General features: G+C 34.6%; 5 protein-coding genes and 2 long non-coding RNA genes across 8 annotated transcripts; 2 read left to right on the forward strand and 5 right to left on the reverse strand.

Moving 5' to 3' along the window:
* Positions 1 to 3,647: 3,647 nt before the first annotated feature.
* Positions 3,648 to 20,404, reverse strand: LOC127739036 (DNA-directed RNA polymerase III subunit RPC6-like). Its single transcript, XM_052250595.1, has 9 exons — positions 20,256 to 20,404; positions 18,355 to 18,472; positions 17,598 to 17,665; positions 12,976 to 13,043; positions 8,129 to 8,241; positions 7,419 to 7,562; positions 6,451 to 6,558; positions 5,703 to 5,888; positions 3,648 to 4,053 (listed from the first exon to the last, which is right to left on the reverse strand). The coding sequence occupies exons 1-9, from the start codon at positions 20,312 to 20,314 to the stop codon at positions 3,976 to 3,978; spliced, it is 942 nt and encodes a 313-aa protein (XP_052106555.1). The 5' UTR covers positions 20,315 to 20,404; the 3' UTR covers positions 3,648 to 3,975.
* Positions 20,405 to 20,590: 186 nt separating this feature from the next.
* Positions 20,591 to 56,650, forward strand: LOC127739034 (histone acetyltransferase KAT5-like). Its single transcript, XM_052250593.1, has 12 exons — positions 20,591 to 20,620; positions 20,723 to 20,780; positions 25,172 to 25,240; positions 26,534 to 26,697; positions 29,516 to 29,590; positions 30,439 to 30,591; positions 31,942 to 32,025; positions 32,707 to 32,796; positions 35,465 to 35,605; positions 40,713 to 40,806; positions 55,164 to 55,326; positions 56,170 to 56,650. The coding sequence occupies exons 1-12, from the start codon at positions 20,597 to 20,599 to the stop codon at positions 56,384 to 56,386; spliced, it is 1,332 nt and encodes a 443-aa protein (XP_052106553.1). The 5' UTR covers positions 20,591 to 20,596; the 3' UTR covers positions 56,387 to 56,650.
* Positions 56,645 to 67,154, reverse strand: LOC127739035 (post-GPI attachment to proteins factor 4-like). 2 transcript variants are annotated; one of them, XR_008000250.1, is made up of 3 exons: positions 66,870 to 67,154; positions 59,061 to 61,739; positions 56,645 to 56,923 (listed from the first exon to the last, which is right to left on the reverse strand). XR_008000250.1 is itself a non-coding variant. In XM_052250594.1 (2 exons), exon 2 carries the CDS (start codon positions 61,670 to 61,672, stop codon positions 60,449 to 60,451), a length of 1,224 nt encoding a protein of 407 aa, XP_052106554.1. In that variant the 5' UTR covers positions 61,673 to 61,739; positions 66,870 to 67,154; the 3' UTR covers positions 56,645 to 60,448. The 2 variants fall into 2 exon arrangements, 1 of the variants encoding a protein (XP_052106554.1); XM_052250594.1 differs by having other exon boundaries at positions 56,645 to 61,739.
* A 4,253-nt stretch (positions 67,155 to 71,407) lies between these two features.
* On the reverse strand, positions 71,408 to 73,505 carry LOC127739038 (uncharacterized). The gene is made up of 3 exons (XR_008000251.1): positions 73,422 to 73,505; positions 72,398 to 72,504; positions 71,408 to 71,447 (listed from the first exon to the last, which is right to left on the reverse strand). It is a non-coding gene; the product is annotated as an uncharacterized LOC127739038 (long non-coding RNA).
* A 1,009-nt stretch (positions 73,506 to 74,514) lies between these two features.
* On the forward strand, positions 74,515 to 80,511 carry LOC127739032 (serine/threonine-protein phosphatase 6 regulatory ankyrin repeat subunit A-like). The gene is made up of 3 exons (XM_052250590.1): positions 74,515 to 74,648; positions 78,101 to 78,349; positions 78,893 to 80,511. Exons 2-3 carry the CDS (start codon positions 78,121 to 78,123, stop codon positions 80,362 to 80,364), a joined length of 1,701 nt encoding a protein of 566 aa, XP_052106550.1. The 5' UTR covers positions 74,515 to 74,648; positions 78,101 to 78,120; the 3' UTR covers positions 80,365 to 80,511.
* A 12,534-nt stretch (positions 80,512 to 93,045) lies between these two features.
* Positions 93,046 to 95,764, reverse strand: LOC127739033 (tubulin alpha-1A chain-like). The gene is made up of 3 exons (XM_052250592.1): positions 95,671 to 95,764; positions 95,060 to 95,282; positions 93,046 to 94,301 (listed from the first exon to the last, which is right to left on the reverse strand). Exons 1-3 carry the CDS (start codon positions 95,671 to 95,673, stop codon positions 93,172 to 93,174), a joined length of 1,356 nt encoding a protein of 451 aa, XP_052106552.1. The 5' UTR covers positions 95,674 to 95,764; the 3' UTR covers positions 93,046 to 93,171.
* Positions 95,765 to 111,339: 15,575 nt separating this feature from the next.
* LOC127739039 (uncharacterized) lies at positions 111,340 to 116,527 on the reverse strand. Its single transcript, XR_008000252.1, has 3 exons — positions 116,388 to 116,527; positions 113,177 to 113,532; positions 111,340 to 111,570 (listed from the first exon to the last, which is right to left on the reverse strand). It is a non-coding gene; the product is annotated as an uncharacterized LOC127739039 (long non-coding RNA).
* Between the last annotated feature and the right edge of the window lie 15,378 nt (positions 116,528 to 131,905).

Here is a 131,905-nt window from a genome sequence, read left to right on the forward strand (position 1 = left end):
AAGTCTGATTGTGATCATATGAACCTTACATAAGACTTTGATACACTTATATTGTAATTATACGTCAAGAAAACAAAGGTTTTTAGTTTATACATTTTTTTTGGACATATATGCAGAAAAAAAGTTAATGATAATCAAAACATAACTCAATTGCAAATATCATGACTATCTTAAGGTTTCCAACACCAAATGTTCTCTTTAAATCAAGCTCTTAACAATGACAGCTAGAAAAATATCAATCTTTGATGAGTATAGACTTTAAATTGTTGGAAAATTATGCTTAGAATCAAATAGTTTTCCCCAAAAAATAAACCTGGCATGAAAATATTGATTTAAGGGTGATTTTGATAAAAAAAAAGTTCATTGCATTTAAACTGTCAAGAGACTGAAAACAAAACAATATAGTAAAAGTGCAGTGACAAAATTTCAGGCTTCACATTTCATTTCAAAATTAATTTTGTATTCTGAGAAAAGAGTCACAATCTCTTCCTTTTTACAATAAAATTTTATGATTTTCATCAGGATAGGAAAATGATAAAAGAAGTCTTGAAGTTGTTGAAATCATTTTTTGTGGAAAACTGAGGAAAAAAAAGTTGTTGACAAAAATTGCTTCAGATGAGATCAAAAGCATAATTTAGAAAATTACGGATTTTTATACTGCTATTTCTCTATTCTGGTTGACAAAATACTGTAAACATTTCATTGAAATGATCCATAAATTACCTATCATATGGATCACAATGGACCATTTTTAAATTATGAACATGGTTTCAAATTTCAGAATTTTTGTAAAGGGAAACAACTCTGTGGTGGGATAAACAATCCATACCTATACAAAGCTTATGGAAATTGCATGTTTGTTGTATAATTGCTGTAATGAATCTTTAATGTGTAATAAATATAACCTATTTTGCAAACCCATAAATGTGTAAAGTACTTTAGAATCAAAATGTTGTTAGATCCTACACAATACACCTTGCTTGTTCTACTTGCTTCATATATTGCTTACCAATATCCCTGAAAAAATCAACCTCAAGTACAAGCTCATTCTAAAAAGATTTAAAAAATTACTTGTTGGAACATTAAGAAGCTGTGTAATTTTATATGCATAATAATTTTCACACACTTACTCAAACTTAAGATATTGGTGAGGTAATTTGAATGTTGCCAATACTATGAATTTGTAATTTTTACCTGCATATTTCATAACAATTTTTTTTTTTAATTCATTTTTTCATATATGTGTGTTTGTTTCATATTTTGTAATTGTTTGTTATATTTCATTGTATTTCATGAAGGCCTCAGGGAAGATTAGTTTTATAGCTAACTGTGTAACCCTCTTTAAATAAAAGAATTATTATTATAGACAGGAATAGAGGTTGTTCTACAAAGGAGTTGTTTCCCTTTACAGAAATTCTTAAATTTGAATTTAACAAGAGTGTACACGATGAAATGTCTCGCCTGCTTTACTGAACATTGATTTTATGTTGATAGTCCTAAATATAAAGTTTTACTACAAAAATCACATAAACCAAGCTAGAAATACATGTACACCTTACAACCATTCCATACACCAAATATAGTTGACCTATTGCTATTAGTATATGAGAAGTGGACCAAACCATGAAAACCTAATATTGACCAATGAACCATCAAAATGAGGTCAAGGATACCAGACAATCATTCCATTCACCAATATAGTTGACCTATTGCTGATAGTATTTGAATAAGAGATCAAAACACAAAAACTTGACTTTAACCACTGAACCATGAAAATGAGGTCAAGGTCAGTTGACACCTGCCAGTTGGACATGTACCCCTTACAATCATTCCATACACCAAATATAGTAAACCTATTACTTGTAGTATCTAAGAAACAAACTTAACCAGGAAAACTTGACATTGACCAATGGACCATGAAAATGAGGTCAAGGTCAGTTGACAACCTTTAAATCAGTCCATACACCAAATATTGTTGCTTATAGTTTAAGAACAACAGACCAAAACATAAAAGCTTAACAATGAACATGACCCATAAAAATGAGGTCAAGGTCAAATAAAACCTGCCAGACTGACATGTACATCGTAAATTATTTCCATACACCAGACAGTCATTTTCAACCCACACTCATTCCATATACCAATATTGTTGACCTATTGCATACATAATTAGAAAAACAGACCAAAACACAAAAACTTAACTTTAACCACTGAACCATGAAAGTCAAGGTCATTTGACACCTGCCAGTTGGATATGTACACCTTACAATCATTCCATACACCAAATATAGTAAACCTATTGCTTAAAGTATCTGAGATATGGACTTGACCACGAAAACTTAACCTTGTTCACTGATCCATGAAATGAGGTCGAGGTCAAGTGAAAACTGTCTGACAGGCATGAGAACCTTGCAAGGTACACACATACCACATATAGTTATCCTATCACTCATAATAAGAGAAGATTAAGATTACAAAAAATCCTAACTTTTTTTTTAAGTAGTCACTGAACCATGAAAATGAGGTCAAGGACAATGGACATATGACAGATGGAAATTTCATATTACAAGGCATCTATATACAAAGTATGAAGCATCCAAGTCATCTACCTTCTAAAATATAAAGCTTTTGAGTAGTTTGTTAATGTTAATGTTAAATGCTCCACCGGTTCACTTTCCCTTTGTCTCACTTTCTGCTCCAGTAGTCGCAGGCTCAACAAATATAGACTTTTGTGACATACTTTGTCTCTACTGGTATTTTCAATGTTGTGACATGCATATTTTTATGCCCCCGCCATAGCGGAAAGGGCCATTAAGTGTTACCCTTGTCCGTCCTGTCCTGACGTCCCTAAAATTGGTTTCCATTCTCTAACTTTAGTTTGCCTCAACCAAATGTTATGAAACTTATACACAATGCTTATTACCACAAAACACAGACTTCACAAAGCAAGTTTGAAATTGGGTGGTGTCACTTTTACTGTTCTTGAGTTATGCCCCTTTATAAATTGAAAAATTGCTAAATCTGTCGTTTTCTTTCTCTAATTTTAGTTTGCGTCAACCAAATGTTATGAAACTTATACACAATGCTTATAATCACAAAATGGTCTTAACTACGTGAATCCAGCATCTGTATGTGGAAGTTGACTGATGCATATTTACAAGCAGGGCATCTGTGCCCATAGACACATTCTCCATTTATTTGTCATGAAAACCATGATATGAGATTGTGATTCACTTACAGGCTAACAAAACAAGGTTGTGGTAAATTTTGTCCATGGTGGTATTTATTGTTATGAAAATATAGCATTGTGAAATGGGATATTCTTAATTGATAGTTGTCTTTTTTTCATTATGTGAGTTCATTAATTTACAGATGAACTATGATGCTAGGCCATACAGTGGCCTAGCATTCCTTATATTTACTTCATTTGAACTCTGGTGGATAGTTGTCTCATTGGCAATCATACCAAATCGCCTTAATTATATACTATTAATTAAATATAATTTAATAAATGCCACACATAAAAACAAAGTATGAATGGATTAGTGAACAAATAAGCAAAAATCACTTTCAATAGCCCACTCTACAAATCAGGGGGTATAATGTGTGAACTAACAATGATTTGAGTAAAAAAACATTTACTTCCATTTCAGTAAGTAATTTATTTACATATGATGTTTAACCACACAATTTTCATATAATTTTTAAATAACAGCAGCCTATAAGTTATTTAAACTGTATCAATATTACTGTCTAAAGTACAAATAACAAAGTTCTTTCATTACTATTACAATATATTGCTCAATATTGAATTTTCCAATAACTTCATGTTAGATTTCATCTATATCTAGAACTTGACATAGTTATGATTCTACAGATCACATTTACTGTCAGCTTTGAATGATATTTTAATGAGCCCAGAGTATTGGCATACCAGTGTTTCCATGGACCACAACAATTCCTCCTAAATTTTTATCAGCTATCCAGCCATTCTTTCATATAAATACATGTTGTTGGGGACACAGCTCCTCCTTCATAGCATTTGTCAAACACCTGCAACAACAGAAATGAATTATACTTATTTATAAATTATCTTAAATCCTATAAAACATTTAGGATTAAGCCTATGTGGCCTTATAAATAGACTAAAATATACAATAAACTTATCCAAAAAATTAATGTGATCTTAAGGTTACTGTCTGGCACTAAGCAGTAGGAAAAAGGCCCTAACTGTCAAGTAAGACATTGTACAGCTAAAATTGCTTAAGTTGGTCTGAGAGAGTTGCAATCTTAGAGTTTGCAGTCTGTGCAACAAACCAATAGCCCTATTAAAGCCCCTGACTAGTAAATTGGTTTGAGCAAATAAAAAAAAATGTTCAGACATATAAAAGCATTTGCTTGAAAATAGCTTTCTTGATAGTTGGTAAAATAGTTTTTGGCACAGACTGTTTTGAAATTAGTAAAAATTGATTTTCTATAAACTGAAAAAAAAATACTGTAAATTCATTATTATTCATGGGATACCAATTTTTGTGGTTTCTGTGGGTATAGATAAACCACAAATTTAAATGTTCAACAAAGTACAAATTTCCTTTGGCAAAAACCACAACATCAAATGTCCATGAAAATACAATTGTTCTTCAATCCACAAAAATGTATGCATCCACAGTACCGATATTAAAAATGTTTCATTTAAAACAAGCCAATACTTAATAAAATGCTCCGCTGGGTGCAGCTTGATACGACCGCAGACGTTGAACACTGAACTGTTGAGGCAAGTATGGACACAACATTCAAGCTTGATATAGCTCTGAGTTCGGATTGTGATTAAATATTTGACACACAATAGGTTTCTGAAACAGAATGAATGTGGTCTAAGAACTTAAAATTTTTTAATTTACCTATTGTGGTCCAATATCCATAATCTAAATACATGGTTAGATTCAGCATATCAAAGAATCAAAAGAATTCAATTTTTGATGAAATCAAACAAAGTTTAATTTTGGACCCTTTTGACCTCAATGTGGACCAATTTGATAACGGGGCCCAAAAATCAAAATACATGGTTAGATTCAGCATATCAAAGAACCTCATATATTCAATTTTTGTTGAAATCAAACAAAGTTTAATTTTGGACCCCAACTTGGACCAACTTGAAAACTGGGCCCATAATCAAAAATCTAAACACATGTTTAGATTCAGCATATCAAAGAACCCCAAGAATTCAATTTTTGTTAAAATCAAACTAAGTTTAATTTTGGACCCTTTGGACCTTAATGCATCCCTTTGTGGTATGGAAACTTGTGGTATAATTTCAGAGAGATCCATACACCGTTCCACAAGTTATTGTCTGGAAACTAGAAAATGCTTATTTTTGGCCCCTTTTTGCTTAACTGTTGGTACCATAACCCTCAAAATCAATCCCAACTTTCCTTTTGTGGTATTTAACCTTATGGTAAAATTTCATAGAGATCCATTCACTTAAACTAAAGTTATAGTGCGAAAACCAATGTGTCTTTGGACGACGACGACAACGTCGCCAAAATCATACCAATATACGACTGCAAAAATTTTTTGCGGTCGTATAAAACTGGCTACTGTCTACTGGATACATTATACATTCTGCATGAAGAAAACCATTAGTGAATCTTTTAAATATAAGTTATATTTTTTTCAATTATTAATGTTTAAAACTAACTTACAGGGCATGAACCACATGGCATTCTCATAAGTCCTGTAGTCTCCACAAGTGGATTTATAGCTCTGTACAGCTTAGATCTCCCAGCATCCCCTGAACCCCCTGCTGATGCAACAATGGTACATTCCAGTTTCCCATCAAATATCAAGGTATTCAGAATTGTTTCTATGTCTTCTTTGGTTAACTGAACCTGAAATAGAATAAAAGACTTTATAATTTTTTTTCACAGACAATTGCAATGATGATAAAAAGAATTTCCTACAGAACTACATCAGATTTTTTACTTTTGTCTTACAAGATTCTTCAGAGAATAACTTATCCAAAAATTCAAATATTGAAAAATATTCAATGAGTGACTGAACAAAACATTAATTCACCACATTAGTTTATTATCGGTGTAGTGTGGTCAAGAGTTGAATATTTTTTCAATTTTTGAAATCTTAGATAAGTTATTCTTTTCATTACATCAAACAAGTTCCTTATAATTGATATAAAGTAGAAAATACAAGGATCTTAATCTTTTTCTAAGCATTCTCTTTTTTGTTTTAATGTAACATCATGTCTTGACAACACTCATTGTTGTATGATGTCAGAGGAGTAAAATTATCAGATTTTTATTAACATGTGAAACTATCAGTTTTTATTTGATCGGGATATCACGGTATTTCATTACAACCAATGTAATAATATGATTTATCTATAACTAACAAGAAAACAGTAATATTAAAACAGTTCTGGGTAGAACTACTTACCTTACTTATCCCTAACTCTGATATGAACTTCCACACATCATGTAAAGGTGTGAATGAAGCATTTCTTTGAGCAATTGGGTCTGTTTTGGTATCTCGTGCAATGGCTGCCTGTAATTATTAAAATTTCTACCATTATTCTTCAAATAGAAATCATTAAAAATTTCCAACATTTGATCATGCAAATTTAAAATACCTCTTCAGATGATTTTGATATTTAGAGCTGTTTTCCATTAAATTATACATGGAACCTTATCCTAGCCCTGAAGGAGGGCACTTTGAAATTGAGATAACAATTTGTAGAGGTGATTTTAGAATTTCTCTAACACTTACTGTACTAAAACACAGACCCATTGTTGAGATTTCAATGTGTCATCTGTGGTTCATGCATGTTTTTATGGATTTTTTTTTTTAACACCCCTTATTCAGTATTGTCCAATACTTTAAATTCAGAGATTATTACGATGTTTTTATTATTGCGAATAATGCGTCTGGGTGAGAACTGCAATAATAAAAACTCGCATTCTGATATCTGTATGCAGCTTTTCCTGAATTTGCAATAATTAATCTTGCATTTATGTCCATTCTTCAAACATTGCAATAATAATTGGACGCAATAATTTTGGAATTTACAGTACATAATCATTTACTAGCCTTTGGATCATTATGTGTTTTTGATAGATGTTTGATAGATTGCAAGAAGTTTAAAATGTTTACACAGAAATATGTCTCACCTTTTTGTTATTTTGATAATACAAATATTAAAATAGAAATACTTAAACATGTAAGTTATACAAATATTCAAAGTCAATGAACTATGACTGAAGATACATGGCTAAACAATCTCCATGGATACACAGTGAATATATTACATGTATCTAGATTTTATAATAGGTTCTTTTCTCTAAATATTATTTATAAACTGTTACTTATTCTATGTTGTTCTAAGCTTGTTTGAAACTAGTTCATACTTTCTGCTCTAAAAACTTGAAGCATTGTTGATTCAATACTTCTACAAATTCTGATTCAAAATCTTGATCACTATACCAAGCTCCTCCAGTGACTGACTGGGCAGGTTCTAAGTCATATAACATGTATACTTTCTTCTTTGAGGCCTGAATAGAATATAGACAAATTAGGGAGTTCTACTACGATTCATTTAACATATGAATGATAATTTGCTGATATAATTGGTTGCTGGATTAACAGACAGACAGACTAATCAATTCATTTTACCAAACTTCTCTATCAGAAGATGTATGGCAGGATAGTTACTTTTCTTCTAATACAAAATTAAATGAAAGAAATGGTTAAATTCATAAGGTATTTACTACAAAGGATGTTCTATACTGATTTTATGTTTTCCATCAATTTAATAGTCTCAAAAGTTGGTCAAAATTTTCCACATTAGAAAGATTTTTTAAATTAACATACTCAAATATATTTCATATAAATTTTGAATAAAATTTCTGGTCCTTTCATTGCAATAACAAGCTGTTGAACAAAGACAAACTTTTCATAAATATCTACCATAGTCATTCTTTGTCTAATTTCTAATTTTAAATGCATCATGTTTCAAATTTAATCACCTCTTGAATTGTCTTCTTTCCATCAAGTTTTGCACTACCAGGTGACATTAAACATAGAATTTATCGACCTAACTGACAAAATATATACTTACCGCTACAGATTTAACTGCTTTAATTAATTTTTTACTTTCCAAATTCTTTAATATCTTGTTGACTTGAGTCAGTAATAAGTTGGATTTATATCTTATATCTCTTATCCAGATTCCTAGAACATTTGAATGATATAAATATGATACATGATTATTTAGGTCAAAGGAGGAGTTAAGACATCCTATTCTCTCCATCGCCATTTCCTCTCCAAATACACTGAAGGTATAGAACCACTAATTCAGGCCAGGTCGGGAAGAACATACAAGAAAGTAGTACATAATTTAAACAAAATAGTTCCTACGCATAGCTGTATCTTTGTCAATAGTGGGAATATTTGGGTAGTTTTAGTATCAAATGAAAGCTTGGGGACTTGGGATCACTGTAGAACCCTTGTTGAAAGTTTTATTTGAATAATAAAGAAGTATATGAAATTTTAATAGGAGGGCTCATTTGGCCTGTTGTTCAGATCAGAAGTTCCTGTTTTTGTACTATCAAACTTCCGGGAACCAGTTCGCTCTAATATGCAATTAAAGGTATGTTGATTTTTTCAGTACAAGTCAGCATAAGGTACAGTTTTGACATGAAATAACTACCACTTTATTTGAACTTAAGACAAAGTAGCCATTTATGCTTGAAATTGCAGAATTTAACATAGAAAGCAATGGGGCTATGAATAAGTGGTTTTATACCTGAAACTGGCTTACGAATGAGGGTCTGGATGATGGGAATCTCATTTCTGTATTCTGTATTTTTCAATATAAAAAAGAAGATGTGGTATGATTGCCAATGAGACAACTCTCCAAAGAGACCACATGACACAGAAATTAACAGCTATAGGTCACCGTATGGCCTTCAACAATGAGCAAAGCCCATACCGCATAGTCAGCTATAAAAGGCCCTGAAATCACAATCATTTTTCTCCATTCTTTATTAATTTTGACTGTTATTTTTTAATCTTATTTTAGGACCCCATTATTCTCTATTCTTAATTTTTTAGGTCTATTTTTCTTCATTTTTATGTACTCTTGGTCCATTATTCTCTATTCTGTAAACCCCATCCAGACCCTTGTGGCATGATTTTCAAAATCTAGTGGTTATATCTGATTTAGTATGAAGGAAAACAAATGACTGTATGATTTGGTTCATTTTATTTTTATTTTAAAGAAGTTTTACATACAGTGAGACCTGTATGACCTGAATGCCTTTCACCCAGTTTAAATAGGTTTTGGTTTCAATAGGTTACACTGTATCATGAATAAAAGGAGATGTGGGGTATACGTCAATGACACAGCCACCCAACAACAAAAATATGTAAATGCATCTAAATGGCAACAAACAGTCTTCAACAATAGACAGTTGTCTACACAAAATGTTAGTCTTCAAACCATTTTAAGGTGGCACCAAACACTTTGACTAAAATTAATTTGGCTCTTTTAATTTTCATAAAATTTTGACAAAATATTTACTTTGACCCTTTGACAAAAATAGAAATATTTCAAAAAACTTGAACCACACACTTTATCGGAAAACTTTCATTGGATATATAGGAGTTTGACAAACACTAATTTTGATCATTGAGAAGCTTAATATTTCCTTAACAATAGATTGTGATTAAAACGTTCAGCTGATTTTTACAGAGTTATCTCCCTGTAGTGTTATGTACCACCTTAAGTCTAATAAAATGCTTCGCTGGGGCGCAGCTTGATACGACCGCAGAGGTCGAACCCTGAACAGTTGGGGCAAGTATGGACACAAAATTCAAGCTTGATACAGCTATGACTTTGGATTGTCATTAAATATTTGACACAGCATAGGTTTCTGACACAGGATGAATGTGGTGTAAGAACTGGAAAAAATTTAATTTACCTATTATGGTGGAATATCCATAAACTAAATTGTTTGTTAATTTCAATATATCAAAGAATATGTAGAATTCAATGTTTGATGTAATGTAATAAAGTTGAAATTTGGACCGTTTTTGTTCAATGTGGACCAATTTGGTAACATGTATAAATAATTAAAAATCTAAATACATGGGAGCCCATTTAAATACATCATAAAGGTATTAAAATAGAAAGTGACATCATAGTCATGGCTAAAAATAAACAAAAATCCTTAATCAGCAACATTTAAAGTAATATCTAAAAATAAAATTCCTTTGTAACCATAAAAGCCCATTTAAATACATCATAAAGATATTAAAATAGAAAATGACATCATAGTCATGGCTAAACATAGCAAAAAACCCTTAATCAGCATCATTTAACAGTAATATCTAAAAATGGAAATTACATCATAAAGGTATTAAAATAGAAAATGACATCATAGTCATGGCTAAAAATAAACAAAATCCTTAATCAGCATCAGCAACATTTTATAGTAATATCTAAAAATAAAATTCCTTTGTAACCATAAAAGCCCATTTAAATACATCATAACAGATATTAAAATAGAAAATGACATCATAGTCATGGCTAAACATAGCAAAAACCTTAATCAGCATCATTTAACAGTAATATCTAAAAATAAAAATTTCTTTGCAACCATAAAAGTAAAATAGAAAATGACATCATAATCATAGCTAAAAATAAACAAAAATTTTTTTTATTGGCAAATTTTAAATGGAGTTTATTATACTAAAACAATAAATTTGCAACCATAAACATGACAAAACCCCATTTAAACACATCATAAAAGTATTAAATAATTCAACTACATCATAAGGCATTAAAAATAGAAAATGACTTCATAGTCAAGGCTAAAGGTAAACAAAAAACCTTCATCAGCAAAATTTTATATTGGCAAATTTCCAATGAAGTTTATTACACTAAAATTGTTGGCAAATTTCCAATGCATTTATTAACAATAAAGTTATTGGCAAATTTCCAATTTACATAATTTAAAAGCAGTGTAGATGAGATATTTAAATGAGTTTGAATTACCAACCTTACACTGCTTTTAAATAATGTTCTTTACTCAATTATTTGTCTATTAAAATGGAAACCCTTGTTTTTTAACCTTTTTTCCCCTTATTCCTTAAACATTAGAGCCATAACCACCACCCCCCCCCCCCCCCCCCCCCCCCCACCCCCAAAGCCAATTATTACTTTCCAATGTAACCTAAATTTCCAATATACATAATTTTAAATTTCAGTTCCTCATGATATATAACCGTATCATTATTATTTTCTTTCATATATAAATCTGAAACAACCATCTTTAAACATGTTAAATGGAAAATTTTAAAGAAAAAAAAAAGGAAAAAAAAAAATCCTACCCCCCACACATTTTTTCAACCCCCTTTTGATTCATCATCCCCCACCTCAATCACAACCTTCAATTTGTGGTATGGTACATTGCAATACAATTTCACAGAGATCCATACACTTGAACACAAGTTTTTGTTGCAAACTAAAAAAATCCTTATTTTCGACCAATATTTGGCCCCTTATTCATAAATGTTTGAGCAATTAACCCCAAAACTCAATTCCTACTTTCTCTTCGTGATAAAAAATAACTAACTTAAAATGTAAATTTTAAACAAAAAAAAAAAGGAAAAAAAAAATTACCCCTTTTTTGACCCCCGCCCCCCTTATGATTCATCACCCCCACCCCCTTTCCCCCCAAACCAAGCTCAATAACAGCCTTGCCTTTGTGGTATGGTACCTTGTAATACAATTTTAGAGAGATCCATACACTTGAACACAAGTTATTGTCTAGAAACTAAAAAATGCTTATTTTAAACCCCTTTTTAGGCCCCTTATTACTAAACGTTTTGGGCAATTACCACAACACTCAATTCCAGCTTTCCCTTTGTGAAATGGAACCTTGTAGTAAAATTTCAGAAAGATCCATACACTTACACACAAGTTATTGTCATGAAACTAGAAAAATGCTTATTTTTTGCCCCCTTTTGGCCCCTTATTCCTAAAATTTTGAGGCAATTAACCCCAAAATCAATCCCAGCATTGACCCTTTGTGATATGGAATCTTGTGGTACAATGTCAAAGAGATCCATATGCTAACACACAAGTTATGTCTGGAAGTTACAAAAAATGCTTATTTTCGGCCCCTTTTTGGCCCCTAATTCCTTAACTGTTGGTACCATAACCCCTAAAATCAATCCCCACCTTCCTATTGTGGTATTGAACCTTATGGTAAAATTTCATAGAGATCCATTCACTTAAACTAAAGTTAGAGTGCGAAAACCATTGTGTATTCGGACGACGACGCCGGACGACGCCGGACGACGACGACGACGACGACGACGCCAACGTCATACCAATATACGACCTCAAAATTTTTTTGCGGTCGTATAATAAAAGTTGTAAACAAGTTTAATATAAACATTAATATATATACATATCCTATTCTCCAAAAAATGAAAAAAAACGTTAAGTTATATGACATACTGCAACTTGGAACAGGAACAGGAAAATGTGACAGAATTAAACTAATTTTGTTAGATCTCCACCCTCATGTTCTTTAGTCTCTATCAGTAGACAAAATGTACATAAAAGATCATAAAAATTACAATAAAAGCCAGTCCATGAAGAGCACTTATTAACTCTAAAATAAAGAAACAATAGACAAAAAAAAATGGTCACAATATTTTTTCATGATCTTTATCATTTTATCAACATGATTTTCCTTAACTAAATATATTACATAAATTTTGTGTCAAGAGTGAAATGTATCAAAAAATATATACTGTCACAAAAAATAACTACTAAAGTGCTTGTAACAAATAAGAGTTAAGGATGTCTAATTATGCAAATCATTTAAATATTATGTGCATATAGTGTTGGCCATATTAAGTGTATAGTAAATTAAGATAAACATCTTCTACCTTTATTGTTAGCTTCTTTAATGATTTGATAAACTACTTTCTCTTGATGATCTCCTCCTTTGGCTTGGCTACAAAAGAATATATACAAAATATGTTACTGTGGATTCGTCATTATTTATGGTATATCATTTTCTTGGGTGCAGATGAACACCAAATTTAAATGCTTAACAAACAAGAAATGATTGTAACAGGATGCTGTTACAAAGTCTCCCAAACGAAGCTCCCATAATTCGTAATTCCCAGGGTCGCCTGACATTGGGCAAAGTCCAGTGAAAATTGGTTTGGTCCAGTCAAGTTATATGCATTAGTGATGCCTGGGGACTAACCCTGTATATCATTCAAATCATCTTGGCATGACAAACCAGAATATATATGGTTTAGGGTGGGGATCTCGACGATTTACAAGATATTAGAACTTTCTCAAATGGCAGGGGGTCGGGATGACCCCTGGGGACTAACCCTGTATATCATTCAAACCATCTTAGCATGACAAACCAGAATATATATGGATTAGGGGTGGGGATCTTGACCACTTACAAGATATTAGAACTTTCTTAAATGGCATGGGGTGGGGGTGACCCCTTGGAACTAACCCTGTATTTCATTTCATGTGCTTTATCATGACAAACCAGAATATATATGGTTTAGGGGTGGGGATCTCGACCATTTACAAGATATTAGAACTTTCTCAAATGGCAGGGGGTCAGGATGACCCCTGGGGACTAACCCTGTATATCATTCAAACCATCTTAGCATGACAAACCAGAATATATATGGATTAGGGGTGGGGATCTTGACCACTTACAAGATATTAGAACTTTCTTAAATGGCATGGGGTGGGGGTGACCCCTTGGGACTAACCCTGTATTTCATTTCATGTGCTTAATCATGACAAACCAGAATATATATGGTTTAGGGGTGGGGATCTCGACCATTTCAAAGATATTAGAACTTTCTCAAATGGCAGGGGGTCGGGATGACCCCTGGGGACTAACCCTGTATATCATTCAAACCATCTTAGCATGACAAACCAGAATATATATGGTTTAGGGGTGGGGATCTTGACCACTTACAAAGGTATTATAACTTTCTTAAATGGCATGGGGTGGGGGTGACCCCTGGGGACTAACCCTGTACTTCACTTCATGTGCTTTATCATGACAAACCAGAATATATATGGTTTAGGGGTGGGGATCTCGACCATTTTACAAGATATTAGAACTTTCTCAAATGGCAGGGGGTCGGGATGACCCCTGGGGACTAACCCCGTATATCATTCAAACCATCTTAACATGACAAACCAGAATATATATGGTTTAGGGGTGGGGATGTCAACCATTTACAAGATATTAGAACTTTCTCAAATGGCAGGGGGTCGGGGTGACCCCTGGGGACTAACCCTGTATATCATTCAAACCATCTTAGCATGACAAACCAGAATATATATGGTTTAGGGGTGGGGATCTTGACCACTTACAAAGGTATTATAACTTTCTTAAATGGCATGGGGTGGGGGTGACCCCTGGGGACTAACCCTGTACTTCACTTCATGTGCTTTATCATGACAAACCAGAATATATATGGTTTAGGGGTGGGGATCTCGACCATTTTACAAGATATTAGAACTTTCTCAAATGGCAGGGGGTCGGGATGACCCCTGGGGACTAACCCCGTATATCATTCAAACCATCTTAACATGACAAACCAGAATATATATGGTTTAGGGGTGGGGATGTCGACCATTTACAAGATATTAGAACTTTCTCAAATGGCAGGGGGTCGGGGTGACCCCTGGGGACTAACCCTGTATATCATTCAAACCATCTTAGCATGACAAACCAGAATATATATGGTTTAGGGGTGGGGATCTTGACCACTTACAAGGTATAAGAACTTTCTTAAATGGCAGGGGGTGGGGGTGAACCCTGGGGACTAACCCTGTATTTCATTTAATGGGTTTTATCATTTAGAACATTTTCAATTAAAAAGATTGTGTCTATCTCAAACGGTTTTCAATTTATAATCATTTGAAAATTTTAAAAAATAAAATCCCATAGGGTTCTATATAGTAAAACCCTCTTTTCTTTTTGCCCCTCAAAGTACCCCTTTATAAACCCCATTGCACAAACAAAACCCTAATTGCACCACTAGATATGTTAGTCTAACATATTGTGAAACCCTAAGTTAATCTGACAAGCGGTTTTGGAGAACGGGTGCGGACAAGTTCAAATTTAAAAGCGGCGGAAGAGGAAGAGGAAGAAGAAGAATAATAATAATAATAATAAGAACTGAGCAAAAACAATAAGTCTTCCCAAACATCGTTTGGGAGACTTAACAACAAATTTTCTATAGGCTTTTATGCAGACTTTTGCAAAACCACCAAATCAAATATCCATGAAAATACATATTTACTCAATCCACGAAAATTGGTGCCCACGTAAAATAATACACTTTATATACACTCAATAATTATAAACACATGGTGACTGCAGATAGACAATAATGAGTCTTAATAAAAAAACCAACAGAGATCATATATTTTTGGGCCTTGTTTAGCCATGTAAATTAAATAAAGTAAGAAATTGTCTTGTATCATCATATAGCATTATTCCAATTTAATGCTCAGGCTTAATAAAGATAACGTAAAATACTATGTGAAGCCTGATGACACAATTTGACTTACATCATTACAATTACATTATGAGAGAGATTTGACGTATTTCAGCAAGATATAAATGAACTTAAAGATCATTTTGACAAAAATTGCGCAAAAAACGAGAGTTGCCAAATTATGCAAATTCAAGAAATTAATATATGTTAATTTTGTCTCAATTATATTTTTTTATTTCATAATAGTTATACAACTCTGAAATGTTCTGTTAGCATTTAAAGAAAATATGTACAAGTACATGACAATTTAGACAAATGTATACATGTATAAGAATTCAAAATTATCTTTAAGGGCTATTCCATTAAAATGTATGTGGGAGGGTAGGAAGGGACTTTCAAAATATCCCTACAACCAAGAACCATTTTTTAAATAATTTTGCATAATGGTAATAGGTGCATACTGAAATAAAATGCTCCGCTGGGAGCAGCTTGATACGACCGCAGAGGTCGAACCCTGAACAGTTGGGGCAAGTATGGACACAACATTCAAGCTTGACACAGCTCTGAATTTGGATTGTGATTAAATATTTGACACAGCATAGGTTTCTCACACAGAATGAATGTGGTCTAAGAACTTAAAATTTTTTAATTTACCTATTCAAACCATATCATTATTATTTGCTTTTATATAAAAATCAGAAATAACCAATTTAAAACGGAAAATTTTAAAGAAAAAAAAGGGGGAAAAAATCCCCCCTCAAATTTTTTGAACCCCCTTATGATTCATCACCCCCAAACTCAATCCCAGCCTTCCCTTTGTGTTACAATGTATGGTGCCTTGCAGTACAATTTCAGAGAGATCTGTACACTTGAACACAAGTTATTGTCTGGAAACTAGAAAAATGCTTGTTTTTTTTCCCTTTTTTGCCCCAAATTCCTAAACGTTAAGGGCAATTACCCCCAAACTCGAACCCAGCTTTCCCTTTGTGATATGGAACCTTGTTGTACAATTTCATAAAGATCCATACACTTACACACAAGTTATTGTCCTGAAACTAGAAAAATGCATGTTTTTTTGCCCCTTTTTGGCCCCTAATTCCTAAACTTTTAAGGCAATTACCCCCAAAATCAATCCCAGCCTTCCCTTTGTGGTATGGTACCTTGCAGACAATTTCAGAGAGATCCATACACTTGAACACAAGTTATTGTCTGGAAACTAGAAAAATGTGTTTTTTGGTCCCCTTTTGGCCCCTTATTCCTAAACTTTTTGGGCAATTACCCCAAAACTCAATTCCAGCTTTCCCTTTGTGATATGGAACCTTGTAGTACAATTTCAGAAAGATCCATACACTTACACACAAGTTATTGTCATGAAACTAGAAAAATGCTTGTTTTTTGCCCCTTTTTTGGCCCCTAATTCCTAAACTTTTGAGGCAATTACCCCCAAAATCAATCCCAGCCTTCCCTTTATGGTATGGAACCTTGTGGTACAATGTCAGAGAGATCCAAACACTAACACACAAGTTATGTCTGGAAGTTACAAAAATGCTTATTTTTGGCCCCTTTTTGGCCCCTAATTCCTTAACTGTTGGTACCATAACCCCCAAAATCAATCCCAACCTTCCTTTTGTGGTATTAAACCTTGTGGTAAAATTTCATAGAGATCAATTTACTTAAACTAAAGTTAGAGTGTGAAAACCAATGTGTCTTCGGACGACGACGACGACGACGACAATGTCATACCAATATACGACCACAAAATTTTTTTTGCGGTCGTATAAAAAGACCCATGACCTACATTCCATAATTAAACTTCCCTTCCTACCCTACCACATACATTTTAATGGAATAGCCCTAATATAAATATCTATGTAACAAAGTACAGATAAAAACGTATTTTGGTAAATTCAAATTCAATTTTAATTTTGTGATATTTGTAATATATTTTTTTTTTATGTATAAAAAAAACAGTTGACAATCTTTTTATAGGAATTTGTCTCTTTGTACCATACCTTGCAGCATCAGGATCCTTCAGTTTGTAGATCAGTTTGTTACCACTTCTCAGTAAATCTATTTTACCCTGCAAAGAAAATGATGAAATTTTAAAATTTGTATCAATAGATTATTTTTATATTACTGACAATTGACTCCAGAATATATAATTTTTTGACAGGATACATACTCTGTGGTAGGACATTCTGATACTCTGCCAAGTAATTGGTGCATTTTTTTCTGGAGGACTAAACTGTCTTATGTATTCTATACACATCATAATCACTGGAAAAGAGTAAATTGTTCCCACAAATTGCACCAATCGTAAGGTTGATATTACTTCTTTTAGTTCTCATTTTTTCTTTTTAAACTAGCACACTTTTCATTGACCGGATTTTTATGCAGATTAAAAGATTTTGAATTATCTATAAGTAATATTTCATATATCTTATATCAAACACTAGTACTGATATAGATAAATTTTATCTGTTATTTACCGGTACCTGTACAGGGAGAACAATTTAATTAGCCGAAATGTAATCGTGACCCATAAATTTTTAGCAAAAATAAAAACAAGCTTATAATTTAGCCAAAATTTCTTGCGTCCTTTCTAAATAGATTTCAAACTGGAACCACAGGAAAGTCTAACAGTCTTTTAAAACAATTGTTTTGCCAATGTCCGATTCATAGTAAGAATGTTAGTCTTAGGGCTAAGAATGAACAATCAGCTATGGATTGAGATTACAGTATCACAGTACTTTTACTTGAATGACTTACTGTGGACAAAAGTCTATTTATACAAGTAACTCGCTGTTGTGGGCTACATAATGGTAAATCTTTCATAATTATAGCATCTGTTATTCCATCAGGCTGTTCTTGACATAATTCTATAATCCTAAATAAAAAATAAAAGTTAAAGTTAATACAGGAATAAATATTTCAGATATGGAGAATTACCCAATGTTTTGTTAAACAGGGGTTCATGTTGCTCTTGATTTAGTTTTCAGTGTTGTACTTTGTGCTATTTAAATTTTTCTACATCTGTGTTGTTTATATTAGTAACAGTCTTGTTTCTTCTTTGTTGATATATCAAGTGATTAGGCATCACACTATATACCTGATTGGTAATTGACTCTTCTTTAACCTTAAAACATCAAAATTTGTAAACCCTTGTTCATGTAGATTTTCTTACCCTAAAACTTGAATGTAAAATTTTGAAATAGAAACAATTTTTTTCTCTTTTCATCTTATTTCATATAAGTAATATGACAGGTGTCACATCTAGAGCTGGACCTGTTTACCCTTTTGCAGTACCTGTGATCACCATTGGTTCTGGTCGTGTTGGTGTTGCTCAGTCTTTAGTTTATTAAGTAGATTTTTTCTGTGAAAAGTTACATATTGCTGTCACCTGTATTTTGTTTTGTTTAATAAATGTATGACAAATATCTATCGGGAGTTTCTGATTCCCAAATTGTATGGAATTGTGAAATTGGACCAATATTTAAATTTGGTAATAGGGTAGCTATTGAAAATCTTGAGAAATTTGACTGATAACTTGAAAGATTTGTGCAAGCAAAAAATGAAGTAAAGAACCAATAGATATAACCCAAATCTCAATCTTATATGGTTTAATATTTTTTTTATTGATGATTAAGACCAGTATTATTCCATTATCAGTAAAGTTATCAGGTAATATCTATCGGTATTCTGGTTCACATTGAATTTCTAGTTCTCTGGAAATCCTAGTAACAAAATGGACTATCTCGGAACTAAAGTATTTGTATGTGATTACACCAAAAGTGTGCTTATGATTTTCAGCATAGATGTAAAAATAATTGCCAAAAAGTATGATTACAAAAACAGACTTCAATTGATATTTTATAGAGTGTCTTTCTATGTTGTGATGTTACACTATTGTTTCAGATAAGGGTGAAGGTTTGGTACCATTAAAACGTTTAAACCCGCTGCAACTGTTTGCACCTGTCCTAAGTCAGGAATCTGATGTTCAGTAGTTGTCGTTTGTTGATGTGGTTCATTAGTGTTTCTCGTTTCTCATTTTTTATATAGATTAGACTGTTGGTTTTCCCGTTTGAATGGTTTTACACTAGTAATTTTTTGGGCCCTTTATAGCTTGCAGTTCGGTGTGAGCCAAGGCTCCGTGTTGAAGACCGTACTTTGACCTATAATGGTTTTACTTTTATAAATTTTGACTTGGATGGAGAGTTGTCTCATTGGCACTCATACCACATCTTCTTATATCTATTGCAAAATCCAGTTGTTGCTCATAATTTATAACTTGTGAAACAAGATGTGTGCCTATTGGGATATATACTGCTGTTGTGCTATTTATGCAGTCAAATAGCATTGACCGTATATTCATTTGTGATGTTGACAAAGCATTTCTGTAAGAGTTTTATTAATAAATTATGACGTCAATAAAAAAATACAGCCTTTACAATTACAGGTTCGCAGAAATTTTATGTTGTCTGCTCCAAATTAAAAAATGATGGTTTTACCCTCAATATATCGGCCCAAAACTGGATATAAATGCTTGAAAAAGAATCGCTTTCTACCTGTTTCTAAGCCTTGTACGAATAAATTTATATTTAGAGACAATGTATATTTCTATGGTTATTCAATATTCAACTTATTCTTATAAAACTGCCATACAAGTTAACCTGATTTCAAGATCCAAAATTTCAGCCGGTTCTTCCTTTACAGCTACAGCTGCAGCCATAATTGTGTTCCCCCTGATAACTGCCTTTATTTATGTAGGAAAATTAGAAAATCATGTGGACAATGTCAAAGTGAAAGTAAAAACAGGAAGTTGCGAGTAAGTTAGTAATTTTAGACTCGCACGGAATAATTCCATTATTGTTTTTATCAGATGATAAGTTATTAACTAAAACGATAGAATGAAAGTATAATTCATTTATTTAATATTAAAATCAATACTTTTAAAATTATATAAGAAGCCATGCGTAAAAATTGTTTTGTTCATTCAATGCAGAGCTACAATATGACCGTGATGACGGAAGTGCAGGTCCCTTATATTTTTCTAATTTTGAAGCCTTTAACCCTTATTTTGACCTATTTTGTCATGTCAAGTTATATGTTTGAAATTATTTTTATTTAAATTTTTCAGGCTGAAATAGTAGAAGGGTGTAGAGTGCCAGTTTTATTGAAGAATGGCGATGGATGGCGTAAGTTATTCTAAGGGAGATAATCAAATCATGTAAACACACAGGTGGGGTCATAATATGGAACATTCACATGCGTTTAAAATTGAAATCTTCATTTCAAATATTTGACACTTTGTCATATCCATGCCTTGTTTTAAAAAATTCAATAATTAATAAACTTAATCCTTTTGTGATAAATTGGAAAACAGTAACCCAAATAATTCAATTGTTATATTCCGCTGCTCTAGATCTGAAAGCAAAGACTTATCAGCTCGGAGTCGGAATAATGTGTCCCGGTAAGGTGATATGTCTTCCTGCAGACTGTTACCTTGTGAACTGGAACTTTAAAATCAGGCTCAGCATGTTGGTCTTGTACAAAGCAGGGTTATCATTCATATTACATTAAAATGTTTTGTCCTATATATGCATACTAATTTACCTCTGGACATTTAAGCAGCCATTCATCATCATCACCTATCTCTCCTGGATTTGTGACACATTTTTAGTGATATTTAAAACCAATCAACTTCCTGCTATAAAGCCTATCTATATATTGCATTATAAATTAACAATATGATCTCATATTAACCAAAAAGTGATTGTTGCATGACAACAGAAGGTTATTTGAAAACAAATCTAGGGTCACTTGTAGCCAATTCAGCTAAATACTTGAATGATAAAATATGTCTGTAATAGACCAATTTTAAGTTCTTTCTTTTTATGAAGGAGTAACAAAATGTATGCCAACTGTCAATCAGTGTAAATGACATAATTGAACAATCAACCCATACTGTGATGTAATAATCATTGTGACATTGGATGGTACTGTTTAATGCATGAATGTAAATGTTGTTTGACGAGCTTCTTACGTTTATTGGAACATTTTTGTTTTATTTAGCCTCATACTGTATATTCCTTAAAATACACATTTGAGGAAAATTGAATGCATCTTTATGATGCAGTGTTCCCGCCTGCCCTAAATAGAAGGGCGGCCCGCCCTTGGTGCCATTACCCCCGCCCTTCTGCCCTCCAAAGTAAAAGAATGCACCCCTCTGCCTTTTCAAAAAAATAAAATTTTCAATTTTCATGCCTACCGGCATTTCCGGTAAAATTGTTACCTGATTGTGTAACACTAATTAACTGACAATGGGATTAAGTTAAATACCTAGTGCTTTGGCAGTTTTATCACCTTTGTTAATGATTGTTTACTGCCAATTAGTGGATTTAAGATAATTGAACAAATACTAGATATTTAATACAGAATGAAATGTCCACATGTTATCCATTTGTAATGTTTATGTACAGCATGTACACCTGAAAAAATTTATCTCAGTAGGCATAACATAAAAAATAAAATCTTAAACAATTTTAAAGGCATACATAGTTTTGACTTAATTTGTTTCATAACCATGAGTATGAAATTTAAAGAGGAATCAAAGAAATTTGTACTTTGAACATAACAAGATTCACTTCCTGTTTTTAATACTTCTTGTATTTTATAATCCTCCTGACATAGGAGCACTCAACAAGTTATTTTTAACAATGATGGAGAAAAAAGTAACTGTTTATACCTTTTGCAATATATAATTGCATCAATATAAAATATGATTATCTCCTGTCTCACCTGTTATATTTATAAAACTCCTTACTGAGGAGCACTTTGGTGTGCACTTAAAAATAATTTTTTGTAACAATTCAAATGATAATAAATAACTCTCAATAACATATATACTATATGTTTGAACAAGTAATTTAAATGTAGATAATTAAATTACATTCAACATTCAATTTTGCATGTATAACTCCATCTTTCAAAACTACTTGTTTATTTTGGAATTAAGTTATAAAACATTGAAATTTCTGATGATTATTTTCCATACCAAATGTACAAGTTTGTTTATATTAACATCAAAATGATATGCTTTGCTTCATGGTATGATAATTTGATGGAAAAAAATTCTTACTGGAACCAACATCAAGAACACATTAATTTCTGAATATGGTTTAAATACAACTAATGTTCTCCAGCTGAGCCTAGCAATATTCAAGGTAATTTATACACTGTCCAACATTGCCCTTGAAATCTGGGTTATAACGCTAAAGTGCCCTTTCAGACAACTAGCACCCTTCTGCCCTGAGATTCAAGCTGGAACACTGATGCTTTACAAAAAATGCTGAAAAGGAACTGAACAGAAAGAATTTTATGTCACGCCCTATCGTAGGTCCTTAAGAACATTTCTGGAATAATCCAAAATCATTCCTTCTACCAATTACATGCACCCTTTGGAAATGTGTAAAGAAGGTGCAAGTTAAAAGCAACTCTTAAAAAATTACTGGACAATTGAGCATTAACTTTATATAGAAATTCTTAATAAACATGCTTTTATTAAATGTTTAGGTCTGTTTAGAACTCTACAATTTTTTAAATCATCTACTATGTAGCACAAGGACTCTGTTGGCAGGTTAAAAAAATTTTTTATCAATGTTTTTTAAATTGTTTTTAGTCATGTTAGTTTGTTTTCTAGCAATGTGCAATTTACTACCCATATCTGTATACTGAAAAATTGGATAGTAAACTGCACATTGCTAGAAAACAAAGAAATATTGATGCCATCATTAAATATGTTATTAAATAGAGCGGTCTCACTAATTAGTGACAAGAAGAAAAAAAATTAGCTATAAGAAGACAAATTTATGGTCAAGAAAGTTTAAATACTATTAAAACAATAAATTTATAGAAAAAGTAATTTTATTACAGTTGATTATTTGCTGTTTTCATAAAGATTAAATTTTTTTTATATTTAGTAGCACTTGGTATAGTAGTCTTGTGGTGAATTTTTAGTAAAAACTATTTTTTTATATTATTTTAAAGCATGTATCAATCTGAACATTTTTTACAATCCCATGTCCCATCCTAGGTATATGTACAAATGTATATGGACATTTTTGAGCAAGGACTTATGTTACTTATACATCCTAGTTTGGAGTGAAATAAATAAAGATTAGATTATCTTATAATTTGGTTTATAAACTGTAAACTGTAAATATATCTATTTAAACATATCCTTGATAACAAAAAAAAAACTTGTTCTAGAACAATGAACAAATGTTTATTTTCTTCACGCAGTATTATGAAATAATAAAAATACCCATATATTTAAAACAAAACCACACTCACTTTAATACATGTTTCTATGTCTATTTGTTTGAAATAATCATTATTTAGATATCTTGACGTTAAATTTATTTTCTTGTCGCTAAATAATTCTTCTTGTCGCTAATTATCGAGACCCTAATAAACTAAATAAAGTAATACAAATAGACAAGAAATACTAAAAGTTAATGGTTTCCCCTAACCCTGCCGGGTCTGTTTTTACCCTCTGGGTCAATTTTTTTTTTTTTTTTTTTTTGCAGATGAAAGTGTTGCTCTGGTTTCTTTTGTCAATTTCAATGATGTTTTTTTAAATTGTCTGATAATCTCTTAAAAGTGTATGAACGTTGCTCAATTATCCTTCCATTAGTTTCCCATATCTGATACCACAATATAGGATGTAAAACAGGAATTTACCACCAGGTTAACAACTACATTCTCTGTATAACGAAACTGATTTTTCAAACAAAAAAAAATTAAATAAAATATAAATGTTTTCCTGACTGCCAGGCCTTAATAATTTTTACATGTTAGGGGAAACCAACATTCATTTTTCCATGGCCTTATTCAGTTTGAACCACTATATAAGTATGCTGCTAATCTCCTGTCATTGTTGAGTAGACAAAATGATGATAACTTATTTTTGAGACTTTGGTTTCTGTTTTAATTTCTGTGGACAGTATTTTCCCTTTATATGAAATGGAAATAATGAAGCCATGCAGTTTTAAAACTTGTGTCCTGTGATTATTTATTTCACTATTTCTTCAAATCAATATCCTATAATTTATTTTATCATATGTCCATGAGAGAGCATTCCAACAACACTATAAAACTAAGTTTAGAAACATGTTTTTGCTAAAGTACATTGAATGTCAACTTGATAGTATATGATCGCATCTGTAAACTTTTTAAAAATAATTCTTTCATCCTCATTTAATAGTTTTTATTTTGCTAGGAGCAAGCTGTTCCATTGCAAGCTATGGGGGAATTTCTACTTTGATCATGTTGATGAAAGACTGTGAAAAGCAGCATATATTCAGGGTTGATTGTTCAATTTAGATTTCATAGGGCTCTAACTTGGTTATATAAATGCTTAATATGTAATCTCAATTTTAAAAAAAAAATCTTATTTTTGATTTTTTTCTGATATAAATTATTAGTTGTCTTCATGTATTGCATTCACAAACAAAAGCAGTGTTTAATATCACTACTAGTTTTGATCTTGCATTTAAAATAATAAAGTTTTATACATATTTTGCAGACTTTGCTGAGATACTTGGAAAGAAAGAAGTCAATGGAAAGCACATGTTCTATATTCATTATGAAGATTGTAAGTACATGTACAGTGTGCACAAGGTGATTCACTTAAAAGTCACTCTTGGTGGTGAATTTACACCGAGATGCTAGTGATTATGAGTGGTTCACTCTGGCATATGTCTTTCTAAACCTTGTGATATATTTGAACCAGAGATCTATCACAATACATCACCAGCGACAATTATTTTTAACTAATTATCTAAGATCTTAGTGTGTAGTGGATTCTCTTATTGTTACCTAACTATCTCAGTTGCCTTGTGGTAGTGTGATAGTGTGGTAGTGTCCACATGCTGACTGAAGATAGTCTTAGGTTGCAAATATTTAGATTGGCATTTGTCTGAATCTTTGACTCATCATGCAGTATTTAGAAATAAGAACAAAAACTGGTCTGCTCAGAGTCAAAATGATGTCTTCATAGTCTTAGAATGGAGGAAATATCAGCATTTGGACATGTTCTTGTAAGCTTGAATGTCACTACTTTGTACTAAGATGCTTGATAAGAAACATGTCACTGGAAACAAATGTATACATTATTTAATCTGATATTACATAAACTTTAAAGTAAAAAATAGAACATAAATTAAGTTTGATTAGGAAATATTTGGAAGACACTCTTTTTTATACGCCTGTTTACGGGACATATTATGGTATACCGTTGTCCATCCGTATGTCCGTCCGTCTGTCTTCAACCTGTCGGACATTACTCAAAAACGCTTCAACCAATTTGCATAAAACTTTGGTGAATTGTTCATATCTATTGATGTGAGCTCCCTTTTGTTTTTTTATAAAATTTGGAGTTTATGTTTCTGAGTTATGGGTTTTTTTTTCATTAAAAAAGGGGGGATTTTCCAGTTTTCGAACAATAACTCAAAAATGCTTTCACCAATTTGCAAGAAACTTTGGTCAATTGTTTATATCAATTGATGTAAGCTCCCTTTCAATTTTTATAAATTTTAGATTTTACACTTCCGAGTTATGAGATTTTATTCATAAAAAAGGGGTGATTTTCTAGTTTTCGGACAATACCTTTTAAGTGCTTTGAGCAGTTTTCATTAAACTTTGGTGACTGGTTTATATCAATTAAGATAACCTCCCTTTAGTTTTTCACAAATTTCATTGACATTGAGAAGTTATTGAACTTTATTCGTAAAAAATGTGACAGGCGTATCATGCGCTCATTGCGGCTGTTTATTTTAGATTGTTTGCTTCAATCAATTGAATACTATTGGCATGCTGTGCATGCCTCTGTTGTGAATTAAATAAACAGTTACATGACGAATCTTTAAAAGTCTTTGTTTATTTTCAGTCAACAAACGTTTGGACGAATGGGTACCCGAGGAAAGGATGGACATGAACAAGTTAGAACCACCAAGGAAAGACCAGAAAACTCCCAAGAAAGATGCTGCCAGTAAATTAGGGTCTGGGCCTGGATCCAGACCTTCCAGTCCAGAAAGAGAAATAGTTATAGTTGTAAGAATTCTTAAGCACATCATAATTTGTTGACAAGAGACTTTGTCATCCGATATTATGTATTGTGGAAAAATTAGAAAAGTATAGTTCATACCTGCCAACTTTTGAAAGTCCCCATGGGGTTTTTAGTGCAAACAACAATTCTTTGTGACATATTTTGCGTGTGCTGTTTTGTGGTCTAGAAAAAGAGACATATTTGTATGATGAGCTTACAAGCCTTTTTCTTAAGTTTATTAGCATGATTCTAGTTATTATTAGTATATCAGTAGAAAAGATGAATATGTAGCTAGAAGACCAGGATTTATTTTCTTGTGTTAGGATATTAAATGATTGTTGACATTTAAAATTTAAAATAAGGCACAAAGATGGACTTTTATCAGGTTGGGAACAACACCCCAAATGAGTGGTAACCCCTCAATGTAAGGACCAATTTTAAGTACAAATGAGCATATATCTATATTATTTGAAGAAAATTTTCCTAAAGAATTATACATCTATCTGGTATTATATGGTGAAAACATGTCCAAGAATTTTGTAATGTTCCTGGATTTTTATCTTCTTTATCATGTTTATTATTAAAAATAATTGGACCCCTCATTTAGAAAAGACTTTAAAGTTGTTCCAAATATAATGAATTTTCCCACTTTTAAGTTAAAAAATCTAAATTTTTCTTTTTTACAACAGTAAAATGACCCCTTGTCCTATGTCTTGGGGACAGTCCCTCATTTAAGGGGTATACCTCTCATTTGAGGGTTTGTTGCGATCCTGTTTGTTTGGTCCTTGTGAAAAATGAAGTACTTTAAATGATTTGCCCCATTTGGTAATTTAATTGAATACAAAAATGACATATGTTACAGCAAGTGTAATGTCAATAAATTAGTGAATAAACTACTATTTATTATCTTTATGTTTGTAATGCATCATTGAATTTTGTCAGTCAACCATGCTTTTATTCTTAAGCTGTTTAAGAACCTCCTTGCAGATGAAAATTAACCTTCTATGTTCACGATTTTACAATCCTCTAGGAATACAACACAAGTTCAAAATCTAGCATGTTAGAATAATCTTAAGAGAAAACGTTTTTGATTGGCTAATTAATTTGATCATGAGAAACACAGAATTTGATTGGCTGATCACGATTGTCTTCCCTTGGGAACAGTTCAATATCATGAACAATCATATTTTCGTGTAGATTTTCACAAAATCGTGTTTTAGAGGTTTTTTCACGATCCCGATCGTGCAATCGTGACAAAGGGTCAAAATTGTGTAGTACACGCCTAAATCGTGAAAGTTGGCAGGTATGATAGTTTCACTTTATGGAATATCCTTGTTGAGGTTCAATACTTCACAGTTATGAAAAAAGATTTGAAAAAGGTTTTTTTTTTAACAAATCTCTGTGTAAGAAAAAAGATAGACCTTCAACTGGACAGCTGTTTCATTAATGAACAGAGTTCGCGAAAATGGTCGGTCCTGTCGGTCAAAATGAGGCTATTTTGAAGGCTAGTGCTGGTCCCAATGACCGATGTAAAAACGGCCATTGTAGTGCATATTTTGGCACTTTTTTACATTGGTTATTAGATCTACTGCAATTGTTTCCAATAAGTGTTTACATCAGTTATCAGATGTACCCGCTGCCAATTTCCGGTACTGGTTTACGGATTTATTATAAACACACCAAAGCGGCGATCTACACGTGGCCTACTAAATTTGTTCATAGAGCCATCCCTGGCAAACAATCAGCGATTGAACCCTACAATGGAGCAAACAAATACTGTAACAGCCGAGAAAGTGATTCAGATGATGAAATGGATAGTGAAGATGACTTTAAATAAGAACAATCAGAAGACCTGTACTGGTCCTTCATTGTTATTTTGCCTGTTGGTGCGAAGAGTAAAACTAATATTAATAAAGTTATTTTTCGATAAAATATGTTATTAATTTTATTTCAGGATAAAATTGACAGATTTTGTAGGACTGGCTAAAATTTTGTAGGACTGACAAATAATCATGCTTTGTCGGTCCCATGACCGACGGACCAAAATAAGTTTTCGCGAACTCTGAATGAAGAACCTATTTATTGGCCAAATATTATCAGTGTTTTGCCATTTTTGTAGTATAGAAACTTTGTAAACCCTGGACCAAGTCAATGTGTATCTGTGAATAAACATATCAGAAAGTAAAAAGCCTGGGTTACTCCGTCAGGTTTGTTTCATCAGATTTTAAACTCGTTTTTCCAAAGGTGGGTGGGTGGGAAGCTGCCAACGGTTTCCTTGTAATATCCTATTAACCATTTGATATTGGCACTTTTCACTTTTACTGTCCTTGATATATTGGAAAATAACACTTGATGTTGTCTCTGTAGTCTGTACAATAACTTATGAACTGTTCAACCAATGCTTTTCAAATTTTAATGTTTTTAGTGATTATAAAATTGAGGTCAGATTCAATATTGACAATTTTCACTTTATGTCGTTTCCATGTAATAATCTATGAACTGTTCCGTTTGACCATTGCTTTTCAAATTTTGATATATTGTTACTGATGACAAAATGGAAGTCAATTTCAAATTAAAGATTTTCACTTTGGTGGTTCAGGAGTTATCGTCCTTGATAGATTTGAAAATAGGCACAGAATGTGGCAGGTCAAACAAGCCTTAAAAGTGCCTTCAAAATACAAAAAAAACCTGGTTTGCTGTTAATTTAACAGCTCACTTCTTTTTTTTTTTTTTTTTTCAATTTGTTAAATACTTTCATCTAATCTTTTAACAATGATACTATGACATCTTGGAATTTAAGTATTTCGTATTACTGATTTACAGAATGGAAACTCATCAACCAATAAAAAGGTCCCATCAGTCAACAGAAAAAGGCCAAGACCTGAAGAAGATATACTGGTAAATTAAATTTCTATTAATAGTTATGTTACTCTGCTTTCATGCACTCCTGATCCAAAACTCAAATACATGTGTTTTGAGTCCCTACCAACCTATATTTCCATATGGTTTTAAGGTGGTCACAAATATCAAACGTCCCTAAATGCATCTTTGTTTAAAAATATGTGAATAAAAGAATAAAAACACAGGAAAACTAAACCAAAAGAAACTATAGATACCACATCTTTATTTATAGCCAGTACTTCCTACAGCAAAGTTATACTAGGCAGGGTAAATAGAGTCCTTATAATTTTTTCTGTTCCAATAATTTGAAAACTAGTCAAAAAAAGTTTTAAAAATTGATGTATGCCATTTAGATTGGATCAACACATAATACAAAAAGAAGTGAATAACAAAAATACCCAACTCCAAGGAAAATTCAAAACTGAAAATCCCTCACCAAATGGCAAAATCAAAAGCTCAAACACATCAAACAAATGGAAAACAACTGTCATATTCCTGATTGGTACAGGCATTTCTTTGTGTAGAAAATGGTGGATTAAACCTGGTTTTATAGCTAACTTAACCTCTCGCTTGTATGGCAGTCATATAGAATTCCATTATATTGACAACAATGTGTGTGCAAAACAAACAGACATAAAATTGTCAAAAATACAATAAATAGATGATTTTATTGTTGCATGTATTAACTGTAAAATTTTCAATATAAAATAATGAAAAATCAAATTTTACAATTAAAACTGACAAAAGCAGATTCCTTGAAAATTGATATGGCAATAGATGAAATGCTTTACTGTTTTAGATCACACTAGTATGTATTTGTTTACTTTATTTTTACTCAATCATAGTTAGATGAAGCTGTTCCACCAGAAAAGAAGCCAAGACAGACAGGAAGTATGGTTGTCCATAATGATGATATTGTCACTCGAATGAAAAATGTAGAATTAATAGAATTAGGACAAAATCGGATAAAACCATGGTACTTCTCACCGTATCCACAGGTAATTGATAGGAGTTGTCTCCCATACAATTTTGTTGTATTGTTATGATGCTGTCTGTTTTATCTGAAATGCTTTGGTTCAAGGATTTTTTATTTGTCACCACATAAAATAGAAATTACAACCAAAATCTTAGTAGCCAACTGGGTCTATAATTAAAATGATATAGGGCCTAGGTTGTTATAAAGTTTTTATTATATGATTAAAAGTTTTATGTTTTCTCATTGGCTAAAAGCATAGGAAATCCTCTTTGATAAAACATTATATTCACTGCGGCTAAAATCACGAGAGGTTAATATAAGATTTGGAATAGCGTCCATGTACCTAAATATAGATATTCCAAGGCAACGTCAATGACATAGGTTCATCAAATCATGTAAACTCCCGTTTTTTTCTTTTTCTTCTTGTTTTCGGTGTAATTTTTGTCTTCTTGTTTTTGGTTTATTTTTTTTAAGTAAACTTTATTGAATATTTCAACTTATGAAAATTAGCAACTACTAAAGCAGATGATATATTTAGTATAAAAACAGGGAGCCGTTTTAAAAGTATCTTGAGCAAGTACTAGAAAATTGGTGATGGATATAAAGTCATATAATAAAACAATTGTTGACTTTTGGTTTCAGATGATACAATGATTTATCAACCCGACCCAGATATATGACATTCACCCTCGACTGCTGGCCTCGGTGATTGTCATATCTCTGGGGTTGATAAATCATTGTATCAACCTCATCAAAAGACAATAATTGTATTTTATTCTGCTGTCCAAAGTTCAAATATTTTGATTTAAAAAGATGCACTTTATTGTCGTTATAAATGATTTTTACAAATACTGTTTAAATGTTTAAAAAGAAATAAAATCAGGAATGACTATACATTTAGGTTTTATTGCATTTTGCTGAGGTGAGACCATGTAATTAACAAAATAAAAATCTGCAAATTTGCAAATTATCGTCCTAGGCGAGTACAAATTGCCATCCCAAAATTATGTCACATGACAACACTGACATATGACTGATAACTAATGTTAATACTAATACATATGTTCTTCAATAATAGACAGGTGTCTTTCACAGTATGTCAATTTCTACATCATCTTGAGTTTTAAAAAGATGTGATTAAATTTAACAGATACTGTCAAAGATCTGTCATCAACTCTTTATTAGGACGTTAAGTAACCAACAATCAATCAATCAACTCTTTATTCAGCGTCATCTGAAACTGTTTATACTCCGTAAAGATGTTAGAACTTAGAAATACACATTTAAAAATAAAAACAGGACTTTTTTCTTGGAATATAGATCTGTTAATTATTAATTTCAATTTTCTAACACAGGTTGATGTCTTTTTCAGGAATTAACATCAGCATCAATAGTTTATATATGTGAATATTGTTTAAAGTATGTGAAAAGTAAAAAGTGCTTAGAGCGACATCTGGTGAGTAATGTCAAAAGTATTTTAAAGTTGTTTATGTGAAGTTAAATGCAATAAATATCAACTTTGAAGAACTGCTTTCCCTTTCAGAGCACATAAGGTCACATCGGCTAAGATTGCCTCTTTGTATCTAAACTTTTTTTATCTGAAATTACACAATAAGCTTTAATTTTGTGGAGATATAAATTGTGTGAAAACAGAGAAAAATATAAGTAGTTACAATTTTGTTTGAAAGTAATCAATTTGGAGATCTTTGATATAAACATGAAATGTAATCGACTGAGACGAACTCAATTAAAACTATGCTGATTACAATTGAAAATGACGCTGAACACAGAAACAATTTCTAAAGGTATATGTCAGTAACATTTCTGGAGCTGTTTTTGATTGCATATTACACAAATTTCTTAAGAGGCATCAAGTAATGGAAATCTGATTCAATGCTTTTTAGACCATCTTAGTGCTTCAAAATGTCAAGTAGCACTCATGATCTGCCACTTATATGTGGAGCATTTTGTTAGTTATTAATTTAGGGATATCTGTTAACCATGTAAATCCTCCACCTGTAAAACTGGTTACCTTTACAAAATTGTGTGAGCATATAGAAAGTGACATTTAGTCGAAGCATATAAACAAAGAACACAAGTTCCTGTTGTTAATTTGTTTGGCTTTTATATTCTACAGGCAAAATGTTTATTGAAGCATCCACCAGGAAATGAAATTTATAGAAAAGGACACATATCATTCTTTGAAATAGATGGTCGGAAAAATAAAGTAAGTTTTTTAGCTATACTTGCAAGAATTAGCTCCCTTCGGGTACATATCAGTTCATTTTTATGCCCTACCTACGATAGTAGAGGGGCATTATGTTTTTCGATCTGTGCGTTTGTTCGTTTGTCCGTTCATATGTTCACTCGTCCATCTGTTCGTTTGTCTGTCCTGCTTCAGTTTAAACTTTTTGGTTAAGGTAGTTTTTATACGCCCGTTTACGGGACATATTATAGTATACCGTTGTCCGTCTGTCCGTCCGTCGTCAACATGTCGGACATTAACTCAAAAACGCTGTACCCAATTTGCATAAAACTTCGAAGAATTGTTTATATCTATTGACGTGAGCTCCCTTTCGTTTTTTATAAATTATAAATTTTACGTTTCTGAGTTATGGGGTTTTATTCATTAAAAAAGGGGGATTTTCCAGTTTTCGGACAATAACTCAAGAATGCTTTCACCAACTTGCAAGAAATTGTGGTGAATTGTTTATATCTATTGACATGAGCTCCCTTTTGATTTTTATGAATTTTAGATTTTACGTTTACGAGTTATGATCTTTTATTCATAAAAAAGGGGGATTTTCCAGTTTTCGGGCAAAAACTCAAAAATGCTTTCAGCAGTTCTTATGAAACTATGGTGAATTGTTTATATCTATTTAAGTAAGCTCCCTTTAGAATTTTATAAATTCTACATTTTACATTTCTGACAATAACTCAAAAATGCTGTCAGCAATTCTCATGAAACTTTGGTGAATTGTTTATATCTATTGATGTAAGCTCCCTTTTGATTTTCATAAATTTCAAATATGACATTAACTTTATTTGTTTATAGTCTGACAACAGATTTACTAAGTAATGCGCAACAGCACAGTGTATTGCACAACAGGAAGAAATCTTTAATTGAATATTCAAGTTCTTTGACTATATTTATTCAGAAACCTGTAATATGTCAAATATTTAATTACAATCCAAATTCAGACCTGTATCAAGCTTGAATATTGTGTCCATTTTTGCCCCAACTGTTCAGGGTTGGACCTCTGCGGGCGTATCCAGCTGCGCTCAGCGAAGCAGTTTATTGATGAAGTTGAAGTCCAATAAACTTGAAACTTAGTACACATGTTCCCTATGATATGATCTTTCTAATTTTAATGCCAAATTAGAGTTTTGATCTCAATTTCACAGTCCACTGAACATAGAATATGATAGTGCGAGTGGGGCATCCGTGTACTATGGACACATTCTTCTTGTTATTACGTAAATGCATCAACAAAACAATTCGGACTAGAAAGTGCTATATAGCTGCAGAATTTTTAACTCAGAAAATATGCTTTGAACAGTGAAATAATGTTTTTTTTTTTTAGAAATTATCAGGTTGGTACCACAGTTATTTAGGATTGAAATATTAATTCATAAAATAGAATACTTTAAATTCAGAAATTATTGTGTGCATTTATCATTGCAATTTTGTCATTTGAGACCAAAATGAGATTATTATTTTTGCCATACTGAAAAAAATTCTGTTTCATTCATATAAAAAAAAATCCAAAATGCGAGTTTAAATTATTGCGATTACAACCCTGTCACATTTTTCGCAATAATAAAAACATCCCAATAATTTCTGAATTTACTATACAAAGTTGACAACAATGCTGATGTTATAAGATAAACCAAACAGCATAGACACGTCTTCTGAAACTATTTCAAAAACATTTGGCATCTGTAAACCCCAAAAACAACAAGCATGAATTTCATGCAGAGAACTTTTCAACTAATTTATTTTTAAATGATTTCATTAAACAGTTTTCTGGTGTTCCAAAGTTTATTTGAATGAAAAATATATGTAATTCTTTCATATTTATTTCTATATTTTGATGTTGGCAAATTTTTATTCATTCACATTTTGTACAACCAATTTATTTTCGCATATACTTTTTTTCTTTTTGTAACCCCCTATCTTACAGATTTTATGAAATTGCTTATTTAGATTCTCATACCCACCTTCCTTTATTTTGCATTTTTCAAGTCATTTTAATGAAAAATAACAATCATTTGAAATTAAAATCATCTCTCCATTTATTATTTATGAACATTTTGAAATTGATTTTATTTGGTCTGATAAATGTGTTTTTTTTTTTTATTACCCCGCTGTAGGCAATGTGGGCATTAAGTGTTACCTTTGACCGTCTTTCCGTCCGTCCCATATTTTTTTTCTGCAAAGTTTTCCTCATCCAAATTTTATGAATCTCATACACAATGCTAAAAACCATAACTCGCAAACAGAGTTCGAATTTGGAAAGTGAGTCATATAACGTTCTAGAGTTATGCCCCCTTTTTAACTTGAAAACAATTGAACAGTTTACGCACTTTAACTTAAGTTTGTCTTATCCAAATTTTATGAAACTCATACACAATGCTAAGAACTACAACAAACAGACAGAGTTCGAATTTGGGCAGTGAGTCACTTACAGTTCTAGAGTTATCACCCTTTTTAACTTTAAAAATTGCAAAGCTTGAACATGGGCATTCATGTCCTTAGACACATTCTTCTTATATTATTACAAATACTGGAAGGCAATCATATTGGATTTAATTAATTAATTTATATTTCAATCTTATTATAACTAAGATAAATCATTTATAGAATTAATGATAATTAATATATTATATTACAGGCATATGCTCAAAATTTATGTCTGCTAGCCAAGTTATTTTTGGACCACAAAACATTATATTATGACACAGATCCATTCCTGTTTTATTGTATGTGTGAAATAGATATCAAAGGATACCATATAGTAGGATATTTTTCAAAGGTAAGATTTGTTCTATATATAACATAAGAATTTCCAAAGATTGCAGGTTGCAGAGTTTCAGCTAGGAATTTTAGGGCTTAAGTCACTTTTGCGCGAGATGAAAATAAACCTTATGTTAGGTAACAGCAAGGAACGAAGGACGTATTTTACTAACTATACACATGCGGTAGTCCTTCAAGGACTAGGACCTTTGAAGGCCTTAGGCATGCTACAAATGTAGGCAGTTATTGCATGATTTGACTGATGTGATGCTTAAATATGAAGATAAGAACTAGGATCCTGAAACTAGTTCACAATTTCATTTCAATTATTTTCGGGAGCCATTCCTGTTCAAGAAAAGTTTGGCTCCTCTTTTTTAAAACCAGGAATCACAGCATAAATGAACTTGAAGCGACTATTTCACTGCATAATCATTATCCTTGGAAAAACGTTTAAATTGATATTTGGAATTCATTTCTTTCAAGTTGGAAAAAGGGATTTGTATCAGTCCTTATTGGAACGATTCTTATGACTGTAAATTGTAAATTAATTGAGAATAGATCACATTTATTTTCGATTTTTAAACTAAATGAAAACAGGAAATGACAAGAGGATAATAAATTCAGAATGAATTCAGATTAATCTAAGGATATGTTCGTGATTAACAAAAGGCAGGAAATTATCATTTTTATACGACCGCAAAAAATTTTTGTGGTCGTATATTGGTATGACGTTGGCGTCGTCGTCCGGCGTCGTCGTCTGAAGACACATTGGTTTTCGCACTCTAACTTTAGTTTAAGTGAATGGATCTTTTTGAAATTTGACCATAAGGTTAAATACCACAAAAGGAAGGTTGGGATTGATTTTGGGGGTTATGGTACCAACAGTAAAGGAATTAGGGGCCAAAAAGGGGCCAAAAATAAGCATTTTCTAGTTTCCAGACAATAACTGTGGAACGGTGTATGGATCTCTCTGAAATTATACTACAAGTTTCCATACCACAAAGGGATGGTTAGGATTTGCTTTGGGGGGTTATGGCTCAAACCGTTTAGGAATTAGGGGCAAAAAGGGGGAAAAACAAGGTTGTCCTGGTTAATGGACAAATACTTTAGTACAAAACATAATTTAAAGCAGTGTAAGGGAGATAAATCAAATACATCATTGAAATTATCTCCCTTACACTGCTTTTAAATTATGTATAAAGTAATGGTTAATGAACAATAAAGTTAATTTAAAACAGTGTAAGGGAGGTAATCCAAATACAACATTTTGGTTACTTCCCTTACACTGCTTTTAAATTATGTTTAAAGAAATGCATATTTATAAAGGAAGACCAGTAAAAATATCTGCAAATGTTGCATCTTTTTTTTTTACAAAAAAATCCATATGAAAGATTTGACACTATATTTTTAATTCTATTATAAAATAGATTAAGTTAGCACTATGGTAAATTTAAATGGGTAATTATGGTTGCCAACTCCATTGGAAAAATTTGAATTGAGATTATGACCATATCTTGAGGGAAAGAATTTTTTTGGGGAAAAAAAGGGGGGGGGGGGGATAAAAAGAAATTGTGGGGGGTCAATTTTTTCTCATTTCAGATTTCAGAAATTAAAAAGAATTATTCTTCAAATATTATTTTTTTTTCAAATTTCAAATATTGAAAAATTTCAAGAAGTAATCTTTAATTGCACAGTATGGCGCATTAGATTTGTAAAATCTTTGATCACATTTATTTATTTGTTATGCCGAATCTAACAGTGTATTTAGATTTTTAATTTTGGGTCCAGTTTTCAAATTGGTCTACATTAAGGTCCAAAGGGTCCAAAATTAAACTTTGTTTGATTTTAGCAAAAATTGAATATATGAGGTTCTTTGATATGCTGAATCTATACATGTATTTAGATTTTTGATTTTTGGCCCAGTTTTCAAGTTGGTCCAAATTGGGGTCCAAAATTAAACTTTGTTTGATTTCAACATAAAATGAATATATGGGGTTCTTTGATATGCTGAATTTAACCATGTATTTAGATTTTTTATTTGTGGACCCCGTTATCAAATTGGTTCATATTGAGGTCAAAAGGGTCCAAAATTAAACTTTGTTTGATTTCATCTAAAATTGAATTATTGGGGTTCTTTGATATTCCAAATCTAACCGTGTATTTAGATTTTTAATTTTGGGTCCTGTTTTTTAAATTGGTCTACATTAAGGTCCAAAGGGTCCAAAATTAAACTTAGTTTGATTTTAACAAAAATTGAATTCTTGGGGTTCTTTGATATGCTGAATCTAAACATGTGTTTAGATTTTTGATGATGGGCCCAGTTTTCAAGTTGGTCCAAGATAGGGTCCAGTATTTAAACTTTGTTTGTTTCAACAAAAATTGAATATATTGTATATGAGGTTCTTTGATATGCTGAATCTAACCATGAATTTAGATTTTTTATTTGTGGGCCCCGCTATCAAATTGGTTCATATTGAGGTCAAAAGGGTCCAAAATAAAACTTTGTTTGATTTCATCAAAAATTGAATTATTGGGGTTCTTTGATATTCCAAATCTAACCGTGTATTTAGATTTTTAATTTTAAGCCCCGTTTTTTAAATTGGTCTACATTAAGGTCCAAAGGGTCCAAAATTAAACTTAGTTTGATTTTAGCAAAATTTGAATTCTTGGGGTTCTTTGATATGCTGAATCTAAACATGTGTTTAAATTTTTGATTATGGGCCCAGTTTTCAAGTTTGTCCAAGTTGGGGTCCAAAATTAAACTTTATTTGATTTCAACAAAAATTGAATATATGGGGTTCTTTGATATGCTGAATCTAACCATGTATTTTGATTTTGGACATTGGACCATAATAGGTAAATTAAAAAAGTTAAAGTTCTTAGACCACATTCTTTCTGTGTCAGAAACCTATGCTGTGTCAAATATTTAATAACAATCCAAATTCAGAGCTGTATCAAGCTTGAATGTTGTGTCCATACTTGCCCCAACTGTTCAGGGTTCGACCTCTGCGGTCGTATCAAGCTGCGCCCCAGCGAAGCATTTTATTTGAATTAATTTGCTTAGTAAGAAATAGTCTATAAATTTATATGAATACTTTCACGCATGCAGTGCATATTAAAGGAAGCACCTGTTTGACTCGTGAAAATATTTCTGGACGTTTTGAATAAACTTCTATCTGTTTTTAATCGAAATTGTCGAAAGTTTTTGATGAAAAGTTATATCAAATATGACGAAAATACGTTCATATGACGAAACGACGACAAACAAACTGCAAATTGTGATCGTTTGAGAAATATTGAAATTAAAATGCGAACTGCCTGGGTGAAAACAATTTTGGTCCTTAAAGAACTATTGAAATTGAAATGCCGACTGACTGATTTTACCGGGAAAAATAATTCTGATGGTCAATTATGAGGTTTATTAATAATTAACGGATAAGGGACCCATCTGATGGCGATAAGCGGATTTCATGTACCTGTCATCACAACTTTTAACACCTGTTGTAAACGTTAATTAGCTGAGGGTCATAAACTTGTCAGAAACATGAAGACATGTGTATTTTCATACTTTCTAAATTTAAGTGATGAAATTGATTTGAAATACTTTCGTCATTTTGAAAACTGTTTCGTAAATGAAGAGCGCTAGCAAAATCACTGAGGTTGAGGGCTTGATATAGGTTGACGCTTATACTATTTTATCTGCAAAATTACATGTAATAATCTTAACATGTTTGTTTTATTCAATGTATGTTTTCTGACAAAGACAACACATTTTTTCTCTCTTTCATAAAGAAAAAAATATCTAATTCTGAATATTTTTTTCTCTGTAAATGAAATTCCTTTTTTGTCGAGCCTTCGACTTTTGTCGAAAAAGCGAGACATAGCGATCCTACATTCCGTCGGCGGCGGCGTCCACAAATATTCACTCTGTGGTTAAAGTTTTTGAAATTTTAATAACTTTCTTAAACTATCCTGGATTTCTACCAAACTTGGACAGAAGCTTGTTTTTGATCATAAGATAATATTCAAAAGTAAATTTTGTAAAAAAAAAATTCTATTTTTTCCGTATTTTACTTATAAATGGACTTAGTTTTTCTGCCAGGAAACATTACATTTACTCTGTGGTTAAAGTTTTTGAAATTTTAATAACTTTCTTAAACTATCCTGGATTTCTACCAAACTTGGAAAGAAGCTTGTTTATGATCATAAGATAGTATCCAGAAGTAAATTTTGTAAAAAAAAATTCCATTTTTTCCGTATTTTACTTATAAATGGACTTAGTTTTTCTGCCAGTTAACATTACATTCACTCTGTGGTTAAAGATTTTAAAATTTTAACAACTTTCTTAAACTATCCTGGATTTGTACCAAACTTGGACAGAAGCTTGTTTATGATTAAAAGCTAGTATCCAGAAGTAAATTTTGTAAAAAAAAAATCCATTTTTTCCGTATTTTACTTATAAATGGACTTAGTTTTTCTGCAAGTTAACATTACATTCACTCTGTGGTTAAAGTTTTTAAAATTTGAACAACTTTCTTAAACTATCCTGGATTTGTACCAAACTTAGACAGAAGCTTGTTTATGATTAAAAGCTAGTATCTAGAAGGAAATTTTGTTCCATTTTTTCCGTATTTTACTTATAAATGGACTTAGTTTTTCTTCCAGTTAACATTACATACAGTCTGCAGTTTAAGTTTTTAAAACATTTATTAGATTCATAAACTATCCTGGATTTTTACCAAACTTGGACAGAAGCTACTTACAATCAAAAGATATATAGAGAGGAATATTTTTATTAATTTTTTTCCTCATTTTTGCTGAGCCTGTGATTAACAGCAAAAAGTAGACGAGACACTGGGTTCCGCGAAACCCTTACAAATTTTTTTTTCATCTGTCTATCCATTCGAACAAATTTTTTTGTAACACTTTTCTCAGACACTACGAAACAGAATGACTTCATTTTGGTCAGCAGCTTGAAAGTGATGAGTTGTAATTTTTTTTTCCGGTTCTGTCAGACACCTACTCCCTTTTTTCGATACTTTGAATTACAAGCAGTTATGATGTTTTCTCAGATTTATGTACCCTACATCTCTTTTGATTTATATATGAAATAATTTGTGTTTTAGGAGAAAGAATCATCAGAGGACTATAATGTAGCCTGTATTTTATCTCTACCTCCATACCAGCGGAAAGGTTACGGTAAACTCCTTATAGAATTTAGTAAGTCAAAATTGTATGTTGGTGCACAAAGTTTAAGCCAATTAATGGCATATATAGATCATTGTCTGATTACTATTGCATACTTCTTCGTGTGTTGATGAAACTTCATGGATATTAGTCAATTTTCATTGTATTTTTGGGCCTGCAAATATAGAGCCCATTAAAGTACCAACAGTAATTATTAGATAACACATAGCTGAAAGGGTTTCAGAACAGATTGTTATGAATCCATTTGATAGGATTCAAGCAAACTGAACAAACATTTTCCCTGTAACTGCATGTCTGCATTATATCTTCTTTGACCGCCTCAGTGGTCTCGTGGTAGCATGTTCACCTCCAGTGTCGGAGGTTGTAGGTTCGAACCCCGGCCGGATCAAATCAAAGACTTTAAAATTGGTATTTGCTGCTTCTCAAACAAGCGTGCAGCATTAAGGAGTAAGAGCAAAGACTGGTCGGCTCGGAATCAAAATAATGTGTCCGGGTAAGGTGACATGTATTCCTGCGGACTGTTACCTTGTGAACTAGCACATTAAAAATCTGACTTGGTGTATCTAGTACAAAGCAGTGTTGATATTCATATTACATTAACATGTTCTCCACCTGAATATGCATATTAATTTGCTGCTGGATATTCAGCAGCCATCCATCATCATCATTATATCATCTTTGTTATGTTAGTTAGTTGTTGCAATTGGAAAGTTCTTTTTATAATTTATATATTTTAGGAAAGAGCATATTAAATATTATCATGATTATGCCTTGTAAAACTTTCAGATATATAATGTTCGAAAGTAATGTGAAATATCACTGGTAGACCTATTTGGAAAATGCCCGCGATTTTTGGCTAATCTCCGCGAAACGGATAATAATTAGAGGTTCATCGTAAATTTGCTGTATTACAGAATATTATGCATGTTATCCGGAGATTTTCCGTGTCGGCGGGAATTAGCCGTTTGTCCGATAAAACGGGTGTGTATTGAGTCAGTGATAGAACCAGTGATGCGTGAGCGACGGTTATTAATAGATCGTTGTACATAGATGATTATAGAATCCGTTATGCGTGAGCGACGGTTATTAATAGATCGTTGTGATATATACAATGTTTACAGTCAGATTAAAAAAACTATCTTATTTCCCTTTTCGGTCGAGATAAAACGGTGTTTTTGATAATAAAGTAACTTACGATATAAATATCAAATGTTGTCATTGTTCATTAAAGAAAAATCTATTTTAATGTGACCAATAAACAAGATGAATACATGTGTTATCTTTGCAAAAGACAACTACAATTTTTTTAATATATGAATGGAAATCGTATTTACGTTAAAAAACGTAAACTAATCTACTATTCATGATAGATTCATAATGTGAATCGATAGTTTGGGTCAGAAACTTTGTTCTCACTTTTAAAAATTCTTCACAATTGTCATGTTTAGAAAAAAAATCAGTCCTTGTACTTATAGAGTCTCCGGAAGATACCGTAATCGGGCAGGATGTCAAACTGATCTGACACTTGTCCTAGTGTATTTAACACCTGCTGTGATATTGCTTGTGCAATACCAGTGGAAGGTCGTAAATCAATCTGTACCCGATTGATCAGAATTTAATTTTACCTGTACATATATTTAGTCGTTACGGAGGATATCATAGATACATGTTATATATTGTATTGTAATTAATGAAGATAATTTAAATATATTATATAATAAAGACCTATTTGCATATAAATCGAACATATTCATTCCAACCAAGAAGGTTTGAAATTGAAAGTTTTCAACAAACTTTTGATAAAATCTTTCCCGTAAATTACATACGAGTCATTGGTTTATAGTTACACATTTGTAACCCTGCTAACGTCTTATTTCTTTGTGCTATTAAAAGAACTCAAAATTTTCCATATCAGATCACATTTCGTACGAGTCCTAAAAATTATAATTGAATAATCTTCTATTTTCCTTTCGACACCACGTTCCCCATAGGAGCCTCAAGATCTAATCATACCTGTCAATCATTAGCCACAAGTTGGTCCGCCAGATAGATCACTCGTGCTTTCTATTATGCTTTCTATTATGACATCGTTGAGAAGTTTTTGTAAATTGATTTGTGATATAAATAAAGTGATGTGAAGTTTATTTTACGGCCGATCAAAATTTGATGTGATTCGATTTTTCTTTTACACAAAGATGTTTTTTAATATGTCATAAAATACATGGAAATAAAACATTTGAGTTCGTTTTTCCCGTAAATATATTCAATAAACCAAAATTTATTTCAAAAGGTAAACATTTATAATAATTACAAAGTTATAATTTGATTTTTATTTAAGTCGGTTAATGGAAACAATAAAATGACAACGTCTTTGCAGAAATATTAATCCAGACATTAACGTACTTAGACTGTCCATTTGTTCCACTGTGTAGGACAATTTATTCACGAACTACATCATTAATAATTACTAATATAACAGTTGCTGAAATGTAAGTTGTATATTATTTATTTTTTTACAAACATGCGTTTTGGTTCCGTTCAGATTTGCTATTACAGCATGTGTAGATTCCTTGATTTTCATCTAGTTTCAGTTATATATATACTAGTTCCAGTCAGTATAGAGAACACAAATGGACAAAAAGTGCACACCATAGGACCAGAAAAGTAAAAAAAAATAGCTGCCAAGAAAATAAAGAATATAGAATAATGAGAAAAAAATATGAAGAATAGAGAAAAACAGATGACTAACAAATTAAAAGACAATTAGGATTGAAAGACCTCCCCCCCCCCCCCCCAATATTCAAGACCTTCGTATGTGTTCAAAGAAAATCTGCATACGTTATAGTTCCTTGCTATAAAGTTACGTTCTCAAAGGCTTTTAAGGATTATGTACCCTTGTGTTGATTAAATGCTAAACATATGGATTTTTTTTTTAGAAAATCCACAGCTTTTCCCTTGTACTGTCATATTTGGCGATTCGATGCTTTATTGATGAAGGATTATTGCATTCAGTGCTAGCAATGATTTTTTTAATTGAGTTATATATGTTCAAAATATTATAACAAAAATAAAATGCTTCGGCGCTGAGCGCAGCCTGATATGACCGCAGAAGTTGAACCATGAACAGTTGGGGCAAATTTTGACACAATATTCAAGCTTATTACTGTCTGAATTAGGATTGTCAGGGGTTAAAAAAATGTGTTACAGCTCACTAGCCCAGGACTTATTGGTAGCAGGATTTTACTAGCCCTGTTGAAAGAGCTGCTAGCCCATCAAAACTGACCTGCTAGCCCGAGTATACCTTTCAAATTTAGAGTGGATGTCCCTTGTTTTGAATCCGGCATTATACACGGTATTTGATTAAATAAATCAAATGAATTTTTGTTTTATTAATTATAACAGGGATCTCTAGACATCTTTTTGGATATCCCTTGTACTATGGGTTGTTAAATATTTCCGGGCACAGAAAACATGTTCATTGATATTGTCATGTTAAACCAGTGGTTCAATTCGTATATTTGTTGTTCCCACATACAAAGCAGACTTTTTATCAGCGAGATCGGGAAAATAACGGCAATATTCACAAAACATCATCTCTTGTTTATCATCAGTAACAGTCGACCTTGCCCATGGGGAATCTTTCTGTCAATGACACTATAAATGTTTTTTTCCGCTTTTCCTGGTCGTATTTGGCATTTTTTGGGATAAATTTTCAGCCTCATTACCCCCTTCATCTACCGTTTTTCGTTTTAAAACTGACAAAGTTCCTGTGGTGGCCGTACTAAAATGTTTAGAAATAATTTGTGCATGGTTTCAAGCTCAAATTAACAGCTGTCCGACAAGACAGGTCAATATCGATCATTACATCATACACCCAAGTACCATTAATTGAAAATCTCGGCATAAGCAATGTACAATACCCCCTGTACTGAGAAATTGATATTGAAAGTACGTGAATTGCGATCAATACATGATACCGGTCCACCCAGAGTTAGTTGTTCTATTTTTAAAACATGTACAAAATCGGTTCAAATTCTTGGAATCCCGGATGACGTACGTAATTGAATCTGATTGGCTAAGATAGAATAGCAATGAGGGGATTTTCCACTTACTATTTTGGAATGGTTGTTACTAGTCCGTCAGGCATATTCGGTTACAAGTTTTAATTGCCCGAAGTGTAAAAGTCTAGTCCCGGGCGTCGGGCTAGTGGATTTTTTAACCCCTGATTGTGATCAAATTTTTGACATAATATAGGTTTCTGACACAAAACATGTGTAAAGGTCTTTCAAATCTATTGGGCAATACTGTGCAATTAAAGATTTCTTCTTGAAACTTTTGAAATATTTTAAAATTTGAAAAATTTTGAAAAAAAAATTAAACCCCTTTTAAAAATTTGGAAACCTGCAAACTTTTTGAACTCACAACCACCACCCCCCCCCCCCCCCCCCCCCACCCTTTGGAGCAATAACCTCAACACTTGATCCCAGTTTTCCTTTGTAGTATGGAAACTTGTAGTACAATTTCAGAAAGATCCATACAGTGACTTAAACACAAGTTATTGTCTGAAAAACCATAATAACTAAAAAAATGTTTTTTGGCCCTTTTATGGCCCCGAATTCCTTCATGAATGGGGCAATTACCCCCAAACTCAATCCCAGCCTTCCTTTTGTGATATGGAACTTTGTGGTACGATGTCAGTGAGATCCATACACTTACACACAAGTTATAGTCCAGAAACTACAAATGTGTCTTCGGACGACGTAGACAACAACAACCACATCATACCATTATACGATCCCCCCCAAAAAAAATTGGAATCGTATAAAAATCTCGGTCTTAAAATCTGTGGATTTTCTAAAAAAATCTTGGTTTTATTTTCACCAAATTTTCTTTTTCTACTAAATTCAATTAAACTATAAATAATAATGCTTTGCACGAAGTTTCCCCTTGGTATATGTACAAAATGGTCCATCTCTTTTTATAAATCTGGATAATTTCAGAAAAGGTATCAAAATTCATAGGGACTCCTGGAGACGGGACAATTTTTTTCAAGCCCTCACCCTTTTCTCCAAAGTGCATTATTTTTTTTGTTTTCTGTTAAATACCATTATTTTGGCGTTTCTGTATACTATGAACATACATTTATTATCAATAAAGTATATTTGATATAAACTATCAATTCCAAGTTTCTTCTACACGGCGATCACTGCTAAATTGATTTCTCCTAAAATAACCCAAACAGTAATATCATAAGAATAGATGACCAATGCAACTATGCATGGAACCTATAGAACACAGAGTCATGATGATTAATTTATTATGAAAGGAAGAGAAGCGACTAACAAAATGAGGTCTTCTCGTTTAAGTAGTATAGATAGATAGATACTATAAGTCGGAGAAGCTTTTGTAAAGAAACATAACAAGCTATACACAAATTCATAAACATCACATAAGTACATCCTTAACCAGGCTATATATCAAGTCGACAAACATTGGAAATGAATGGAAAAAAAAGGATGAGATGTGAAAAAAAAAAACATAAATTAATTCCCTGCTACATACATAGATTGCTTTAATGCATACTTATGGTCGTGCCTTTTTCTCTCGATTTTATGTACGTATATTTTGGTATCACACAAGTTCATGATTTTTCTCTGACTGTTTATAACTGCGTTACACTAGATCCAATGATTCTTATTGATTTTAACTTTAATTTTCACAATTTGTGCATGTTATTACCTCACTGTCCAGGTTGGGAGAGGCCCAGTCCTATCCTATAAAGCAAAGGATATGGATTTTCTCAGTCTTACATTCCAGGATTGGTGACCGCATGAGGGTTGAGCTATCTCAAATAGGTTTAAACCCTTCTCATTCTATGACTGTCCTGGCAAGTCAGGAGCTTGTAATTTTTAAAGGTGTTGTCTTTTTAATTTTTCCAAATTATGTCATGTCGGGGCATTTTATAAATTCTATATGGTATGAGTTTTGCTCACTGTCTGAGAAGGGCCGTACGGTGTCATACAGATCCTTAATTTCGAGTTCTGTTTTCTTTTTAATTTTTAAATTGATGTCCAGTGACAAATATTTCTCGAGTCATGTCATTCAGGCAGTATATAAAAAAAATGAAAATTGTTCATGCGAGTCGGTAGGAAATAGACTCCCTACACTCTTGTTTTAAAGAATATTTATTTTATTCAGTTATCTTGAAAGACAATATCTACTGTAGTTAAATGAAGTTGTGATACTGAGAATTTGACTAATTAGATTTTATTTTCAATTGCCAAAGTGTGAAGTGGTAGAGCCCATTTCTGTAACCTTTATTTGTTGCATTCTGTGTGATAAAATTTAGTAGTTTTGAACCTACTGAGATTTTAATAACTTATTTTCAAATGATGGAACCTTATCAAAATGTTTGTCAATTAAGATAAATTGAACATGGTGTTAACAGTCAGCAAACTGTCACACAAGAAATATATTTAATGTCCGAGAACATGTAAAATAAACTACCTTTGTGAGGACATTGAATAAAATGTGTCGCATATTTCTCAACTCCTCTTCGTGCCATGTCAACAGAATTTTAATTTATACCGTCTTAGATGACAATTTATCAGAGGCTGCTTCAATGGTATATATGCATAATATAAACTTTATACATAAATCTCATTTCGAATGTTGTCTTTTCGTCCTCCAACATTCTTTGTCAAAATCCGGGATTCGCACTCGACTGTTTTGGAGTCAGAGATACATCTTACCATAGATGTAAAATTACATCTATAACCTTACACAGGTACACTGGCTAGTAAAGGGACAATAAACGGAAGTATAAATTGCCCCAGGTATTTTAAGTCGTATATTGAGTGTAATGTGTACACCGCCACGTGTGAGTGATTTCAAAGATAATCAAAATGATGTAATTCATGTAGTAACTTCCATGCAGCTACGCATCATCGCACGTAATATTGGACATCGCAAAAAAAAACTAGAATTTTTTATGTGCCTTGTTAGATATTTAAAATGATATAACATCCAATGAAAAAAGAAATGTTTAAGATGGATATTTCTGATTTTCTGGTGAGTTAAAAATTCCATAGAATATCTGAAATGATTTTAAGGAGCATGCATCTCGTTTATCTGATACTAAGTGAGTACAATAAGTCAACGTGTTAGTCGAACTATTAGTGTGTTTTGTCTTAAAATGTGTAGCCGTGTTATTTTGTTCACAGAACGAAGGGCAAATTGAAATTGAAACAAAAGGAAAATAAAAAAATAAAAGTTATTACCGTACCATAAGTTGACAAATAATAAAAATTAAATATATTAATTACCTATTCCGGCACACATGAGTTCAATTTATTAATCCCACAAGGGATACCAGCTATCCAAGGAGACATTTCATATATCGGTACTCAAATCACTTCAATATTTTATTTCTCCGCGTGTATACCTGATGAAGTCTCGATTATTTTACAAAGACGGAGTAAGGATTAAAAAAAATAAAGGAAGTAAAAAATATATCATTTATAAGCTAGCACACCAGTGGCGGATCCAGAAATTTTCATGTGCACTGACTGCCTAAGAGGGGGTCGCTTCAGTCATGCTTCAGTGATTCCCAATACATGTATAATCAACCCCATTTTTTTTCAAGAAAAGGGGTACCTGGCCCCCTCTAAATCCGCTTCTGTCACACTATTCCATTAGTACTTTAAAACTTCTTGCACGGTGAACTACTATTAAAATTAATTCGTAACCAGTCACTTATGCCCACCCCCCTTTCACTTATTTTTCATGCTCATCTTTTCCGTTTGTAGGAAGGGTCTAAAATGCCTTTAATTTTATGTTTTATTATTTATGAATTAAAGAACAGTTTCATTTAGAGTTAAAACTATGTCCGACACTCCCTTTATCTGAAAAAGCTTTCATTATTTAATAAAAAAAAAGTTTTATCTTATCTTATCCCGTTAGTATAGAAAGTCCCTTTAGTCTAGATTTTTAGTTTATTGAAGGACCTTATTGTCTGATTTTAAAAATACACCTTAAATTGTAAAAATATTGGAATAAGCTCTCGCCGCGATATAGCATTTTTGTGTTAATGCAGCGTAAAGCAAACAACAATCAATTGAAAGTCCCTGGATTAACTTAAAATGGTCATTCATTCTCTCTCATTGATTATCCAAGTTTATCTAATCACTTGACTATGCACCAATACCCTAAAATTTCATTACACAAGGACACCTGTGGTACAGCAAGGATTCGTATATATAAAATTTAGTTCGTTGTACGTTCATGGATATTCATGACATGTGACCATTTGTGTGCACTTAGAACTTGACGGTCATCTTTCTGACCATCGATCAGATCGTGCAAGGGTTGTGTAGCCAGTCAAGGTCCTTTCAAAATTCCATATATATATCTGACCATCTACTCGCGCTTTAGCCTAAAGAAAAGACACGTGTATTCTCGGATGACGTAAGGAGAATTAGTATTTGTAATTATGATATTGTTATCATATATAAAAAAAGAAGATGTGGTATGATTGGCAATGAGACAACTCTCCACAAGAGACCAATAATGACACAGAAATTAACAACTATAGGTCGCCGTACGGCCTTCAACAATGAGCAAAGCCCATACCGCATTGTCAGCTCTAAAAGACCCCGACATGTTCATATTAATGATCCACTCTTTGAAACCTAACCTTAGTATGACGAAAGTGCTATATATAACGAAAACAGCGGAGAAATGGATTAAATAGACTTGCTTTATTGTATAAACTAAAAAAAGGTCGGAGTGGAACTAACCCCGAAAAATTCAGTCTCTCTCCGTAATCGATCTCTTCTATATACTTGTTAATGAAATAATCGTAGATCAGCGGAATATAACGACTGAATTATTCGGGTAAGTGAAACAAGTAAATAAAAGTCAAAATTAACCATATGTAGTTCCATAAGGAGGGATCTGGACAGCCTGCCCCTAAATCAGCCTCCGAGTTGAGTCATACGTATTGACCTTTCTTGGCGCACACACGGTTTTCATTGCCTATGTGTTTTTTTGTACAAATAAATAATTTGATAATTAATATGCCTTCAATCCATTTTCTTGAGACATATTACACGTACATGAATCATGAATTTTCTACGTTTTTATAATTTTGAACACATAGTATGCCCTGGGATCTGACCTGAAATATACATGAAACATTGAAAATTCACGATAGTAAGGTATATAGGAGCAACATTTAAATTCAAAGGGTTAGGGGTTTGTTCTGAGTCGGAAATAATTCGGAACACAACGTTATTCCCCACTGCCATGCACCAAACATTTTTTTCTTGAAATAAACGGTATGGGGAATTCTGGAATTCCGATTTTTTTTTGTCAACTGCCAGACCAGAATCTTTTTTTCTCTCATCAAATTGGGGATCAGAATATGATCAGAATAGGCCTCCAGATTTCTTTTGGAAAATTTGGTGTTCACCCCAAGAACCGGGTTGGCCACAACATAACAATTTCAATTTTATTTACAATTTACACGGTGTGCATATGTTTAAGTATGTTTAAATGAAGATATTTGCATATAGTTTAGGACTTTATTCATTATAGGTTGAAAAATACAGGCAAAGTTCAGATGTTTATGAAGTGTTATATATTTTGACTTTTGTGAAACCTTAACAGAATAGACAATTGGGGCAAATCTGATGAAAAAAAAACCGAAAATTCCTAGTAACAAAAAATTAACCCACATAACAGCAATTGAAATCTCCTCCCCAAGAAATTGTACCTCAGGACCTGTATAATGCTGGAAGTATTTTAATATGCCTTTGGAACACCCTTTTAAAAAATTGGGTATGGTTCTCCAGGCCACGGCTTAGGTAGCACTTCACAGTTAGAAAATAAAATTAAAATTGAGCCACAGAATGTCTGATAATCTTCCAATCCTGGCCTTCAAATACATTAGGCCAACTGTACTAGCACCCCCTTTTTTCTGAGAAACCCTGGCTAGCACACCCTTCCTTTTTTCACAGTGTCTGGATCCGCCCCTGACCGATACGTAGTACTCAACTATGATCAACTGTAGGTCATAATAAAGGACGAAATACGTAACGTAAATTAATTCAAGCGTGAGGGGCCCCCATATATCACGGCTAAAATTGTACTTAGTTTGTCCTTTTATACAACCTTTTGGCAAGTACCACCAACCGAGAAATCAGTTACCACGATCTTTCAAAATTAACATGAACAGTAACCATCATCAACGTCCTTTTTTTTTCACTCTCTCTATTTTCTAAGTAATGTACAACTGTTTACGCTTGTCAGCAGTGTTTATCATTGTTTTCATTAGTTTACAAGTTGTGACCTTCGAAATTGTTTTATTCAATGTTCCTATAGATTTTTATGGTAACTCCCTGTGCCCCTAAAAAACAAACAAAATAAAGTTTCCCTCCCACAAAATTTTACACTTAAACGTTGATTTGAAAAAAAAACTTGATTTTATAATTTTGGTTATCAATTGAAATGAACCTTCTAGAGCCTCAACCTAACGCGCACAATAATGTCAATCATTACACATCAAATTTAACCCTAAATTGACATTCCACAATCGGTCAGTAACATCACCTGTGTTTATAGCTACATGATGTTTCCCGCCGTTGGAAGATCTCGTGCAGTGACACAATTGATAAAATCTATTTTTAACATCTCTATTGTGAGCGAAATTTTTGACGTGCATTATTTCATTATTAAAAATGTTCGATCTACATTTGTTGCAGTCTAAAATTTAATTAACAGAAACGTAATATCATTTCTTTTTCTTTGGCAATTATAGTAAATTAATCTCATCCCGGAATGTATATTCACTTTACCATTAGACCTGAAAGTGATTTCTAATAAATGAAGAAACTGTGTTTCACATTAAAAAATTTAAGAATATTATCGCTCAGGCATATTTATTTTATTTTAAGATGATTGATTGTTGGTTGCTTAACTTTCAGTGGCAAATATTCCATGCAAGTCCGGACAAACTTAGTTTTAAGATTGCACTTTCAAAAATCATTGTAAAACAAAAATGATCAGAAGAACTTTTATTCATGTGAAATAACCGTCCAATCTTTTAAAAAGAACTTATTTACATTTCAAAGTGTAACAGATTAGTTTACAAGACAGGCATTGACGTTAAATATACAATTCCTTGTATCATAGATATAATGGCTATTATATCTATGCTTGTATACATGTACGTAACTTTCATATCTTTTAAATTGAACTTTTTTGTCTAAAAAGACAACCCACGAGTTTGCGAAATCGAGTTTGAATGCACTGCATTGTGTGTAAATACATATACATATTATGCAACGACGGTCTGACTCTATGTATTACCAGGGTTGCGTTCAATATCGTAGCGGCTACGTAGTGCTATGTAGATTTTTACTATTGAACGTGTAGCTATAGATAAGCTGCTACATAGATATTGATAGCAACTACATAGCCGCTACGTAGCTGCTACGATATTGAACTCAACCCAGTTGACCCCTGATACCAACTAAGGTTACTAAAGACTTTCCCCTGGCCGTTCATTTAATTTTTGTTTCAATAAACGGTTCTAGAAGCAATTAAATGATCTGCGGCCTCTGACATATAATTAAAAAAAGTAACCATCTAATCCCCAGATATATATTAAACTGTTTCTCTCTAAATTTACAGAAACATTATATGATATATTTTTGAAAATTCATTATATCTCAAATGATTATAGTTACTTTGTTTTTAATTCTGTAAACATCTATATATCATAATTTGTACCACACTACAAGGATCTATTAATAACCGTCGCTCACGCATAACGGATTATACAACGACCTATTAATAACCGTCGCTCACGCATCAGTGATTCTATCAATGACTCAATACACACCAGTTTTATCGGACAAACGGCTAATTCCCGCCGACACGGAAAATCTCCGGATAACATGCAAAATATCCTGTAATACAGCAAATTTACGATGAACCTCTAATTTTTATCCGTTTCGCGGAGATTAGCCAAAAAACACCGGAGTTTTTACAAAAATCGCGGTGATTTTCCAAATAGGTCTGCCAGTGTATGAAACAATAAAAATACAATAGCACAAAATGTTCTATTCGAACTGGACTACTTTTAGTGGATACCAATTTTCGTTTTTTTTAAATTAAAAATTATGTTTTTGTGGATATTTAATTTTGTGGTTTTGCCAAGTCTGCACAGAAGCTTATAGAAAAATTGTACTTTGTCAAGGATGTTTGCTACTCTTGTTTCAAAATAACAAGCCTTTTAAAAGACAGTTACAAATTGAAAGTATATGAATAAAGGAACTAAAAAAGCAGAAAAATTGAAGAAGAGTCTGTGTGCTTGTTTTCGAGATATAAGCCATAGAAAATTTGGCAGGAAGTGATTTTCTCTAGATTTTTCATACATATATCATTGGCACCTTTTTCCTTCAAAAACTATGAAAAAATAAAGATTTTATAAGATTTTGGAAAATGGCTTTTTATACGCCCGTCAAATTTTTGACGGAACGTATTATGGTATACAAATGTCCGGCGTCCGTCCGTCTGTCTGTCCGTCTGTCTGTCTGTCTGTCTGTCCGTCTGTCTGTCCAGCGTAAACATGTCGCACCGTAACTTGAGAATGACTTATCCAAATTTCATGAAACTGAACATAGTTGTTTCTTATGATGGTCAAACGATCTGTATACTTTTTGGTGAAAATAAGATTAAACTTTTTGAGTTACGGGACTTAGTAACTAAAACAGGTGTGTGTTTTTTTTTCACATGTCGCACCGTATCTCAAAAACAATTTATGATTATTGCTTAAAATTTTACACACTTCTTAGTTATATTAATCTTAAGATCTGTATACTTTTTGGTGATGATTCAAAATTTTATTTTTGAGTTATTGAGTATTTTGTAAAAAAAGGGGGAGGGGTTTTCACATGTTGCGCTGTATCTCAAAAACGATTTATGATTATTGCTTAAAATTTTACACACTTCTTAGTTATATTAATCTAAAGATCTGTATACTTTTTGGTTTTGATTCAAAATTTTATTTTTGAGATATTGATTTTTTTTTTTTTAAAAGGGGGGTTTTCACATGTCGCGCCGTATCTCAAAAACGATTTATGATTATTGCTTTAAATTTTACACACTTCTTAGTTATATTAATCTAAAGATCTGTATACTTTTTGGTTTTGATTCAAAATTTTATTTTAGAGTTATTGAGTTTTTTGTAAAAAAAAAAGGTGGTTTTCGCATGTCACGCGGTATGTCAGAAACTATTTATGCTTATTGCATAAAAATTCACACACAAGACGACGGGCGTATCATGCGCTCAAGGCGCAGCTGTTTGTTAAAACTATATGTAATAAAATTGAGAAAAAAAGTAGGGGTTTGCGGGCAAAATGTTTAATGGCACAACATGGATAAAACCAGAGGATTCCGAATATCTGGCAAAAAATCAAAAACAAGAGGAGCAAACATCCTTGGTTTCCTTAAAAGAAATTTAAATATAGGATCAACTACAGTGAAGGAGAATGCCTACAAAACATTGGTACGTCCAATTGTAGAATATGCCAGTCCAGTATGGGATCCATACCTTAAGATAGAGACTGACAGACTTGAGATGGTACAAAGAAGAGGAGCTCGCTACGTATCTAACAAACATCATAACCACTCCAGCGTTAACATGATGCTACAACATCTCAAATGGACATCCCTGGAACAAAGAAGGAAAGAAGCGAGACTCACAATGCTCTACAAAATAGAAAACAACAAAGTGGCCATGTCAAAGGAAGGTCGTCTAATACCACCAAAAAGACTGACACGAAACATGCATGATAAATCCTTCCAAGTACCATCAGCATCCTGTGATTACCGCAAACACTCATTCTTCCCAAGAACCATCCGGGATTGGAACGCTCTTCCTCCTGGGGTCGTATCAGCACCGTCAGTCGAGGCCTTTAAAGCCTCGATGACAAAGCTGAATTAAATTTTAAAATTTTGGGGGGAGGGGGGTGGTCTTATATGCGCACCAAACCATGGCAGTATAATCAGTTTGTTGATTGTGGCCATTATCTTATCTGGCAGAAGCAGAAGCAGAAGCTTAAAACATTTGAATTTGTGGTTAACCTTTAAAATTGGTATCCCCGGAATAATAATGAATCCACAGTATTAAAACTGAAAAGCAATCCAATTGTAGTTTTAATCTATCAAGGTAGTGGCTAGCAATAAGGCCAAAAGGTTAAAAGTCAAATTTAGAGTATCACATAATGAAACATAAAGAAATAATATTCATGCTTTTTTAATTGTTAAGACTATTGGTACTAAATGTTCTTCATGTTTTACAGGTTATGAATTATCAAAGTGTGAAGGAAAAACTGGTTCCCCAGAGAAACCTCTATCTGATCTTGGTTTGCTATCATACAGAAGTTACTGGTCCCAGACAATTTTAGAAATACTCATAGGTCTGAAACCAACAGATGGAAATGAAACTCCTATTATAACAATCAAGTAAGTCAAATTTTCATAACTTCAAGGCTTTCTGGATTTTGCTGTAAAATGTGAGTTCTTCAACTCATTGTTGACTGAAGCAAAGCTGAAATCTATACATTTTTATCCCCCCGCCATAAAGGAGGGGCATTAAGTTTTACCCTTGTCCGTTTGGACGTCTGTACATCTGTATGTCTGTACGTCCCAAAATTGGTTTCCCTTCTCTAACCTTAGTTTTCCTCAACCAAATTTTATGAAACTTATACACAATGCTTATTACCACAAAACACAGATCAAGTTTGAATTTTGGTGGCGTCACTTTTACCCGTCTAGAGTTATGCCCCTTTTCAAACCTAAAAATTGCTGAATTTTTAATTTCCGTTCTTTAACTTAAGTTTGCCTCAACCAAATGTTATGAAACTTATACACAATGCTTATTACCAAAAAACTGAGATCAAGTACGAATTTGGGTAGCGTTACTTTTACTGTGCTTGTGTTATGTCCCTTTTTAATGTTATATGCAAGCAGGGGCATCATCTGTGTCCCATGGACACATTGCCCATTTATTTTTACAGTCAAAGCTAAGGGATCACCTCTAATTAACAGTTGTCTTCATCTAACTCAATTTGAAATCCAATCAGTGGTCACCTATTTTCCTACAAAACTGCTGTCCTCTTTCACAAGAGATGAAATACTAATACAAGTATATATATATACATATATATGAGTTTTTGATTGAATCTAAAAGGGAAAAAAAATATTTCAGAATAGTCGTTTGAAAATTAACATGATTAAAACATTTTCCTTTGGAACTACTGAGGAGAACTTGAGTAGATTATTGATGCTTTTGTATTGATTTTGCAGTGAGATCTCAGAATTAACCAGTATAAAGAAAGAAGATGTGATATCAACGTTACAACATTTAAACCTCATAAACTATTATAAAGGACAATATATTGTGACATTAGCTAAGGAACACATGGACACGCATAATAAAGCCATACAGAAACGCAAAATTAGGATTGATTCTAAATGTTTACATTGGCAACCGAAAGACTGGAGTAAACGGGGCAAGTGGTGAATAGAGTTATCTCCCATGTATTGTGTTCAATATTGTATGGCAAGCATAGAGAACAAATATTTTAGATCTGAAATTTTTGTTGAAGTGAAAGAATGTCTATTATACTTAAAAATGTGATTTTTCAGTTGAAGGCAGCAATGGATTTGTTCAGACAGACAATTTACAAATGGCTGTTTCCATGGATACAGTATGGTATTAGTTGAAACAAGTGTTGTAAGAAAATATTCTTGTGACATAATAACTAATAAAAATGAATAATAAGAATTTATATTTTCTTTTTTAATATTGCATAAATGGCAAACATTCATACTGTGAAAATATTTTTATGTCTTGTGAAAGAGTAGTAAGGGGCATGATATTTTTTCTGTTTTATGCATCCATTCATGATTCCTTATAGATTTAAAGGTTTGGTTCAAGGTAGTTTGTGGTCAACTGGTCACATCAACTTTAAACTAAGTACACATGTCATAATCAAATGTACTGTTTACTTTATACGTGTATGTCAAACTAGGGTTTTGACACTGATTTTATGGTTCACTGAAGGTTGCACTTTGTAAATACAGCTGTTTCTCAAACCACGCCTCTTTTGGGGAGATATTTAATATTCATAGGTATGTTAATTTGTTAACGTACTGGTTCCCATTGATGATCTCTGTGTTTCATCTCATAGAGACATCACTTGGGAATGTAACCAGTATAGATAAACATGGTAGCGGCTAAATTTTAATTCTTAGGAGGTCCAAAAATGGAGGTAAGGGTAGTATAGAATTTTAGTATAAGTTTAAACTCTTAGAAGTTCAGGGCATATAAATGTTGAAAATATGCCGCACAGCCCTATATTTTGACCTTTGAATAAAATAGTAGTGCATATAAACTTTCCGTTCTGGGATATTATTTTTCACGAAACTTCATAGTAAAAGTGTCACAGTTTTAGCCGCAAAGGGAGTTCCTATGGGAAATTGCATTGTCTGTATTTACAGAATTGCAACCTATATAGGGTTAAAAAATAGAACATACAGAATTTCACAAAATCTGGTTTATCTCAGAGATTTTAAAGAATTTAACTCAAATATGAAGTTTTATAAATATTTCATGAAGATTGAGAAAATCCTGGGCCTTAACTATGATGACTCAGCATAAATTCACAGTTTAAAGTATGCATGGTTTACTTAAAGCCCTGAATTCAAAATAAATTCATAATATATGCCTATTTGTAATTTAAATTGTTTAGAAGTGCTTATATTTACTCTTCGCAGTAATTGCAACTCATTGATCCTTCCTAAATATTTCTGGTGGGGTGTTTTTGTCCTGTCGATAACCCAAAAGTAAGCCGTAACGCCTAAATGTGCTTTTTTGTGACTGCGGCATAAAAAAGTACAAGCTAGAATTACAAAAAGACCTCAGTAAAACTTACAATAGTGTGTTCTATCCTTAATATGTAGTAAATATTTCACATTGCTAGAAACAGGGAAAAAAATTAGGAAATGTGAGGCCCCAGGGGCAAAAAACAGAGGAAAATGCCTACCCCTGAGTCATAAAACAGATAATTTAACTTGTAAATGCTATGATTTTTTTATTTTAAAGGTCTTTTATAAAGTAAACAATAACTGTGCTAGGAAGTTATGCAAAAATCAGATGTAAGCAGTCATTTCAATGAAACTTTTAGTGAATTTATGCACCAGACTGATATCTTCATGAATACAACTTTTGCAAATATGCCTTTGTTTAAACACTTCTAGGACATATATTAACTAACTTATGTTAGATATATGGTTAGGGATGATACTGTTGTGACAAGAATTCTAAACTGACCATTTGAGGCAGAAATTGTGAACTTTCATTGACAAATAGGCATACAGTAAGATGTGGACTGGAGACACAGGCAGGATTTGATACTTTGTATAATCTTGAATGTTGGAATGCTTAACTACTAAACAAAACATTTATAGTATTCTAAAATGCTTTCAATTTGTTATCAGAATAGTTTCAAACAGGTTTTAGACAGTTCATGTCAGAAAACATGCACATAGGGTAAGCTGGCAATAATTAGAGTCTTGTTTTCAAAATCTTTAAAAAATTGAAACAGGGGTAGGGGTATAAAATGTACTGTAAAAGGAGACTTAGAGTATATGCAGTGATTTCTTTAAGGCTATAATTCTGATAAATAAGTATTGTTGTGAGAAAAAGTGTTTTTAGAGAGTTTTCTATTTGAATAAATGTTTGTATAGGTTGCACTTTGTAAATACAGCTGTTTCTCAAACCACGCCTCTTTTGGGGAGATATTTAATATTCATAGGTATGTTAATTTGTTAAGGTACTGGTTCCCATTGATGATCTCTGTGTTTCATCTCATAGAGACATCACTTGGGAATGTAACCAGTATAGATAAACATGGTAGCGGCTAAATTTTAATTCTTAGGAGGTCCAAAAATGGAGGTAAGGGTAGTATAGAATTTTAGTATAAGTTTAAACTCTTAGAAGTTCAGGGCATATAAATGTTGAAAATATGCCGCACAGCCCTATATTTTGACCTTTGAATAAAATAGTAGTGCATATAAACTTTCCGTTCTGGGATATTATTTTTCACGAAACTTCATAGTAAAAGTGTCACAGTTTTAGCCGCAAAGGGAGTTCCTATGGGAAATTGCATTGTCTGTATTTACAGAATTGCAACCTGAACATTGAAATGTGATAGTGTGAGTGGGGTATAGTGTTCCTATAGACACATATGTTCTTGTTTCTATGCAGGTTCCAATTTTTATGGTTTAAGGAAAGATCACTGGTGCATTGGTGTTGAATTTGTAGGAAATTAATGTCTGTTGGATTTTAAAATTTAAAGTTTTGATTACATCAAAAAGTGTTTTAAATGTAAAATATATATGAAAAATATATATTTGAAGTATAAATATGTATACTGTATAAAATAATACTTACACAGTCAGAAATTGAAAGATGAATGACAAAATCAATGAAAATTCAATTTAAATAAACAGATCAGCAGTTTATTCTGTATGATTTACAGTCTGGGATATTCATATGTACCGCATACAAAAATGTTATAACACACAAATAAACAATAAAACAGCAAAAATACTGTAGACAAGAAAATAATTGCGTAATTTTTATTGCCAAAAAATGTATGTACTTGATAAGACGATCATATGAAAGATATAATTATAGAATAATTTGTCCAAGAATTTAAATATAGAAAAATATTCTTCAGGTGACTGATCAATACTAACATCAGACTAGTACTTCTTTTAAATTGAGTTTTAATGTGTGTATTCCTATGTGTTGGTTTATGCTACATTGGCTAGAGGTAAAGGGGAGGGTTGAGATCTCACAAAATTTGTTTTACCCTGCCACTTTTTTGCGCCTGTCCCAAGTCGGGAACCTCTAGCCTTTGTTAGTCTTGTATGTTTTTTTTAATTTTGGCTCATTTATAAGTTTCGGAGTTTAGTGTGACGTCCATTTTTCGCTGAACTAGTATATATTATTGCTTAACGGCCAGCTGATTTTCTCGCTGTATTGAAGACCCATTGGTGGCCTTGGGCTGTTTTCTGCTCTTTGGTCGGGTTGTTGTCTCTTTGACACATTCCCCGTTTCCATTCTCAATTTAATAATACATATAAAACTCAGGAATGCTAGTACAAATGTAGCAAATTAGTGAATTATAAGTGATGTTGGTTCACGAGTTGAGTTTTTGGGACATTTTATTTTTTGATTCCATTTTCTTTTTATAACATTGACTTTGGATATGTTTAATGGAAATACAGTAGAAAATGCAACCAATGTAATTATGTATTTGAAACTAATATATATCTGTATATTTCCATGACAATTTCAATGCAAATATCTTTTTTCTGTTTAAATCATAATCTAATTATACCTTGATTAATAATCCAGATAGTTATTTATGTAAGAGATTCAAGGATAAACATTTCAACATTACATTCTAGAAAACAGTCATTTGAGATTATACATGTATGCAGGATCAAAAGTTAATCTTAATTTTGTACTTATTGTGATTTTATTTTTAACATTTTAATTTCTCTGTATCATTCATTGGGAATCATCAAATATAAATTCTTCTGCACTTTTATGCGTTTTTGATGATAATGATGTATACATCCCAATATGATAAAACAAATTTGGTTCAATTTGATAAGCAGGGATACCAGTTTGTTTAATAAATGTATGGAGAGCCAAATCTGTATGCAAATCTTTGTAATGAGTTTCAAGAAAGTTTATCACTTGAGGTATAAATTTACTAGAAAACAACATGGCTGGTGTACAGCAGCCAGGGGTAGGTCTCAAAGTATAAAAATGTTTAGATGAACTGAAAAATTCTAATACATTTGGTCTCCCTATGGTTAACACTACCAGTACAAATAACCATGCACCATATAAAAAATATGCAACTCGTATAAAATTTGATCTAGATTTACACATCATTAAATTGATAGCAACCAAAGTGCTGCCCCCTATACATCCTATACATAATATTTCTGATACTCTTGCTAATTCAAAACCATATCCTTGCCATTTTGGAGGATAAAACAGTTTTATGTAGGCAAATTCTGCATTCAGAGTACTGGTAGATTTCCTTTTCAAATATTGCAATTTATGATGAATAATTTCTAAAGCATTTGACCTTGGTATTGAGTCATCTTCAATCATCAGCACGTACTTTGGGCGGAGAGAATGTGCAGTTTCTAAACAGTACATGTAATCAACTGTTTCTTTGTAGTAACTGTTTGGATAAATTTTAGTACCGTACAAAAACCTCCTCTTGAAATCAAAAGTAATTGGCAATGAAGACAACCCATATCTTTGAATTACTGGGATTCTGGATTTTAATTTCACAACTTCGGTGTAATTCTGAGGAAACACATCTACATTACATATCATCATAATTTTTTTGGGGAAGATTTTATCCTGAACAAACATTTTATGAGTAGCCGCTATGGTCTGCAAGATGTATCCAGATTTATCATAATCTTGATTTGTTCTATTGACGGTCACTATGACAACAGCTAGTTCCGTTTCTCCAATATATCCAGGCAATAAGGTTTCATTGATTGTTGCCAAATATTGCTTTGCCTTTGCCAAACGTTGATCGTTCAGTGTATCAGCCCATGATTTTATTGAGTTTTCTCCATGGAATAAAGTAAATACCATAGAAAATGGTTTATTCCAGCTATAAAATACCACAACAGGTAGAATGACTGAGAAACTTAGCAGAAACAATAACATGTGCAGCAGAAGTTTTGATAAAACGGCCATTGTTGTTTTCTTCTGTCCATAACTTTATAAGCAGTTGCCTAATCCATAGTTAGTAGTCAGGGAAAATCTGCAAAAATAAAAAAAAAAAAATTTGAACTGCAAGGATTTTTATGAATTAACAGTAAACATTTTATCCTGCCATACTTTAAGTACATGGTATTTTCCCCAGAGCAAATGTATAGAAGACTGCTCATGCATCCATTATTAAATAATGGAAAACATATATATTCAAATTTTGTAATTTTAAAGCTCATTTATATGACACAATTTAACTACTGTAAATTCAGAAATTATTGCGATGTTTTTATTATTGCGAAAAATGCAACAGGGTTATATTCGCAATAATTTAAACTCGCATTTTGAAATTTTTTATTTGAATTAAGCAGGATTTTTCTCAATATCGCAAAAATTTAAATCGCAATTTAGTCTAAAATGACAAAATCGCAATAATAAATGCACGCAATAATTTCTGAATTTACAGTATGTTTACTCAACCACTAGACTCCGAGAGCACAAGTTAGGAATTCAGATGTTTTATATGCGGTATGCTAATGGATGGATGGATCGATACCCCATATCCTTTGTTTTCTATTAGTGTTTTTCTTATTGGAAATGGTTTGGAATGAGAGGAATATGCTAGATTTAGATTGTTGCTCAAATGAATCGAAGCTTACACAAACATCAATCAACTAGCAAGGAGTCAAATTTAATTTTTGCCCTATTACTTTTATGAATAATAGATGGTGGTTAATGAGACAACTCAAAAGCACAATAAGACTCTGAAAACCACTCTCTTAAGCCTTGCTTTAATTTTGCAAAACCTAAAAATAAAAGAACATTTATAAATACACATTTTTGGAGATGAATCTCAGACTTCTTTTTTTAAGTATTGCATGCATTTAGTTTAAACACGTTTTATCTGCCAAACTGCATAGGGAGTTGGACTTCGAAATGACAGTATTAGACATACTCCCTCAATACAGTTGCGTAGCAACGTGGTTATATTCTGGTTACTTTAATAACTAGTATTAGCAAAGACGACCACAGTTAAAGTCCAGTTAAATCATTAATTTCATGTCTAAAACTGTTATTTCAAAATTAACACAAAAAAGTAGAAGAGCGCTAACTAAGATTAAATTTGTTAAATGTTTTGAATCTGTAATTCAAAGCTCGCCTGTAGTGCTGGGGTTTCGTTGGTTCGATTATTGACCGGTCAAACCAGTGACCTTGAAATCGACATTTGCAGTTTCCATGTCAGGCACATTATTTCGGAGCCAGAATAACGTGTCCGGGTAGATTGGGTTTAAGAAATACAATTCACGGAAGTACTATATATAAAGAAGTAGGTTTTTTTCTGGAAAGCCTTTGATTAAAACCCAAAACTATCAGTTCTCCTTTTAAATTTCTCCAAGCCCTACGATGGCAGCCGGTAACATGGACCCCCCTTTTTTTCTTTGTTGCAGATATTTTCAATAGAAGTTCTTTACTATTTCAACTTAATTTCCTTTATCTAGTGTTTTCTTGCCATTACTAATACAATCTTACATTGTGGACCGTTTATAGATATGTGCAATCCCTCTACCCTGGTTTGTACTGAATATGCATCAAATATTTGCCACTAGACGTTAAGCAAGGTCACAGTTCATCAATGTATATACTCCTGAAAATATACAGCTTCCACGATAAGATTGTGTTCAAACAAGAAGACAATTAATACTGGCAAATAAGCTAAAATTAATTATAACAACGATTTTTTATATCGAACATATCTATATAAAAGAAAATAATAAAAATGGGTCCATTCCCCAAAGCTCTTTTATGGTAGCATAAGTAAGCATAAGGGGCATGCGCAGAACTTTGTAGAATTCCAGCGGAAAATTCTTTACATTAGTATTCTCGTTTAGAAACTTGAAACATAAACCATTTCTTAAAACACAAAAGAAATGTACATTCAGAAGGAACATGGTATATATACATTGTTAGCTGATATTTATAGAGAATGTTACCACAAAGACAACAATTTTGATTTTAGAAAAGGAGTTATTTAAGTTTGGATGATGGATCGACTGTTTTAATAGAAATTGAAACACTACTTAGTAATACATGTATATCTATGATTCCTTGAAGTTACAGTCTCTTCAAATTTTGCTATATATTTGGAGACAAGAAATTATTGACATTCAAAATTGCCAAAAAATATAAAGAAAATAAAGCGAACTATTTTTAACAAAATAGAAATGGGGAATATGTCAAAGAGACAACAACCCGACCAAAGAGCAGACAACAGCCGAAGGCCACCAATGGGTCTTCAATGCAGCGAGAAAATCCCGTATTCGGAGGTGGTCCTCAGCTGGCCCCTAAATAAAATTGTGTGCTAGTTCAGTGAAAATGGACGTCACACTAAACTCCAAAACATATAAATGAACTAAAATTAAAAAATATGCAAACTATAAATAAGGAAAGAATTTTGATGGATGATGGATGTATGGCTGTTTAACGTTCAGTGGAAAATTAAATACATATTCAGGACGAGAACATGATAATATGATATGAGTATAAGCCCTGCTTTGTACTTGACCGACACACTGGGCCAGATTTTTAACTTGCTAGTTCAAAATTAAGGTAAAAGTCCACACATGAAGACATGCCTGACATATTATTTTGACTCCGAACCGACCAGTCTTTACTCTTACTCCTAAATTCTGCGTGCTTAGCGGAGAAACAGAAAATACCTATTTTTAGTCTTTGGATTGACCCGGCCGGGGTTCGAACCCTTGACCTCTCACACTCACACCGAGGAGGACAGGTTATTTTTTTGTATATAATATAGATGAAAGAAATCAAACTAGATATAAACAAACATTCGTATTTACAGAAATGATTTATTATAATTTTTGTTGTGTTATTTTTGTCTCGCCTTGACGGAGTCAAAAAAGCGAGACATGTTCTTCTTCTTTAAGTTTCTAGCGATCCTTCAATTATTGAAGATTATTCGCCGGGCGTCGACTATAAAATTTTATAATTTACATTGTAGCAAGAAAAATAAAAAGAAACAAAATAAAAAAATAAAAATAATGTATGTACATTTGAAAAAAATTCATTTAGATAAAACTATATACATTTGATAACAAAATAGTTAGGGATAGAAAATGGGGATGAGAGCAGATTCTGAGATCATACTCTTGAATCCCTGTACTGTACTGCATGATACTATTTGTTGTGGCAGATGATTCCAGTTTATAACTGTTCATGGATAAAATGAATATTTATAACTGTCTTTAGATGTTTGTATTTGCCTAAATGAGTGTGGATTGCTATGTCTAGTTCTATTGTCTAGTGGGATCAAAAGGTTATATGTAGGGACTGAAACAATTTCGTGTATAATTTTGTAAAAGAAGACAAGTCTGTATCGTAAACGCCTAATTTCAAGTGGATACCAATTTAAGTCTGTCATCATTTCAGTAACTGAGCTGGTGTTATGGAAGCGGTTGCATGAGAAGCGCGCTGCTCTTCTCTGAACTTTTTCAATTTGTGAAATTTGCTGTTTTTGATGTGGATCCCAAATAGTTGAGCAGTACTCTAGTTTTGGTCGGACAAGAGCTTTAAATGCATGAGCTTTAACTTTAGATGAGGCTATTTTTAGGTTTCTACGAAAAAAATCCAAGAGACTGATTTACTTTTGATGTCATGTTATCGATATGTTTGTCCCATTTTAAATTTGATTGAAGAGTTAGGCCTAAATATTTTGTAGAGTCAACTTTTTCTAGAGAGTGATTGTGTAATTTATAAGTGAAGTCTAAAGGTTTGCGTTTTTGAGTTACACTGAGAATGTTGCACTTATCAGGGTGAAAATGCATGAGCCAGTCCTGCTCCCAACCGCCGGCCGCTTCCAAGTCAGACTGTAATGTATATGTGTCATCTGGTTTTTTAATTTCCCTATAAATAATACTGTCATCTGCAAACAATCTTAATGTACTATGTTCAATATATTCTGCTAAATCATTTATAAATATTAAGACATAGGTATGCTGTTTCCGCCGGCGGCGTCAACAATGTATTAGTTTGTGATTAGGTCAATTTATGTGGAACTACTAGTGGTAGGTCAATGATATTTGGTATGCAGTTGTATTAGCATTGGCACATCTCATTTCCGTGGAGATTACTTAGCCCTGCCTCCTTAGTCATGGTCCATTGACTTTGAAACTTTCACTATGCTTAACTTACATGCATTAGTTTGTGATTAGGTCAGTTTATGGTGAATCACTAGCGGTAGGTCAATGATATTTGGTATGCAGTTGTATTAGCATTGACAAGTCTCATTTCCATGGAGATTATGAGGCCCCTGACCCTCAATCATGCTCTATTGACTTTGAAACTTTTACTTATTTTACATGTATTAGTTTGTGATTAGGTCAGTTTATGGGGAACCACTAGTGGTAGGTCAATGATATTTGGTATGCAGTTGTATTAGCATTGGCACATCTCATTTCCATGGAGATTATGAGGCCACTGTCCCTCAATCATGGTCTATTGACTTTGAAACTTTTGCTTATTTTACATGTATTAGTTTGTGATTAGGTCAGTTTATTGGGAATTATGAGTGGTAGGCCAATGATATTTGCTATGTTGTATTAGCATTGGCAAACTCATTTTCATGGAGATTGTTTGGCCCTGTATCCTCAGTCATGGTTCATAGACTGTGAATACTTTGCATTACTTACATGTCAAAGTTTTGCTATTTTAATATCAACATTTACATTTTACTATTAAAATAACAAAACGGCGAGACATATCTCTGTGTTAACAGTTTATTTTCTTTCATATCATTTATATTTGCATCCAATTACATATACATGTATCTTTAGGGATATCTACTTAAATTCCCTTACTCTGTATAATGAATAATTAATATTTTATATTATGTAAAGGAAAAGACTTCAGAAGTTGTCTGATCCAACCTATATTTGTCTCTTTGAGCAGTTAAAATATTTTTGAATATTGACTTATATATAAATGTTAGTGTTAAAACCATCCAATATCAACCCTTGGTCCGTTTATATTGAACATGAATAAGACTGCGTTTAGCGAACATTCTATAAATAGATGCTGATTTTTTTTTTTAAATATTACGAATGGCTTCCCAATATGATTGAAATCAATATATAATAAACAAGGAAATGAATTTAGACTGTCTTACCTTGTCGCTTATTCCTAAGACTTTCATCAATCTACAATGGTGTAGTTATTCAAATTTCACTGTAAATTTACACCTGATTGAAGATCACACGAAACCTACAGTGTAACAGTATCCGTTAAATTTAATATATATGTACATTTGAATTATTAAAATTGGTAAAGTTAGTGAGGACAGTTATATGACGTGGCATTTGAGATGTTTGCTGTTCTCGTTAAATAAGTAAATAATCATCTTAAACTATTGAACGTCTTGAAAAATGTTCCATAATTTACAAAAACTAGTAAATACTATATGAGATAAGAAGAACTAGCTCGGGACACTTTTGTTCATCTCCCGTTACGGTCTAAGAACTGTATGACGTCGCCTGAGGGTTAAAATCATGAAATTCAAAAGTTGTGCTAATTTTGTTTGTTTGTTGTTTGTTCTTCATGTGTTGTTTACCTGTAAACTGTTGATATTTTTGCTCTTAAGGTAGATCAAAGTTAATGCCATATTATTATGTAACTAATCCAAGTATGAATACATTTACTGGTCTACTTCATTTCTGTAACCGTCTTAAGTGAAAAGGAAATGATCAATTTTCGTAAAAAAAATTATGAAATACTTCAATGAATACCAAATGTCTTTGATACCACACTATGTTTTATTGTTTTGTCTGTCCTGTCTCGCTATGTATTATCTTATGTTTGTAATTATATTATCCCCTTGTTCACCCGTATGTGCGCCTGCTGTTATGAATAAAATGTTGAAATCTGAATATTGACACCATCTCCCCCTTTTTGGGGTGAAAATCAAAGGCGCTTAAGGAGCCGTCGATATTTGTGTTTGTGCATATGAGTGTTCGAGTATTTTTTTTATATGCAACTGATTTTCCCTCAATCTATATTTGTTTTTTTTGTCTTTATCCATACAAACTTACAATAACTGTGGAAAATATTAGATGGGCATCGCAAAAGAACTACAGTTAATTTCAAGATTGGTGGATAAATAAGAGCAAGAAATTATAAAGAAATGAGAAACAAGTCGAGATATTTAAGAATATCTAATAAAAAAAATCTTGAATACACACATCATGAAAAGGTAGTTTGTGCCCCAAGCGCCTGTGATTAAATTGGACTACTTCAAAATCATTATTTAATCACACCTTAACTTAAACTTTCAAGAAAACTATTTTTACACTACTCAAAGTGAAAAAGGAAAAGTTAGAAGGACTTTTAGTTTTTTTCCTAGAAAATTTGAAAATTTAAGTTTTGAAGAATGATTATTTAAAACTGATCCATTTTCTCTTATATTGTTTCACGCATACGGGTCAACATTGGACCGTTAACGAAGCTGATGTACACTAGGCGTCGCTATAAAGGACCTATGTCACATTCTTACAAGATGTTTCCCAAACACGACAAAATCAAGATGTTGAAGAAAAGAAATTTTGAAAAAAATAATGTGGATTTAACATGTTTTATGTTTTTTATTTTGGTCAAGGCATAGCGATCCTACAGTTCGTTGTCAGCATCGGCGTCGTCCTCAACATTTTACATTAAGTCTGTTATCCAAGTTTTTGTCCTGACACAAACAACTTTGCCAAACCCTTATTGAAATTTGGAGAGGAACTTTTCTGTGATCGAAATCCCCATCCAGAGCGAAACATTCTTTTCTTCATAATTTTTGTTTGTCTATAGACAACATGATGTTTAAGTTTTTAAGATACCAATTAATTTGTCAAACATGGAATTTTTTAAAAGTTGAACAGAATCTTCTTCATATGACCAAGAGGAGTATCTGGGACATAATTTTGAAAACATTTTTCTTTTCATGCGTTTATCAGTATTTTACTGATATTTTGTATGTTGTACTTTAGATATAGCGTAGGGTTACAGATTTAAAGACATCACTATTACATAGAAAAGATAACAGCAATAATAAAAAGAAAAAAGACAGACAGCACAAATAACCAATAATCGACTACTCCGATAAAATAACGGACATGCAAACAAGGACAACCAACAACGAACAACACACGGGCTAGATAGCCTGCATTGGTACATGCGCAAACGGAGTCTAGGTTAAACCAGTTTTAGGTGCTCACAAACCTCTCATTTTACCTGTGTAGACCGTCTGTTGTAAAACTAAACCATTCAGTAAAACCCAGCGGAGTGGAGTTACCTACAGGACGACCAATAACTTCAAAAAAGAATAAAAAGACGGTACAAAAGTGGAAAGCTTGTTCAAAATGTGCTTACAAATACAGGAAGCTGGCTAAGTAGCTACAAAGCTGTTGGTTGGATATTGCGGCGCTGAAGAAAACAAAGTTAACAGTAACCTTTGTGGAATTTCAGGAAACTTTAACAGAAGCATTTTCTTAATCACGAGATACCCGGCATATAGAATAAATTTAGATCCCCCTTTTTAATTATAAATGTTCTTATACTTTTCTGATGTTTTTGCACTTAGGCGTACATTCTGTTGTTAAAGATTTTAAAAATGGATTAACTTTTTCAAACCTTTATCGAATTTAACAAAACTTGGATAGAAGTTTCTTCACAATCTATTTTTGCAGTCAATATTACACTTTTACACTGACAGCAGCATTAGCAGGCGAGACACGGGAGTAGATGGAACCCATTTCCAATTTTAGAATTTTGCACTGAAGGACAATCGAAACCAATCATTTTATTTGGTTTTGAAAGACACTTGCACATTTTTGGCTTTTGCATCATGGTTGCTATTCGTTCTTGAAATAGCTTCCCATAATTTGTCAAAATATAGAACAAGTACTTTTTGCCGTCGATAGGTATTTTTTAATTTAACTTCATTTTTGAAAAATTTGATTTTTAATTCGCCCCTTGACATCTTGTCTCCCTTTTTATGACATAATGTTGCAAACAAATTTAAGTAAACATATGAAGTGTTTTGTGGATTTTTGTCAGTCTGGTTTTTCTTTGACCATGGTGTTGTCTGTATACCATTTACTTGTTTGACTGTGGTGTTGTCTCTATATCATTGACTTGTTTGACAATGGTGTTGTCTGTATATCATTGACTTCTTTGACCATGGTGTTGTCTGTATACCATTGACTTGTTTGACCATGGTGTTGTCTGTATACCATTGACTTGTTTGACCATGGCGTTGTCTGTATACCATTGACTTGTTTGACCATGGTGTTGTCTGTATACCATTGACTTGTTTGACCATGGTGTTGTCTGTATATCATTGACTTCTTTGACAATGGTGTTGTCTGTATACCATTGACTTGTTTGACCATGGTGTTGTCTGTATATCATTGACTTCTTTGACCATGGTGTTGTCTGTATATCATTGACTTCTTTGACCATGGTGTTGTCTGTATATCATTGACATGTTTGACCATGGTGTTGTCTGTATATCATTGACTTCTTTGACCATGGTGTTGTCTGTATATCATTGACTTGTCTGACCATGGTGTTGTCTGTATATCATTGACTTGTTTGACCATGGTGTTGTCTGTATATCAATGACTTTTAGTTTTTGCTATATATTTCATATAAAACACATTTGTTCCAACAAACAATATCTTGAATGCATTTACTATTGTATTTAAAAAAAAACAGGTGTTTATTTGGTCATAGTTGTGTCGTCCTAAAATACTTGTGTTTACATATCACCAGAAAATAAAAACCCTTCATAATAAAAATCTAATCAAATAAACTTGTGACAATTCTACTTCTATTGGTACCAGAACCACACAATATCTTTTTGAAAAAATTAATTCTATAGTTGCTTACAATGACCCACTTCTTTTGAACTCTGGTGGATAGTTGTCTCATTTGGAATCATACCACATCTCATTATTTTCATATATGACGTTTGGTCCGTAAAAACTGATGACGGATGGTTCCTTGTATAGGAAAGGTAAAAATCATGGGACCGAGTATATGACGTTTGGGTCCGTAAAAACTGACTTATGTGGCCGGGCAAATGGCAAAGCAAAAGAATGTACAAATACTTATATAACATAAAATTGTATTATCTTCATTCATATGCACTCATTCTCTTATGCAATGCCGACATTGTCAATCTCTATCTTTCTCTCTAATATCTTTTAAATCTTATTCTCTACTCAGAAAAAAAATGAGGCGTCAAGTTATAAATATATATTTGTCACGGTTTAGTGTACATGATAAATACCCGTTATTCGTGCATCTGACAACCAGAATATACCAGGACTATTGTTACTTAGTTGAACTTTGACCTTGTTTTGACCATGAACACATATATGTTTGGGAATAGAAAACGATTGTTCCCTAAATGCCATATCATTGCTTAATCCTGCATAGTCCATTAAGACAGGAAAGTCGTTTACAAGTATGTCAATGAGACCATAATAATGTTGTCCTGTGCAACCATTCAGTCCTAAATGTATTTCTTGTAGAAAGTCCAAATCTATGATACTGAAAATAATTTCCACGCTACTTCTCATTGGATAGTGTAAGAGTTTATATGGCATTCCAGGTCTGTATTGGTCAGTTGTCTCCGTACACTGGAAACAAACATTATCGTATGTTTGGTTAAAGTCTAGAAATATACAGGAACTTTGTATACCTACAAAATATTATTTGAAAATATATTAGTTGTACGTTATTGTAATTAGATAGATTGTTTAACATTCTCAATTTTTTTTATAACGTAAAGATGAAATGCACATCTAACTCATTTTAGACCTTATGTTTTTATTAACACCACTTAATTGGAAGCTTTTTAATTCATCCCTGCATGGTTCTAGTTGGTGAATATCTCTTGTAATTGTTTGTGTTTTTAACTAAATTGTACGTGTGTTCTCAAGATTGTCTGTGTTTTTGTGATTGTATTTGTGTTTTGAGATTGTTTGTCTCGTGTGATTATTTGTATGTCTTGTTTTAATTCATCACATTGTTTATTCTTAGTCTTCTTTGTCGTTTTCGATACAGGACGAACTTCAACCCCCCCCCCCCCCCCCCCCAAACAAAACATTTTCTCATATCGTTTATTTTCATGAAGATAATTAGACAAAAAAAAACCGCCAATCTTGTATAATACAGACATAATATTGATAACATTAACTTCGAAATTTAATGACGACTTTTTGCAATCGTAAATTGGAACAGCTCCACCTCAAGGAAACAGACTCCTGAATATGCAAGAAATATTTGCCATTGGACGTTTAGCAACCAACAATCAATCATACTATTGTAGTACACCATAGAAAATATTTGTGCTAAAAATGACAAAAATAGCGAAAACATGCGAAAATAAGAGCCTTTTTGGAATTGCGCAGAGTTGAAGTTAATAGATGCCCGACTTTTAAGCAGAGAATAGTTGCTGCCAATGTTCTTTGTTTTGTTCTTTTCATAGCCAGATCTGCATACATCATTATGCATTAATATTCAGATTAGGCAAATACTAGTGCAACAGAAGCATTTTTTAAAATATAATATACAAGAGATATTAAGTTAACTAATAATAAGTATACAAAATATATATATAATGATGATAAAAATACTATTAAAACTTACTGAGGCACAGTGAGTCGTACGTTCGGCGATATTTAGTTGAAGACGGATCATGTCTTTGTTCGTTGAAACTCCTTTTTCGTGAATTTGTTTCAATTTCTGTGAATTCCCTGAAAAGAAAATCGAAGTGTATCGACTTGTTAACTTATAATATCACATGTAAAATGTAGCTCAGTGCTGAAACTGACCTCAGAACCCAAACAATTTATATATATTTCACAAATAAAACCTTTAATTCGAGTATTTCAGCCAGTCCTCCGATTGGTGTTAGATCCAGTCCCTACCCAAATACATTATCAATCAATTGAATTCAATTTGTAGGTCCACTTTGGTGTGAGCCAATGCTCCGTCCGTGTTGAAGGCCGTACATTGACCTATAATGGTTTACTTTTATAAATTGTTACTTGGATGGAGAGTTGTCTCATTGGCACTCATACCACATCTTCCTATATCTATATATGCATGGTTGACGTTATATACTACATTGTCCCTCTAGGAAACTTAACTACGACGGAGTCAATTAACATTAAAGAAAAAAAGGCAGACTGAGACTCTGGGAGATGAATTAACTTTACATTCCCGTTGGGATTGCAAAAAAATTGTTGACATCAGGGCTGGCCTTTATCCTTTGTGTAAATACAATAGCAAAGAACAACAAAATGATCGCTAAACAACCATGTGTCAAACGGAAAGTACCATTACTATGGCATTCATCCAGCATGTGATGGATACGTTATGATGAAAAGTTTGTCCTAAAAACAAAAGCCTGAGATGACTAAGCACAAAAGAGGCATATAGTTAATCCCCCCTTTTTTAAACACAGACACACAACAAATACATACCCACCTTATTATAACTGACAGAATGTCTTATACTAGTATTTGTTTGTTCGTGTATCAGATACTAATTTGCAAGTCTTATCTACAAATTTACATGGATGATATAGAATTTACTTTATATCCAACCAATTGTCCAAAATACGCTTGGTCAGTGTCACCATACTGAAATTGGCAAGAACATAACTTACATTATATGCTGTTTCTTTATAGGTCTAAAAGGAAGTTGTAAATTGAACATGATAGTCACGCTATTTTTATTCACGGAAACAAAATGAACAAATACATAACTTACATATTATTGGGAAAATAGAGGTCGTTGCTATAGACGCTATATAACTTTCCTCCGATTATTTTCAGAAATAGTCGAACAAAATAAACTGATGTGATTCAAGTCGTCTTGTTCAAAGTTGAATGTTTATAAAATCTTCACGAGATTTAAAGTAAAATTAAAATGTGTAAACCAATTGAAGCGATTTGTTTACATTTAAACTAAAATCAATAACAAATACACAATTTATAGAATTTAAAAGCGCATGCGTCCATAGCCCATAAATATGTTTTAAAAAATGTCATTCTTGTTCTATGAAAAATAATGTTGTTTTCAGCAGATTTCAAATAATGCAAAAAATTCTGTGAAATGAATTAGTAGAAGGAAATTTCATTCGCAACAGAAATCATCATCACCATCGTAAATTTTGTTTTCATACATTTCTAGAATACGGGATACGGTTAAGACTACTCTTTGTTTTGTGACGATTCATTTTAAAATTTCAATTTTATATATCACTTAATACCTAAAAACGAAATACTTTAACTATTATTCTCCAAAGTTAAATTTTACCCCATTATAATTTTACAGTGCAATTGGGAAAAGAAGTGACTATATAATATATATATAAATGGCATGTTCCCAAGTTTTCAGAGCCGGAATTTTCAAAATATCTCATGTGCTCCGTTTTCATCATAACATAAGAATATAACAACGATTGTCATTAGAAATTGATCCAAAGAAAACCTAAATAAATGAAATTGGCAGAACCGGTTTGATTTACAGTACCCCCTTTTTTTCCACCCCGGCACGAATGTTGTATCCGTTCTTGGTACTGTTAAAATGGTTGACAGCACAAAAATAAGACACAATGATCTTTCTTACAAACGTTGTCAATTTGTACAATAAAAGATAGACAAAAAATTTGGATAGTAGCCATAAACATATATCTTAAAACAATGGAATTATGACACTAATCAACGATAAATTTGATTAATTAACAATAGTTCTTTACATAGTCACAAAGTATAAAACCGGAACCCAAAACCCCTTAACTGAGGAATATTAAAAATAATAACGTAGTCAGCAATTAATATTTAATGTTATAATATGATAATGAAGACTAGATCTTAAACAAAATAAAAAGGTGAGTTGTTTACTTTAATTGATTATATGTCGGTTTGTTTTTAAATTGTTCACTTTAAAAGTGCCTGTCATTCAAAATCCGTATTTTACTTTTCTTGTCTTTAGGACTTTTCGTGTACCGTTTTGCCAAAAAATATATATCTCATTGACACTTCACATATACATTATGCAACATGTCATCCTTTAGCTCATAAAAGTGATAAAATAATCTCAATAGAAAATTCATTTCGAATTTTCAATGGAATATCTCCGCATAGCACACACATATATATATAAATACGTATCAAAAAATAATATAAAAAGAATAGTCGAAATCATGATGCACCAGCACTCGCCATTCAGTTTAACAACCTTTCATTCATAGACACTGGGCATAAAGCAAACAACAATCAATCAATCTCATTCATACGTCAAACCATGGGAGTATTTTTCAGGGGAAGATATAGCTTTACATGTGCTTATTATACCAAATTCTAGCATATATATTAGCTAATTACAAGCATATTTTTGTCTTAGCCACATATAAACAACATGATTCCAAGAAACAAATCCTATGTCTATAGTTAAACTTCGTATACAGACCATGGCATTTCTTATCGATCAGAATAAAATCAGACTCTGAAGACATTTTAGAATTTGACCTACTTCCAGCTGTAGTATTTGTTTCATATATACATATACGGGCATTGTCCTATATTCAACCGTTTGGTTAAATATATCTTACCAGGGTGAAACCAACAATAGTTTAATGGGTATGATTTTTAAGGACTTCTCACAAAGGTTGTTTCAGATAAGATTAGGGGCTCGTCATTTGTGGCCATTGCAAATCCACAGTTCTAAAGAAAAATTCATTATAATGACAATCAAAGCCTTACACTCATCATTTAAGTCTTATGACCAAAAGATGTTGGTGGGGGGTGGGGGTTTAGGGGATGGGTGGAGGAAGCGGTTCATATCAAATTACTATACTTTCATTTTTGTACTGAAATAGTGATTCTAGACTCAGCTCATAGCTTCTTGATGAACTAGGGACTCGGCTAGAAAATAACAAATCTAGTCATTTAGTCTTTCTAATTTTCGGTGTAGGTCTCAATGAATCATTTTAGTGAGAACTTTGCAGTTTTACTCACAAATTAGGATTTTTTCTGTAACATTGGTGTAAGACAGTATTTCACTTTTCAGTTTCACTCATTTTCATGCTATTCACATAATGCACACATTCTTCATTTGAAAGCTATAGGTCAATGGCATCCAGAAAAAGTGCACCTTTCGGGTTTCTCGATTCATCATCCGGATCACTCAGCAGCATAAGTACAGGTATATTGCTCCATTTTACTAACATTCAAAATTTTAACAATAAATTTCTGTATGGACGAACTTCTGTCCGTTTGGTTTCCTGTCATTTGAACATATAATAGCTTCTCACAGCATGGCTTACTAATGTTGTCTCAACCTCATTTTCCCATATCATCTAACCACAGGCACTTGTCTCTGAACAAAAATTACCTATATACTGCTACATTAGAGTATATAGTTTTTTTTTCAGAGACAAGTGCCTTTGCAGCTAACAGAATATTCGTTCATATTAATTGCGCCTTTCCAATATCATCTAACACAATGTTCGTTCATATTAACTGCTCGATACATGTACATGTATTCTAATTTCGTGTTACTAAAACGTTCTTATGCATGGCTCAAAGTTAACGCGTGAATATGTCAAGCTTAAGACAGCAACCGAACAACACAAAACACCAAAACAGACTTTTATCTTCGTCATTTTGTCTCTGGTTGATATTTGTCTCATTGGCAATCATGAGGGTAGGAATACCCTTTACCGTCAGGCGTCAAAAGCTCATTTTCAGCTACCGTTAGCCTCAAATTGATTAAATCGTCTGAGGTCTCAAATAGTTATCGTTACCGTTATTTGTGGAAAAAAATTAACGTGATTCGTCAAAATCAGTCGATTTTTTTTATCGTCTAAAAGAAAGTGTACATTTTATCGTCATGCACCAAAAATTACCGTTAACGTCATTTGGCAAGATTTTTTACCGTTATTCGTCATGAAGGGACCCCCATTACGTCCCTCAATCATACCACAGCTCCTTATTTTTATATTTTAGATTTCGCTTTACGGTTTTCAACAAAGATTAATTTAAAGCATTTTTAAGTGCTAAAGATCATTTTCGCTAACCAAGGACTACAATTCGGTCCCTCCTCTGATAAATGTGTGAATGAATCAAACAAATTTGCAATCAACAACAAAGTCTTTAAAAAATTGATTGATTGATAGAGTGTTACTTGCTTATCGTCCAGTAGCAAGTATTTCATGCATATTGAGGGCGAAAAACAATTCATTAATATAGAAAAGGTAGATGGACGACAGGGATAAGGGACGTGAAATTTCAACAGCCACTGGAAAACAATGGTATGTTGGATATGGAGAATTTTTCCTTGCGACATGCCATCAGCGGAATTCCTTAAAGGAGACTGAAAAACTGTAATACGTAACCAAAGACAATCACTGCCATGGCTACGTTTCTGATCGTTATAGTATATTTTGGTACTCAGTTCCTCTCTTCTTTTTTATATTCCAATCAATGGATCTATTCGTAGTTCTTGTCCTGTCCACTATGTAAAAGTCTGCCCTCCTGCAGATGAAGGTGCTGCTTATCTCGAAGTTTATACAAGAATTGAAAACGATTGTAATAATTTGATGCCTTTTTCTCATTTTTTTTCCTATAGAGTAATTAGTTTATAAACTAAAAAATACTCATCAATAATACCAGTTTGAAAATTATGTGTACAAGATGCACAAGGCAAGAGTCAATATAAGACTCGTCAGTGACGCTCGATTCAAAACGATTGGAAGGCCAAATCAAACGTAAAGTTAACGAGCATTAAACCGTGGAACTGAAAATTCCAAAATAATTCACTTAAAATGTATATATCTACGGCAATCATAAATAGATCACTCATATTTAAAAGAAACGCATATGTAAATTACCGTAAATTCAGAAAAGTTATGAGTTGTTATTATTGCGAAAATTGTGACGAGAAAGGTTTCACAAAAATAGAAACTCGAATTTAAAAAAATTTTAAGCATTATCTGCAGTATGCCTAATTTCTAGAAAAAGTAATAATCAATCTCGCATTTTTGTCCATTGTTCAACAATTGCGATAATATATACACGCAAACATTCTGAATTAACCGTTATTTAAAACAAAATACGGTAAAAAAAAAAGGCGGAAGATGCCGGCAAGGGGAGAATCAACGCTCATAATATGTCCAAGGGAGACCGACAAAATCATTGCAAAAAAACAAGGCAAACAGCGACGAAAAGACAAACAATAGTCTACAAAACACTTCATTAAAACTAAGAACAGAATAACACGAACCACGTGCACTAAAACTGAGGGTGATATTAGGAAATTAAAAATATTATGCTTTTACAGGGGACATCGGGAATCTTGAAATGGCCGACTTGTCATTTGATTCTCAGAATTCGTCAAGATTAGAGAGAAAAATGAATATTGATGACGAATTAAAAAGATGCGAAGATTCGTTACTTGAAGCACAGGAAACCAATGTAAAGTGTCAAGAAGCACACGAGACCATCGAACGTGTTCTGCTGCATTCTCAGGATTCCAAAGGAGCAGACATTTTTACCAGCCCCAGGGGAAGATGGTCATCAGCTAGACCAAGTATGAATATTTTTACCAAAAGTGTAGATAACATTGTTGATAATATATCAACAAGTATACCAATTTACATTAAAAAAAAGAACAAAATCCACTCCTTAATTACCTTTAATGGCTTTAATAAACTTTTGGAATCGAGCATACCTGATAAAGGTGACTCTTGAAATATCTAAGGTATCACTTCATTTGTAGTAAATATAATTTCTATTACTCATAAATTTTACCTAATCGGTTTGGCCTTGAAGCATACTTACAACGCTATATTTATTTAAGAAAACTTATCTTTAAAAAAATGAAAAGAAGATAACGCGTTGAGTGTAGAGCGTCTTTTAAACAAAATTCTGGATCCGTCCTTACTTCAATTAAATAGTCTGAGATATCTACAGTATCAAACGAAAGTGAAACACATAAGCCTAAATTTCATATGCAACTGTGCACCATGTATAAACAAAAAAATTATCAGCTTTTCAGATTGAATATCTTGACTGAATAATAAAACTTAATACAACAGTCTAAAAAATGATATCTAAATAACCTTTTTTCTAGAAACTGCACCCACATATGTCGATGAACGTGTGAATGGTGACCAACTCCTCGACGACGATGATGAATTTGACCTTGACACAAAAAAGACGACACTTCACGGCGCAGCAATTTGTGGGGACACGATTCTTATGGGTCAATTACTGAAAGTTGGAGCGAGGGTAAATTCGCAAGATAGCAACGGGAAAATACCGCTTCATTACGCAGCGGAGTATGGTCAACTTCCGGCTCTGCGCATTCTTCTCAAATCTGGTTCTATTGTTAACATGATCGATAACAGAATTAAGGCTCCACTATTTTATGCAGTGGAACATGGATACGTGGCAGCTGCCAAAGAGCTTATTGACAGAGGTGCATCCGTTAACTGCGCGGACAAACGTAAGAAGATGCCATTACACTGTGCCTCTGAAGACGGAAGGAAAATGATGGTGGACCTTCTCTTACGGACTGGAGCATCCGTGTATTCTATGGACTTCAATATGAAGGCACCAATCCACTATGCAGTAGAAAAGAATTACTTGCAGATCACTCAGACTCTCGTGATGCATGGTGCACCTGTAAATCAGAGTGACGGAAAACAGCGCAAACCACTCCACTATGCTGCAGAACTCGGCTATATCTCTATAATCGACTTCTTAGTCCAGCGAGGTGCGACGTTAGACGCTTTAGATTGTAATCTACGAACACCAATGTTCTTAGCCATTGAGCATGGTCATGATTTTATAGTCCATGCTTTGATGAATTACGGAGCCTCTGTCAAAACTGCAGACAGAAATCGTCAGACTCCTCTCCATGTCGCAGCTTGTAAAGGTTTGGTTGCCACTGCTAATGATCTAATCAGGAAAGGTTCTCGCCTAGATGTTCAGGATGATGAAGGAAAATCACCTTTATTTTATGCCGTAGAACAACGAGAGATTAGTATGGTGGACACTCTCTTAAAGTGTGGCGCCTCAGTTGATATGATAGACAACAGGGCCAATAGTCCTCTTCATTATGCTGCTGAAACAAAGGATACTGATCTCATGTATCTGCTAGCCCAACATGAACTCAAAACATCTAAAACCAAAAACGTTTACCGAAGAATTCTTGAAATAGCTATACGATATAACAATGATTATCTTGGACAGGTCGTATGGAACCGACTTCTGGATAAGTATACAGATGCAATCATAGCAAGCGATAGAACGTATCCTTATGACTTTGAATCCAGAGAAACCACTAACATTGTTAAAATACTTCTCCGTATGACCTGCGAGGCTTTTGGCAAAGTTCACAAGGAGAGGTTGTGGAAAGCCTGTCCTGAACTTCAAGATGGAAGCGGTGAACGACCACTGATTGTGGCATACGTTTTCTTGTGGCCACACACGAAGAAAAAGGTCTTCATGGGAATTCCAGTTGTGTACCGCATGTACAGTGCCACATCTGACAACGCTGCCGGGTATGACGAAGTGGATTCGCAGTTTAAAAAAGTATGAGAAATTAAACTGACAGGATTAACCGATCTCATGACAATGGTTGTAGCCATTTTTTTTGTTTATTTCATGCGACTCGTTGAAAAAAACATCGTTAAGTTTTGTAGTTTTTTTCGTAGTTGTTTATCATTAAAATTTGAATAAAAAAGACGATAATACTTTTTATTCCAAAAGCAAATACGGCTTATAGGATACATACATATAACGATAAAAATTTTATATGCACCGATAATAAGAACTTTTACAAATATTTTTTAGATACACAATATATAAGTATAAAAGTGTACATGAAATACAATATAATACATAATAAAAAAATACAAAATACGAAGTACGAGCGGAGAATGAAGGATTAAAAAGACCGCGACATATAAGCTTTAGTCCCGCCATGACATTTCCAGTCTTAGGGAGGTAGAACGTCAAGAAAAACGCCGTCAACTTTATGTGCATGACTAGCCATGATTTCCAGGCTTATGGGGTACCTTGTCTAAAATTTGCTTTTTGTATATTTATCTAGAACATGCCGAAATAAAACACTCTGTCATGTTAGTATGACCTATTTGTTTGAATATCGGCATAATGAGACAATTTGATGACAACTTTTTATTATCATAAAATACAAAACTATTGGTTTTTATTGGGGCTTAGTAATCTCCAACAGCTTATTTCAAATGAATTACATTTACTACAATACAAACAATTCTTAGCTCTCTTTTAGAAAATGTAATTTAAATTTGTCTTTTAACTTAGATTTATGATGCATGTCTCTACACCAAATAGCATGCGAAGCGTAACAGTTAATAAGTAGCTGTTCTCGGCTATGCATTTGATACGGTGCATTTATTTATATTTAATACTCCATTTATGAAAATCTACGATGCAAACCTATTTTACGACATCTTTGGACTTTTATGATAAATACTAAGTGTCTGGTCTTTTCTGTTTACTTATCTGTGGAGTATATATTCACGTCAATCGCTTTATACCAACCGACTGCCCCTTTGACAATAATGAACTTTTGAGTTTGCCTTTTAATAAGGGACTTTCCGTTTTGAATTTTTGTTCTCCCTAGTATAGATAAATGTATTTTATTTCTTTAAACATATTTAAGGATGTTCTTAGGTCAGGTTTAGGAATGTGTGTCAGATGTTCGGACTTATTGGTTTTTTTCCTACGATACAGGGTAAAATATTTTGCCCCATAAGACACATTTTTCTTTTCATATAAGACTTCAATAGCTCATAAAAGGTCATTTCTCAAAATTTAAGCAGATTCTAGATTTATTTATTTTTTTCGATTTGAGACCCAAAATTTGAGACCCAAAATTTGAGACCCAAATAATGCCAATGCAAATATAAGGTAAAAGTCAGAGTCAGCCTTTTCCCGCTATTTTTTTTAAAATTAAATATCTCGAAAAGGAGCTCCATAACCTATCAATATTTTTATCCTTATTTTAGACGCATGCATTTTATGAAACCTTCAATATTTTACAGTTCGTGACAAATTTATGTAGACAAAAGCGTTGCAAATGATATATGATTGGAGGGGGTATCAAGTGGATGTTTTTGTTTCCGCTTTCCCGATGTTGTAATAAGCATTATTGTTAATAATCTGCATTACAACTTCTCCGTATCTACATAGTTTTGGTCCAAAATTAGAGGATACTTTGATTTCAGAGAATTGGTACGGTCAAATAATGATTACAAGACTTGGTACAATAGCTGTTAAGTGTTTTTAAGTACTTAATGTTTTAGGACAAATTCAAAATCAAATCTTTCTTGCCATTACACTTAATAAAGCATGTGACAAAACACAAAATGTGTCTTTCTAAACCTTGTCTGGAACTGTGAAGTTTATGTTAATTAAAATTTTTAAAGGCATGACCCCTTAGAGCCAAACGAACTCTGATTGCGGTTGAGCAGGGAAACTGGAACCAGTATCTTTACCAACGGGTTATCTCAGGAATATTACTTTAATAGAAAAGAAATGATATGGGGTATCCATCCATGACACAAAATCAGTACATACACAGCAAAAGACACAATAAGCGAAAAAAACAACGCTTTTATTGCTGTTCTTAATTTTAAATTTACAGTGAGACCTTCAAAAAACGCAGTCAAAAAAAAACCAACCCCAAACTCTTGTACATTTGTACCTGATGAAATTTGTTGGATTAATATATTGTCACTTTTTTTTGTAAGTGAAACTCATAAAGTCAGTATTTCGAGAAACAATTTTCGAGAAGTAACTATCTCCAGATTTTGATCACATATTCTAAATTTCGTAATAAGTATACGAAATTCATAGTTTGAATAACACAGTGTTATAGTAGTCTCAGTTTGAATGTGTTAAGTAAAACGTCTCTCCCAGTATCTATTTTTAGTTTCTTGTAGAGAAAAGGTTAATTTTTTGCATTCTAATATTCTGCATAACACAATAACGTACGAACATACCAGTAACATACTGCATCTGACCTTGACCTTGACCTCATTTTCATTGTTTATTGGTCAATGTTAAGTTTCCCTGGTTAAGACTGTTTCTTAATAAGGTCAACTATATATGATAGAAAAACAAAGGCGATGGGGTATCCATCTATGACACAAAATCAGTACATGCACAGCAAAAAGCAAAGGAACAGCGCTTTATTTCTGTTCTTCATCTCAAAGTGACGGTGAAGCCTTCAACACGGAACAAAAAACTCTCACCTCACTGCAAGTTTAAGACGGCCCCTAGCACCGGTTTGAGTGGAATTATTTGCAAAAGAATCGGATAGAAATCGGGCCTGGTCAAAACAGAACATAGAGGAAAGTAGTACATATCAAAAACAAAATAGTTCCTACGCATAGGTGTTAATGATGTATGAAATGAATTAAGGTGTACATATCTATGGCAGGGTTCATCTGACATTGACCTCATTTTCATAGGTCAATATCCAGTATTCATGAATTGGCCAGTTTTTTGTTAACTAAGTAAAATTGAGAATGGAAATTGGTAATATGTCAAAGATACAACAACCCGGCCGAAGAGCAGATAACAGCCGAAGAGCAGATAACAGCCGAAGGCCACCAATGGGTCTTCAACGCAGCGAGAAAATCCCGCACCCGGAGGTGGTCCTCAGCTGGCTAAATCTCTTTAGTGTACATACTGAAGAGCTATAAGTCAACTATATTTTGTGTATGTAATGATTGTAAGCTGTACATGTCTTTCTGGCTTGCTTTATCTGTCCATGACCCAAGACTATCAACATAAAATAAATTATGAATAGTAAAGCTATAGGCCAGACAGTGTTTGGTGTTTGGGTTCCTTGCAATGTGTACATGTCTATCAGACAGAGCTCACCTGACCTCGACCTCATTTTATGGATCAATGATCAAGGTTAAATTTTCATGATTAGGTCCGTTTCTCAAATACTATAAGCAGTAAGTCAACTATATTTGGTGTATGAAATGATTTTAATGGGTACATGTCAGTCTGGCAGGTTTCATCTGACCTTGACGTCATTTTCATGGTTTATTGGTCAGTGTTAAGTGTTTGTGTTTTTGTCTGTTTTTCAACAAGAAATGATTGTAACAGGATGCTGTTACGAAGTCTCCCAAACGAAGCTCCCATAATTCGTAATTCCCAGGGTCGCCTGACACTGGGCAAAGTCCAGTGAAAATTGGTTTGGTCCAGTAAAGTTATATGCATTAGTGATGCCTGGGGACTAACCCTGTATATCATTCAAATCATCTTGGCATGACAAACCAGAATATATATGGTTTAGGGGTGGGGATCTCAACCATTTACAAGATATTAGAACTTTCTCAAATGGCAGGGGGTCGGGATGACCCCTGGGGACTAACCCTGTATATCATTCAAACCATCTTAGCATGACAAACCAGAATATATATGGTTTAGGGGTGGTGATCTTGACCACTTACAAGATATTAGAACTTTCTTAAATGGCAGGGGGTGGGGGTGACCCCTGGGGACTAACCCTGTATTTCATTTGATGTGCTTTATCATGACAAATCAGAATATATATGGTTTATGGGTGGGGATCTCGACCATTTACAGATATTAGAACTTTCTCCAATGGCAGTGGGTCGGGATGACCCCTGGGGACTAACCCTGTATATCATTCAAACCATCTTAGCATCACAAACCAGAATATATATGGTTTAGGGGTGGGGATCTTGACCACTTACAAGATATTAGAACTTTCTTAATCGGCAGGGGGTGGAGTGACCCCTGGGGACTAACCCTGTTATACATTTGATGTGCTTTATCATGACAAACCAGAATATATATGGTTTAGGGGTGGGGATCTCGACCATTTACAAGATATTAGAACTTTCTCAAATGGCAGGGGGTCGGGATGACCCCTGGGGACTAACCCTAATATCATTCAAACCATCTTAGCATGACAAACCAAAATATATATGGTTTAGGGGTGGGGATCTTGACCACTTACAAGGTATTAGAACTTTTTTAAATGGCAGGGGGTGGGGGTGACCCCTGGGGACTAACCCTGTATTTCATTTAATGGGCTTTATCATTTAGAACATTTTCAATTAAAAAGATTGTGTCTATCACAAACGGTTTTCAATTTATACTCATTTGAAAATTTTTTTAAAATAAAATCCCATAGGGTTCTATAGTAAAACCCTCTTTTCTTTTTGCCCCTCAAAGTACCTCTTTATAAACCCCATTGCACAAACAAAACCCTGATTGCACCACTAGACATGTTAGTCTAACATATTGTGAAACCCTAAGTTAATCTGACAAGCGGTTTTGGAAACGGGTGCGGACAAGTTCAGATTTAAAAGCGGAGACTTAATTACCATAAGCCATAGGTCAACTATATTTGGTGTATGGAATGATTATAAGGTGTGCATGTCTGCTTTGTAGGTATCATCTGACCTTGACCTCATTTCTATGGTTAAATGGTCAATGTTAAGTTTTTGTGTTTTGGTCTGTTTTTGAAATACTAATAGCAATAGGTCAGCTATATTTGGTGTACGGAATAATTGTAAGGTGCACATGTCTCTCTGGCAGGTATAATCTGACCTTGAATTCATTTTCATGGTTCATTGGTCTGTTTTTTTTCAATTAGCATAAGCAATAGGTCAGCTATATTTGGTGTATAAAAAAAAATGTAAGGTGTTTATGTCTGTCTGACACGATTTATCTGACCTTGACCTCATTGTCGTAGATCTTTAAAAATGTTACGTTTCTGTAATGCTTTTAGTAAAATCTTTATCTTTAAGATTTTGAACATAAAAGCAATGGTCAGTAAAGCAGGCGAGACATTTCAGCATATGCACTCTTGTTAAATATAGTTTTAAAATCCTTTTTTTCAAAATCTTATGAAATCCTTGTTATTCTTTCATATTTTTTTAAAGAAAAAAAGGTGAGAGAATCATTTCCAGACAGTTTTTCAATTGATTATATCTCAAGTTAAAAATAACGACACAGACAAAGAAATAAGGAGATATGATATGGTTATGAGACAACTATCCATACTAGTAATTCCAAAGGACAAAGGTGTGAATAGTTACATATTACTGTAATGCCTTCAATAATGAGTAAACCCCTTACCATATAGTTAGCTATAAAAGGCACCCGTACGATTGTGACACAATTCAAAAGAGAAAACCTAACAGCCTCATTTGTGTGGTACAACAATCATAAAAACAAATATGAAGGACAGTAATCAACAAAACCACATACAGAATGTGGCGCATGTGAATGTTTACGAGTGCTTAATCCTCCCCTTAACCTTAACAATAACCAACAATACCACATACAGAATGTGGCGCATGTGAATGTTTACGAGTGCTTAATCCTCCCCTTAACCTTAACAATAACCAACAATACCACATACAGAATGTGGCGCATGTGAATGTTTACGAGTGCTTAATCCTCCCCTTAACCTTAACAGTAACCAACAATACCACATACAGAATGTGACGCATGTGAATGTTTGCGAGTGCTTAATCCTCCCCTTAAGGATGTTCGATCCTCGTGGTTTTTATATTTTGCCAGATATTCGGAATCCTCTTGTTTTATCCATGTAGTGCCATTAAAAATTTTGCCCGCTAACCCCTACTTTTCTTTTCATAATTTTGTTACATATAGTTTAACGATATAAAAAATGATCTAAAAAAAACATATTTAAAAATTTTATAAAATCCTTGTTATTTTTTCATTGTTTTTGAAAGAAAAAAGGTGCCAATGTTAAATGTATGAAAAATCTAGTCTAAGAGAGAATTTCTTCCCGCCAAATTTTCAATGGCTTATATCTTGAAAACAAGCACACGGACCCTAAATTTTTTTCATCAATTTTTAACAGTCTTTTTCCATTCTCAATTTTATTTTAAAAAGCTTGTTATTTTGAAACAGAGTAGCGAACATCCTTAACCTAAACAAGTGTTGTATTGTTGTAAGTGTTGTATTAGACAACAATAGAACAAAGAGTATAGATCGGTTGGAAAGGTTTTAACTCATTAGATCGATACTAGGCATAAAAAAAGATTGAGTGCCATTCTTAAAGATTACCATGTACTTACCTTTACTGAAAGCTAGTTCAAAATGATAATTAGGAGATTTGGTATGATTGCTAATGATTCGACTATCCGCTAGGGTACAAATTAAAAAACGATCTAAAAATAAACAATACAGAAATGAAGGACCCCCCCATCCAGACCCTAGAGTAGCAATACATAATCTGGTGGCAACGTTGGCTTACACAAGATACTTCTCATTTTGTGGTCCGAATTTCTGTATATACTATTTGCCCGCTGTGCTTTATGTAATTCGTTCATCTAAAAGGGCCATATGTGAGCTTTTCTTATCATTTGGTGTCTGTCTTCCATTTACTTTTGCAAAAGTCTTTTCATCTCAAAATAATGGCCAGCGTTTTACTATTTATTCTAACTTCAAGATATCTTATAAAGTATATAAGATATCTTATAAAGTTCATTTGACCAACATTTTATTATATAGCAGTGAAGTTTGTGCTACTTTTAGTTTAGTGAAACAAAATACTACCATCGAGTCAAACTATGCAAACTTTAGTCCAAATAAGATTCAAATCAAATTTGCTAAATGTTTACTGGGTGTAAATAAAGGTGCTGTTAATAATGCCGTAGTTTCTGAATTAGGTTTATTCCCACTTTCATTGTCAGCCATTAAAAATAATTTCTGGCTTCATATCATTGATATGAATAATGAGAGTATGGTAAAGAAAGCATACAGTGAAAACTTTAACATGTCTAATGGTTTTTGTAGTAAAATAAAAGTGTTATTAGGTAAACTTGGTTTTCAGCATGTTTGGGTAAATCAAAATACTATGTCAAAGACAAAATTACTTTTTTTCATTTCAAAAGTAATTAGAGGAGGAATTCATAAAATCCTGGAAACAAGCTCTTTTTTGTCACTCTAATAAAGATAGTCATGGTAATAAACTAAGAACGTATCGCAAAGTTAAAAATAATTTCGAATTAGAAAAATATCTCCTACTGGACCTTAACAAAAGTGTTATTTCTAAAATGGTAAAAATTAGAATTAGTAATAGCAAATTACTAATAGAAGTTGGTAGATATACTAGAACGCCTTTAAAACAGAGAATTTGTCCACTTTGCAAGGATGGAATTGAAGATGAATTGCATTTTCTCATTAAATGTAAAGCGTTAGAATTTAATAGAAATATACTCTTTTGTAATTTAAGTGATATAGTTCCATCTTTTGTTAATATGTCTGAACAAGATAAATTTAATTTCATTTTGAAAAGTAATGATACTGACATTTGTACTGTATGTGTAGCTGGAATAAGCGATATGTATGATTCGAACATTAATTTTAAAGCAAACATAATGTTGTTAAGAACTGTTGTAGTATTAAAGCTTATTGTAATTATAGCTTGAATTAATAATATAGTATGAATAACACCTCCACGCAATGTAGATATAAAATATGTGTCTCTTATCATTGAGATAATATGTCTCTGTATATCTGTTTTTTGTTTATTTTTGTCTATTTTTTGTATTTGTATTTTGTAAATGTCAGCTGGTATCATTCCTATATTGGAATTTACACCAATAAAATTATTTGATTTGATTTGATTTATGAAAATCAAGCACAATCCTTCCCGTTAAGTTACTATTTGTGCTTCTTACTGATCTGACAACTCAAACCCTTTTCAACTTATTTTTTTAAGTAAGTTTCTATTTATGCTTCTTACCGATCTGACAACCCAAACCCTTTTGAACTGATTTTTTTAAAGTAAGTTACTATTTGTGCTTCTTACCATTCTGACAACTCAATCCCTTTTCAACTGATTTTTTTTGTAAGTTACTATTTGTGCTTCTTACCGATCTGACAACTCAAACACTTTTCAACTGATTTTTTTTAGTAAGTTACTATTTGTGCTTCTTATCGATCTGACAACTCAAACCCTTTTCAACTGATTTTTTTAGTAAGTTACTAAATTTGCTTCTTACCGATCTGACAACTCGAACCCCTTTCAACTGTTTTTTTTAGTAAGTTACCATTTGTGCTTCTTATCGATCTGACAACTCAAACCCTTTTCAACTGATTTTTTTAGTCCGTTACTATATGTGCTTCTTATCGATCTGACAACTCAAACCCTTTTCAACTGATTTTTTTTAAAGTAAGTTACTATTTGTGCCTCTTACCATTCTGACAACTCAAACCCTTTTCATCTGATTTTTTTTAAAGTAAGTTACTATTTGTGCTTCTTACCATTCTGACAACTCAAACCCTTTTCATCTGATTTTTTTGTAAGTTACTATTTGTGCTTCTTACCGATCTGACAACTCAAACCCTTTTCAACTGATTTTTTTTAGTAAGTTACTATTTGTGCTTCTTATCGATCTGACAACTCAAACCCTTTTCAACTGATTTTTTTAGTAAGTTACTAAATTTGCTTCTTACCGATCTGACAACTCGAACCCCTTTCAACTGATTTTTTTAGTAAGTTACTATTTGTGCTTCTTATCGATCTGACAACTCAAACCCTTTTCAACTGATTTTTTTAGTCCGTTACTATATGTGCTTCTTATCGATCTGACAACTCAAACCCTTTTCAACTGTTTTTTTTAGTAAGTTACTAAATTTGCTTCTTACCGATCTGACAACTCGAACCCTTTTCAACTGATTTTTTTTAGTAAGTTACTATATGTGCTTCTTACCGATCTGACAACTCGAACCCTTTTCAACTGATTTTTTTAGTAAGTTACTAAATTTGCTTCTTACCGATCTGACAACTCGAACCCCTTTCAACTGATTTTTTTAGTAAGTTACTATTTGTGCTTCTTATCGATCTGACAACTCAAACCCTTTTCAACTGATTTTTTTAGTCCGTTACTATATGTGCTTCTTATCGATCTGACAACTCAAACCCTTTTCAACTGATTTTTTTAAGTAAGTTACTATTTGTGCTTCTTACCGATCTGACCACCCAAACCCTTTTGAACTGAATTTTTTTAAAGTAAGTTACTATTTGTGCTTCTTACCATTCTGACAACTCAAACCCTTTTCATCTGATTTTTTTTGTAAGTTACTATTTGTGCTTCTTACCGATCTGACAACTCAAACCCTTTTCAACTGATTTTTTTTAGTAAGTTACTATTTGTGCTTCTTATCGATCTGACAACTCAAACCCTTTTCAACTGATTTTTTTAGTAAGTTACTAAATTTGCTTCTTACCGATCTGACAACTCGAACCCCTTTCAACTGATTTTTTTAGTAAGTTACTATTTGTGCTTCTTATCGATCTGACAACTCAAACCCTTTTCAACTGATTTTTTTAGTCCGTTACTATATGTGCTTCTTATCGATCTGACAACTCAAACCCTTTTCAACTGTTTTTTTTAGTAAGTTACTAAATTTGCTTCTTACCGATCTGACAACTCGAACCCTTTTCAACTGATTTTTTTTAGTAAGTTACTATATGTGCTTCTTACCGATCTGACAACTCGAACCCTTTTCAACTGATTTTTTTTAGTAAGTTACTAAATTTGCTTCTTACCGATCTGACAACTCGAACCCTTTTCAACTGATTTTTTTTAGTAAGTTACTATATGTGCTTCTTACCGATCTGACAACTCAAACCCTTTTCAACTGATTTTTTTTTAGTAAGTTACTATTTGTGCTTCTTTCCGATCTGACAACTCAAACCCTTTTCAACTGTTTTTTTTTTTCAGTTTGTTCTCGTGTTGTCCTTCCTGGTAGATCCTTGTTCCAGGTATGGGGTAGTACTGAGCGCTCACAAACCTGTTTATTCCCACCAAATTATGTATGTAACTGTCCCAAATAAGGAGCCTTCAATTCGGTGGTTGTAAATGGTTGCTGACGGTATGCCATATTTGTTTTTCGTTTATTGTTTTATCATAAATCAGTCTGTTACGGGGGAGGGGGCACCAAGGCAACGTTACGGATAGGATTAAAAAGTCTACGAATATAAATTATCTACTAAACAACATTTGTGTAAGTTTCGACAATACAGTTTATCGACAAGTTGTAGGTATTCCTATGGGCATCAATTGCCCCCTTTAATTGCAAACTTGTTCCTGTATTGTTACGAATCATTGTTTATGGCAAAACTCAGTAAAGATCCGTTTAAATTCCATTTAATTGATAAATTCAACAACACTGACCGTTACCTTGATAAAATATATCTTTTTTATCAAAATAATCAGAAATTCCCTTATTTACTGCAGAAATTTGCCCGAGGGAACTTACTTTAGATGAATCTAATATCACAGCAATCATTGTCCTTTAATCGATTTGGATATTTCAGTTTCACACAAGAAAATCAAAACAAAAATTTACAACAAAAGAGGGGATTTTTCGTTCCCTATTGTTAATTTTCCTTTTTTGGACGACGTTGTCACCTTGGTCCCTTCTTGTTAGCTATGCTCGTGTCTGTAGTGACGTTTAAGACTTCAATGAACGTCATCTATGTATAACATGTAAATTACTAAGGCTTGCATTTTCTAACCATAAATTATTTAAAACTTTTACTAAATTCTTTCATAGATACAAAGATTTGATTTTGAAGTTTAAATGTACCTGTAAAATTGTTATTAAAACCGGAATATTACATCCTTATTTTCAAAATTATGAAAACTTTTGATATACAATAAGGAAAACTTATTATCCAACATAATATCGATAGTATTTACTTATATGTTGCAATACTTAGAATTGCACAAGGCTTTTTCGTAATGTTTATGACGTCATTACACTAAATCCGTTGGATTTGTACTGATTGATACTTTAATATGGGAGAACATGATTTATTTACTAGTTGTTATTGGCTTTGAACCATAGCTTTCAGTAACTGCGAGTACTCTTAGATCGGCACTTTGTGTCTTTTGTATTTATGTTAGTTGTTGTTCGTTTTTTTTTTGTTTTTTTTTTTGTGCTTCGTGTCGATCTGACGAGTCAAGTTTTTCGAACTGAATTTTTATATTGTGTTCTTTTGTTGTGCTGTAACAACACTGTCTTAGGTAAAGGAGATGATTGAGTGCCCGCAAACCTGTTTAACACTCCCACATTCTATATGTGCCTGTCCCAAGTCATTAGCATGTAATTGAATAGTTGTTGCTGTCTATCACATTTGTTTTTCGTTTAGTGTTTAGTCATAAATCAGGTCGCTGATTTTTTTCGTTTGAATTGTTTCCCATTTTGTCATGTTGGGGCTTTTTATCGCTGTCTTTACGGAATGGGTTTTGCTTATTGCTTAAGAAAGTACTGTGACATATAGTTACGTAAATCCACTTCATTTGGACTATGTCGGATAGTTGTCTCATTGTCACAATCATACCACATCTCCCTATTTTATATTAACCATCAATGTAGCTTCATAAAAGGGGGAGGGGGCGAAATCTGCTTCTGACCTATATTTGATTACATCCATGTCACTTGGATTTTAGTAAATAACTCATTGTCTCATTACAAATCATACCACATATCACATCCCCTTGTTTTGATATCGTACTTGTATGATGCATTTTTCTCAACTATTCAGTCTTTCTATGTTGTAATGTTACTCTACTATTTCAGGTTAGGGTGAAGGTTAGCGCCTGTTAAAACATTTAAACCTGCTGCATTTGTTTGCACCTGTACTAAGTCAGGAACCTGATGTTCAGTGGTTGTCGTTTGTTGATTTGGTTCTTAAGTGTTTCTCGTTTCTCGTTTTTTTTATATAGATGAGACCGTTGGTTTTCCTGTTTGAATTGTTTTACACTAGTTATTTCGGAGCCCTTTATAGATTGCTGTTCGGTGTGAGCCAAGGCTTCGTGTTGAAGGCCGTACTTTGACCTATAATTGTTTACTTTTTACACATTGTGACTTGGATGGAGAGTTGTCTTATTGGCACTCATACCACATCTTCTTATTTATATATAGCAGGTCAACAACAAAAATTGAATATACTAAACAAAACTTTCATTTACACAAAACACTGAAAACACGAAGCATAACGAAACATATACTGGATACCCTGACAATATACCACTTACATAGAAGACCTCCGCTATGTTTAGTGTTTAGCAGAATGATAAAACAGTTATCTCCCTTAGTCGTTTTTGCATATTAGATGTGTGATTGAATCGATCAAACTTAAAGGGTAACAGAATATGTGTATTGCATTTTTTATTAAATTAAGTTGATCCTCCTTTAAAAATGACACACAAAACTATTTAATTGATATGACATATTTAATTGCTATATTTCGTATACTTAGTATACATTGAAAGATTGTTCTATTGATTAATTATTGCTTGTTTCTGGTTAAAGCACTTAATATTCTTCCCCTTCTTCTTCTCCCTCGCCTTCAACTGAATCTACACCGACTTCTTCGTAGTCCTTCTCTAGGGCAGCCAAATCTTCACGGGCCTCTGAGAATTCTCCTTCTTCCATACCTTCTCCGACGTACCAATGAACGAAAGCACGCTTGGCGTACATCAAGTCGAATTTGTGGTCAAGACGAGCCCATGCCTCAGCAATGGCAGTGGTGTTACTCAACATACATAATGCTCTCTGCACCTTAGCCAAGTCACCTCCTGGTACAACGGTTGGTGGTTGGTAATTGATGCCAACTTTGAAACCAGTTGGACACCAGTCGACGAACTGGATGGTTCTCTTTGTCTTGATGGTAGCAATAGCGGCATTGACATCTTTAGGAACAACATCTCCTCTGTACAACATACAGCAAGCCATGTATTTGCCGTGTCTTGGATCGCATTTGACCATCTGATTTGCTGGTTCGAACACTGCGTTTGTAATTTCAGCTACAGATAATTGTTCGTGATAAGCTTTTTCAGCAGAGATAACTGGTGCGTATGTAGCAAGAGGGAAATGGATACGTGGGTATGGTACCAAGTTGGTCTGGAACTCGGTCAAGTCAACGTTCAAAGCACCGTCGAATCTGAGGGAAGCAGTAATTGAACTGACGATCTGGCCGATTAGACGGTTAAGGTTTGTATAGGTTGGTCTCTCAATGTCCAAGTTACGTCTGCAGATATCGTAGATGGCTTCGTTGTCTACCATGAATGCGCAGTCGGAGTGTTCAAGAGTTGTGTGAGTGGTCAAGATGGAGTTGTATGGTTCTACGACGGCAGTGGAGACTTGAGGTGATGGGTAGATGGCGAATTCAAGTTTTGATTTCTTTCCGTAATCTACACTAAGACGTTCCATGAGAAGAGATGTAAATCCTGATCCAGTACCACCACCAAAGCTGTGGAAGATGAGGAATCCCTGGAGACCAGTACATTGATCAGCCAATTTACGGACTCTGTCCAAAACATGATCGACAAGTTCCTTACCAATTGTGTAATGACCTCTGGCGTAATTGTTTGCAGCATCTTCCTTCCCTGTAATCAGTTGTTCTGGGTGGAAGAGTTGACGATAAGTACCAGTTCTGACCTCATCTAAAAGGGAAAGAAATATAATGTATATTCTTATTTAATTTAATGACAAGCCTGTCATATCAGCCGTATGAAAATTATGGAACTTAAACAAATAACGGAAGTCTTGCATGACCAAATAATTAAAATTTCAACATTTGACTGAAACCGTGATTTATACTTATAAAAATATTTTCTTGTAAACATATCAGTTGCTGGAAATTTTTTTTTATCCGAACAGTGCACATTTCAACATCTTAAGCTACCAACTGTTTAACTTTAGAGAATATGTTTTTCATCCAAAACAATGTTATTTTATTTCTTTAATTTTGGATGCTTTCGTAGTTTTCTAGACATTTAAATGGTACTATTGTGGGGAAGTTTTAGTCAGTAGATTCTTTTCGATCTATCGTCGTTTTTCTCTAAATCAAAAGACAGATTTCAATCGAACCGCCCTAATCCAGTGAAAATTAAATGATTGCTCCTAATATCAATACAGTTTGGAAGCTTAAGGCAACAGGGAATAGAAATGGGGCATGTAAACCAAAATTTATTTAGATAAAACAGTATCTTACATCGAATGCTGCATATTCAAATAAAAATGGTGAACATTCTCGCTACACTGCTGCAACTACATAAGCCAACGATCAGTATTTCTTTTATTACATACTATTTTCTTTTACGTTTATATATATTCTGTTTTTTAACTATCTACGAGTAATGAAATTATCGTATACAAAATAAACGGAATCCTTATATGCAAAGAATTGCTATCAACTTACCGACAACAGTAGGTTCCAGATCAACAAAGACAGCCCTTGGTACGTGTTTACCAGATCCTGTCTCACTGAAGAAGGTGTTGAAGGAGTCGTCACCGCCTCCAATGGTCTTATCTGAGGGCATCTGACCATCAGGCTGGATACCGTGCTCCAAACAGTATAGTTCCCAGCAGGCATTTCCGGTCTGAACTCCGGCCTGTCCGACGTGGATAGAAATGCATTCCCTCTAAAAGAGTAACATACAATATGTTCAATAATGATAAACAAAAAGAAGAAAGTAATACATATATTTAAACTATCATTTTTCAAATAATTAACAACTTTTTTGGCAATTGATCATTTTTACAAATGTGAAATGGTAACGCAAATTGCGATTTTTCACAAGCATATAAAAAAAAGCCTGATCTGAGTTTAACCTTTCAATTCTGAAAGAATAATCCGAAAAAAAATCCAAAATATCTATGTAGAACATCTTCGTATCCCATGATCTTGTTAAAAACTGAGTAAATTCTAAAATATTCGATTTAAGCAAATATAAGCATACAAATAAAAAAATCATGATATCATCATTATAAAATGATATATATATATATAAAAAAATACCTAAGGCTTACCATATTGATTAGCGAAGATAAATGTCAAAGCAAATTTGCGTTAAAATCTTTCAGGGAACTCACGAAGACCTTAAAGAGTCGTTGTGAGGCTCTGTGTGTGTTTGTGAGACAGTTTGGAAACACTTGAATATATACACCCATGTAATCCCCTAGGTTACAAAACACAATTCAAGTCTAAACATGTATGACATAATGATAAACAATTAAAGACTGTAGCACTTTTAATTATGTATGGTTTATAACAGTTTTACAGATTATAAGATCACTGTCTATTGTTATTATAATTATATATGTTTATTCTCACAAACCAAATTACAAAGGTAAACAGATAATTATATATATTTTAATACTATAACATAAATAAATAATGTACGGAAGTAGATAGAGGCATTTACAGTTGTTCATCAAGAAAAGTTAAATTTGTTATTGATCTCCTTAATAAGTCTACATAGCTCATTCAGTTCTGAACATGTTTTGGAATTCATTAAGTCATGAAACGTCAACGTGTTAGGTCTATTCCTATATAATTTAATTTTGGATGTAACGCGTCTTCTGATTGGCTGACGTTGTTTTGTTTATAAGCTCATAGAAATAATTTTGTCATGTGACCATGACGTCATCAACGTTTTTTCATGGTTTACTACGGTTTAAAATGGAATTTAGAATTAAATTATAAGAAATGACTGTAATATTTTTTCTGTCTATTCGAAATAACATAAAAAATGTGGTGCACACTTTAAAATAATCCGCTACGCGGGTTATTCAGTGTGCACCACATTTTTGATGTTATTTCTTCATAGACAGAAAAAATATTACAGTCATTCCTTAAATAATGAAATGTAATACATTGTTTTCTACAGTTATCAAAGGCTGAACAATTAAAAATGCAATGGTATTCATCACCAATGGCATCTAAATTACACAATACACACTTTCTGTTTTCTTTCTCTAAGTTTTGCCATCTTCCAGTTTCGATTGGAAATTTCGGGTTCAGAGTTTGAAATTTTAAAAATAGAGATATCTGTCTGTCATCCAAAATACTAAAATATTTCTCAAACTCCAGAGTATCCTTAAATAAACGATAATTCAATACTTTTGGTGATTCCTGTATGCTTGCTAGCCAATTTTGTTTGAACTGATCTATTAAGTTCTGTTTGATGGTTACATGTAGCCATGTTTTGTTAACAAAAAAGATGTTGTTCCAGACATTTGACAAGCCACACGTGTCTAAAATTGATTTGACTTGTTTTAACCATAAAATATTTGTATCATATTTGGCAGTGGCTAAGTTATACAAAATAAAAGGTAATTTGTCAGGTTTTCCAGGTTTTCCAGGTACCAACTTATCCAATAATTAATCATTCGTAATTTGATAGAAATTTCTAATGGATATCTTCCCTATTCACCATAGATCATAAAATCAAGAGTAGACTTTTTTACTCCAAGTAATATTTTACAAAATTTTATATGAACTCTTTCGATTATTAAATTATTTCCAAAACCCCAAACTTCAGACCCATACAGAATTAAGTATTGGTTTGACAATTTTGTCAAATAAATCAAGTTGGCATTCAACTGACAGATTATATACTCTTCATTTTCGAATAATGTGTTGCTTTTTCACATTATTTTTTTTAGCTCTGGAAAATTTTCCTGACCTAGACAGTAGGACACCAAGATAAGTAAATTCACTGACAATATCTAATATTATAGCATCATACTTAAAGACAATATTCTGTGGAAGTCTACCTTGTGAAAAAATTACAATCTTACTCTTTTACTCTTAATTTCCATAACTCACAATAGGTAGGTATCAATTATGGTTTTGAAATAATATTAAAAGTCCCGCAAGGAATTTATTAATGATTTTTATTGTTACTGGTTGCAACATAACTTTTAAATAAATATACTGTTCCCAGAGTAAACACGTAAATTACAATTCAAAGTTAAATTCTACGTGGCTTTTTTTATTAAATAAATCCAGAGACATATACACACATATGTGTACATGTGTCTCTGATAAATCCAATCCAATATAGTTTATACATAAATATTAATAATTATTATTATTATTTGATAATAAATTTTTATTATTTTCAATTATAAAGTACTTTACTATCGTGGTATAATGTAAGAAATTTTGAAATATCATAACTATTTAATTCTGCCCATTTAATTCCTTGCTTAATTTGTTAGACGTGTATATTTCGTCGTGTTAGACGTGTATATTGTTGAACAATTCGTCGAAAGCTACAATTCTCAACTTAAGTCAATGATCGACAAACATGCTCCAATTCAGTCAAAGACAATAACAATTCGACCTAATACTGAATGGTACACCGACGAGCTACGAAATTCTAAAATGGAACTTCGGAGGGCGGAGCGAAAAATGCTAAAGACCAAATTGACTGTTCATCAACAAATTTACAAAGAAAAGTGTCTCCAGGCAAATAAACAGCTTCTAAAATGTAAGAGAGACTATAATTCGAACAAAATTACCGAGATTAGTAGCGATCAGAAACAGTTACATAAAATAACTGGAGATTTAATGGGGAACAAGCGTGAAGTGGTTCTCCCTTCGTCTCACGATGAAAAGGATTTAGCAAATAGGTTTTGTGAATTTTTTCTTGGAAAAATTGATACCATTCGAAATGGATTATGTGCATCGATCGGCGAAATGTCGGGAATTCGTAATTATCTATCAGCTGATCAGAAATTCAAGGGCGTGCATTTACATGTTCTACGTCCTGCAACACTCGAAGAAGTCAAGAAAATTATTCTGAAAGCGCCATCCAAATCTTGTGAACTGGACCCTTTGCCAACATACCTTCTCAAAGAGTGCATAGACAATTTAGCGCCCGTTATTACGAACATAGTGAACATGTCGTTGGCTGAATCGATAGTACCTTCAACTTTCAAAGAGGCAGTTGTGCGGCCTTCACTAAAGAAAGCAAACCTAGACAAAGAAGTTCTAAAAAATTACCGCCCTGTGTCAAACTTGCCATTTGTATCCAAAGTTGTCGAGAGAGTTGTTGACACGAGATTTGGATCTCATATCATGTTGAACTCTTTACATGACGATATGCAGTCAGCATATCGCACCGGACATTCAACTGAAACAGCACTGATCCGTGTTCATCATGACATTACACACACACTCGACAACAACTCTTGTGTAATATTGCTGATGTTGGATCTCTCAGCAGCGTTCGACGTGATCGATCACGACATTCTTTTCGATCGTCTACAGTATACTTTTGGTATATCTGGAACAGCCTTGTCGTGGCTTCGTTCCTACTTGACTAATAGGTCGCAATGTGTCTCCATTGGATCTGTTCACTCCGACAATATGGTTCTGAAATATGGTGTCCCACAGGGTTCCGTGCTTGGACCGAGACTTTATTCCATGTTTTCGTACCCGGTCAGTGAAATCTGTAAGACGCATGGCATGGCATACCACTGTTTTGCGGATGATACACAAATTTATCAAGTCATCAAACCATTAGATAATTGGGATGACATTACCGAGCGCCTAGAAGCTTCTTTGGAAGATATTAAAACTTGAATGTGTACAAATATGTTAAAGTTAAACCAGGACAAGACCGAATTGATTGTGTTTGCTCCAAAACACAAAGTCAAAAGTCTTAGTAAGTTACGACTGAATTTTGATGGAACTATACTAAGTGAATCTACCTGTGTTCGAAATCTAGGAGTTTTTCTCGATCAAACCCTCAGCATGCAGCAACAGACCAATGCAATTACCAAATCCTGTTTCCATCAGATTCGTAACATAGGACGGATTCGATCATATATAACGGAGGACGCTTGCAAAACTCTTGTATGCTCTCTTGTAACGTCGCGACTTGATTATGGTAATGCTTTAATGTATGGTGTGAATGCCTCGAGTCTATCCAAACTTCAGCGTGTTCAGAACACCGCTGCCAGGCTAGTAACCCGCAAAAAGAAGTTTGAACATATAACTCCAACACTTATGACTCTTCATTGGCTACCATTTAAATTCCGATGCCAGTATAAACTGTTGCTTTACGCATTCAAAGCCTTGCATGACTTGCACCTGCGTATCTGATTGAACTCATACATTTTTACAAACCAGCACGATCGTTGCGATCTGAAAATGCTGCTTTAATCAAGATGCCAAAAAATGCACGGACAAAAATGTATGGTGAACGGAGGTTTGATGTGGCGGCCGGGACTCTGTGGAATAGCCTTCGAACAAATCTTAGAAATGAACAATCGCTAGAACTATTCAAGAAAGGACTAAAGACGCATTTATTCAAAGTTGCATTTCTGGATCGCTTATAGTTAAGACCTGGAACCGTGATTGATTGTATTTGACTGATGTTGATTTGCTAATTGTTAAAAGTAATATTTAGTACATTTTAGTCTGATTTGATGTGTTTCTGTATATTTTGATATAACATTTTATTATAGGCCTATGTCTTTTAGTAACTTATTTTTAAATACAAAATAGTATTAGCATTGACCAATTTTAGAAATATTTAATAGATAACAAGTATTGAAATTTTTACTTATTCATTAATAATTCTTTTATTTAATTTTTAACCAAGTTGATGAAGTTTTAGAGTCTTAACTTTTTATAGTTGATTTGATGTTGTATGCTTCTAAACATATTTTGGTCTATTTTTAACTTTGTAGTTTCGTGTTTGTACGAACTTGTGTATATTTGTTTAAACATGTAAAGCGCTTAGAGTAATTGTAGTATTATATAATGCGCTTTAAAAATGCCTTGTAATAATAATAATAATAATAATAATATTTCTGTTGTGACAGGCTGTAGGGAAATGACGCTAATATTAAAGTTTGATTATTGAAAATGTCTTAGAATATATGGTATCTTCTTTTATCTCATAGTGAAGACAATGAAATATAAGTCTTAAATTTATATTTTATGTCGTATGCATGTTTATATATTGTATGTCAATTCAAAAGTTTTACCGTAATGCCGTCACGTTTTGATTGATTCCTAAGAAATATGACCATGGATATGTCCCCTTTAAACATATCACGGTATGTGCTATAACATGTCATCGAACAACTGCATGGAGCCTAGCGATGTAGATGTAGATGTAGTTAGATGCATAAATAAGCGATTCCTCTTCACTTGACCCTATTTCTTTTTTTGTTTGTTTTTGTTTTGTCCTTGCTACTCTCGACACTTGACAAGTTCCATTTATATTGTCTCTGTAGTCTTTAAAATGGATCTATTGATATTTCCAGACATTATATGTCTCTGATATTTCCAAGGACTATGCATCTGGTTCTAAATACTATCAGACACATATACATGTCTGATATGATACTATTTACTGACGTTCATGCAGTGACTATTGACTCTGGCTATCTGATCCATACTTTTGCTGATGTACTACTGAAATTTTCTTATTTCGGTATTTGCTTAAGTGTTTCATTCCAGGAATTTCTTGTGTCGCCTTTTTTCTAATTGTTATAACATTTTGTCGATATATTTCTTCTTATAAGGATCCCAAAATCAGTGGACTACCATTGTTTTATAAAGTGGCACAAATGTGTCAGCAGTTAAGTGTGATAGCTCTAATTTGTGTAAATAGTGCATCTTCATTTGGAACTATTTAAAAAGATTATGTTTCTTAAATCTGATATTTTTGAACTTTCTTTGACAAACTGCTCAGTCATAAATTGTCATTATATTGCTATACTAATTATTATTTTATCGAAATCATTTTATTTGCAATATTTGTCTGTCAAAGTAATTTTATTAACATGAAACGATTTTTCTTTATAAAGCTTTTTGTGTTATAAGTAACAATTAAGTGTCAGTGTATTTTCACAAAGACCGAAAGGAGTAGGTCCAGTAAGACCCCTTTTTGGCGCCAAAAATATAGCAGTTTTACAAAATTGTTCAAATGTAAACTTTTAGCTATTTATTGGAAAGTAGAATACTTCTGTTACATAAATATGGGCTGGTTTTTTTTACAATACAATGCACATGTATCGGGTACTTACATCATTAAGTCATGCTAAATTACTGAAATCTTCGAAATTTTAGCATTTTGGTTAATTTTTAGACGGTTTCCGTCTTAAATGGAAGTGGCTGCATTTGTGTTCATTCTTAATATTTACATGTAAGTTGTATTTGATGATAATACATAACATATATAAAGGTTGGGGATGAACACGGATGTGGCCACTTTCATTTTAGACAAAAACCATCTGAAAAGGGACATGTTATGGCATATTAGATAGATTTTTAATATTTAAGCTTGAATTTAAGCTTCTTTATTGACTTATTGCCTTAAGTTTTAGGCCAAAATCGGCCCTTACCGGACCTACCCCTTTGTTTCAAGGTAATACTTTTGATAAATAATATAGATAAAGATTTACATAGTTCTTAAGTTTCTTGCGTAAAGAATAATAAATCTTTTAGTCATTTCAATAAGCACCTAAAACTCAAGCGACAGACTTATGTTATATCCTTGTGTTAATCTTTTAAGTGCTAATTGTATTAATTCATTGTCAATCGGTTATATTATGAAGTGGACACTGAAATTGCTAGAAACAATCAAGATAAAGTTGCAAATGTACAAGGTAAATCCTTATTAGAATTGTGTATTACCTCAAGGTTACGCATATTAAATTGAAGGTTTATAGGGGACAGCCTAGGCTACTATACTTATATGTCAATGAATGCATACAGTGCTGTAGATTATGCATAAATAAGCGAAAGTCTCCTGTCCTCAGTGAAATACTTTTAAACTGATGATTTTACTTACTTGTCAGATCATGTACAAATTCAGTTAACTTTGAATTGTAATATAAAACAAAATTTTCACCTTAAAAGTCATTTAGAAAAAAATAGAAAGATTTGAAAAGATATAAATTGACTGAAAACTCACATAACTTGCTACTTAAAGCTCTCACGTCAGATCATATAAAAAATGATATAATAAATTTTGAATTAAATGAGTATGACGAAAATCAGAAGGGGGTTGATGGTGCAACTGAAAATTTAACTAATATTTTTGAAAACATCTCTGAGATTACTTGTAAAATATCAAAAAGATTTAAAAGAAAAAAATATATAGACAGGTATGGTCAGACAATTGTGTCTATGAGACAAAAAAAGAAATAAACTTGGTTGGAAATAAACTTTAAAAATGTCCAAATAAGCAACTTAATGTGGTACCAAATACCTTGACTAAAATTAATTTGGCGCGTTTTATTTTCATAAAATTTTGACAAAATATTTACTTTGACCCTTTGACAAAAATATAAAATTAAAAAAAAACTTGAACCACACGCTTTATCGGAAAAATTGCATTGGATTTATAACCCAAATAATTCAGTCCCTCCCCGTGATCGACTCTCCCACTCGCTAATGTAGCCATCGTAGAGCAGTGGAATATAACGACTGAATTGTTCGGGTTATTGGATATATAGCAGTTTGACCAACACTAATTTTGATCATTTAGAAGCTTAATATTTCCTTAACAATAGCACGTGATTAAAACGTTGTGCTGATTTTTACAGAGTTATCTCCCTGTAGTGTTATGTTATGTACCACCTTAGACAGAAATATTTTGAAATGTTAAAAAAAGTTTTTAAAAAATGGTGAAATTTAAAAAAGCACAATACAGAGAGAAAATATTTAAGATTATTGGGAAATAATCAAAGGATTGAAAAATTAAAAAAAAGTTGGTAATGAAAGACCGGAAATTTTAAAAGACGAAGAAATAATTACGAAGCATGTTCAGGACCAAGGAAAACCCACATTTGTAAATATAAAATGGGAAAAGGAAATACAAAAACAACTTGTTAATATTAAAAAGAACATTTAATTACATCCAATAGAGAATGAGATGCTCCCATAAAATACTCTGAAATAAAAAACGTGATGAGTAAGTTAAAAAAAAGAAAAAGTTCCTTGGCCAGATACCATTATTAATGAAATAATAAAATTTAGTAAAACTATATCTGTCAAAAGCATTGTTAAAACTGTTTAACCTAATTTTGAATAAAGGTATTTACCCATCAATATGGAAATACTCTTATTTAATTTTATTGCATAAATCAGGAGAAAAAAGTGATCCTAATAATTACAGGGGAATATCCCTGATAAGTTGCTTACCAAAGTTGTGTAATGCTGTATTAAATGAAAGATTGATTAAACTGATGGAAAATACTATAAGTAATACTCAATTTGGCTTTAGGAAAAATCATAGAACCTCTGATAGTATATCTGTACTTGAGTCCTTAAACAAATACTTACACAAAAATAAAAATAAAAATATATGCCAGCTTTGTAGATTTAAAAACGGCATTTGATTCTGTCTGGAGAAAAGCCTTACTTTATAAACTGTAGAACGCAGGAGCAGCGAAAAAACATATTTGATATTATCAAAGGACAGTATGAGGAAACAAAATCTGCTTTTAAACACCAAGAGTGGCATTCAGGATATTTTGAGGTCTCATAGGGGTTAAGCAAGGGGATTCATTAAGTCCTACTTTATTTAATTTATTTATAAATGATTTATAATCAGAGTATTCAAATGAAAAAAGCTGTCCATTGGAACTGTTTGATACTAAAGTAGGATCTTTACAACTTGCTGATGACCTTTTAATATTATCTAAAAGTAAAGAAGGCCTACAAAATAGTCTGACAAACTTAGAAAAATATTGTGAAAAGTGGCAATTGACTTTAAATATTAATAAAACTAAAACAATGATTCTGCAGCAATATAATAAAAAGTGGACCCATCTTTTGCAAGATATAAAAATGAAAATTTGACAGATGTCTCTGTATATTCATTTCTTGGAATTCTTGTAAAAACAAATGGCAACTTATTGCATAGCTCTGAAGAACTTGTAAATAAGGCAAGGAACATGATGTTTGACATTAAAACTTATATTGGTTCTTTAAATAATCTTCCAGTTAGAGTAGCTTTCAGTCTTTTTGACTCTATAGTTAAACCAATAGCCACTTACAATCCAGAAATTACTTATATGAATACATGTTTCAAAATTTAAAGCAGAAATGCGTGCAAATATGTCCAAAACAAATATAGACCTCCTTGTCGATTTTTACTGATAAATCATGTTTAGAAAAATTACATTTGTCTTTCTGTAAGTATATCCTCGGAACAAGAAAATCTTCATCAAACAAAGCTGTGAGAACAGAGCTAGGGAGATACCCACTAAAGATGCATATAAAAACTCAGAGTAGACTTTACCTAACAAGATTACTTAATTCTGAAATTAATCCATTATTATATGAATCCTTTTTACTTTTTGAAAGTTTGGATGAATCAGGTTGCTAAACATGGTTTACATATGTTAAAAGTATTTTGAAAGAGGTAAACATAAAATTACCCATTCTTGAGGGAAACAAAAGAAACAAGAATGTGTCCATAGTACACGGATACCCCACTCGCACTATCATTTTCTATGTTCAGTGGACCGTGAAATTGGGGTCAAAACTATAATTTGGCATTAAAATTAGAAAGATCATATCACAGGTAACATGTGTACTAAGTTTCAAGTTGATTGGACTTCAACTTCATCAAAAACTACCTCGACCAAAAACTTTAACCAAAACTTTAACTTGAAGCAGAACAGACGGACGGACGAACGGACGCACAGACCGAAAAACATAATGCCCCTAGGTGGGGCATAGAAATTACTCAAAGTTGTTAACAAAAAACTTTAAAACACCAATTGTTAAATTTCTACAAAAATATATTTGAACAAAATTTTGAAAAAAAAAATAGATAAAAAAAGTAAATTATATTTATATAAAAGTTTGCAACAAAATTTAGAAATGGAAAATTACTTAAACTGTAAACTTTTGAAAAGAGAAGTAACATAACAAAAATGAGGATTAGCGACCATAATTTATTGATAGAAAAAGATAGACATTTAAAAATACCTAGAGGAAAAAGACTATGCCCATCAGGGGCGTAGCTACCCGGAGTCACGGCAGCACGTGCATCCACGTCGTTTTCACAAAAAAAAAAAACACAAAAAAACAAACAAACACAGAGGGAGAGAGAGAGGTGGACAAAGTTAACATATAGGAATTGGTCTTTCTATGTATGCATTTTAAAAAATACACAAAGAATAAAAGCAAGAGGAATACACATGCAGCGAAATTTTTTAATCCTGTATTAAAGACATGTATGTGTACCATAAATACATACAACTGGTGTAAACTTAGCGGAACTTTTTATATTACGGGCATTGTTTAGAAAATACCAGCTACATAGTTGTTGGTACCACCACCATAACGTAGACTCGCTTTGAGTGTAAAAAAACATAATCCCTTTAGGGTTAACAAAAAAAACTTGAAAATTATTATTTTCCGCTTCGCCCCAAAGCACACATCTTACTAGAACGAAGACTCTTCAACTCGTACCGATCCGGAAATAATGACTGTTACCTTGTGAACTAGTTCAAAATTGACTAAGTATGTAGGTCTTGACAACACGAATAGATCATTTTCACATCACGTCAACGTATTTTTGTCCTGGTGTGCATGTAATATTTGCTACCGGACATTAATAACCATTCAATCAATCAATAGTTTCCGTATACTAGTAGATGAGAAGTTGGAACTGCTGTTATTCAAAAAAAAAGTACACATTTTCAAGTGCATGTATTACGTTTTTATTTATTTTACAAAAACAACATCTTGTATATAGATTGAATGGTTGATTGTAAAAGCATTTAAATAAATTGTTAATTCTAACTCGTTTTACAGGACTATTTGGTCGTTCAATTTTATAATGAAACTGCTGATTCTTGTTCGAAAGATACACCAAACTTTTAATACACGTATCTTCGCTGTTATCATCTAGATATTGCCATACAACTGGTCGAATGCATATGCATTTGTTAATTAGCTGGATAATAAACAAACGCAGATCATGAAAAAGATCGTGATCAAAGTACCATTCCCTCTGAAAAAGTTCATTAATTTCAACTTCGGCAATTCATAACTGCGTAAAATTAGAAATTCATATCTCTCTCCCTTGTAGGGTTTACCCACAAAATTTTTAAACATCTAAATACATATGTTAAGCAAAATATTGGAGAATGTGTCGACCAAGTATTTAGTATCCAATGATGTTTATGCTAACAGAAACTCCACATATAGTATTGTGTTTATGTTTATTGTTTGTTTTTATACAACTTCTTTGCTCAATACAAATACTAGTATATGAAACAATTAATCTCCGTGATTTCAAAAGCTTTCACAGCGTACAAAAAACGCAAACGACAATGTTTAGTCTTCATTCAACTCGAAGTTGTTGACCAAAAAAACACAACAAAAATGTCCAAGTTTTATTACGGTTGTGATTGTTTTGAAACGCTATATATGTGGAGCTTCCGGGGGGCTTTGCCCCCTGCCCCCCTACCAGGGCTTTGCACTGGACCTACTGGGAGCCTTATGCGTCCCCCAGAACCCTCGCCCTTTAGTTTGTGATTCCACTTCATTTAGAAGGTAGCTACGTCCCTGCCCATCCTGTAATACATTGGAGGATGAAGCTCACTTTATTTTATACTGTAAAAAAATATTAAACTAAGAGATAACTTTTTAGGAAAAATAGTTAAACATATGCCAGATTTTATGTCGTGGCAAGAAAATGAGATCTTCTTTGCCCATCAACCTCAAAAGAAGTAGAAGGCTTAGGGTTCTTTTTTAAACAGGCATTACACTACTGATGCAGTTACGGGGTGAAGGTTGGCGCCTGTTAAAACGTTTAAACCCGCTGCATTTGTATGCACCTGTCCTAAGTCAGGAGCCTGTTATTCAGTGGTTGTCGTTTGTTGATGTGGTTCATTAGTGTTTCTCGTTTCTCGGTTCTTATATAGATTAGACCGTTGATTTTCCTGCTTGAATTATTTTACACTAGTCGTTTTGGGGCCCTTTATAAGATGTTGTTCGGTGTGAGCCAAGGCTCCGTGTTGAAGGCCGTACTTTGACCTATAATTGTTTACTTTTTACGCATTGTGACTTGGATGGAGAGTTGTCTCATTGGCACTCATACCAAATCTTCTTATTTCTATTAGAACTAAGGACAAGGGAATCTTGATTTATTTATATAAACATATAAATAGATTGTTTTGCTTTTTTTAATTTTATACATGTTTTATGGGATATGTTTTCTTTTGGGTTTGTTTTTGTCTTTTTGTGTATGTTTGCATTCATATAAGGTTTATGTTATCTTTTTGTATGTCAATGTCACAATTTTTTTTTAAACTGATTTATATGGCAATAAAGTTAAAGTTTAAAAGTTTAAAGGTAATCTCGTTATGTAAGACTTCGATTGAGGTCCGGTCTCTTATCGACCTCTACTCCTCAAGTCAACATCTAAATCTGACATCATAATAAAATAAAATGCCAAATCTACAACCAATTATATATCCCTCTTAAACATGTAGATATCTAACAATTACATACCCTAGATGCATTTTTTGTTGTTCTCAAAATCAAAGTCCCAATAGTATTGGTTTCTCTAATTGACATCCTTTTTACAGACTAGACGCAATGAAATCACAGTTTTATAAAATGGTAGGTTGAACCTTTAATATACTCAAAACAATGTGAAAGATATAATATTTTAAAACACCAGACTCAAGCTAGCGACCAATTCTAGCGACCAATCAAGCTAGCGACCAATTCTAGCGACCACTAAAGAACACAATGAGAATCAACTTGTCTAAGAATCATTATGTGGTATATGAAAAAACCACAACACCACATTATGAAACAACGTTCTGTTAAAAAGAAAATCTATCTACCAGTACGGTATATATATTGTTTTTTAACGTTTAAATGATCAGAAATGTCCATCAAATTAAGGGAGAAGGGACACTACAATACGAATGACGTTTGTAGCTGAATGCACTAACTAGTTTGGTTGCTAAATGTCTGCATCAATATCAATGAGTAAAATATAACGTGCCAGAAAATCGTAAAAGTCAAAACATTTTAATACAATAGAAAAACAAAGGATATAGGGTATCCCTCCATGACACAAAATCAGTAAATGCACAGCGAAAAACACGCAAAAAGCTAAGGAACATTCTTTGTTAACGAACTATGTTTATTCCCCTACATTCGAACACATACTATATGTATTTATATAAATAAAGGTGCGCCCCTCTCCGGAGTTTATTCTATCGGGAGAGGGACTAGTTGGGAAATAAAGTAATCCATATTTTGACGTCTTCTTTACGTTTTCTCTGTTTTCCAAACTCTAATCCGAGATCGCAAAGATAAATCAATTATTGTAAACAAAATATTAAAAACGGAGCGTATATCCCCTAAGAACATAATGGTTATACAATAGTACTTTGCGGTTTAGAAATCAGAATAAAAAGCTAAAGAGTTTTTAGAATTTGAATAATAAAAAAAAGAGTGTTTGTTTATGATGATTTGCTCGCACAATCGTTTTCAATATTCAGTGAACCGTAAATAATTTAAAAAGTACATATTTTAATGAACATGTGTACCTAGTTTCAAGTTGACCAGACTACAACGTCATCTTTGACTAGATTCAACACTAACGTCATCTTAATGCAGTATGAATGGACGGACAAACGAATTAACGAACGAACACAAAAACCAGATAATACTATGGGCTTTACTGTCGTAGGCGGAGCATAGAATAACCTATTTAATGTGAGTTCACTTAAACCTGTACCTTTGTACAATGTATCAGCTTTCAAATAAACGAAATAAGAAAAATATTATGTGCGAAAGAATAACTATATACTGGCTTTCCATACACTCGGCATCCTCAAATATCCTTTATTTTCTAGAAAAGGAACTTTTAATGTCTATTCCCTATACTGAAAATGAAAACATACAAAATAACAAACTGTAAGAGTACATTTCATGCCCACAAACTATATTTTGAATTGAAAGTATACGTGCACTATTTTGTACGGCATGCAGCCTTACTTAAAAGAAATGTAAAGATTTTTTTGATTAAAAAAAGACCGTACACTTTGAATGTCAAATTTGAACCCCTTCAATTCCCAGAAGGTCCTAACCCCCAAAAAATCATTTCAGTGGGTCCTGCTCTGATTCATTACCTTTCATTTGAGCTATGTCCGGTGTCAAACTTTGCCGTACGAAGCTGGCGAGACTTGCCGAAAGAATGTACGGTGGACACGTAAAAAAAAAAATAATACAAACTTTGAACCCCTTCAATTCCCAGAAGGTCCTAACCCCCAAAAAAACATTTCAGTGGGTCCTGCTCTGATTCATTACCTTTCATTTGAGCTATGTCCGGTGTCAAACTTTGCCGTACGAAGCTGGCGAGACTTGCCGAAAGAATGTACGGTGGACACGTAAAAAAAAAAATAATACAAACTTTGAACCCCTTCAATTCCCAGAAGGTCCTAACCCCCAAAAAATCATTTCAGTGGGTCCTGCTCTGATTCATTACCTTTCATTTGAGCTATGTCCGGTGTCGAACTTTGCCGTACGAAGCTGGCGAGACTTGCCGAAAGAATGTACGGTGGACACGTAAAAAAAAAAATAATACAAACTTTGAACCCCTTCAATTCCCAGAAGGTCCTAACCCCCAAAAAATCATTTCAGTGGGTCCTGCTCTGATTCATTACCATTCATTTGAGCTATGTCCGGTGTCGAACTTTGCCGTACGAAGCTGGCGAGACTTGTCGAAAGAATGTACGGTGGACACGTAAAAAAAAAATAATACAAACTTTGAACCCCTTCAATTCCCAGAAGGTCCTAACCCCCAAAAAAATCATTTCAGTGGGTCCTGCTCTGATTCATTACCTTTCATTTGAGCTATGTCCGGTGTCGAACTTTGCCGTACGAAGCTGGCGAGACTTGCCGAAAGAATGTACGGTGGACACGTAAAAAAAAAAATAATACAAACTTTGAACCCCTTCAATTCCCAGAAGGTCCTAACCCCCAAAAAATCATTTCAGTGGGTCCTGCTCTGATTCATTACCTTTCATTTGAGCTATGTCCGGTGTCAAACTTTGCCGTACGAAGCTGGCGAGACTTGCCGAAAGAATGTACGGTGGACACGTAAAAAAAAAAAATAATACAAACTTTGAACCCCTTCAATTCCCAGAAGGTCCTAACCCCCAAAAAATCATTTCAGTGGGTCCTGCTCTGATTCATTACCTTTCATTTGAGCTATGTCCGGTGTCAAACTTTGCCGTACGAAGCTGGCGAGACTTGCCGAAAGAATGTACGGTGGACACGTAAAAAAAAAAAATAATACAAACTTTGAACCCCTTCAATTCCCAGAAGGTCCTAACCCCCCAAAAATCATTTCAGTGGGTCCTGCTCTGATTCATTACCTTTCATTTGAGCTATGTCCGGTGTCAAACTTTGCCGTACGAAGCTGGCGAGACTTGCCGAAAGAATGTACGGTGGACACGTAAAAAAAAAAATAATACAAACTTTGAACCCCTTCAATTCCCAGAAGGTCCTAACCCCCAAAAAATCATTTCAGTGGGTCCTGCTCTGATTCATTACCTTTCATTTGAGCTATGTCCGGTGTCGAACTTTGCCGTACGAAGCTGGCGAGACTTGCCGAAAGAATGTACGGTGGACACGTAAAAAAAAAAATAATACAAACTTTGAACCCCTTCAATTCCCAGAAGGTCCTAACCCCCAAAAAATCATTTCAGTGGGTCCTGCTCTGATTCATTACCATTCATTTGAGCTATGTCCGGTGTCGAACTTTGCCGTACGAAGCTGGCGAGACTTGTCGAAAGAATGTACGGTGGACACGTAAAAAAAAAATAATACAAACTTTGAACCCCTTCAATTCCCAGAAGGTCCTAACCCCCAAAAAAATCATTTCAGTGGGTCCTGCTCTGATTCATTACCTTTCATTTGAGCTATGTCCGGTGTCGAACTTTGCCGTACGAAGCTGGCGAGACTTGCCGAAAGAATGTACGGTGGACACGTAAAAAAAAAAAATAATACAAACTTTGAACCCCTTCAATTCCCAGAAGGTCCTAACCCCCAAAAAATCATTTCAGTGGGTCCTGCTCTGATTCATTACCTTTCATTTGAGCTATGTCCGGTGTCAAACTTTGCCGTACGAAGCTGGCGAGACTTGCCGAAAGAATGTACGGTGGACACGTAAAAAAAAAAAATAATACAAACTTTGAACCCCTTCAATTCCCAGAAGGTCCTAACCCCCAAAAAAACATTTCAGTGGGTCCTGCTCTGATTCATTACCTTTCATTTGAGCTATGTCCGGTGTCAAACTTTGCCGTACGAAGCTGGCGAGACTTGCCGAAAGAATGTACGGTGGACACGTAAAAAAAAAAATAATACAAACTTTGAACCCCTTCAATTCCCAGAAGGTCCTAACCCCCAAAAAATCATTTCAGTGGGTCCTGCTCTGATTCATTACCTTTCATTTGAGCTATGTCCGGTGTCGAACTTTGCCGTACGAAGCTGGCGAGACTTGCCGAAAGAATGTACGGTGGACACGTAAAAAAAAAAATAATACAAACTTTGAACCCCTTCAATTCCCAGAAGGTCCTAACCCCCAAAAAATCATTTCAGTGGGTCCTGCTCTGATTCATTACCATTCATTTGAGCTATGTCCGGTGTCGAACTTTGCCGTACGAAGCTGGCGAGACTTGTCGAAAGAATGTACGGTGGACACGTAAAAAAAAAATAATACAAACTTTGAACCCCTTCAATTCCCAGAAGGTCCTAACCCCCAAAAAAATCATTTCAGTGGGTCCTGCTCTGATTCATTACCTTTCATTTGAGCTATGTCCGGTGTCGAACTTTGCCGTACGAAGCTGGCGAGACTTGCCGAAAGAATGTACGGTGGACACGTAAAAAAAAAAATAATACAAACTTTGAACCCCTTCAATTCCCAGAAGGTCCTAACCCCCAAAAAATCATTTCAGTGGGTCCTGCTCTGATTCATTACCTTTCATTTGAGCTATGTCCGGTGTCAAACTTTGCCGTACGAAGCTGGCGAGACTTGCCGAAAGAATGTACGGTGGACACGTAAAAAAAAAAAATAATACAAACTTTGAACCCCTTCAATTCCCAGAAGGTCCTAACCCCCAAAAAATCATTTCAGTGGGTCCTGCTCTGATTCATTACCTTTCATTTGAGCTATGTCCGGTGTCAAACTTTGCCGTACGAAGCTGGCGAGACTTGCCGAAAGAATGTACGGTGGACACGTAAAAAAAAAAAATAATACAAACTTTGAACCCCTTCAATTCCCAGAAGGTCCTAACCCCCCAAAAATCATTTCAGTGGGTCCTGCTCTGATTCATTACCTTTCATTTGAGCTATGTCCGGTGTCAAACTTTGCCGTACGAAGCTGGCGAGACTTGCCGAAAGAATGTACGGTGGACACGTAAAAAAAAAAATAATACAAACTTTGAACCCCTTCAATTCCCAGAAGGTCCTAACCCCCAAAAAATCATTTCAGTGGGTCCTGCTCTGATTCATTACCTTTCATTTGAGCTATGTCCGGTGTCGAACTTTGCCGTACGAAGCTGGCGAGACTTGCCGAAAGAATGTACGGTGGACACGTAAAAAAAAAAATAATACAAACTTTGAACCCCTTCAATTCCCAGAAGGTCCTAACCCCCAAAAAATCATTTCAGTGGGTCCTGCTCTGATTCATTACCATTCATTTGAGCTATGTCCGGTGTCGAACTTTGCCGTACGAAGCTGGCGAGACTTGTCGAAAGAATGTACGGTGGACACGTAAAAAAAAAATAATACAAACTTTGAACCCCTTCAATTCCCAGAAGGTCCTAACCCCCAAAAAAATCATTTCAGTGGGTCCTGCTCTGATTCATTACCTTTCATTTGAGCTATGTCCGGTGTCGAACTTTGCCGTACGAAGCTGGCGAGACTTGCCGAAAGAATGTACGGTGGACACGTAAAAAAAAAAAATAATACAAACTTTGAACCCCTTCAATTCCCAGAAGGTCCTAACCCCCAAAAAATCATTTCAGTGGGTCCTGCTCTGATTCATTACCTTTCATTTGAGCTATGTCCGGTGTCAAACTTTGCCGTACGAAGCTGGCGAGACTTGCCGAAAGAATGTACGGTGGACACGTAAAAAAAAAAAATAATACAAACTTTGAACCCCTTCAATTCCCAGAAGGTCCTAACCCCCAAAAAATCATTTCAGTGGGTCCTGCTCTGATTCATTACCTTTCATTTGAGCTATGTCCGGTGTCAAACTTTGCCGTACGAAGCTGGCGAGACTTGCCGAAAGAATGTACGGTGGACACGTAAAAAAAAAAATAATACAAACTTTGAACCCCTTCAATTCCCAGAAGGTCCTAACCCCCAAAAAATCATTTCAGTGGGTCCTGCTCTGATTCATTACCTTTCATTTGAGCTATGTCCGGTGTCGAACTTTGCCGTACGAAGCTGGCGAGACTTGCCGAAAGAATGTACGGTGGACACGTAAAAAAAAAAATAATACAAACTTTGAACCCCTTCAATTCCCAGAAGGTCCTAACCCCCAAAAAATCATTTCAGTGGGTCCTGCTCTGATTCATTACCATTCATTTGAGCTATGTCCGGTGTCGAACTTTGCCGTACGAAGCTGGCGAGACTTGTCGAAAGAATGTACGGTGGACACGTAAAAAAAAAATAATACAAACTTTGAACCCCTTCAATTCCCAGAAGGTCCTAACCCCCAAAAAAATCATTTCAGTGGGTCCTGCTCTGATTCATTACCTTTCATTTGAGCTATGTCCGGTGTCGAACTTTGCCGTACGAAGCTGGCGAGACTTGCCGAAAGAATGTACGGTGGACACGTAAAAAAAAAAATAATACAAACTTTGAACCCCTTCAATTCCCAGAAGGTCCTAACCCCCAAAAAATCATTTCAGTGGGTCCTGCTCTGATTCATTACCTTTCATTTGAGCTATGTCCGGTGTCAAACTTTGCCGTACGAAGCTGGCGAGACTTGCCGAAAGAATGTACGGTGGACACGTAAAAAAAAAAAATAATACAAACTTTGAACCCCTTCAATTCCCAGAAGGTCCTAACCCCCAAAAAATCATTTCAGTGGGTCCTGCTCTGATTCATTACCTTTCATTTGAGCTATGTCCGGTGTCAAACTTTGCCGTACGAAGCTGGCGAGACTTGCCGAAAGAATGTACGGTGGACACGTAAAAAAAAAAAATAATACAAACTTTGAACCCCTTCAATTCCCAGAAGGTCCTAACCCCCAAAAAATCATTTCAGTGGGTCCTGCTCTGATTCATTACCTTTCATTTGAGCTATGTCCGGTGTCAAACTTTGCCGTACGAAGCTGGCGAGACTTGCCGAAAGAATGTACGGTGGACACGTAAAAAAAAAAAATAATACAAACTTTGAACCCCTTCAATTCCCAGAAGGTCCTAACCCCCAAAAAAACATTTCAGTGGGTCCTGCTCTGATTCATTACCTTTCATTTGAGCTATGTCCGGTGTCAAACTTTGCCGTACGAAGCTGGCGAGACTTGCCGAAAGAATGTACGGTGGACACGTAAAAAAAAAAATAATACAAACTTTGAACCCCTTCAATTCCCAGAAGGTCCTAACCCCCAAAAAATCATTTCAGTGGGTCCTGCTCTGATTCATTACCTTTCATTTGAGCTATGTCCGGTGTCGAACTTTGCCGTACGAAGCTGGCGAGACTTGCCGAAAGAATGTACGGTGGACACGTAAAAAAAAAAATAATACAAACTTTGAACCCCTTCAATTCCCAGAAGGTCCTAACCCCCAAAAAATCATTTCAGTGGGTCCTGCTCTGATTCATTACCATTCATTTGAGCTATGTCCGGTGTCGAACTTTGCCGTACGAAGCTGGCGAGACTTGTCGAAAGAATGTACGGTGGACACGTAAAAAAAAAATAATACAAACTTTGAACCCCTTCAATTCCCAGAAGGTCCTAACCCCCAAAAAAATCATTTCAGTGGGTCCTGCTCTGATTCATTACCTTTCATTTGAGCTATGTCCGGTGTCGAACTTTGCCGTACGAAGCTGGCGAGACTTGCCGAAAGAATGTACGGTGGACACGTAAAAAAAAAAATAATACAAACTTTGAACCCCTTCAATTCCCAGAAGGTCCTAACCCCCAAAAAATCATTTCAGTGGGTCCTGCTCTGATTCATTACCTTTCATTTGAGCTATGTCCGGTGTCAAACTTTGCCGTACGAAGCTGGCGAGACTTGCCGAAAGAATGTACGGTGGACACGTAAAAAAAAAAAATAATACAAACTTTGAACCCCTTCAATTCCCAGAAGGTCCTAACCCCCAAAAAATCATTTCAGTGGGTCCTGCTCTGATTCATTACCTTTCATTTGAGCTATGTCCGGTGTCAAACTTTGTCGTACGAAGCTGGCGAGACTTGCCGAAAGAATGTACGGTGGACACGTAAAAAAAAAAAATAATACAAACTTTGAACCCCTTCAATTCCCAGAAGGTCCTAACCCCCCAAAAATCATTTCAGTGGGTCCTGCTCTGATTCATTACCTTTCATTTGAGCTATGTCCGGTGTCAAACTTTGCCGTACGAAGCTGGCGAGACTTGCCGAAAGAATGTACGGTGGACACGTAAAAAAAAAAATAATACAAACTTTGAACCCCTTCAATTCCCAGAAGGTCCTAACCCCCAAAAAATCATTTCAGTGGGTCCTGCTCTGATTCATTACCTTTCATTTGAGCTATGTCCGGTGTCGAACTTTGCCGTACGAAGCTGGCGAGACTTGCCGAAAGAATGTACGGTGGACACGTAAAAAAAAAAATAATACAAACTTTGAACCCCTTCAATTCCCAGAAGGTCCTAACCCCCAAAAAATCATTTCAGTGGGTCCTGCTCTGATTCATTACCATTCATTTGAGCTATGTCCGGTGTCGAACTTTGCCGTACGAAGCTGGCGAGACTTGTCGAAAGAATGTACGGTGGACACGTAAAAAAAAAATAATACAAACTTTGAACCCCTTCAATTCCCAGAAGGTCCTAACCCCCAAAAAAATCATTTCAGTGGGTCCTGCTCTGATTCATTACCTTTCATTTGAGCTATGTCCGGTGTCGAACTTTGCCGTACGAAGCTGGCGAGACTTGCCGAAAGAATGTACGGTGGACACGTAAAAAAAAAAAATAATACAAACTTTGAACCCCTTCAATTCCCAGAAGGTCCTAACCCCCAAAAAATCATTTCAGTGGGTCCTGCTCTGATTCATTACCTTTCATTTGAGCTATGTCCGGTGTCAAACTTTGCCGTACGAAGCTGGCGAGACTTGCCGAAAGAATGTACGGTGGACACGTAAAAAAAAAAAATAATACAAACTTTGAACCCCTTCAATTCCCAGAAGGTCCTAACCCCCAAAAAATCATTTCAGTGGGTCCTGCTCTGATTCATTACCTTTCATTTGAGCTATGTCCGGTGTCAAACTTTGCCGTACGAAGCTGGCGAGACTTGCCGAAAGAATGTACGGTGGACACGTAAAAAAAAAAAATAATACAAACTTTGAACCCCTTCAATTCCCAGAAGGTCCTAACCCCCAAAAAATCATTTCAGTGGGTCCTGCTCTGATTCATTACCTTTCATTTGAGCTATGTCCGGTGTCAAACTTTGCCGTACGAAGCTGGCGAGACTTGCCGAAAGAATGTACGGTGGACACGTAAAAAAAAAAATAATACAAACTTTGAACCCCTTCAATTCCCAGAAGGTCCTAACCCCCAAAAAATCATTTCAGTGGGTCCTGCTCTGATTCATTACCTTTCATTTGAGCTATGTCCGGTGTCGAACTTTGCCGTACGAAGCTGACGAGACTTGCCGAAAGAATGTACGGTGGACACGTAAAAAAAAAAATAATACAAACTTTGAACCCCTTCAATTCCCAGAAGGTCCTAACCCCCAAAAAATCATTTCAGTGGGTCCTGCTCTGATTCATTACCATTCATTTGAGCTATGTCCGGTGTCGAACTTTGCCGTACGAAGCTGGCGAGACTTGTCGAAAGAATGTACGGTGGACACGTAAAAAAAAAATAATACAAACTTTGAACCCCTTCAATTCCCAGAAGGTCCTAACCCCCAAAAAAATCATTTCAGTGGGTCCTGCTCTGATTCATTACCTTTCATTTGAGCTATGTCCGGTGTCGAACTTTGCCGTACGAAGCTGGCGAGACTTGCCGAAAGAATGTACGGTGGACACGTAAAAAAAAAAATAATACAAACTTTGAACCCCTTCAATTCCCAGAAGGTCCTAACCCCCAAAAAATCATTTCAGTGGGTCCTGCTCTGATTCATTACCTTTCATTTGAGCTATGTCCGGTGTCAAACTTTGCCGTACGAAGCTGGCGAGACTTGCCGAAAGAATGTACGGTGGACACGTAAAAAAAAAAAATAATACAAACTTTGAACCCCTTCAATTCCCAGAAGGTCCTAACCCCCAAAAAATCATTTCAGTGGGTCCTGCTCTGATTCATTACCTTTCATTTGAGCTATGTCCGGTGTCAAACTTTGCCGTACGAAGCTGGCGAGACTTGCCGAAAGAATGTACGGTGGACACGTAAAAAAAAAAAATAATACAAACTTTGAACCCCTTCAATTCCCAGAAGGTCCTAACCCCCAAAAAATCATTTCAGTGGGTCCTGCTCTGATTCATTACCTTTCATTTGAGCTATGTCCGGTGTCAAACTTTGCCGTACGAAGCTGGCGAGACTTGCCGAAAGAATGTACGGTGGACACGTAAAAAAAAAAAAAAAACAAACTTTGAACCCCTTCAATTCCCAGAAGGTCCTAACCCCCAAAAATCATTTCAGTGGGTCCTGCTCTGATTCATTACCTTTCATTTGAGCTATGTCCGGTGTCGAACTTTGCCGTACGAAGCTGGCGAGACTTGCCGAAAGAATGTACGGTGGACACGTAAAAAAAAAAATAATACAAACTTTGAACCCCTTCAATTCCCAGAAGGTCCTAACCCCCAAAAAATCATTTCAGTGGGTCCTGCTCTGATTCATTACCTTTCATTTGAGCTATGTCCGGTGTCGAACTTTGCCGTACGAAGCTGGCGAGACTTGCCGAAAGAATGTACGGTGGACACGTAAAAAAAAAATACAAACTTTGAACCCCTTCAATTCCCAGAAGGTCCTAACCCCCAAAAAATCATTTCAGTGGGTCCTGCTCTGATTCATTACCTTTCATTTGAGCTATGTCCGGTGTCGAACTTTGCCGTACGAAGCTGGCGAGACTTGCCGAAAGAATGTACGGTGGACACGTAAAAAAAAAATAATACAAACTTTGAACCCCTTCAATTCCCAGAAGGTCCTAACCCCCAAAAAATCATTTCAGTGGGTCCTGCTCTGATTCATTACCTTTCATTTGAGCTATGTCCGGTGTCGAACTTTGCCGTACGAAGCTGGCGAGACTCGCCGAAAGAAAGTACGGTGGAGGTGTTCAAAGTTTGTATTATTTTTTTTTTACGTGTCCACTGTACATTCTTTCGGCAAGTCTCGCCAGCTTCGTACGGCAAAGTTTGACACCGGACATAGCTCAAAATCAGGGCAGGACCCACTGAAATGATTTTTTGGGGGTTAGGACCTTCTGGGAATTGAAGGGGTTCAAAGTTTGTATTATTTTTTTTTTTACGTGTCCACCGTACATTCTTTCGGCAAGTCTCGCCAGCTTCGTACGGCAAAGTTCGACACCGGACATAGCTCAAAATCAGAGCAGGACCCACTGAAATGATTTTTTGGGGGTTAGGGCCTTCTGGGAATTGAAGGGGTTCAAAGTTTGTATTATTTTTTTTTTTACGTGTCCACCGTACATTCTTTCGACAAGTCTCGCCAGCTTCGTACGGCAAAGTTCGACACCGGACATAGCTCAAATGAAAGGTAATGAATCAGAGCAGGACCCACTGAAATGATTTTTTGGGGGTTAGGACCTTCTGGGAATTGAAGGGGTTCAAAGTTTGTATTATTTTTTTTTTTACGTGTCGACCGTACATTCTTTCGACAAGTCTCGCCAGCTTCGTACGGCAAAGTTTGACACCGGACATAGCTCAAAATCAGAGCAGGACCCACTGAAATGATTTTTTGGGGGTTAGGACCTTCTGGGAATTGAAGGGGTTCAAAGTTTGTATTATTTTTTTTTTACGTGTCCACCGTACATTCTTTCGGCAAGTCTCGCCAGCTTCGTACGGCAAAGTTCGACACCGGACATAGCTCAAAATCAGAGCAGGACCCACTGAAATGATTTTTTGGGGGTTAGGGCCTTCTGGGAATTGAAGGGGTTCAAAGTTTGTATTATTTTTTTTTTTACGTGTCCACCGTACATTCTTTCGACAAGTCTCGCCAGCTTCGTACGGCAAAGTTCGACACCGGACATAGCTCAAATGAAAGGTAATGAATCAGAGCAGGACCCACTGAAATGATTTTTTGGGGGTTAGGACCTTCTGGGAATTGAAGGGGTTCAAAGTTTGTATTATTTTTTTTTTTTACGTGTCCACCGTACATTCTTTCGGCAAGTCTCGCCAGCTTCGTACGGCAAAGTTCGACACCGGACATAGCTCAAATGAAAGGTAATGAATCAGAGCAGGACCCACTGAAATGATTTTTTGGGGGTTAGGACCTTCTGGGAATTGAAGGGGTTCAAAGTTTGTATTATTTTTTTTTTTACGTGTCCACCGTACATTCTTTCGGCAAGTCTCGCCAGCTTCGTACGGCAAAGTTCGACACCGGACATAGCTCAAATGAAAGGTAATGAATCAGAGCAGGACCCACTGAAATGATTTTTTGGGGGTTAGGACCTTCTGGGAATTGAAGGGGTTCAAAGTTTGTATTATTTTTTTTTTTTACGTGTCCACCGTACATTCTTTCGGCAAGTCTCGCCAGCTTCGTACGGCAAAGTTCGACACCGGACATAGCTCAAATGAAAGGTAATGAATCAGAGCAGGACCCACTGAAATGATTTTTTGGGGGTTAGGACCTTCTGGGAATTGAAGGGGTTCAAAGTTTGTATTATTTTTTTTTTACGTGTCCACCGTACATTCTTTCGGCAAGTCTCGCCAGCTTCGTACGGCAAAGTTCGACACCGGACATAGCTCAAATGAAAGGTAATGAATCAGAGCAGGACCCACTGAAATGATTTTTTGGGGGTTAGGACCTTCTGGGAATTGAAGGGGTTCAAAGTTTGTATTTTTTTTTTTACGTGTCCACCGTACATTCTTTCGGCAAGTCTCGCCAGCTTCGTACGGCAAAGTTCGACACCGGACATAGCTCAAATGAAAGGTAATGAATCAGAGCAGGACCCACTGAAATGATTTTTTGGGGGTTAGGACCTTCTGGGAATTGAAGGGGTTCAAAGTTTGTATTTTTTTTTTTACGTGTCCACCGTACATTCTTTCGGCAAGTCTCGCCAGCTTCGTACGGCAAAGTTCGACACCGGACATAGCTCAAATGAAAGGTAATGAATCAGAGCAGGACCCACTGAAATGATTTTTTGGGGGTTAGGACCTTCTGGGAATTGAAGGGGTTCAAAGTTTGTATTTTTTTTTTTACGTGTCCACCGTACATTCTTTCGGCAAGTCTCGCCAGCTTCGTACGGCAAAGTTCGACACCGGACATAGCTCAAATGAAAGGTAATGAATCAGAGCAGGACCCACTGAAATGATTTTTTGGGGGTTAGGACCTTCTGGGAATTGAAGGGGTTCAAAGTTTGTATTTTTTTTTTTACGTGTCCACCGTACATTCTTTCGGCAAGTCTCGCCAGCTTCGTACGGCAAAGTTCGACACCGGACATAGCTCAAATGAAAGGTAATGAATCAGAGCAGGACCCACTGAAATGATTTTTTGGGGGTTAGGACCTTCTGGGAATTGAAGGGGTTCAAAGTTTGTATTTTTTTTTTTACGTGTCCACCGTACATTCTTTCGGCAAGTCTCGCCAGCTTCGTACGGCAAAGTTCGACACCGGACATAGCTCAAATGAAAGGTAATGAATCAGAGCAGGACCCACTGAAATGATTTTTTGGGGGTTAGGACCTTCTGGGAATTGAAGGGGTTCAAAGTTTGTATTTTTTTTTTTACGTGTCCACCGTACATTCTTTCGGCAAGTCTCGCCAGCTTCGTACGGCAAAGTTCGACACCGGACATAGCTCAAATGAAAGGTAATGAATCAGAGCAGGACCCACTGAAATGATTTTTTGGGGGTTAGGACCTTCTGGGAATTGAAGGGGTTCAAAGTTTGTATTTTTTTTTTTACGTGTCCACCGTACATTCTTTCGGCAAGTCTCGCCAGCTTCGTACGGCAAAGTTCGACACCGGACATAGCTCAAATGAAAGGTAATGAATCAGAGCAGGACCCACTGAAATGATTTTTTGGGGGTTAGGACCTTCTGGGAATTGAAGGGGTTCAAAGTTTGTATTTTTTTTTTTACGTGTCCACCGTACATTCTTTCGGCAAGTCTCGCCAGCTTCGTACGGCAAAGTTCGACACCGGACATAGCTCAAATGAAAGGTAATGAATCAGAGCAGGACCCACTGAAATGATTTTTTGGGGGTTAGGACCTTCTGGGAATTGAAGGGGTTCAAAGTTTGTATTTTTTTTTTTACGTGTCCACCGTACATTCTTTCGGCAAGTCTCGCCAGCTTCGTACGGCAAAGTTCGACACCGGACATAGCTCAAATGAAAGGTAATGAATCAGAGCAGGACCCACTGAAATGATTTTTTGGGGGTTAGGACCTTCTGGGAATTGAAGGGGTTCAAAGTTTGTATTTTTTTTTTTACGTGTCCACCGTACATTCTTTCGGCAAGTCTCGCCAGCTTCGTACGGCAAAGTTCGACACCGGACATAGCTCAAATGAAAGGTAATGAATCAGAGCAGGACCCACTGAAATGATTTTTTGGGGGTTAGGACCTTCTGGGAATTGAAGGGGTTCAAAGTTTGTATTTTTTTTTTTACGTGTCCACCGTACATTCTTTCGGCAAGTCTCGCCAGCTTCGTACGGCAAAGTTCGACACCGGACATAGCTCAAATGAAAGGTAATGAATCAGAGCAGGACCCACTGAAATGATTTTTTGGGGGTTAGGACCTTCTGGGAATTGAAGGGGTTCAAAGTTTGTATTTTTTTTTTACGTGTCCACCGTACATTCTTTCGGCAAGTCTCGCCAGCTTCGTACGGCAAAGTTCGACACCGGACATAGCTCAAATGAAAGGTAATGAATCAGAGCAGGACCCACTGAAATGATTTTTTGGGGGTTAGGACCTTCTGGGAATTGAAGGGGTTCAAAGTTTGTATTTTTTTTTTTACGTGTCCACCGTACATTCTTTCGGCAAGTCTCGCCAGCTTCGTACGGCAAAGTTCGACACCGGACATAGCTCAAATGAAAGGTAATGAATCAGAGCAGGACCCACTGAAATGATTTTTTGGGGGTTAGGACCTTCTGGGAATTGAAGGGGTTCAAAGTTTGTATTTTTTTTTTTACGTGTCCACCGTACATTCTTTCGGCAAGTCTCGCCAGCTTCGTACGGCAAAGTTCGACACCGGACATAGCTCAAATGAAAGGTAATGAATCAGAGCAGGACCCACTGAAATGATTTTTGGGGGGTTAGGACCTTCTGGGAATTGAAGGGGTTCAAAGTTTGTATTTTTTTTTTTACGTGTCCACCGTACATTCTTTCGGCAAGTCTCGCCAGCTTCGTACGGCAAAGTTCGACACCGGACATAGCTCAAATGAAAGGTAATGAATCAGAGCAGGACCCACTGAAATGATTTTTGGGGGGTTAGGACCTTCTGGGAATTGAAGGGGTTCAAAGTTTGTATTTTTTTTTTTACGTGTCCACCGTACATTCTTTCGGCAAGTCTCGCCAGCTTCGTACGGCAAAGTTCGACACCGGACATAGCTCAAATGAAAGGTAATGAATCAGAGCAGGACCCACTGAAATGATTTTTGGGGGGTTAGGACCTTCTGGGAATTGAAGGGGTTCAAAGTTTGTATTTTTTTTTTTACGTGTCCACCGTACATTCTTTCGGCAAGTCTCGCCAGCTTCGTACGGCAAAGTTCGACACCGGACATAGCTCAAATGAAAGGTAATGAATCAGAGCAGGACCCACTGAAATGATTTTTGGGGGGTTAGGACCTTCTGGGAATTGAAGGGGTTCAAAGTTTGTATTTTTTTTTTTACGTGTCCACCGTACATTCTTTCGGCAAGTCTCGCCAGCTTCGTACGGCAAAGTTCGACACCGGACATAGCTCAAATGAAAGGTAATGAATCAGAGCAGGACCCACTGAAATGATTTTTGGGGGGTTAGGACCTTCTGGGAATTGAAGGGGTTCAAAGTTTGTATTTTTTTTTTTACGTGTCCACCGTACATTCTTTCGGCAAGTCTCGCCAGCTTCGTACGGCAAAGTTCGACACCGGACATAGCTCAAATGAAAGGTAATGAATCAGAGCAGGACCCACTGAAATGATTTTTGGGGGGTTAGGACCTTCTGGGAATTGAAGGGGTTCAAAGTTTGTATTTTTTTTTTTACGTGTCCACCGTACATTCTTTCGGCAAGTCTCGCCAGCTTCGTACGGCAAAGTTCGACACCGGACATAGCTCAAATGAAAGGTAATGAATCAGAGCAGGACCCACTGAAATGATTTTTTGGGGGTTAGGACCTTCTGGGAATTGAAGGGGTTCAAAGTTTGTATTTTTTTTTTTACGTGTCCACCGTACATTCTTTCGGCAAGTCTCGCCAGCTTCGTACGGCAAAGTTCGACACCGGACATAGCTCAAATGAAAGGTAATGAATCAGAGCAGGACCCACTGAAATGATTTTTGGGGGGTTAGGACCTTCTGGGAATTGAAGGGGTTCAAAGTTTGTATTTTTTTTTTTACGTGTCCACCGTACATTCTTTCGGCAAGTCTCGCCAGCTTCGTACGGCAAAGTTCGACACCGGACATAGCTCAAATGAAAGGTAATGAATCAGAGCAGGACCCACTGAAATGATTTTTTGGGGGTTAGGACCTTCTGGGAATTGAAGGGGTTCAAAGTTTGTATTTTTTTTTTTACGTGTCCACCGTACATTCTTTCGGCAAGTCTCGCCAGCTTCGTACGGCAAAGTTCGACACCGGACATAGCTCAAATGAAAGGTAATGAATCAGAGCAGGACCCACTGAAATGATTTTTGGGGGGTTAGGACCTTCTGGGAATTGAAGGGGTTCAAAGTTTGTATTTTTTTTTTTACGTGTCCACCGTACATTCTTTCGGCAAGTCTCGCCAGCTTCGTACGGCAAAGTTCGACACCGGACATAGCTCAAATGAAAGGTAATGAATCAGAGCAGGACCCACTGAAATGATTTTTGGGGGGTTAGGACCTTCTGGGAATTGAAGGGGTTCAAAGTTTGTATTTTTTTTTTTACGTGTCCACCGTACATTCTTTCGGCAAGTCTCGCCAGCTTCGTACGGCAAAGTTCGACACCGGACATAGCTCAAATGAAAGGTAATGAATCAGAGCAGGACCCACTGAAATGATTTTTGGGGGGTTAGGACCTTCTGGGAATTGAAGGGGTTCAAAGTTTGTATTTTTTTTTTTACGTGTCCACCGTACATTCTTTCGGCAAGTCTCGCCAGCTTCGTACGGCAAAGTTCGACACCGGACATAGCTCAAATGAAAGGTAATGAATCAGAGCAGGACCCACTGAAATGATTTTTGGGGGGTTAGGACCTTCTGGGAATTGAAGGGGTTCAAAGTTTGTATTTTTTTTTTTACGTGTCCACCGTACATTCTTTCGGCAAGTCTCGCCAGCTTCGTACGGCAAAGTTCGACACCGGACATAGCTCAAATGAAAGGTAATGAATCAGAGCAGGACCCACTGAAATGATTTTTTGGGGGTTAGGACCTTCTGGGAATTGAAGGGGTTCAAAGTTTGTATTTTTTTTTTTACGTGTCCACCGTACATTCTTTCGGCAAGTCTCGCCAGCTTCGTACGGCAAAGTTCGACACCGGACATAGCTCAAATGAAAGGTAATGAATCAGAGCAGGACCCACTGAAATGATTTTTGGGGGGTTAGGACCTTCTGGGAATTGAAGGGGTTCAAAGTTTGTATTTTTTTTTTTACGTGTCCACCGTACATTCTTTCGGCAAGTCTCGCCAGCTTCGTACGGCAAAGTTCGACACCGGACATAGCTCAAATGAAAGGTAATGAATCAGAGCAGGACCCACTGAAATGATTTTTTGGGGGTTAGGACCTTCTGGGAATTGAAGGGGTTCAAAGTTTGTATTTTTTTTTTTACGTGTCCACCGTACATTCTTTCGGCAAGTCTCGCCAGCTTCGTACGGCAAAGTTCGACACCGGACATAGCTCAAATGAAAGGTAATGAATCAGAGCAGGACCCACTGAAATGATTTTTGGGGGGTTAGGACCTTCTGGGAATTGAAGGGGTTCAAAGTTTGTATTTTTTTTTTTACGTGTCCACCGTACATTCTTTCGGCAAGTCTCGCCAGCTTCGTACGGCAAAGTTCGACACCGGACATAGCTCAAATGAAAGGTAATGAATCAGAGCAGGACCCACTGAAATGATTTTTGGGGGGTTAGGACCTTCTGGGAATTGAAGGGGTTCAAAGTTTGTATTTTTTTTTTTACGTGTCCACCGTACATTCTTTCGGCAAGTCTCGCCAGCTTCGTACGGCAAAGTTCGACACCGGACATAGCTCAAATGAAAGGTAATGAATCAGAGCAGGACCCACTGAAATGATTTTTGGGGGGTTAGGACCTTCTGGGAATTGAAGGGGTTCAAAGTTTGTATTTTTTTTTTTACGTGTCCACCGTACATTCTTTCGGCAAGTCTCGCCAGCTTCGTACGGCAAAGTTCGACACCGGACATAGCTCAAATGAAAGGTAATGAATCAGAGCAGGACCCACTGAAATGATTTTTGGGGGGTTAGGACCTTCTGGGAATTGAAGGGGTTCAAAGTTTGTATTTTTTTTTTTACGTGTCCACCGTACATTCTTTCGGCAAGTCTCGCCAGCTTCGTACGGCAAAGTTCGACACCGGACATAGCTCAAATGAAAGGTAATGAATCAGAGCAGGACCCACTGAAATGATTTTTTGGGGGTTAGGACCTTCTGGGAATTGAAGGGGTTCAAAGTTTGTATTTTTTTTTTTACGTGTCCACCGTACATTCTTTCGGCAAGTCTCGCCAGCTTCGTACGGCAAAGTTCGACACCGGACATAGCTCAAATGAAAGGTAATGAATCAGAGCAGGACCCACTGAAATGATTTTTGGGGGGTTAGGACCTTCTGGGAATTGAAGGGGTTCAAAGTTTGTATTTTTTTTTTTACGTGTCCACCGTACATTCTTTCGGCAAGTCTCGCCAGCTTCGTACGGCAAAGTTCGACACCGGACATAGCTCAAATGAAAGGTAATGAATCAGAGCAGGACCCACTGAAATGATTTTTTGGGGGTTAGGACCTTCTGGGAATTGAAGGGGTTCAAAGTTTGTATTTTTTTTTTTACGTGTCCACCGTACATTCTTTCGGCAAGTCTCGCCAGCTTCGTACGGCAAAGTTCGACACCGGACATAGCTCAAATGAAAGGTAATGAATCAGAGCAGGACCCACTGAAATGATTTTTGGGGGGTTAGGACCTTCTGGGAATTGAAGGGGTTCAAAGTTTGTATTTTTTTTTTTACGTGTCCACCGTACATTCTTTCGGCAAGTCTCGCCAGCTTCGTACGGCAAAGTTCGACACCGGACATAGCTCAAATGAAAGGTAATGAATCAGAGCAGGACCCACTGAAATGATTTTTTGGGGGTTAGGACCTTCTGGGAATTGAAGGGGTTCAAAGTTTGTATTTTTTTTTTTACGTGTCCACCGTACATTCTTTCGGCAAGTCTCGCCAGCTTCGTACGGCAAAGTTCGACACCGGACATAGCTCAAATGAAAGGTAATGAATCAGAGCAGGACCCACTGAAATGATTTTTGGGGGGTTAGGACCTTCTGGGAATTGAAGGGGTTCAAAGTTTGTATTTTTTTTTTTACGTGTCCACCGTACATTCTTTCGGCAAGTCTCGCCAGCTTCGTACGGCAAAGTTCGACACCGGACATAGCTCAAATGAAAGGTAATGAATCAGAGCAGGACCCACTGAAATGATTTTTGGGGGGTTAGGACCTTCTGGGAATTGAAGGGGTTCAAAGTTTGTATTTTTTTTTTTACGTGTCCACCGTACATTCTTTCGGCAAGTCTCGCCAGCTTCGTACGGCAAAGTTCGACACCGGACATAGCTCAAATGAAAGGTAATGAATCAGAGCAGGACCCACTGAAATGATTTTTGGGGGGTTAGGACCTTCTGGGAATTGAAGGGGTTCAAAGTTTGTATTTTTTTTTTTACGTGTCCACCGTACATTCTTTCGGCAAGTCTCGCCAGCTTCGTACGGCAAAGTTCGACACCGGACATAGCTCAAATGAAAGGTAATGAATCAGAGCAGGACCCACTGAAATGATTTTTGGGGGGTTAGGACCTTCTGGGAATTGAAGGGGTTCAAAGTTTGTATTTTTTTTTTTACGTGTCCACCGTACATTCTTTCGGCAAGTCTCGCCAGCTTCGTACGGCAAAGTTCGACACCGGACATAGCTCAAATGAAAGGTAATGAATCAGAGCAGGACCCACTGAAATGATTTTTTGGGGGTTAGGACCTTCTGGGAATTGAAGGGGTTCAAAGTTTGTATTTTTTTTTTTACGTGTCCACCGTACATTCTTTCGGCAAGTCTCGCCAGCTTCGTACGGCAAAGTTCGACACCGGACATAGCTCAAATGAAAGGTAATGAATCAGAGCAGGACCCACTGAAATGATTTTTGGGGGGTTAGGACCTTCTGGGAATTGAAGGGGTTCAAAGTTTGTATTTTTTTTTTTACGTGTCCACCGTACATTCTTTCGGCAAGTCTCGCCAGCTTCGTACGGCAAAGTTCGACACCGGACATAGCTCAAATGAAAGGTAATGAATCAGAGCAGGACCCACTGAAATGATTTTTGGGGGGTTAGGACCTTCTGGGAATTGAAGGGGTTCAAAGTTTGTATTTTTTTTTTTACGTGTCCACCGTACATTCTTTCGGCAAGTCTCGCCAGCTTCGTACGGCAAAGTTCGACACCGGACATAGCTCAAATGAAAGGTAATGAATCAGAGCAGGACCCACTGAAATGATTTTTGGGGGGTTAGGACCTTCTGGGAATTGAAGGGGTTCAAAGTTTGTATTTTTTTTTTTACGTGTCCACCGTACATTCTTTCGGCAAGTCTCGCCAGCTTCGTACGGCAAAGTTCGACACCGGACATAGCTCAAATGAAAGGTAATGAATCAGAGCAGGACCCACTGAAATGATTTTTGGGGGGTTAGGACCTTCTGGGAATTGAAGGGGTTCAAAGTTTGTATTTTTTTTTTACGTGTCCACCGTACATTCTTTCGGCAAGTCTCGCCAGCTTCGTACGGCAAAGTTCGACACCGGACATAGCTCAAATGAAAGGTAATGAATCAGAGCAGGACCCACTGAAATGATTTTTGGGGGGTTAGGACCTTCTGGGAATTGAAGGGGTTCAAAGTTTGTATTTTTTTTTTTACGTGTCCACCGTACATTCTTTCGGCAAGTCTCGCCAGCTTCGTACGGCAAAGTTCGACACCGGACATAGCTCAAATGAAAGGTAATGAATCAGAGCAGGACCCACTGAAATGATTTTTGGGGGGTTAGGACCTTCTGGGAATTGAAGGGGTTCAAAGTTTGTATTTTTTTTTTTACGTGTCCACCGTACATTCTTTCGGCAAGTCTCGCCAGCTTCGTACGGCAAAGTTCGACACCGGACATAGCTCAAATGAAAGGTAATGAATCAGAGCAGGACCCACTGAAATGATTTTTTGGGGGTTAGGACCTTCTGGGAATTGAAGGGGTTCAAAGTTTGTATTTTTTTTTTTACGTGTCCACCGTACATTCTTTCGGCAAGTCTCGCCAGCTTCGTACGGCAAAGTTCGACACCGGACATAGCTCAAATGAAAGGTAATGAATCAGAGCAGGACCCACTGAAATGATTTTTGGGGGGTTAGGACCTTCTGGGAATTGAAGGGGTTCAAAGTTTGTATTTTTTTTTTTACGTGTCCACCGTACATTCTTTCGGCAAGTCTCGCCAGCTTCGTACGGCAAAGTTCGACACCGGACATAGCTCAAATGAAAGGTAATGAATCAGAGCAGGACCCACTGAAATGATTTTTTGGGGGTTAGGACCTTCTGGGAATTGAAGGGGTTCAAAGTTTGTATTTTTTTTTTTACGTGTCCACCGTACATTCTTTCGGCAAGTCTCGCCAGCTTCGTACGGCAAAGTTCGACACCGGACATAGCTCAAATGAAAGGTAATGAATCAGAGCAGGACCCACTGAAATGATTTTTGGGGGGTTAGGACCTTCTGGGAATTGAAGGGGTTCAAAGTTTGTATTTTTTTTTTTACGTGTCCACCGTACATTCTTTCGGCAAGTCTCGCCAGCTTCGTACGGCAAAGTTCGACACCGGACATAGCTCAAATGAAAGGTAATGAATCAGAGCAGGACCCACTGAAATGATTTTTTGGGGGTTAGGACCTTCTGGGAATTGAAGGGGTTCAAAGTTTGTATTTTTTTTTTTACGTGTCCACCGTACATTCTTTCGGCAAGTCTCGCCAGCTTCGTACGGCAAAGTTCGACACCGGACATAGCTCAAATGAAAGGTAATGAATCAGAGCAGGACCCACTGAAATGATTTTTGGGGGGTTAGGACCTTCTGGGAATTGAAGGGGTTCAAAGTTTGTATTTTTTTTTTTACGTGTCCACCGTACATTCTTTCGGCAAGTCTCGCCAGCTTCGTACGGCAAAGTTCGACACCGGACATAGCTCAAATGAAAGGTAATGAATCAGAGCAGGACCCACTGAAATGATTTTTGGGGGGTTAGGACCTTCTGGGAATTGAAGGGGTTCAAAGTTTGTATTTTTTTTTTTACGTGTCCACCGTACATTCTTTCGGCAAGTCTCGCCAGCTTCGTACGGCAAAGTTCGACACCGGACATAGCTCAAATGAAAGGTAATGAATCAGAGCAGGACCCACTGAAATGATTTTTGGGGGGTTAGGACCTTCTGGGAATTGAAGGGGTTCAAAGTTTGTATTTTTTTTTTTACGTGTCCACCGTACATTCTTTCGGCAAGTCTCGCCAGCTTCGTACGGCAAAGTTCGACACCGGACATAGCTCAAATGAAAGGTAATGAATCAGAGCAGGACCCACTGAAATGATTTTTGGGGGGTTAGGACCTTCTGGGAATTGAAGGGGTTCAAAGTTTGTATTTTTTTTTTTACGTGTCCACCGTACATTCTTTCGGCAAGTCTCGCCAGCTTCGTACGGCAAAGTTCGACACCGGACATAGCTCAAATGAAAGGTAATGAATCAGAGCAGGACCCACTGAAATGATTTTTTGGGGGTTAGGACCTTCTGGGAATTGAAGGGGTTCAAAGTTTGTATTTTTTTTTTTACGTGTCCACCGTACATTCTTTCGGCAAGTCTCGCCAGCTTCGTACGGCAAAGTTCGACACCGGACATAGCTCAAATGAAAGGTAATGAATCAGAGCAGGACCCACTGAAATGATTTTTGGGGGGTTAGGACCTTCTGGGAATTGAAGGGGTTCAAAGTTTGTATTTTTTTTTTTACGTGTCCACCGTACATTCTTTCGGCAAGTCTCGCCAGCTTCGTACGGCAAAGTTCGACACCGGACATAGCTCAAATGAAAGGTAATGAATCAGAGCAGGACCCACTGAAATGATTTTTGGGGGGTTAGGACCTTCTGGGAATTGAAGGGGTTCAAAGTTTGTATTTTTTTTTTTACGTGTCCACCGTACATTCTTTCGGCAAGTCTCGCCAGCTTCGTACGGCAAAGTTCGACACCGGACATAGCTCAAATGAAAGGTAATGAATCAGAGCAGGACCCACTGAAATGATTTTTGGGGGGTTAGGACCTTCTGGGAATTGAAGGGGTTCAAAGTTTGTATTTTTTTTTTTACGTGTCCACCGTACATTCTTTCGGCAAGTCTCGCCAGCTTCGTACGGCAAAGTTCGACACCGGACATAGCTCAAATGAAAGGTAATGAATCAGAGCAGGACCCACTGAAATGATTTTTGGGGGGTTAGGACCTTCTGGGAATTGAAGGGGTTCAAAGTTTGTATTTTT

This window comes from Mytilus californianus, unplaced genomic scaffold (genome assembly GCF_021869535.1).
Source record: "Mytilus californianus isolate M0D057914Y unplaced genomic scaffold, xbMytCali1.0.p SCAF_4, whole genome shotgun sequence".
NCBI classification, from domain to species: Eukaryota; Metazoa; Mollusca; class Bivalvia; order Mytilida; family Mytilidae; genus Mytilus; species Mytilus californianus.

Coding starts and splice junctions, on each gene's coding strand:
- LOC127739034 (XM_052250593.1), top strand. CDS start 20,597: ATGACCGTGATGACGGAAGTGCAG. Junction 25,241..26,533: donor CTATATTCATTATGAAGATT/GTAAGTACATGT, acceptor GTTTATTTTCAG/TCAACAAACGTTTGGACGAA. Junction 29,591..30,438: donor GACCTGAAGAAGATATACTG/GTAAATTAAATT, acceptor ACTCAATCATAG/TTAGATGAAGCTGTTCCACC.
- LOC127739032 (XM_052250590.1), top strand. CDS start 78,121: ATGGCCGACTTGTCATTTGATTCTCAGAATTCGTCAAGATTAGAGAGA. Junction 78,350..78,892: donor ATGGTCATCAGCTAGACCAA/GTATGAATATTT, acceptor CCTTTTTTCTAG/AAACTGCACCCACATATGTC.
- LOC127739036 (XM_052250595.1), bottom strand. CDS start 20,314: ATGGCTGCAGCTGTAGCTGTAAAGGAAGAACCGGCTGAAATTTTGGAT. Junction 8,242..12,975: donor TAAAGAAGCTAACAATAAAG/GTAGAAGATGTT, acceptor CAAATGTTCTAG/GAATCTGGATAAGAGATATA. Junction 6,559..7,418: donor TCAAGTTTTTAGAGCAGAAA/GTATGAACTAGT, acceptor TAATAATTACAG/GCAGCCATTGCACGAGATAC.
- LOC127739033 (XM_052250592.1), bottom strand. Junction 94,302..95,059: donor TCTGGAACCTACTGTTGTCG/GTAAGTTGATAG, acceptor TTTCCCTTTTAG/ATGAGGTCAGAACTGGTACT.
- LOC127739035 (XM_052250594.1), bottom strand. CDS start 61,672: ATGGCCGTTTTATCAAAACTTCTGCTGCACATGTTATTGTTTCTGCTA.